The following is a 144,179-nucleotide window of genomic DNA, read 5'->3' as shown; positions in this document are numbered from 1 at the left end:
CTAAACTTTCAAAAATTATGTTTTAGTCACCAACCAAAATTTTGGGGTGTTATAAATCGTCTGGACCTTTATCGACTGCTACAGGATATGCTTAGCATTTCCTACAATGCTACGGTACTAGTGTAACATTATATAGTAGCAAAAATCAAATTTAGCCCTTGGCAACCCACAAAGTTCCTAGCATGCAAAATGTATAAAATTAAGCAAATATAATCCTAAAAATCTCCTAAAAATTCTCAAGTTAAAACTAGACCCAGGTGTAAAAGGATACTAAAGATAACTCTTTTGAAAAGTTGTCACTAGACAAGTATAAATTAAAGTTAAGGCAATGGTCAGGTAAGAATCATAGTTATGTTATGAAACTTTAGCTTATAAAGGTTGTGTTATTCAACGTTACTAATTATTGGTGTAAACCGATAGCTCTTCCTCATAGTGTGGTGAATCTGATTGACTAACTGTGTATACGGTTTTCCCAAAAGGGGGATGATAGGACTTCTACTGGAGCTCGTATGAGTTTTAGGAAAATTTGCTCTCTTAAGTTCGAATGTGGCTTTGGATTGAGGGATAGGTAGAGTTGGAACACAGTGTCTACTGTAGCTGGTTATGGATATTCGTCCTGGTGATGGTTCATTGTGGGTTGCACGACTAAGGGAATATGTACGTAAAGGCGAGAAATTTTTATAATTTGGGGAGAAGCCTAATGTCAATTGGTGTTTTAGGAAGCTGTAAAGTGTTAGAGAAAAGGTTTTCCCTCTTTTTGATTTTGTGAATAATCCTAATTAGGTAAAAGCTTGATTGATTTTGGAGGAGGTCAGGCCTAAATATCCGAAGGTTCCTTGGTATCGAGCTGTGTGATTCCCTTTCCACATTACAAAACATGCTATTATCACATGGATGACTATACTGGGCAAAATTCCCACTAAGGATAAATTGATTTTATGGGGCTGACATTAGAGTATCGTTGTGTTCTGTGCAATAGTGGAGTTTAAAATAGGAGTCATCTTTTCTTTGAATGTTCATTTAGATGTGTTGCTATTGTGTTGATTAAGGAGGATAGTGTTGTGCTGGGATGGGGAGTTAGATTGAGTGACTGTCTGATTTATGGGTATGTCATTGCTGGTGCAGACCCTAAAACTCTCTTGGAATGAAGTCATATATTGTAGTTGGGAAGAGCAAAATTTCAGGCAATTCAGGCATCTGACTCGTGAGGTTGCAGTAGTTTTGGACGCTGTGAATGAGGTTATTCGAATTAGATTTGAGGGAAATTTATTGATAGGAATGATCTTGTTAATATGAGATTATGTACTAATTGGGGGATATTGTAAGTAGTTTATTCTGGTTGTATTTGTTATTGTAACAATTTTTGGCTGTTTTTCTCTTGGGTAATATACAAACTTATCTAAGAAACTTTATTTATATCATATATTTTTTAGATATTTATTATATTAATTATTTATTTAAAATAAAAATAAATATAATTCAAATTTTGGCTATATGTTAGTCAAGTACAACAAATAGAATTTTAACTTTTACCAATATTTCCTGAATTTGGATAAGAACTTTCTGAACACAATTCAATTTTTAAGTGGCAGTTGTAATTTGGAGTCATCTTCCTTGGTAAGAAATAATGGCATAATAAATTTACTATTATAATATTTACAAATTCACCTATGTTTTGTTGGATTAAAATCTATAATTATGAACACATAATTTTATTGTATATTGTTATCATAAAATATGGCATAAAGTTATGTGATCAATTATGTTATGCAAGTTATAATGTATTAGAAGTATCATATAAATAGAGTGTAGATAATATTAAAGTTGTATTTAGAATTTGATAAAGGGATAGAGTTATAATTACATATAATAATTGATTCTTAAATCTCATATACAAAGAGGTCATGGTCCCCAAGAAACAAGGGCGGAGCTAGAAATTTTAAATTACAGTGTCATAATTTAAGATATTGAAACATCTAAATAAAGTTATAAATTAACGCAATATTAATACCACATAAATTAAGGTATAATATGGATAAAATAAGGGTGTAAAAAATAAAATGTTATGATTGTTCGTGAATCACTCATATAATATTTATTTATATTCGTTTATTAAGCTAAATAAAAGATATGAATAAAATTTCTATATTCCATTAATAAATGAAAAAACTCGTACAAAGGTGTTTTTAGTTCATTTATATTCATGAATAAGTTTGTTTATTTACTCGTCTATAAGCTAATTTATTCATTAATGATATTTTCTTATACAAATATTTAAAAAATATCTTCCTCAATTTTTTATTGAATTTTAACTCATTAATCTAGATGTACATATTTACAGCAATGTAATTATATTTTTATTTTTACATACTAGATTTACACCAATGTAAGTATCTACATCAACCACTGTTGATAGAGATGCGACAACAAATGAATGATTATTGCTCTTGTAGAAGAATTAAACCTAGAAAACTCTAGACTCGATGAAGAAAGCGGAAGCTTTGAATGAAAAAAATATGATGATGAAGTTGTGGAAGATGGATAATGTAGGATTGGGGTTGTTGGGAAAATAAAGAATAAATATTAAGATAATAAAGAAAAGGAAGATAAACATAAAATAAAGAATTGATAAAGATAGAATGATGGCCAAATTAGGGTTTATGGCTAAATCGTGGCGATGGTGCCATGGATGATATTGCTAATGAATATGGATATGATGGAAATAAATGGATATTTGTCATATCAAACCCTCCTAGTCGCAATGAAAAGGTAAACTCGATAAATGGCTCTAACTAGCCCTCTTAATCGCAGTGAAGATGAAAATTGGAGTGTGAAAAACTCTCTCACAAAGAACTTGAAAAGAACTTAATGAAAAAAAGCCTCAAAGGCACAAGTAATCAACACTTGCAATGATAAACTCTCAATGCATTATATTCAAGAAAATATGTGTTTATAATGGTGGGAGGAGTCTCCTTTATATAGGTGAGGAGAAATCCTTGTTGTGACATAACTATGTAAGAAAATAATAAATAAAAGATTTCCTAATAGCAATAAAATAAAGATAATTGTTTTAAATCTATCTTAATTCCTAATAAAATAATGAATATAATCCTAAAAGATAATATAATATATTAAATTATATTACAAATAATTAATAAAAATATTGAAAATTCGTAATATTTACAAAAACTCATATTAGTCCCGTATAGGAATTTCTGCATGTGTTATCTTCACTAAAATGAGTGTGTCTTAAGTTTCTGGCATCAGATTGATACAATTCAAGAAACGTTAGAAAGATAAGAGATAGTTGGTCGTAACTCCAAAATACATGCTGACCAAATAACAACAATATAAAATTCAAAAAATAGTCTCAATTATATTGCTCTATTATTCTTCTTTTCCAAGGCTTGGTCGTGTAGATCAATTAGAAGCATTAGTCCATCTTCCTTTGATGTGAGACTTGTGGTTCATGTATCATCCTCCCACTCTTCAAAAGGATTTGAACTCGAATCTGAAACATCAAAGGGAGAAACATTAGGATCTTTAAAGCATTTATTCATATAATATTTACCGAATATGTATCTTGAATCTTCGAGACTTTTTTCTTTTTAATAGGTTTGAGTAGAAACATTACTCCAAAGAAACAAGCTTTATGAACTTTGATGCATGTATCATTCCCCCTCTCCTCAAAAGGATTCATCCTCGAATTTGCAAATCTAAGAGAAATATAATTAGACTTGTAGAAAGGGAAAATTGTAAAACACTTACCTGGATCAGTGTGATGTGTCTTTATGTGCTTTATTAGAGGTCTCTTCGTTGTTGGAACCGATTTCTTTTTGTCTTGAAATTCTCTTTCATACACCAGTCTTGTAACATGGTGTTTGTGTTGAAATTCAACATGACGTCGGCCACTGTTGACTTTATCTTTGACTGATTCATATGTTTTTCCATTGTTTGACTCGTGTGTGGCGAGAATGAGTGTTTAAAAACCATGCCAATTGGTTCTTTAAAGTGATCCATGAAGTCTCCTAAGTGTGGTTTATGAACTAATAATTCTCGTGAGGAGCTTTGTTGAATGCAAAACATGTTTAGTTGAAAAGAAAACACATCTAGAAAATAGAACTGATTAAAAGAAATTTTAAAATAAAGGGTATATATATAAGAAATATCCAATTCATGATGATGTACATCTTTGACATGTTCGATTCTCATAATAGTAGTATGCTTTTGATAGTTAAGAGTGTACCTTCTTGATAATGCATCTTCTACTATATTTTTCTTACCTCGATTTTTTAACTACTTAAAGAATTCATGGTTACTATGGATAATAACCTTATCCATAAGTATGTTTTTGTTGTCAAACTTCAAGTATTTGAATCTGGTCAAAAGAAATGTAGTAAATAAGAATATCATCAACATAGGTAACAACGTACTTACCTGTGGAGTGGTTTAATTCATGTTTTGTCACTAGGGTGACACAATGACTAAGGATTTCATGGGTGTAGCCTTTTCATAGAAAATCTAACTATTTGGTTTCTCTAAGGTTTTTGTTCGATGAGGTATGATGAAACCTTGAATTAGATAAGTTTGGTGTTGTTTTCCTCTTTTCTGTGGTAATCCGTCAGGTGGATCACATAACACTTTTCAAAAAAATTGTAAGAGAAAAATAATCATACTAGGGAAATCATTTTTAATGTTAGAAACCAAAACAGTTGATTCCCTAAATCAAAAAAGGATGCAAGGTTTTTTTAAAGAATGTTCTCTCTTAATTCTTTTGTGCTCACACATAGATTTTGAGTCACTCTTTTCTTCTCACAATTAGATTTAATCACATGTTTTGGATTTTATGGGTTGTGACCTCTTTTGGTTTTACCTCTTTTTTGAAATTTCCAACATCCTCACAAATTCTCTTTTGATCAAGTGGGATATATTTCTGTAACATCAGCGGAAGACTATAAGGCTTTTCGTGTATGTTCACAAAATACTTGTTCGACTTACCATAGTATGTAAAATTATTTTTGTATAGCCATGGTTTTACTAAAAGAATGTGAGAAGTTTACATTAGAAACACATCACACCAAATTTCACCACCATACTTGCCCATATGTAGGTTGACTGGGCATTGGTTGGGGACTTTCATCTTAGACCCTTCATTAATCCATTATGGACAATATGATTTTGGATGTTGTTGACATGGTGATGTAAGGTGATCTACACGCTTTGAGAGAAGAGAGTATATAGCCTTATTGTGTCCCAATCTAGGATTGACAAGTACTGATGTCCTTGAATTATAAGCTTGGCTGTAACATAGATAAGAAAATGAAAATGATTAATAAAGGAAGATTAATGAAATGATAAAGATAAGGAATGAAATGAAATAAGGATGGGATAGATATGGTTGCGGAAATGATGGAATTGATGGATGAAGTTGATGGTGTTGATGATGAAATGGAGATGGTGTTGTTGTTGTATCTCAAACACGCCAAAGATGAAATAATGCTAAGGAGCACAATCCTGGTCTTCACAAACTTGTTTGAGGGGTGGTGATAGTGTCTTCAACCCACTCGATATCAATCTAGGAATTTTGGAATTATGATGGAAGGAATGACGCCAAAAGTATAGGAACTATACTTGTTTAATCGATAAAGTTCACAAAGAACTTTGAAGAGAAATAACTCATAAGAGTAATTTTTATATATGAGATGAGATGAGTACAAATGAAGGCAAGCCACTCTATTTATAGGAAATGAGAGGGCTTGGCCGAATGGTCACATAGTTATTCAGTTGATACATGGCTTTTTATGAAAGTACATAATGTTTAAAATGAATGAATGAGTCCTTTGGGCTTGTGATGGTTCGGCTAACCCTTCATGAAGGGGCTTGATGATTCGGAAATGATGAGGGAACATCTCCCTTGGTCGAATGGTGTTGTGTCTTCTCATGTTGGCGCCAAAAGCTCTCATGTGCATGGCATGTGTGTGGCCGAATAGGCATGGAGCTTTATATCATGTTCCTTGGTGATTTTAAACCTCTAATGATTACAATGTCTTCATCAGCATGCTCTTGGATGTAAAGGCATCTTCATGGGCAGCATCATTCATAAAATGTCACAATGTTTGAGAAAGGTGTCCCTTCATGTTTGAGCTACTTATGGTATGAATGAGCTAAAGGTGAGCTGGCCATAGGTGACTTGTAGCATGGTGAACATTATGGCAGCTCCTTGTGAAAAGGTACCTCTTGAGTTGGCAACTATTCGCGAAAACGTACGATTTCACAAATTTTGACTTAGGACATATTTGAAGTGTCCTAAGTGGTGATGATGATGGTGCAGCTCCCCAGCTGAAATGAGGTCATCTTGTAGCTCAAATCTTCAGCTTAATCCAGCTATGAGCTCACGACCTCAAAACAACTTTTCACCAATTTGCTCCTTATGCTCTCCTAATCGTTCCCATGTAAGTATCCTTGATGTTGCATGCTCCATTTAGCTCCAATGTAGCTCCCAAGTGTTGGCCGAATGTGCCTACATGCATAACATAAAGAAATAAACTAAGTAAATGAACTTATATAATGTATAATATAAGAATGTGAACTATAGGTTATTTAATATTCAATATGTAACATATTAAACAACCTATTATCTAAGGGTTCTTTCTCTTTAAAAGATTTAAAAATATTAAGGCACTTATGAGAAAGTACTTCCCTGAATTGTTTAGCCTTTGCACGAGTGATAGGTCCTTGAGGCATGACTTCAGGATCCATTTGTGTTGTTGTGTTCACATCACATGGTAGGTTGAGTGCCTCTACAAAGTATCTACTCACCATTTTTGCAAAACTTTCGTTATCAATGATTATGGAGTAAAGTTTACCTTGTATTGAACACCAGGAATGGAATAAATTTGTTCTATAAATATCATCATATTTCGTATCTTTAGTATTTAAAGGCCAAGGTATAACCATACAATTAGGTATAAAAATTGTGATGGTTCAAACATCCTGAAAATTCACAATAGTCAAAGTAATATGTAAAATGAAAAAAAGATAATCAAAGAAAACAAGAAACATCACAAGTCACTCCAAGCAGGCAACACAAAGAGAGACAAGAAAGGTGATCTTGTACTCTTTAAAACTCTCTTATCCAATAAGTCTTTCGATGTTCATATCAAAGTTTGATCACTAAAAAAAGGGAAAATAAACTTAGAAGTTTTAAGAGGTCAAAGAAAGGACTCCAAGTGAACGAGAATGCAAGGAAGAAGGAATATGCAAACTCTTGTAACCCTCCTAACACGAGGAAGAGAATGTGTTAGATGATGTAGAGGAAAAAAAAAACATTATACAAAGGAACCTAAAGCAATAAGAATCAAAGAAAAAGTTGGAAAACTTAATTCGAAAAAAAATTGAATCGTTGGATCAACTTGAGCAAAGTTGTTTAGGGGTTTTTGATCTCTAAAAATTGTGATTTTTTTTTAATATTCCTTAGTGAGTGTAGATTAAATCTGAAAATTTGTCTAGAAATTCATCAATGAAAAGTCCCCAAATTTACAGATCAAACGCATGATCAACTTGAGCAATGTTTATGAATAGGTTTGCGATCTCCAAAAATTCTAAAACAATTTATGGATTTCTTCCCCAATTGATTTACTTCTAATATGGAAAATTTTAAAATCTAAATCTTTCTTGAAAATTCAATGAAAATTCTTCAAGAACCAGTGCTCAAATTTATTGAACAATTTTGAACGATGGATCAAAGGGTTTATTAATGTCCGATTGATCTGAATTTTGGACAAGATATTTATATTAGGATGAAGCAAGTACTTGTAAAAAATCAGCCGCAAATTCCTCCATTTACAATTTGTGGAATTGTTTTTGGGTTTTTACTCTTTTTTTTTCTTTTTTCAATGAAAATCTACAAACTAACAAGAAGAACCCCTATGATTTGGAATCAAACCTAGAAAGATATAGACTCGATGTTCACGGTGTTTAATTATAAAATTGATTCTAAACAAACCAGACACAGTTGGGCTACCACTTACCATAGTTTGATGCAAAACCTGGATCAAATCCAGGCTGAACGTTACGATTGTTGGTATTATGGAAGTTGAGATTTAGTGCTTGGACAAACTTCGTTGGAAGTAACGTTGTCAAGCAACCTGATTTAATTATAGGTTCAATAGTGGTGTTGGTGCTGGTGTTGTATCTACGAGGGATGAAGACACCGGTACCGGTGCACTCTCGTTTAACGCCTCTAGATCTGTGGATGAACATCATTCTCATGCCAGAACCATGGTGGTTTTGAGGCTGCTTTGTTTGGGATTGAATTTGTTATGGTGGTCGTGAAGATTGAGGCAATCCTAATGGTACTCCGAATGAATGAATATTGCTCTTGTTGAGGAATCTAACCTAGAAAGCTCTAAACTAGATGAAGAAAGCGAAAAGATTTGAATGAAAAAATATGGTGATGGAGTTATGGAAGTTGGATAATGTATGGATTAGGTTTGCTGGGAAAATCTACAATAAAGACTCAGATAATAAATACAAGGAAGATAAAATTAAATTAAAGAATTGATAAATATAGAGTGATTTAGATAAATTAGGGTTTACAGCTAAATCGTGGCGATGGTGGCGTGGATGATACTGATAAAGAATATGGATATGATGTAAATTGATGGATAATTTTCCTATTGAACCCTGCTAGTTGTAATGAAAAGGCAAACTCGATAAATATCTCTAATTAGCCCTCCTAATCGCAATGAAGAGGCAAACCATAGTGTGAAGATCTCTTTCACAAAACACTTGAAAGGAACTTAACGAAAAGAAGCTTCGAAGGCACAAGTAATCAACAGTTGCACAAATAAACTCTTAATGTATTATATTAAAAATATATGTGTTTATAATGGTGGAGGAGCTTCCTTTATATAGGTGAGGAGGAATCCTTGTTGTAACATAACTATGTAATAAAATAATGAATAAAAGATGTCCTAATAGCAATACACTAAAGATAATTATTTTTAGTCAAACTTAATTCCTGATAAAATAATAAATCTAATCCTAAAAGATAATGCATCTTTCTATATTTAATTATATTACAAATAAACAATAAAAGTATTAAAAAATCGTAATATTTGCAAAATCTCGTATTAATCTCGTAAGAATTTATATATGCATTGTCTTCACTAAAATGATCGTATCTTGAGTTCTGACATCGGATTGATGTGATTCAAGAACCGTTGGAAAGCTAAGAGATAGTCGATCATAACTCCAGAAGACTTGTCGACCAAATACTTCGAGACCCCATTCAAAAAGTAGTCGCAAGTCTTGTACTCTACTGTTCTTCTTTTCCAAGGCTTGGTCGTGTCGATCAATTGGAAGCGTTAGTCCATCTTCCTTCGATGTGAGCCTTGTGGTGCATGTATCAGCTATCATAGTACCTGAAAATAAGCACATGCGTACAAAAAAAGCACGTACATATTTCATTATCCTGGTACCTAAAAGTAAACACGTAGTTACACTTGTATAAGTATGCATATCTTTCATTGTTCCTTTTCAAACTTAATTTGATACTAATCTATTCAATTTTTAAATTATATTTTTGCTAAAGAATAATATTTTATGATATGATTATCTTTGTGAGGTGATTTTATGTATTTAACAAGTTATATTTCTATAAGTTTATTTTTAATAAATATTTCTATGCTACATTGGTGAATATATTAATAATAATAGATTTCGGGAAGGGTGAGTGTTAATAAGATTGAAATATAGTTTTAGATTTTTTGTTATTAAATTTTTTATAAATTAACTTTAAAAAGTATAGGTTCAATTTCATTTTAAGGGTTATCAAAAAATTTAAGAGTAGTATATTTTTGTTTGTTTTCCATATTTTAAACATTTAATTTATATATAAAAAAGTTTCTAAAAAAAATTTGGGTTCAATTAACACCACTCATAGTATATCAGTTCCACCCATGTCAAGAAATAAATTATCTCGTATTTTGTTTTATCTGCATCAACGAGTTTATACTCAAGACAAATATATCTTTTTAAAAGATCTCAACTCAAAGACTATCTTTAAGATCTCAACCTTCTATGTAATCTCTAACAATAGTTTTAGTTTCACTTCCACAAATCTAGTGCTTCATTCTGAATGATTTGACATAATTAGATAATGATTTGATTTCATGTTTAATATATGTTGATTCTAACAAATAATCTCAAAGTCTCGTCACGTGGAATCATTAAAAATCAAATGATTTTAAACTTTATAATTTAGGGGCGTAAAACTTGAAATTAAATGAGTTATAATATTGTTGCGATTATTATTTGCATCTTGCTTGAAATTACAATCCTGGGAAAATTCTTGCGATTAATGTTTGCTGATTTTTTTTAATTTTATTAATAAAGGCAATTGTCGAACCCATTTTTAGGTGGTTCAAAAATAGTCATGGCAAATATAAGTGTTTATGAAAATGGGAGTCGATTATGTGTGGGGAAGGTTAGAGCACCCTCACAACGCTAAAAAATTAGTACATTTTGAAAATACACGATATTCATTTTTAAAAGATTCATGAATAGGAATTTAGCCTAATTTTAACCTCACATATGGATGCAATTTAAAAAAAAATAGTGGACCTCATTGGGAAGCAACAATTTATGTTTGCACTAATTTAAAAAGGAAGCCCACATCATTTAAAGAGGATGTCACCGTGTTATATACAACTAAAAGGGTCACAATCCAGCCACTTAGGACAACCGTTTTTAGCTGATATAACCAAATAACATTGGCTCAATTTTCAAAAGACAAACAATTTTCAAAAGACAAAAACAAATTTCATTGAATGCATTTTTAAAAAGATAAAGTACGACACGAAAAGAACACATAATTAATATTTACAAATTAAAATGAAATAAAGATAAATAAATAACCTTTATATCAAAAAAGATAAATAAATAAATAACCAATCATGGTAAGAAGCAAAGGCTAGAAAAAGAACAAACTAGTAAACTAATTACTGATTTAAACTCAACATCAATCAAACTTTGATTCAAACATACCAAATTTCAACGACATGCATCAAAATTATTTTTCAAATTCTTAATTAAGGCTAAAAGAGATATAATTAATCACCAAATTATTTCCTTGAAGTCTAATTATGAATAAGGATAATTAATGAGAGTGTATAGGTGTCAAAACTAAGGTTAATTAAAATTAATTAATAAATAATGTGAGTTTAGCAACAGTAATTATCTAAATTTACAAAACAAGTAACCAATTAACAATACGTTCTAAATTTACAGCTTACTGGCCATGAAATTTAATTATTGAGCCATACATAATCCAAGCAAGGGAACCAGGAAATTCAAAACACCCTTTACGTTAATATTAATTTAAACGAGACAATTAATATTCCGATGGAATTAATTCATCTTACGAAAAAGTTACACATGACATTTAATCGTGTTCAGCAAATCCAAAGGTAATTTTCCAAGAAGGCAAACATAAATGAGCAGCTCAAAAAAAAGAAAGAAAAAGGAACAACACGATTTACCTTCTTCGAATATGGTTACTTGCTGTTGAAAGCTAATTCGCTTGGGGTTTAAAGGTTATTTTGCCGCCTTAATGCTTTGGCGTTTGACTTCTCTTGATTCACGCAATTTTTTCTCTTCTCTTTTCATAGAATTCTCTTTTCAAAGATTCATGCTTTTTTGTTGTTTTTTCAGAATTCCCCCTAAGGTGTGAAGATGGATTTAAATAAGGATGTCTGAGAGCTGATGGTGAGAGCCCAAATTTTATTGGACTCTTGGGGAAGTTGAGTTATAGTGGGATATTGGATTTCATGGGATACAATTGTTTTTAGTTTAAAAGATGTTGTGGTGGCAGAGTCCACCTAAGAGAGGAACTCTATTAATTTTTTTATTTCTAATTTTTTGAAAATTAAAAATAAAAAATAAAAAAAATAGGCTAAGGTTTTTCTTTGGGTTTTGGGTTGTGTAATAGATCTAGGTCTAAGTATTGGGCCCGAACGAAATTTGTGATATTACAGCTACCACTCTTTGTCCATTGCTGAACAACAAGAATAGGGCAAACACCTAAAATAACAAATTTTGTCCAGATGTCTTCAAATACTGAATAATGCGCTCTACTCCTCCATAACAAACAAATGCTAGAGCTCGCTCGGCCTTGGAAATTTGCTCTACTCCTCCATGACAAAGGAATGCTAGAGCTTTCTAAGTCTTAAAAAATTTACTCTACTCCTCCGTAACAACGGAATGCTAGAGCTTACTTAGTCTTGGGAATTTGCTCTATTCCTCCATAACAAAAGAACGCTAGAGCTTACTTGGACTTGGAAATTCGCTATAGTTCTCTATAACAAAGGAATGCTAGAGCTTACTCGATCTTGGAAATTCACTCTACTCCTCCATAACAAAGGAACACTAGATCTTACTCGGTGTTTGAAATTCTCTCTTCTCCTCTATAACAAAGGAATGCTAGAGCTTACTCGATATTGGAAATTTTCTCTACTCCTTTATAACAAAGGAACACTAGAGCTTATTCGATCTTGGAAATTCACTCTACTCTTCAGAAACAAAGGAATGTTGGAGCTTACTTGGTCTTGAAAATTTGTTATACTCCTCCATAACAAAGGAACGCTAGAACTTACTCACTCTTAGAAATTCGCTCTACTCCTCCATAACAAAGGAACCCTAGAGGTTACTTAGTCTTGAAAATTTTCTCTACTCCTCCATAATAAAGGAAAGCTAGAGCTTACTCGGTCTTGGAAATTTGGGTTCATGTTGTTAGTAATAAAATACATGAATTCATGGATGTATGCATTTTAAACGTATGAAATCTTATTAAGAGTATTATGTCATGCCCAAAAGTATTTCATCGACTTTATCTTCTACCAACGGTTGGCCTCTTTCAGTTTGCTCGTCTTCTCATTCTACTTGCTCACTCTTACTCACTTTTCGTGTACTTTAAAAAAAATTAGAACCAATGATTGCGGGGGGATTTTCCTCCAGTGTCATTTAAAGTCTTTATCATGAGTAATTCTATAGAACCTCTTTTCTTGAAACATGCACAATGAATGAAAGGCCATAAGAAATTAATTGACAGTAATTTATAATGTACAAAAAAATTTAAAAGAAAGATAATTAAATGTCGAAAATTTTCTTTTATTAATGCAAGTTGAGTCATGATTCAGCCTAATAGATCTTGAATTCTTGGAAGCCATATGAAAGCATGCAAAGTTTCTCATTTTCTACTAGAATTTCACGGAGATTTCCCATACACAATCATGGCCAAGCTGCCCTTATGGGTTTTCAACTTGCCTCTCATTTAGTTCAGAGATGCCCTTTGCGGGTTTTTATCTTAAACCCTCCTTTTTTTGTCGTATGGCCCTTTCGGATTTTTACCTTTGGCTTTTCTTTTTTTTTTAGTCCTAGGGGTTCATCTAATCACACAATCTTTTGACTTGACAACTACAGCGGAGCAAACACTAAATTATCGAGTGACTCAACAATGTCACGATTTGAATGATAACTCACTTGTAAAGTTAAAGCTTTTAACTTAGAAGATGGTTGGAGAAAATAACTACCTCCTTAGCTACTTATCCCGTAACCTCAGTGGAGTGTCGCGAGCCTTTTTGTTTAACCTAGGGGTTCATCTCATCACACTGTCTTTTGACTCGACAACCACAGTGGAGTAAACACCAAATTAATAGGTGACTCAACAATGTCATGATTTGAATGATAACTCACTCATAAAGTTAAAGCTTTTAGCTTAGAAGATGGTTGGAGAAAACAACTACCTCTTTAGCTACTCAATCTGTCACTTTAGCGGAGTGCCCCGCGCCCCTTTTTTCAACCTAAGGGTTCATCTCATCACACTGTATTTTGACTCGACAACCACAGTGGAGCAAACACAGAATTGTTGGGTGACTCAACAATGTTACGATTTGAATGATAACTCACTCATAAAGTTAAAACTTTTAACTTAGAAGATAATATGAGCAAACAACTACAGCCCATCACGTCATTGGAGTTGCCCAAGCCTTTTTGTTTGTCACAACGCCTTTACATATTTTCACTTTTGACCATTTCTCATCTTGGATGTCTTTCTTCATGCAAAATACTTCTTAATTGAATCTGAATTTACTTTATTAGGTAATTCATTACCATCCATTTCAGTCAAAGTTTAAAGTTCCACCAGTGAAAGTTTTTTTTCACAACATATGGTATTTCCCAATTTGGCATTTCTTTTTTTCGAAAGTCTCTTTGTATTGGGAGGATCATTTTCAACACTAAATCACCCTCATAAAATTGTCTCATATGAATTTTCTTGTCATGTGCTTGAATCATTCTTCTTTGATACATTTGGCCATGACATATTGCCTTTAATATTTTCTCTTCTATTCAATTCAATTGATCGTACCTTATGTGAACCCACTTGACCATATGCAAACAAGGAAAAAGCAATTTCTCGTGCCAATATTTATACAACAACTCATTTTTCCACAATCCTCTTGATGTTTTTATTGGCCGCTTCGACTGCCCTATTCATCTTTCGAAGATAACGTGCTGAGTTGTGATGCTTGATTTAAAACTGTTCACACACTTCTTTCATCATTGCATTATTCAGATTGAAAGCATTACCTGAGATGTTCTTTTCTGGCAAAATGTATCGACATATGATTTCCTTCTTTATGAATTCGCATATTGTCGACCTAGTCACATTTTCATATGAGGCGGCTTCCACCCATTTAGTGAAATAGTCAATGACTACAAAATTTAATCTATGACCATTGGAAGTCTTTGATGTAATTGATCCGTTCACATTCATGCCCCACATTGAGAACGACCATGGAGCAGTTATGACATGCAATGATGAGGCAACTGTATGGATCTTATCCACATAAATTTTACACTTGTGGTATCTCCGAGCATAACACAATCTTCACCCATAGTTACCCAAACTTTCTTGAATTCTCCTACCAACTCAAGAATAAGTTTACAACATTTAAATAATTTGTCATCTTTTGTTTCCTAGTCCCCATGAAATTGATAAATCACTAATATTGAATCTCTGTGAACTTTCAATTATTTGAATTAATATTGGATAGATGTGCAAAGTCTCATGATGCAAGCTTCATACTCGACCACATTGTTGGTACACTCAAAATCAAGTCGAGCAATGAAAGGGTAATGATCTCCTTCTAGAGTTACAAGGATTGCCCTTATACCATGTCATTTGATGCCCCATCAAACTTAATTTTCCATGTGCTCCTAGTTGTTGACCCATCATTACTTGTTGTTAGGCACATTAAGTCTTTATCAGGGAAGTTAAAATTCAGTGGCTCGAGTTGCTAAGAAATATGTGATTGTTTCCTTTAATAGTCTTTTGACTCGCATACTTTATGTCATATTCGAAAAGTATAATCTGCCATTGAGCATTTCTTCCAGATAATGTCGGTGATTCCATCATATATTTGATATGATTTAACTTTGCAACTAGCCATGTTGTGTGGTATAACATATACAGTCTAAGTCTTCGAGCAGTCCAAACCAAAGCACAACATAACATTTCAATCAAAGAATACCTCGATTCATATTCAGTGAACTTTTTACTGAGGTAATAGATTGATCTCTCTTTACGACCATACTCATCATGTAGCTCTAACACAAACCCCTTGGATTTCTCAAATATTGCTAGGTACAAGATCAAAGGTTTTCCAGAAGTGGGTGGCACTAACACATGTGAATTGGAAGAGTATCGCTTGACCATTTCAAAGACTTCTTGGTATTCAGGACCCCACTCATCAGGATTAAGATTCCTTAGAAAATAAAAGATTGGGTCATATTTATTCATCCATTATGAAATAAATTAGGTGATGTAGTTCAATCTTCCTAGAAAGCCTCAGACCTCATTCTGTGTACAAAGAGAAGAAAGTTCTTGGATGGCCATAATCTGATCTGGGTCTACCTCTACTCTTCTTTCATTGACAAAAAAACCCAACAATTTTCTTAAAGCCACCCCAAATGTGCATTTTGTTGGGTTAAGTCTCGATTGAGATTTTCTCAAGAGTTTTCTAAGGTTAGCAAGGTGCTCTTCTTCCGATTGAGATTTTACGATCATGTCATCCACATAAACATCCATTTCTTTGTGCATCATATCATGGAACACAGTTACCATGACTCTTTGATACATTGCCCCAGCATTCTTCAATCTGAATAGCATCACTTATAGCAAGAGGTACCTCACATCGTTATAAAAGTAGTTTTCTTCATATCTCCATGAGCCATCTTGATGTGATTGTAATCGGAATATCCATTCATGAAAGAGAATAAGAGGTTTTTTGTGTTATCCACCAATGTGTCGATGTGTGGCAACGGGAAGTTATCATTTGGACTAGCACGATTGAGGTCACGATAATCGACACACTTACATACCTTTCTATTCTTTTTTAGGACGGAAACAACATTGGCCACCCATTCTAGATACTTAGTAACTTGTAAAAATCCAGCGTGAAGTTGTTTCATCACTTCCTCTTTTATTTGTAATATCATTTCGAGTCTCATTCTTCTAAGCTTTTGATGCACAGGTTTACAACCTTCTTTCAATGGTAACTTGTGCATTAAAATATCAGTATTCAACCCGGGCATGTATTGATAAGTCTATGGAAATACATCCTTAAACTCTTGTAATAGAGAAATGAGATTTTTCCTCATATCGTGAGAGATTAAGGTACCAAATTGAATTTCTCTTACATCTTCTCCAGTTCCCAAATTCATTGTTTCTATGGACTATTAATGAGGAAGGATTTGACGTTTTTCTTACTCTACTAATCTTAGTAGATCTGAGGAGAACCCACAGCCTTTATGGTCATCATCTCAAGCTCTCCTTGGCATATATTATGTCCAAAGTCAACTCTTGAACTTGCTACGGTGTCATTCGCATAATTGGTATCCGGAGACCTGTAAAAGGTGAAAAAATAAATCTATAGAAGGAAAAAAACGAATGAAGAATGCAAATGCAGAATGTCACCGTGGTATAAAGAAAGAAAAGAAGTGAAAATGAAAGAAAATGATTGAAAAATGAAAATATATAAATTTATTTAGCCAATAATTTCCATAAGGGAGGCCCTTACAATAAATCTCTAATGCTTTCGGGCTCAAGCAGAGAGTTGAGATTTGAGCATTACTCTATTAAACACTTAAAAACAATAGGGAGGCCCACAGAAGTCCAATTATTCAGCACAAAGCCGGAGGGCACGGGCAGATCAAGGATCGAGTTCGAACTACTTCATTTCTCTTTCTATAACATCAATGCTCAAATATTTCAAGGCTTTAATAGATACCACCATGGTATCCTTCAGCTACTTATTCTTCAGACTAGCAAGGATGTATCCCTTGGACACAAAACTTTTAGAAATATGAGGAAATGTCATTGACTTCCCAATAGCTATTTTCCCAAGAAATCTTTCTTTTCTTTGTTTTCTCTTATTCAAAATCTCATCGATCTTTTGCTTTGCATTGGGCTTAAATCCCAAACCATAATGATCTCTTTTTTCAATTGGCTACAAGGCTTCTAACTTTCTTTGCATATACTTTCCCAAACTCTTATAGGTTTAGCTCACTTCCCAATAGTTAGCTTCATCCCCATCATAGTGTTCTTTAATAGCCTCTACATAGGGATCTTACTCCCCTCAAGAACGAATTTTGCATTAACAAACTCAAAGGACTGAAACGAACATTCAACTGAATTCTCCTCCACATCTACATATGGTGCGTCAGTGGTCATGGATCCAATTATATCTTCTTCAGCTCATACACTGATGAAACACCCATATGCCACAAATATCAACTTCTGGTGGAGTGTTGAGGGTACCACCCCTGCAGAGTGGATCCACAATAAACAATTGTAATTTGGGTGAAATTCCATGACAACAAACTGAATCTTGAATATACAAGGGCTAATCTGAAGAGGTATGTAAATCTTCCCTAAAACTTCACACCTTGTCCCATCAAAGGCTCGTATTGTAGTGTGGCATGGTTTCATAAGTGTCTTTACTATTGGGAGTTTAGACAAGGTTTTCTCAGGCAAAACGTTCAATTCTGACCCATTATCAATCAAAATATTAGGCAAAATATACCCCTTGTAATAGGTAGTGATATGAAGTGCCTTGCGTGATCCTCGACCATCTGGAAGAATTTCTTCACCGTTGACAGAAATAAAATTATCTGCATTCAAGTTGTTCACCAATCTATCCAACTTGTCTACAGATAAACTGTTTGGGATGAAAGTTTGGTTCAACACTTTCAATAAGGCATTTCTTAGTTTAATAAGAGGGTTAAAACTGAGACTTGTGTAGGTTGTTTGTGTAATTATTCAACCACATTGTACTCACTTTACTTGATAAATTTTAGAAATTATAGTGCCTCTTCTTCTTTCACGGTTGATTAATTTCTTCTATGTTCTCTCTTTTGTTGGCTCTTACATAGGGGCCTTCCCTTTTTGGATTGTATGTTTCACTCCCATTGGGTTGGAAATATCAGAGGAGAAAAATCTCCCATCTGGTGTAAAGTTTCCTACTCCAGTTGCCCCGGCTGATGCAATTTCAACATCTTTAGTAGTCATCATGTTGAAACCAAACCTCCACGGTACTTTCTTGTTGTCTTTGTATACGAATAGGGTCAGAGTCTCTATTATGAGTTTAGGTGCATGCTTGACTCCTTCCTTCTTCAACCGATAATTAATGACGAATGGACACTTATCAAAACACCCTTTTGATGATTGCTCTTCTAATGTGCACACGTCATTCTCACCGCACCCACCTTCAAAAAACTCCAACTCATTGGTATCCATCGTTCGTTAGATCAAATCTTTGAACTCCTTGCCCTCTTGAATTTCATGTCGTTTCTCTCCGTAAAATTTGCAAAATGATCCTCCATCACTGTCAGTTTGCAAACTCTTTTGACCATCCTTTTCGGGACCCATCTCAATAGAGTCTTCACTTCTGAAACATGTATCTTAACTTTCCTCCCCTCATCATCTTCTACTACATTGGCCCTTGACTCGTTGTGAGTTGGCAGCGGGTTATCAGCAACATTAGGCCTTGCTAATGAATTAAAGGAGATGATATTTATGTCAATCAAATTTTGAACCTTCTTCTTGAATGCAGTAAACTTTTCGATTGAATGTCCAGAAATTCCATCGTGATACTCACATTGAGTGGAGACATCATACCATCGTGGGTATGGATGCTCGAAAGGTGTAAGGAAAATCGGAGACACCAATCTTTGCTCCAGTAACTTCTCATGCAACTCCTTATAAGGGACTGGAATATAAGTGAATTGTAGTTTCTCTTGGTTCAGACTTGAAGTTCTCGGTTCATTCCTTTGTTGAATTTACATAGACAACATCATAGCATTGGATTTCGAGTATCTAGTAGCATACATGACTTGTCAGGAAGAATTATAAGTGGAATAAACATGTCCACGTTCATCGACCATATTTTACATCGTTCTATTTTTTCTTATTAGAAGGCGTTGGTTTTTTAGATGCTCATAGATTCTCAAATTTACCACCTTTGATACCCACCTCTATCATTTCACCAGAAAGGATCAGATTTGTAAAGTATTTGGAGCCACTTCCTACCAACTTGTCATAATATGGCCCCTTTAACTAGTTATCAAAAAGGACAATAATTTCCTTCTCAAGCAAGGCTGGTTGCACTTGCGTAGCCATATCTCTCTATCTATGTACATATTGCCTAAAACTTTCATTAGTCTTCTTTTCTAAATTGTTAAGTGAGAAATGATATGGGACTATGTATGTGATATGTTTGTATTGTTCTTTGAAGGCTTTGGCCAAGTCTCTTCATGTGCTAACCTGGTCCCTATTAAGTTGATGTACCACCTTATAGCAGATCCGGTCAAACTATCTTGAAAGCAATGAATCAAGAGTTTGTCATCATTTACAAGACTTGTCATCTTCCGACAAGACATAGTAAGGTAAGCCACTAGACAACTTGTGCCATCAAACTTATCAAAATCTAGCGCCTTGAATTTTGGTGGAATCACCAAATCTGGTACAAGGCTAAGTTCTCTCGCATCAACTCTGCAAAAGGCACCAATATCTTCCATCGCTTTAACCCTTTCTTCCAATGACCTAACCCTCTAATCCACTACACCAGATTAATTAGGATGTTCCACTTCCATTCTCTCAAACTCAGCAGGATCATCCAAATCTGGGACAATAGTCATAATAGGGCTTACAACTAGATTAGAATTGGTTGCCCCATGATAGTTTGCAGGATGAGACATGTTGGATTGTTGGACACCGACGGAAATCACCACTTGTGGGTGGCGTTCATTTTGTTTCCAAGATGGAGTCTGTAGACACCCATTTTTGTCCGGACTTTTAAAAAATATTATTATTATATATATATTATTATTATTAATTATTGTTATTATTGTTATTTTTATTAATATTATTTATTACATTTGCAGGCCAAAACCCAACACTTAATCCAACAGCCCAATACAACCCAAAAACTCGGAGCCCAGATTACAAGTCGGCCCCGATCCTAGAACTGGCCTAGAGGAGACCTTGAATTGGCCCAGTTGATAACCCTAAATTAATTAGGGTTTTATCTCAAGAAGCTCTAGCCGCTGCTTGGCCTTCTAGCTTTCATCGTCGATCGCCCATCGCCACTAGCCATCGCCGTCAGAGCCGATTTGCACAAATCATACACAATGATAGATTACCTGCTTCAATCAATCAAAGTCAAGCAAATTAATGATTTCACATAAACTAGTCATTATCTTACCAAACATGAAGAAAATCAATATGCAGCCATGGAAATTTGGTGAGGATATCAAGGATAAATTAAAGGTTGTTCGAACAGATTAAAGGGGAGAACTAGAAAAAAATTGAATGTAAGTTGGGGTTATCATTTTATCTAAAGAAAAACAAGGTAACCAGGGTTCTTGCAAAACAATGTAAACGAGTCCTTTACCAAGGATTTTCGAAGCAATATTGAGAAATAAAAAGCATTTCAGAGGTTTTTTTTACCTTTCATATTCAAGTTTTCCTTTCTTCTTTTAAATAAAAAAATAAAAAATAAAAGAGTGGTCTGTTTACCTTAAAAAGAAAGGGTTGTCGCCGACGTCGTGGCCATCAGGGAGTTGATGGTTGCTTCCTTCGGTTGATTTTAAGGTTTTCATGTGAGTTTTGAAGGCTCGATTTTGGGTCTAAAATATCGTGAGAGTGGAGGAAGAAAGAAAGGGGTTGAGAGTTTAGTGAGTGGCGCCGCTCGTATAGATATGGAGAATATGTTGCATGTTTTATTTTGTTTAGGTTAGAAATAACTTAGTTTTAGGCTTTATATTAAATTTTGGACTAATCTCTTCCTAGGTCCTTGTTAGTTTGTTGTACCCTCCCTTTCCGATCACTGGTCCCTTTTATATCTATATAATATTATTATTCACATTTGCTAAATATTACATATATTGTATGACTTTACCATATGTATGTAAATATTACATGCATGTTCTCTTCACATATATTAAATATTTTTAGTACATGTATATATATTTTTCATATTTAAACGTATTTTCCTTAAATATATCAGGCTTCTATTTTTATTAAACTTATGCATACGTGTTTCCATATTATATATTAAATATTTTCTTTATCACGTGGGCACATTATGATATATGTCAGTGAAATGTATAATTTATGTTCATCATTTTCATATTACATGGTAGTTTGTAAATATTGTGAATATATTGGTATTAAACAAGTTCTAATCTTTATACCATTTATTGTTTCTATATATTCTATGTTACAATGTACATATAAATTATATTACTGAATATGTACATGTCATCACCCGACCTAATATGTCGTTTCGCATAACACCCCTTTTTATATACTAAGTGATTTCTTTATTTTATTTATTTTTTATATATATTAAATATACATAATTTGATAAAAACATAGTAATGATCTTCCGAATAGGGAATCCAAAAAAACATACCTTAACTAACAAGGAGTTTGCTTTTTAGGATTGTGCAAAATAATACCCCTTATATTTTTCAATAAACGAATCATAATTGAACTTGATATTTAATTCAGGATTTCCATCATTACGACAACGTGTAAGCGACACAGTACCAATTTTGGGGGATGTGGGGGTGCTAATATTTCCCCACGCGTAACCGACTCCCGGACCCATTTTAATAGAATCTTTGGTAAACGCAGACCAGCTTTTGTCTTAAAAATGATTTTTCTTAAAATTGTTTTTAAAAGACGCTTTTAGGTATTCGACCTACCTAATCCAAAGGCTGTTGGCGACTATTTTCAATTTTATCCCAAATTAATTTCAAATCACCGCATTTTCCATATTAAAGTCATAACTGTTTTTAAAACAATAAACAATTGTTTCACCTCTAAAAATGGTTATGACAGCTTGGCGACTCCGCTGGGGACGACTTAGAAAGTCAGATTGTAAGTCGTTTATACATTGTCGTTATGATGGAAATTATGAGTTCGAGTCTTTAGTTAACTTATGATTTATTTATTGAAGTTTTTTTAATTGCTTCATTTTTTTTATTGTTATACTAACATTTGAATCTTTGTTTTCATATATGTCCAAGTTTTTGTCGAGTTGTTTCGTTTTCCTTTGGAGTCAAAGGGTTGAATTTCCTCCTCACACACATCACGTGCATTGGCATAACATGAGCTCTAGACCCGAGCTTCGTTCCAAATTAGTCGGGGTGAATGCTTTACTCTCGTAAGAATTTATTCTTCGTATGAGATTTAGCAAATATCCCACGGGATACATACTTTATATCTTCGTAGGGATTTATTCCTCGTATGGGTATAAGGTAGTGAATCCCCTTGAATTGAACTCGTTCTGTTTGAAACCTGTAATGGGTGAGTATCGAGGGTTTGGTAGCCCAAGGGGGCACCGAAATCAAGGACAATTCGAGTACATTTTCCTCATAGAGCCGGAACCATGCATATAGTGAACCGTAGAATAGTCACACTAAATATAGTTGTATCGAATCTCTATTCGTTAGTAGGTACACAAAATAGGTGTACGCAAAGGAGGAATGTTTCTAAACCCTTTTCTTTTACTTTAAATTCATAGAATATATTTTTCTTTTCGAATAAAAGCATGCGAACTAGATACCATGCGGTTAGGATTATTTTCTTGAAATTAATTATTTGGTAGAAAGCATGTCTGAGTAGGATTACTATTTAATTAAAGTATGTTCGGGTAGTTATCATGACGGGGTAGATGTTTTATTCATCTTTGAATAAAATTTTTATCTGTATTGATTATCTTGCTTGTATTAACTAATTTTTTTCTTTTGTTTGTGTACACTAACTTATTTCTTTTGTTTGTGTCATTTTTCAACTTTCTTTGTTTTGCATTGCATTGCATCTTCATGACATAATGAAAAAGTGTTGATTAGCAAGGGGATACTCAAGTGGAAATTTTGCACATAATATAAAAAATTTCAATCAAGTAGTCGCATACACATGCATGCACTGAGGGCTAAGAGAAGTCCAGAGTACCAGAATGAGACTTGTTAGAAATTGTGCAACATTTGAGATTGGAAAGCTGATTCTTTGATCCAAGAAGTAATCCAACAGTAAATCCTTATCTATGATCATCTCATAACTAGTCATTAAGGAGCAACATATTGACTTCAACATCGTCGAAGCATTAATGGAGTTAATTTACAGAGCATTGAAGGGCATCAGTTCCAAATACGAAGATCCAAGACAAAGCAGTGAGCTCAAAGATTGTGTAGCATTTGAGACCGAAATAACGATCCACTGATCCAAGGAGTAATCCAGCTATAAATTCTTATATATGATCATTTAATCGTTAACTATCAAGGAGTAATGCACTTCAGTACCACCTAGGTATTAACGGAGTTAGGCTACAAAATACTTGATGGACATTTTCAAGAACGAAGATTTAAGATGAAGCGATCCATTTTAGCCTCAACATCTAAGCGAAGGCATGTCTGTAAAGTGCACTGTGTTAGAATGTGAAAGTTTTTATTTTTGGTGAAAATTATTCTACAATATCCATCATTGGGATCAACATTTTTGCATCTGCATTTGCATCTTTGTATTTACATTTGAATTCACATCTTTGCATAATTATATTTAAAGTTTTAGTCTTGCATCATGCATTTGCATTTTGTTTCAAACTATTTTATATGCATTAAATTATGAAAATATAAGAATAATTCGTAGATGATTTCATGACAGAATTTTCGAATTCAAATTGAAGTTAACTTGGTCTTCCTAGAGAAGGATAAGAACCATGAATGAGATTTTAGCAAGGGTTGGTAGAATTGAGAAACTTCAAGAGCAACTTATTAAGATTCAACAAGAAATGAATGATCAAGAAAAGAAGTTTCAAGATGAGTCAATGGAGCAGATGATCAAATTAATGGACATGGTGAATATTGTGATTCATGGAGAAAAGCCCTTAAAGAATCCAGTTACGAATGAATTGAATGAAAATATGAACTTTGGTGTTGTAACCAAGACAAGAATGACAAATAACCAGGAACTTGTAGAAGAACGTGGGAATCAAATGTAACTCCAAAAATCGGTTGAGCTGGCATCAAAGAAAAGAAGCATGGAAGAGGACCAAGTACCATTGAAAAATGATAAAAAGAGCAAGAATGAAAAGAAGATGACATATCTCATTCCAATTCCAATCTCATATTCAGACTTATTATCCTTTCTCTTTGAAAGTGGTCTTGTAACACCCATTCCTCCTAGTACTGATCTGCGTCCAGATTGGCAAGATGTCAAAGATTTATACAATTATCATACTGGAGATTTCAGTCACTCTACAGAAAATTGCATAATTTTGAGATTAAAAGTCCAAGATCTTATAACAGAAGGGTTGCTATGTTTTGAATATGGGAATCCTAAGCTCCTCAAAAACTCAAAACTGGTCAAGAAAGAGAAATTTTTGAATTACTGTCTTTCTTATGATGTTGTTCAAGAACCAAACATTCAAAGAAAACATTTTGGTCATCAGTCACAAGGTCTTCAAGAAAGCAAAGTAAACAATTCTAAGGAGATAGTGATGTCAAAGGAAATTCTACCTAAGTTTCCTTTAATTTCGTGCAGCAAGTTATATCCTGAGTTACTCAAAGCCCAACTTATTGCCCCATGTCGGGCTAAGCCTTTATTGCCTCCTTACCCAAGATGGTATAATGAGAAAGTCTTTTGTGAATATCATGTTAGAATCCAAGGACACTCCATCGAGAATTGCAGTAACTTCAAACGACAAGTTCAAGACCTTTTGGTTCATAAAATCATAGAAGTGGATGTTAACAGTCAATCCATCCATGTTGATAAGACAATTTAGATTCAAGCCCCAAAATGAAGTTGATAGTGTCAAAACAAGTGAAGTTCATACAGCAGAGGACATTAAAAGGGAAAAGGGCAAAACTAAGGAATGTGAAGTATGTATGGCAGATTTTACTCTCGATACTTCTTTGATGCTAAAGAATGAGAAAGAAATGAGAAAGAAATGAGAAATAAAGAAATAAAAGGAAAGGTAATTTGAGATTGACCCATAGGTCTAAGAAGGAATTGGGCAGATGTGACCCAGAAGACACCTATATCAGATTTTCTGAAAACAAGTGAGGCAAGGGGAAATTTAAGGAGTCTGGTGAATACTACCCCAATCGTAGCTGCAATGAGCATTCAGAACCAAGACAAAACTATCATCACCAAGGAAAGTTGTTATGGATCTAAAATTGAGCCAAATTTATAGTCAGAGAAGAAAAAAATGATGATGGAGATTGCTCATGAGAAAGAGAGATTTGTGCATCTGAAAGTATACCCAAAGAAGTTGACACAAAAGATGATCAAGAAATAGGGGGCAAATGAGGACAAGTACTCTGGGCCGATTATACACCCAACATTATAGGAGTAATGTGGCATGATAGATAAATAAGTGGAAGTTGTTATCTACCACTATAATACTTTTCATTTTTAGCATCTTGTTTGAACATGCTTTTTGTTCCTTTCTCTGCCTTTTGTGTAATAAATAAATTTGTGTTGCTTTTATGGTTATGAGCAAGGAATCAAATTTTAATCTTGAAATTTTTGAGTATCATGTAAATTAAATATTTTTAAAAACAATTTCATGAATTATAGATCTTTGGTAAGTGGTAAAATTAGACCTTTCATATCCCGTCCAATGCCAGAAATACAAATACTTGATCTACTGTTGTCCTTACCAAAACCAAATCCTGACACTACATTTATCTGAGACTTTGAAGTAATGTTTCTACCTGTTTTTGAGACACCAAATCCATATGTTTACTTTTTTGGGTAGAGTTGATTGGTTTATAACGTTCCACCATATACACAACTTCAAAAGTCACACATTTGTTCTTTCAGATACAAAATCATCATACTGATGAAACCAAAAGACCTCAAAAGTACCAAACTTTCAATTATCTGTAAATCTTCCTGCATGAAGAGATGAGATTGGGCATCATAAATCAATTTGTCTAAGAGAATTTCGAGTAATTCGGGAAGGCTCAAAGCAATAAGAAAGATGAGAATGATAGGAGGAAAATAAAGGTTAATGTTTCTGAAATCAAGTCTCCCATCAGTTGGGTATTCCAGCAACTCTCCCAAGCTGGTATGATTCATCAAGAGTTTAAACTAAAGTCTAATGATTGTGGAGATTATTTTGAATATCACCAGGAAAAAAGGTCATGAAATTCAGCTATGTCTTGAATTTCGGGGATTGATACAAAAGTTGATGGATAATAATGAGATAGAATTCTTCGAGAAAGATAAAGGGAAAAGAGAAGAGGATGTCTGCACATCAGAAGATTCCAAACCCATGCATAGAACAAGTGAGCATGTGATTATCGCTGTAAAACCATCTGTAATGAATCCTGTGCCAGCAAAACCAAAAGTGGTTATCACAATCGTTTTACCATTTCCATTTAAGGATACCTGCAAGGTACCTTGGAATTACACTGCCAGTATTTCAATGGTAGGAGGACCTGTTTCTTTGGAGAAAATAGAAGAAAAATATAAAACACGAAGAATTGATTTGATAACCGAAATAGTGAGTGAAATAGGATTTTTAAGTGAGAGGTGTTACTATCCTGAAACATCGAAAGAAAAGGGAATCTACAATGGTACCACAGAAGGTATTTAATAATGAGCCCTCACTAATAATCAATGAGTCAATAACTGAAACACAAGCACATGAGTTTTTGAAATTCTTGAAACATAGTGAGTATAGTGTAATGGAGCAGTTACACAAGCAACAAGCACGAGTTTCGATTCTAGATTTGTTGATAAATTCGGAAGTACACCGAAATAATTTGATAAAGGTGCTTAATTAGACATTTATCCCCGTGGATACCTCTTTTTACAAAGGTTTATGTGTATTAAATGATGAACAGCCTTTTTTCATTTATCCCTTCGCAAAAAGAGAAAAATATATCTTTTGTTGTCCCTATTTGAGCTTGAATGGTTTTTCTTCTGATTCAATCCTAAAGAAGTATTACCCTCCACATTGGGGGGGGGGCAAGGTGAAGGATATTTGCTCATAGGAATAAAGATCGTCAATCCAGTTTTATTACGAACTACAAGGTAGATCAAATATGAGGTGCTTGAAGATCAAATCCAGTCAAGAATAACAAATGCAAGAGGAAAGGAGGTACTCAAAGCAATTGAAGTTTTATACTCATCTATCGGGAAAAAAAGAAAGATAAAGAAAAAGGAAAAAGAAAATAAAAGAAAAAGAAAAAAAAAGATAAAAGAAAAGAAAAGAAAAGAAAAGAAGAAAAAAAGAATTTGAAACAAGATGGGTGAATCATTGAGCTTCAAGGTTGACCAAGTGTAATTAGTTCAAAGATTCATATTCACTAAGAAGCACAAGAAATGATGGAGATATAAGAAAATGGAAATGAACCCAAAAATTGGAAGTCTAGAGGGATCCAGAAAAAATGATGAGAGACAAGTAGTAAAGCATATTCAAGTCAAGCAAGGCAAGATTGAAGGCATCAGAATGAATTGATCCTTGGTTCAATTAACCTTAAACATTTGTTTGGGCCTTTTTATCTCTTTCTTTCGTAACCATGAGCCCTGACATACGTTACGTACTTGAAAAGGTGACTCGAATATTGAATGGTGTAACAACGACATACGAGACGATTTTAAGCTCTTGATGAAGCACCACAAATCCCAAAGATGTTGCTAAGAGTCTGGAACCAATAAGTATCTCTATGAGATGAGTATAGCAACCATTTCTTCAAGTTGGTGGAAGTTCAAAGAGACATATATGCTGGACCAATCTGAGAGACCTTACTTTACCAAAATCAACATACACCTTAAACCAGTCAATAATTTTGACACTTGTCATAGGATTATTATTTTTAATGATTTAAAAAAGTAGTTGATTTATTTGATATTCATTAAATTCATGTTTTATGATTTGATTCAATTGTGAACCAGAAATAGGTAATGTTTTACAAAATTCTTTCATTCCTCAATAAAAAAAGAAGGAAAAACATTTTCAAATAGGACAGTCTCAAATGAGAAAGGTTCTTGAAGCAAGTTGAGGACTGTTATGCCTCTATTGTAGAAAAAGAATGAGCGGTGCCAGAATGATGAAGAACATCTTGAGAGCAAGTGGTCTGAAAGATCATAAGGGTTGGAGGAGAGACCTTGTAACACTCTCTTGTGACATTATCAACAACCTTATAAGAAGAAGGATTACCATATTCAAAGGGATACATATTCCAGTGCATAGCAAAAAAAAAGGCAAGAATACAACCAGTCAAGCAGAAGATGACCACCTTATTCAGAAGAGGCACATATCTTAGACTTTTCTGTCAGGAGAATTGACCACTTCTTAAGTTTATGACAACATGAAGAGAATTTTTCAAGTTATTTAATTGTTGTTCAGTAACACCAGAATAAGAGCATTCAAGATAAACAGATTTGGGCACGAATAGAGCCACAATTATCCACAAATGGGGCATTATTAAAGTTGTACCTCGTGAGAATCATAAGATTCAAATTCAATGGACATTGAGAGTGAACCTTTTGACTTGAAGATTGGAGGTCTATATTATCTATGTGGGGCATCTTGAAGGCTCACATCAGCATGAAAAAGATAGAAGTAATCCATGTGAGGCATCTTGAAGGTTCACTTCAGCATAAAAAGATAGAAGTAATCCATATGAGGCATGTTGAAGGTTCACATCAGCATGAAAAAGACATATATTATCCATGTGGGGCATCTTGAAGGCTCACATCAACATGAAAAGGTTAGGATGTTTTGAAAGTCCATTTCAATCAGAAATATAATATTGGTATATTTTGAAGTCTATTACAGACAGAAATGATCCATGTGGGGCATTTTAAAAGCTCATGTTGAAGCATTTTTTAAGGCTCACATCAGCAAGAAGCAATTTTGAATGCATTTTGAATGTTCGTATCTACAAATGTTGGGGGTATGCTGAAGGTTCATATCATTCTGTGTCAAGATCATTGATTTGAGAAAATATTCCCAATGATACAGAAAGATATGAAGAATGAAAATGGTGAAACAGTGACAGTGGAGTTGACTATACATAACTGCTTTGTTCATCATATAGTTGCATTATTCTGATGATTTTATGTTGGCAAGTCAAAACGTCCCACTTGTATTCCCACTGAGCTTTGTTCTCAAGTGACATCCTACAAAAGCTCTGAACACTATGATTGAGAAATCTGTGCAAAAACCACAGGAAATGATGAATGTGTTATCAAATGTTTTACGAACCAGTGATTATGGTGCTGAATCAATGTTGCGATCATATGGTATTTCCATTTGTTGATCCGAGATGAAGATTGACTTCTTCAACCCCAAGGTTAGAAGTGAGAAATGATGAAGATTTCTTTCCACAGAAGGGGAGCTGAAATTTTAACAACAAGAAACTAATGGAGACAACTAAGGTTGAACGATAGGTTGTTGTTAAACATCTTGACATAATATGGTCTGAATGGCTTTGTTTGAGATCCAATTAGATGTGGAGACATGAAAGGAATTAGGATAAATCCTCCTTGTGATGTGTTTTAAAAGTCAAATCAAAATAGACGTTGCTCTCCTAATTAATCTATGCTGAGTTTAGCATATATATATCTACATTTTTCAAAGATGATAGATTCTCTTTTCAAAGATGAAAGCTTTATTGGATTTCTACACAAGTCCAGGCGAAGAAAATTGGTGTTATCCAGGACAAAATGGGGTATCAAAATCATAATTCTGACGATTACAAGAGTTCCACAAATGAAACATTTCTTTTGAGACTTTAATAAAACAAAGAAAACACAAAGACGCAAGTGGATCAGATGGTTCATCAGAAATGCCAGCTTGAAATGACATTTTTACTAAGTGAAGGAATACCGAGTTCACCACTTTGAAGTCAAATGAAGATTGCATTAACATTTTTGCATTCATAAGAACATCATTTGAATATAAGAAAATCATACATCATCATTTGATACATATCCATTGCATTCATAGCATCACATATGTGTATAATTTTGCAGATTCATGCTAAGAGTCAAGTTTCAACTTCAAGACGAAAGATACTCGATTCAAAAGCAACTTCAAAAGATATTGATGGTTGTTGCTTAACTCAATAGCAAGGAGTTACAATTCAACCAATTTGACCAATTGAAAGATTGAAAGATCTTAGAATTAACTTCAAACGGGTTTGAGAGCCAATTCAGAATGGATCCAGTTCAACTTAACTCAACGACGAGTGTATAATTTTCATATTTTAATGTCACTTGAAGAATATATCACATGAGTTTCCTGTGAAGGGGAGTAATCCAAAGATCATCTCATTTGGCTTAGACCCATGAAGGGGAGGCATCATTCTTAAAAGAATTGTTCACAACATAACTCAAGGCAATGAGGGTTATTTGTTAATGAAAACTTTCGAGTTCGATTCCATTCAGCTCGATGACATATCAACTGCATGTGGCAACGAAAAAATGCTTTTCAGTTGATCTTTAAACCAAGGTTTTTAAGCCAAGAAGAAGACCAAGGTTGAATATGTCAAACTAGATTTCAACTTCACAACAAAGGATATCATGCTTGATACAACACAAGATTGGATTTCAATTTCACAACTAAAGATATCTAACTCAAAGCCAATTTGGTGAAACAATGCAACACAATATTGGATTTCAACTTCACAACGAAGGATATCCAACTCAAAGCTCAACTTCACGATGAAGGAGCCACTCACGATTTCAACTTCACGAAGAAGACTATTATGCCCAATGAATTGACTTAATGTCACAATAATTTGTCACTCCAGATAACTAGCCATCCTCATGATGTAGGAACTGTGTTATCACCTATAGATGACCTGATTTCCTCATCACGTAGGAACCGTGTCACCTCTTTGATAACCAACTGTCTTCATCACGTAGGAACCGTGTTATCATCATATGATGGCCAGAACTCTTCATCACGTATGAGCCGTGTCATCACCAGGCCATATCTCCTCATCACGTAGGAACCGTGTCAACCTTTGATAACCTGCCATCCTTATCACGTAGGAACTATGTTATCACTTATAGATGGCCAGTCGTCCTCATTACATAGGAAACGTTTCATCATTTGACCTGATCTCCTTATCACATAGGAGTCGTGTCAATCCTCGATAACCAAAACTCTTCATCACGTATGAGCCGTGTTATCACCTTTATATGGCCAGAACTCTTCATCACATATAAGTCGTGTCATCACCCGACTAGATTTCCTCATTATGTAAGAATCGTGTCAATCCTTGATAACCAGTCGTCCTAATCACGTAGGAACCGAGTTATCACCCTTCCTAAAGATGGAAAAGAACTCTTCATCATGTATGAGTAGTGTCATCACCTGACTAGGTTTTCTCATTATGTAGAAGTCGTGTCAACCCTTAGACGACCAGAACTCTTCATCGCGTATGAGCAGTGTCGTTTCTCAAATCAAACTTTATCAAGTTTAAAAAAAAAGAACCGAACAAAAACTAGTTGTCTTCTTCGTCTTTGCCCTATTCTTGTTAACACAAGAATGTGCAAAGAGGGGCAGTTGTAGACACTCGTTTTTATCCGTGCTTTTAAAAAATATTATTATTATATATTATTATTATTAATTATTGTTATTATTGTTATTTTTATTAATATTATTTATTACATTTGCAGCCTAAAACCCAACACTTAATCCAACAGCCCAATACAACCCAGAAACTCGGAGCCCAGATTACAAGTCGGCCCCGATCCTAGAACTGGCCTAGAGGAGACCCTGAACTAACCCAGTTGACAACCCTAAATTAATTAGGGTTTTTTCTCAAGAAGCTCCAGCCGTTGCTTGGCCTTCTATTTTCCATCGCCACGAGCCATCGCCGTCAGAGCCGATTTGCACAAATCATACACAATGATAGATTATCTTCTTCAATCAACCAAAGTCAAGCAAATTAATGATTTCACCTAAACTAATCATTATCTTACCAAACACGAAGAAAATCAATATGCAGTCATGGAAATTTGGTGAGGATATCAAGGATAAATTAAAGGTTGTTCGAACATATTAAAGGGGAGAACCAGAAAAAAAATTGAATGTAAGCTGGGGTTATCATTTTATCTAAAGAAAATCAAGGTAACCAGGATTCTTGCAAAAACAATGTAAATGAGTCCTCTACCAGGGATTTTTGAAGCAATATTGAGAAATAAAAAGCATTTCAGAGGTTTTTTTTTACCTTTCATATTCAAGTATTCCTTTCTTCTTTTAAATAAAAAAACAAAAAAAAAACAAAAGAGAGTGTTGTCGCCGGCATCGTGGCCATCGGGGAGTTGATGGTTGCTTTCTTCGGCTGATTTAAGGTTTGCATGTGAGTTTTGAAGGCTCGATTTTGGGTCTAAAATATCGAGAGAGTGGAGGAAGGAAGAAAGGGGTTGGGAGTTTAGTGAGTGGCGCCGCTCGCATAGATATGGAGAATATGTTGCAAGTTTTATTTTGTTTAGGTTAGAAATAACTTAGTTTTAGACTTTATATTAAATTTTGGACTAATCTCTTCCTAGGTCCTTGTTAGTTTGTTGTACCCTCCCTTTCCGATCACTGGTCCCTTTTATATCTATATAATATTATTATTCACATTTGCTAAATATTATGTATATTGTATGACTTTACCATATGTGTGTAAATATTACTAAACATGTTTTGTTTGTTATGTAGGGATTACATGCACGTTCTATTCACATATATTAAATATTTTTAGTACATGAATATATATTTTTTCATATTTAAACGTATTTGCCTTAAATATATCAGGCTACGATTTTTATTAAACTTACGCATACATGTTTCCATATTATATATTAAATATTTTCTTTATCACGTGGGCACATTATGATATATGTCAGTGCAATGTATAATTTATGTTCATCATTTTCATATTACATGGTAGTTTGTAAATATTGTGAATATATTGGTATTTCTATATATTCTATGTTACAATGTACATATAAATTATATTTCTGAATATGTGCATGTCATCACCCGACCTAATATGTCATTTCACATAACACCCCTTTTTTATATATAAATTATATTTCTGAATATGTGCATGTCATCACCCGACCTAATATGTCATTTCACATAACACCCCTTTTTTATATACTAAGTGATTTCTTTATTTTATTTATTTTTTATATATATTAAATATACATAATTTGATAAAAACATAGTAATGATCTTTCGAATAGGGAATCCATAAAAACATACCTTAACTAACAAGGAGTGTGCTTTTTAGGATTGTGCAAAATAATACCCGTTATATTTTTCAATAAACGGATCATAATTGAACTTGATATTTAATTCAGGATTTCCACCATTACGACAACGTGTAAGCGACACAGTACCAATTTTGGGGGCTGTAGGGGTGCCAATCTTTCCCCACGCGTAACCGACTCTCGAACCCGTTTTAATAGAATCTTTGGTAAACGCGGACCAGCTTTTGTCTTAAAAATGATTTTTCTTAAAATTGTTTTTAAAAGACGCTTTTAGATATTTGACCTACTTAACCCAAAGGTCGTTGGCGACTCTTTTTAATTTTATCCCAAATTAATTTCAAATCACTGAATTTTCCAAATTAAAGTCACAACTGTTTTTAAAACAATAAACAATTGTTTCACCTCTAAAAATGGTTATGACAGAGTCAATTCTGTAAAGTGCATTGAGTCTTCATCCCAAATTTTAACTTGTGCTTTTCCTTTTTCAGTACCCGAAATTTGACTCGTCATTTGGGAAAATCCAGTCCTTATTTTTTCAAGGAAATCAATTCGACTTTTTTACATGTTTTCTTCATGCTCGTGATGTCATTCTTCATAGCTTGAACGTCACTTTGCATACTCTGAACGTATTTCGCGAGTCATTCTTGAGACATTTCTAGTTTTTGCATTATTTCTTCCATCTGTCTCATTTTGCGTCTAGTATTGTGTGGGTGACTGATTTGATTTTCTTTAGATTCCAGTATAACTGTCACTGAACCTCCCATAAGTTATTCATGAGTTTTGATTATTAATGAATATGGATAATGTATGTATTGTGCAAGAAAATGAAATATGATATGTGATATGAAAAAATGTAAATATGTATGCAAAAGATAAGGTGGTCAATTCTCCTGACTTCTCGCGTGCAATGCTCAACATCGCGTGCTTGTTCATTGACTTCTCGCTCCCACTCTTGTGGTGATTTGTGCAAGTTTACATTTTTCATTTTCACTTGAAGCTTCTAGTAAGCAACCTATAAGTCTTTGAAATCCCTTTCTTGAATCTGCTTGTTTGGACTTCTTGAACAATGAGGTTACTTTGTAAAGTTCAGCTTTCTCCGCTGCAGATTCTTGTCAAACTATCTCAGCTTCCGTTGGAACCTCTCTTAAGAGTTCCTCTAGCGGTAAAGTTTCTCCCTGGAACAAATAGTCAGTTGCGAGCATTTGCAGAGCCGTTACTACTTTAGTACGAAATGGTTGACTCAAGAATCAGTAAACTCTCGAATCTTTTTATAGTTATCCTCTTTGTAAGAAAAATTCTTGTCAACTAATCCCGATGTCACTGGAACAAATTGTCTTGCCCCATACTGCCTCAAAACAAGCAATATGGTATATTCAGTTCCACCCCGAACCCCTATTAAGGGCAATCATAATTTCCATACTTATAACACCCCAAACCTGTACCCGACCCTGATACGAGTCTGAGGTGTCACATTGATTTTTCAAACTTTGACTCTTGACAAAATTCAAAGAAAATTTAAATCTTTCATTAAAGTAAAAGCGGTTTAGTTACATAAATTGACCACAATACCCAAAATCAATCAGAGCATAACTAATTCAACCAATTAGTACATGCCAACTATACTCAAAATAACCAAAAACATTTAAATTCTCTATTTTCTGATCTGAAATTTTGTAAGGGAGGTACTGACCTGTTTTACTCTTCTTCGCTTCTCTTCTAGCTTTTGTAACCTACGTGTGAAACAATCGCACGCTAAGTCTATGACTTAGTGAGACATAAAAACTTATAATGCACTTTATAACATATATCAATACATGCATGTTCTGTTCTATCATGCTATACCAAATTACATGATTTCCTCATATTATGTAAAATCATATCAAATTAATTACAATAAATACATACATACACATAAATCATCATTAGCAGTTTATCATGTAATCACATACTTTTATGCTTAACCTTTTCAATCAAACACTATACACACACAACATCATATCATTTCTATAACATTTATCATATCACTAACATATATTTGTTTATATCTCTTGATTAGCCCATGTACATATGTGAGAACTATAGATAGAGTCTATGGAGGTTGTGCACTAATGTTGTTACCACAACTCATATAAATGCACCGAAGTGCCACGTAGAATTACACCATAGTTCCGTGTAGAATTATACCGTAGTGCCATATAATAATGTCCATAAGGACCACATATCATTCCTTAAGAATCATATACATATACTAGGGATCAAGTTTGTGTCTCACAAGACTTCACACATGTTCCAAAGAATATATATATATCCCGAAGGACCGCGTAGACCCTCGACTCTTGGCATGCCAACTATAACCCTAGCTCTCATGACACACAACATGGGCATTGTCATTTATATCATTATATATTCACACATGCATATTAATTATCTTTTATCACATGTCTGATCTCTTATAATCATGTAATCACATAGCTCATGTCATTTCTTGTAAAATCACATATATCATGTAATACATATAACTTATACACTTTCTTATATGTTCACATGTTTCACATCACATGAATCATATCTTTTCATATAGTTTATGTTTTATTCTCTTATATTCCCATACATGTAATACATATCAGGCATGGTTACACAACTCCTTTCAATATAACTTGCATGTACCTATATTCTTTTTCATATACTCACATAGTCATATAGTATAATATTTCATATAACCTCATGAATCAACTCACATTGATACATACTCAAATACTCATAGTTACATATCACTTAAATTATTCATATTTACCTAATCCATGGTCATATAGCTTCTATCACCAAGTCACTTATATAATCTCTGCATATTTATCATATAACACATAAGTTTTATTGCATATTTATATCTCATTCCTACATCACTAATTCATAATATAATTTACATCATATCATCTACCTTATTCTGTATTTCTTGGTATGCACTTGCATTACCTAACCTACATTATACTTATAAACCTGAATTTATTACTTTTATTATTTCTTTTATATACAATTTAATCTATTTACTTAATTCAATTCCGTACAACTCCTATAATCATTTCATATCACTCCATAGCTTCTATTATACAACTAATGTATCATAATTTTATTTAAGCATATGAATCTTTCTCCTCTATCTTATCTTATATGCTCATAGTATCACTGAAGTTCAAGTCTCCTAGTTAATATATTATTTATGTAACCTTTGCTTACTTAGTTCATATCCTTTCTCATAAACTCACTTTTACCATATTCTCATATTATTACTTAAATTATCTCATAACATGTATTCACGTAGTAATATTTCATTTATATATATGTATATATCAAAGATCTTATCACATAACTTATCTTTTATATTCATATAATTTATTATCATATCATATGGTTTATCATCATAACATATCACATATTCACATCAACCATATAATACATATATACAATAACATGTCAACACATATAAATCATACACATATATACTTCTATTTATGAATTCATGTATTTTACTATGGAAAATAGACTTGTCGCAAGTATTATTTCTATTTAACATCATATAATACTAATATGCACTCACCTGGCCTCACTAGTCCATTCCAATCTCTTATCTTTCCTTTTTATCGATCTTACTTGTCAATGATTCCAGAACTCGTTTAGGCTCTGAATCTGCATAATTATACATTTTAAGACAATTATTAGATACCTACACCTTGTAATTTGATACTAGCAACTTAAACGAACTTATTGAACCAATATTTACAATTTTCCTTTAGGGGGAATCGGTTCCCAACTATGGGGGTATCGATTCCCTCATGTCATTCTGGAAATTTTTGTTCGTTTGAAGGGGTATCGGTTCCCCTTGAATGGGTACCGATTCCCCTTGCCCAGAAATCATATTTTTAGCTCGAAAATAACTTGATTTTCAGCTCAACACTTCATACTTCACTCCCTTTAATATTCCTAACTTTCATACACATACTTAAACTCATTTCTACTCCATAATCACTTCTTTAAACTCAAAATTCTATCATTTACATGGCATTCAAAAATCACACTAAATTTCCAACATGTTCTAAAACCCATTCTATCACTTCATATCTCTTAATTTAACCCTTGACAAGTCAAATTAAACTTCAAAATCTATTAACTCCTTCTATTTCAAAAATTCACTTAAAAACTCATTTTTCTTAATTTCTTATAACTTGATAATCTTTGAGTTTTAAGCCACCTAAAGCTTTCCTTAATCTTTCTTAACATCCCAAGAATCAAAACATGCTTTAAAACGAAAGAATTAACCAACTGAAGACCCACTTACCTTATACAAGGCTTCACGGTGGAGAAGAGGAAGAAGAAGACTGAAGAATACTCAGGAGAAATTATCTCCTTTCCCACGTTTTTATATCCCTTAAAAAAAGAATAAAAATCTTCTCTTAAAAAAGACCACAATACCCTTGTTATTTCCAAACTTTACCATTAAATCCAACATCAACTTTCTTCAATTAAATCAATGAACTTTTAACTTATTTCGAAATTGAGCACATAGTTTTTAAAATTTGCAATTTAGTCACTGACCCTGATTTAGGATGTTACAATACTTGTACAAAATGTGGACGTGAGACAACCATGGAACCCGTCAAACTATGTCTTCAGTCCTTAGGTCTTTGAATATGGTAATCCATCTCTCTTATTGGATATTATTAGGCCATTTCTCTTTCAAGTATTCTTTTCATGGTGAATAGGATTCAGTGAACACCAGAGCTGACACCTTCTCCACCTTCCAGAAATGACTACGGAGCAATACTGTAAAAAGTTGAGCCCATCCCTTAAATCGTCCTCCACCGTGCTTTTGACATGCACTCAATGACTGAAAAGTTTCTGCTAATATCACCAGTGCAGGATTGAGCTCTCTACCAAGCCCTCTAAACAAATCAACAACTGCAGCATCTACATACCCTAAGGCTTTATGGACTAGAATCAAACCATAAATCCCCAGGGTGAAGATATTCACTTTCATTTACTTATCAGGACGCTTGTGAATCATCTCTTGCAGGACCATCCAATCCACTACATCAGTACCTTCTTTGCATTTGATTTGAATTACATCCCATTGTGTACTCATCCTGGCTAACTTCTTGAGCTTTCCTTTGAGAGAGACACATTTAGACTTAGTGTAGATGCAGTTTACCTGGATTTTTTCAAAATGGAGTAAGGTAGTGTACTCCTCAATAGTCGGTGTCATATCCTCCAGATTAAATGTGAAACAATTGTAGGCAGGGTTTTAAAACTGTGTAAGAACCCGTATCAAGTCCTTATCTACCAACACATAGAGTAAATAAGATATATCACCATAAGTTTGACGGAAAAGTTGTTTCATATTGAAGTCCCACTTGCCCCATATATCTCGTCTTGCAAGTCATTCCTTTTAACATTGACATAGGTATAGTCAGCTAGGTTTGACTCATAACACACCATTATGATATCCCCCTTTTTTTGGGGTTACCTCGAACCTCTTTTGTACATCATGATTTTCATCAACCTTGTTTTGAAACCTTTTCTTCATGGCAGAAACCCTTTTATTTCTAAAATCAGTTTTGGACCAATACCTTTATTATGCAAATGATGTATGTATGCATAATAAGAGAAAACACAAAAAATAAGTCAGTATAATGGAAATCAAATTGTAAACATAAGGTAGAAACAAATAAACCTTTTTCATCATTAAAATTTAACTTACCTCGACTGTGAATGCATAAACAAGTAAATCTTCATACTTACCGCGGTAAACTCTAAGGTTTAAGGCTCTAATTGGGTTGGTTTATATGGTTTATTCATGAGGTTTGGTTTTAAAAGGTACCCAAATTATCCTTATTGTCGCCTTCTAAGGCAAGTAAGGCCCTCAATCCTTACCCACTATAGGCTCCAAATGGATCAAGTTCAACTCGAGAGGGTACATTTTCCTATGCCTACATGAAGAGTTACGCACAAAGACATAGGACATATGCACCCCAAAAGTAATTACTAGGCCTATATAGAGGGTTACTCACAAAGGCGTAGCGTTTTCTCCCACTTAAAAGGGACAGAGCTTGGTTAGAAAGCTCATGTTATGAAAATAAATCATGGTGAGACGTTGACACGAGAAACAACTTTTAATGAAGCGGCCTTCATATTTTCTATATTATGAAAACCCTCTATTTTCTCAAGTCATATGTTGGTCAAACCCCTCAAAAACAAAGTCTACCCATTTTATTTTAAAATATTTTGAAAAAAAACTTTACAAATCATTTTTTTAAAATGTGAAATTGAAATTAAAACTAAATTCGTATTCACAATTATTTGAAAAATGAACATCGTGTAATTTTATTTGTGGATCTTAAAATAAATAAATAAAAAGTCCTCAGAAGAGTCGTCAAGCTGTCAAAACCGTTTTTGGGTGCGAAAATAGTCATGGCAAAGATAAGTGTTTTTGAAAAATAGGAGTCGTCATCAGTCGTTTTGGGCTAGGTACGACCGAATACCTTTAAATTGGGTCTGTATTTAAAACCAGATTAAAAAGAGTTCGGGAGTTGGTTATGTGTGGGGAAGGTTAGAGCACCCCGACAATGCCCAAAAATTGGTACCTTTTGAAAATACACGATGTTCATTTTTAAAAGATTTTTGAATATGAATTTAGCCTAATTTTAACCTCACATATGGATGCAATTTTAAAGAAATATAGTGGACCTAATTTGGAAGCAACAATTAACGTTTGTACCTATTTAGAAAGGAAGCCCACATAATTTAAAGAGGATGCCACCTTGTTATATACAACTAAAAGGGTCACAATTCAGCCACTTAGGACTCAACCTCTTTTAACTGATATAATGAAATAACATTGCCTCAATTTTCAAAAGACAAAATTAATTTTCATTAAATGTATTTTTAAATATATCAAGTACTGCACAAAAAGCACAAATAACTAATATTTACAAGTTAAAATTAAATAAAGATAAATAAATAACCGATCTTGGTAAGCAGCAAAGGGTGGAAAAAGAACAAACTAGTAAAACTAATTAGTGATTTAAACTCAACATTAATCAAAATTTGATTCAAACATATCCAACATCAACAACATGCATTAAAATTATTATTCAAATTCTTAATTAAGGACAAAAGAGAGATAATTATTGAATAATCAAATTATTTCCTTAAAGTCCAATTATGAATAAGGATAATTAATTAGACTGTCTAGGTGTCAAAACTAAGGCCAGTTAAATTAATGAAATAATGTGTTTAAAACTAATTATCGAAACTGACAAAGGAATTAATCAATTAACAAAACGTTCCAAAAATTCTGATCTAATTATTAATAACTTATTAATTAAACATGGAAATTTATCACGCTAATTACTATCCCATTAAAATAGTCAACGCCCTAATTAGCCAAATTATAACCAATCAAAACAGTACAATTTTAGGGCAATTAATGGTCACATTTTCCAGGTAACCAATTTAGGACATATACACAGCACAAAATCATGGAGTCAAGGCAAAATTAATCCAAATAACATTAGTCAATGTTTTAATTAAATCAATTAATGCCAAAGCCAAAACATGGAAATTAAGGTATGCTAAATGTGCAAAGGGGAAAGCTGCCACGTGTATTTACAGCTTACTGGCCATGAAACTTAATTATTGAGCCATACATAATCCATGCATGCAAGGGAACCAGGACATTCAAAACACCCGTTACGTTAATTTTATTTTAAACGAGGCAATTAATATTCTGATGGAATTAATTCATCTTACGAAAAAGTTCTTGTTTAGCAAATCCAAAGGTAATTTTCCAAGAAGGCGAACATAAAAGAGCAGATAAAAAAAAAAGGAAAAATAACAACAAGATTTACCTTCTTCAAATCTGGATACTTGCTGTTGAACGCTAATTCACCTGGGGTTTAAAGATTCTTTTGTCGTCTTGATGCTTTGGCTTTTGACTTCTGTTGATTCACACAATATTTTCTCCTCTTTTGGTAGATTTCTCTTCTCAAAGATTTATCTTTTTTTTGTTGTTTTTTCAGATTTTCCCCCTAAAAAGGTGAAGATGAGTATAAATAGGGATGTATGAGAGTTGATGGTGAGAGTCCAAATTTTATTAGACTCTTGGAGAAGTTAAATTATAGTGGGATATTAGATTTCATGGGATATGGTTGTTGTTTGTTTAAAAGATGTGGTGGTGACAGAGTTCTCCTAAGAGAGAGGAACTCTATTATTTTTTCTACTTTTTAAAAAAATAAATAAAAATAAAAAATAAGTTAAAGTTTTTCTTTGAGTTTTGGGTTGTGTAATAGATCTGGGTCTAAGTATTGACCCCGACAAAATTTGTGATTTCAGTAAGTAGGGCAATTTGTATGGAATTTACGGGATTGAAGTTTGCGCAATTTGAATGCAATTATATTTCTTTTAGGTTGCATATAGTTTTCTTCTTGTAATCGTATGAATGTTAATGCAATTGGTTTACGGCGTATATGCTTATGGCGTAATCACATAATTTAATTCGATAAAAAAAATTAAGGTAAATTAGATGAATGACCACCTAATTATGGGGTTAGTGTCAATATGATAACTATTTTCAAAATCTCGTCAATATTACCACTTAACTATTTAATCGGTTTTAATATAACCACTTGTGGTTAATATTTGATAGAAGTGATGATGTCGCAGTTAATAAAATTGGTTTAATTATATATTTGGTCCTCCTTAGTTACATATTATATCAATTTAATCTTAGTTATAATTTAATTCAAAAAATAAATCAACCAACCAGGATGTGTCACGTGTCAACCAGTTATTTTGACACATTTTAATAGTGGAATGTGTCACTATCTAATTAGAGAGTTTTTTTTAATTAATTTTAATATTTTATTCAATTAATTTTCCCACCAATTAGGTGGTGACATGTATTTCTATCAATTTAAAGAGAAAAGACTTATTATTAGGGAGAATAAAACTAAGGATCTCAAGCATGAGTGGTCACACCCAAACTCAAAATTTATCTTTAAGTTATATAATCTTTTATTTATATTTTTTAAATCATGAAATAAAAAATATTAAAATAAATCTAAAAAATTAAATTATATGTATATTAAATTATAGTTAATAGGAGATTTTAAAAAATATATATGCTTAAGAATTTATATTTTTAAATTAAACTATTTCATTGTAATTATTTTTAAGTGAATATAAATTTAAAGTAAATGATAAACAATTTACAAATTAGAAAATAATTTAAAATTCAAATTATAAATTTGTTTTATGATATAATTTATTTTTTGAATTTGGATTCTCTAAATAAATTTGTAATATAATTATATTTTAAATACAATAATTTAAAAATAATTGTAAAAAAGGAAAATAATAATTTAATTCTAAAATATAAAAAAATGAAAATAAATTTGAATTTTAAACCTTATATTATCTTAAATCTAATATATATATATATATATATATATATATATTATATATATTATATATATATATATATATATATATATATTATGATTTATTTCTTAGATTTATTTTAATGGTTTGTATATCGCGATTTAAAACAGATAAATAAAACATTGTATAACTTAAATTTAAATGTTGGTTTAAACTGAGTGGTATAGATGTTGCTACATAGACTCGAGGTTCTTGGAATATTTTACTACTGAGGATAAAATATATAATTATACCAATTTTATTGTCACACAAACATTTTTGTCAATTATTAATGACAAATGACTATGTTGAAACCAATTAAACAGTTAAGTGATCACATTGACGAGATTTTGAAAATGTTGGCCATATTGACCTCAATCCCATATGTAAACACCTATTTTCGTCCGGGAATTTATCTTGAATTTTGATTATAAGATTATATATATATATATATATATATATATATTGAAAATATATAGTTTTAATTATATATGTATAGATATTATATTTTAAAAATGTATCGTTTTTAAAATAAATAAATAAATATATATATATATATATATATATATATTATATTTCTAAAATATAAAGATTTTGAAATAAATATATATTATATATATTGAACATGTAGTATTTTAATATATATATATAGTAGGTATATTATATTATTGTTGTTGTTTATTTTTATTTTTAGGGTAAAGGTCCAATCCAGATTAAAGTTTAAGGTTTAAGTTCGGGAGGCCCAGCAAACTAGTTCACCTTTCGTCCAATATTCATTTGTATGATCCATCAGAGGCAAAGGAACAAAACCCAACAGCTAATAAGGATTGAACCCAATGAAGCAGGCACGCTTGACCTAGCAGGCTGCTCCACCGGGCCTAGTAGGGTTTATAATTAAGCAAGGCATCGTAACATCCCAATCGTGGGATCAGAGAATGAATCACGGGCTTCGATTGAAATAAATTTAGGATTTTAAAACTCTAGAATTTATGGAACATGCGCAGCCCATCCTAGGCCATTGGATCTATCCCCTTGATCCAACAGCCAAAAATGATCCTAGAAGGTCCAAATGTCACGTACAGCTTATTAACGGCGCATGAAGACCATGCGTCGACTAGAATGCACCAAACTTGCTAAACCGAAGACCATTTCCAGATTTTTCAAACAATTTTTGGCAAGAAACCAAATCAGTCCAAAAAAATAGGAATCTCGTGCAAATCGAACCCAAACAAAATCAATCAAGCAATAATACCAAATCAACAAAATTGGAATATTAAAAAAACATGCAAGTAAAGAAATCGAATGAAATAGAAACAACCCCATGGTCAACTAAAGGAAAAAGCAAATTGGGAAAATTGGGAAACAATTTTTCTATCAATTACTCGATCCCTTCGATATCGAATGAAATAAACCCTCATGGAGGTCTATAAAAAACTACAACAACAATTAACCAATGATTCGATCTCTAAAACACAAAAGAAAAGAGTGAAGAGAGACTTAGTTTTGTTATAAAGAAGAAATGAGCCACTGGAAAGAGAAACACATTGCCACCGTGAAAGATAATGCCCAAGGATTGCAAGCGTGGATCTACGCTAATAGGGGCTCTTTTTGGGTGAATGGATCTTGGATTTGGGTTCAAGGGAGAAAGGGCTTTTAAGTGGTGTAGTTTTTAGGTATCTGACCACTATGGGTGGTAGACAAAGTGGTGGTTCAATCGACAGAGTACGGTGGCTAGCAGAAGTGGGCAACCATTTTTTGGGATGGGATGAGAGAGTTGAGAGAAGGGTTGAGATAGGGATTTTGGAAGAAGGGTTACAAATGAACCAAAAATGGGAATTTGGAGTACTTACAAACAGTGGCATTGTGCAAGTACAAAAATTTTAAATTATTTTCGTAGTCCTTCCAGCTTTGAAGCATAATTCATTGTAGTCACCATTTATAATTTTATCTTTTTATTTTATTTTAATTTGATCCCTTTCACTTTTTTATATTGTTTTAAATTGGTGACCTGGTCTTTTTTTATTTTGTAGTGTTCTTTTATTTTCTTTTTATATTTAATTTTTTTATCCTAACGTGAATTTTATTTTTTTAAGAGGAACACTTTAAGTTTTTGAATAATCGTCAAATATAAATAATTCGGATCTAACTTAAATTTTAATTTTCGCGATTAAGACAACTGAATAATAGATTATTAACGAAAGGGTTACTCAATAGTGCTCATCCTTCCTCGATCGCAAACGACTATCCATCATATGATTCCAAGTCGAGACGCAAATCCGAGACCATTCAAAGGACTGTTACGACAACTTGGCGACTCCGCTGGGGACCTACAAGAGAATCAAGCTAAAATTTGATTATTGGTTATCTTCCTAAGAAACAATTGTCAGTTTAAATTTCAATTCCTTTTTTTATCCATTTTATTTAACTTTGATCATTTTATTTTTTCAATAAATTGTTGGACTAACTATGTCCTAATGATTTCAGTTTTTTTTTTAAAAAAATAAAAGATTTGCATTTCAAGCTCTATACTCGAGCTTTAACCTTTCAAGTGGGGGTGAAAGTGAAGCCTTCATAGGAATTTATTCTTGGCATGAACATAGAAGAATGTGTCCTCTCGAGTTTAACTCGATCTGTATAAGCCTATGATACGTTGATGATGGAGGGTCTAACAGGACCAAGGGGGCACCAACAAGGAGAACTTGAGTCCTTTTACTTCTATTTTAATTTTGCTATACTGAGCATGCGAACTAGAGATATATGCGGTTATGATTATTTTCGTAAGAATGCATATGGGATAGAAGATCATGATCGGGTAGGAACAAGAGCGTGTGGGGTAAATATCATGTGGGTAGGTATGATAATAATTGTTCTTTTATTATTAATTTACCGTACTAACTTCGTTTTCTTTTGTTGCCTTATCATTTTCTTATTTTATTTCTTCATCTGCATCATTACATAGAAGAGGTGTTGATCGGCGAAGTGTTCGTTAATCCCAAAAAGTCTTCATTAATGGACAATTTGGTTTTGATGCAAAAGGTTAAGAACACATAGGTGTGGTAATGGTTAGGAAAACTCAAAAAGAGAACGAATACAGTCTGTAAGATGGTTACATGTTAGGGTTGGCTGGCTACGCCCTCGATCAGTTTCATACACAATAATGTCGAGGAGCAGCAAAATTTTTGCGATAGTTGGAAAAAAGAAAGAAGACAAAATTTCATTAATACTAACGTGATATTGCGTACATGCACCTTGTTAAGATAGACGAGCCTTTGATCCAAGAGTTGGTTCAGTTACAGAATCAAAGATACAACTTCTTCACCTTTAACAAAGAAGATACGATGCCCACCATAGAGGAATACATGACTCTGTTGTACTGTGAAAGAATCTAGATAGACCGAGTCATCATCAAATTCGGTAAAAGTCCTCCCTTCAAAAGTGGTTTAGCAAATATTACCTGGTAGACAAAAAATGGGTGACTGATCGAATCCAACACAAAGATAAAGGAGAGGTAATTTCGTAGATTGAAATCAAGAAACTTATAAAGAGTAATCATGATGAGTGGAAAGTGATAGATCTCTTAACATTGGGAATCTACGGCCTACTCATCTTTTCGAAAATTTGGGACACATTGAAGTGGTTGTGGTGGAATTGTTTGAACAATTTCTAAGGGGGTGAACCTTACTCCAGTTGTCCTTGCTAAAAAATTATGATCATTGAAACATTATCGAAAAGTGGGAGGAGATGGCTTCATAGGTTGCGTATAATTATTGCAAGTCTGGATCCATAGTCACTTCTGGAAAGCAGGTAGGGTCTCTTATCATCAGTTAAGTACAACCTATTCACATTTGGATGATTTCCTTGTGTAGACATGGTAGGAAGGCATCCAAAGAGAGAGATGGAAAATGATATTCATGCACCTTCAAGACAAGGGTATCGTGTGGAGAGCCCCTTGGTCGCCACACTGTGACATAATCTACCAATGCGGAGACTCGAACGTGGTGATGCTACTCAGACTATGGGTAGGAGTCAGCTACAATCCAGTTTTAGTGTAATATCCCAAAATTTTTTCTAGTGGCCAAATTATAAATTTTAAAAGTTTAATAGATAAAATATAAATTTAGGAAAAGTTTAGGGACCAAAATTATAATTTTTCTAAAAAGTTATTTTATCCCGTAAATGAATAGTTTACCACCAATAATGATATTTTTGTGAGAAACATATTTTTTATCATGAATTTTTATTAAAAGCTATAAGGAGATTAAGTTCGGTAAAATATTCGGATAATCGGATAAAACCAAAAATTCAAGAAAATTTGAAGGATGACAATAAAAGGTTAAAAATGTTGTTTCCATATTTTAAATTAGTAGAATTTAACATGGAACATTGGATTTAAGTTGATTTTCCATGTTAGATCAGGACCGTTAGATTAAAATGATAATATTATAATTTTTGGAATAATATAAGGGTAAAGTTGGAAAATGAGAAAATCTTTGTCGATATTTGAATTTGATGATTCAAGGATGATGGAAGCATTATATAGCATTGTAATTTGGCAATTATCACTATTTTTAAAGGGTAAAAAGTTCTTTTAGCATAAAATGAATTTTAATTCATTTTATTTGATTTTATAACAAGTGTATTATGATAATTATGATGGAGAAATCAATAAAACTCCATCATCTTCCTCCGTAGTTGTCGCGACCTCCATGAAAGGTAAGGAGAAACTTTTTTTTTTCATTTTTAAGCCATTTCCTTCAATTTTTAGATTAAGTCTTGAAATAGAGAATTAATCTACATCAATTTGTCCATCATTTGGTATAAATAGTTCATGCTTTTCTTGCTTAGAATATTAATTTGATGATTAGGGTGGATGAAGAAGAGGTTGATTTCCAATGAATTACAGTTAGATTATGATGTTATTGATGTGTTAGGATCATTTTCAAGCATGAAATTGGATTGAAAACCATTAGAAATACAAGAAGAACTATTTGGACACCTTAGGGTTTTAATAAAAATTAATTGTTTGGATTATTTTTTATATGGAATTGATTTTAATTACATGAAATGATGAATAGAAGCTAAATCCATGCTTGAATCAAATTGGAAATCATTCCTAGGGTTTAAGGAAGCCTTTGGCCTAAAGGAGAAATTTTGGCAAAAAATTCTGGAAAATTTCCCTAAGGCTAGATGTGGTGTAAGAATGATTCTACATGCTTTCGAATGTGATGTGGACTGATTTGGAAGTTTTTATAAATTTTTATAAATTGATGTACTATGTTTGAATTAAATGTTGGAATGTTTAATTATGCTTTTGGAAGCTTTGATTTAAAGTTAATGGCAATGGATCATTTTGAATAAAATGGAAAAGTTGAGATGAATTCTAAAAAAGTCATAATTAATCGTTCAAATGTGAAATTTGAAAATGTTATGGGAACTGTTGATGGATGAGAAAAGTAAAAGATTTGAAGTGTTAATTTGGATGAGATCAACCTTGATGTTGTGAATTTATACATAATTATTTTAGGAATTTTATTCCTAATATATGTGTTTATTTTGGATTGATGCTAACATATACTTTGAATTGTATGTGTTGGTAAATTATGCTTGTATAGTTTGTGATCAAGACCATAATACAAGTAAGCTTCAAGCAATTAAAAAAGTTAAAGAGTAAAGTGTATCATTAGTGAAGGTTAGCTAATGAGGTATATTAGTTGAGGGCATCTTACCTTTTTTAAATATATGATATGATGAAGACTTGTGACGAGTCAACCTCTAATGATTTGAAAATAAAAATATTTGAATCATATTTCAATATATTTTTCATACTGTTTTACAAAATGGTATTAAGATGATTTTGGTTTATAAATGCATTTATATGATATTTCATTAAATATATTGTTGATGATTTTGGGTATGAACCCAATTCATTTTGATATGATATTTAATATGTTAATATTTATGGATACTTCTAAAAAAGAATGGTATATGAATTTTATAAGAAATGGCCTTTGTATATATATATTGAGTTTGTCTAGTATAGTTGGCATGCCATATAGGTGGAGTATCATTAGCTGCATTATGCACACAGTAAGAGTATTTGGTACTATTGTGCGCAGTTACATAAAGTGATTATATATGATAAGAGTATTTGGTACCATGTTATTTAGGGAATGCAAAGCATAGCAAAAGTATTTGGTACTATGATATTCTCTACCATACATGATATTGTGTTCTACAGTACTTGTATTTTACAGACACTATAAGCGCGTTATTAGATACTAGTGACTTGTGTACCGTGCATACTCATTAGTGTACATTGGGCTATGATTTAAAAATGTGAAATTGAAAAGTACAAGTTATATGAGTTGAATAAAGAAAATATAAAATTACATGATTGAATGACAACAAGTATTTTACTGAATACCTGATTTGGCATTATATGCCTTATATATGAAATGTCATTTTCATAGGATTTATGATGAAAATAACTACTTTAATAAGTCAGATTCATATGCTCATATAATTTTATATGATATTTTTTATACTTTAGATATTATGTTTTTCATATTTTGAGTTGTTTTATTTTTTATTATATATATGCCTTTAGCGTGTGATTGTTTCACGTGTAGATAAAGATAAGCATTCAGAGTAAGGAGTTAGGTCAGGCATCAATTTTTAGAAGATTAGATCTACTTCCAGTATCAGTATGACATATTTTTGTGTTTATGACTTTACTAGTTGCATGTATGGTGTTCCCGTTTCTCTGATATGATAGTTATAAACTCATTTGTAGTATTAAAGTAATACTAACTAAAAATGGGTATTATTAGGTATAATTAGTAGTTTGAATAACTAGTGTTTTACTAAGTATATTTTGTTGCCTGAAATCGAACTTGAATTGGATGTCAAAATAATATAATTACTTTTTACGCGATTAAGAAAATGTTAGCGAAAAAGGATTCATCGATGGCAATAAAAGAAACAATTTTTTATCGGTTTTATTATTAGGAAATGTTTCTAAACGGTTGATATGACATCTCTAACTTGTATTCAGGTAATAAATGGGATATGAGTGTTACATTTAGCCTTACGAAAGTATGGGGCATGACAAATCATTCTAGTCAGTAATGAGCTTCAGAATTCTGAGTTCACATATCATGAGGACAACTACAAAAGGAAGGTGAAAGACATATCTCAGTCGTGGAAGACAATATTTCAAATTGATGTCGTAGGATCCCGAAAGATGCTCACACAAGAGTTATAACACCCTAATCCAGTCCGACCTGAAGATCTGTGGATTAAAATGCCACAAAGAACCACCAAAATGGTCAACTCGAAAATTTCTTTTCAAAACAATTTATAACTATCGAAATCATTCATCATACCATACGCAGAATAGAAATAAAGTTTACAAAACACGTGAGTCCCAAAAATATGACTAATACAATCCATGAGTTTGAAATTCAAAATAGAGTTATGACTTAAATACACAAGGTCCATATAGAATACATGCCCTCTACAAATACTCAAGACATACATTGATAATCAGTCGGTCTGGAATGGATAGATTCAATAGGCTCCCTCAGTGATCCTATACTAACCTGCGCACGGAAACACATTCCATACACTGAGTTCACAAGTTCAATGCCATGAAAATAACTATTCAATACTACATGCATTAATTACATGAACATGCCGGAATGCTAAGTCATAAAATGCATAAGTACATATCAAACATGAGATAGATAGGCCAAGTGGTGTGGTCGGAGGAATTTACGTGCATCTTAGATAACACACTAGCCCATCTAGAATGAGATAACTTTGATTAAGGAGAAAAATTTACATGTATCAAAAATTAAAGCCCTTAGTCTACCTTGGATCCTCGAGAGGTCAGCGTGAGGTCCGAAATTTACTTGCATCGGAAAGTCACATCCCTTACCTAGTCAAGCATAAAGTATGATTCTGGAATTTACGTGCATCAAAATTCATATTGGTACAAACTAGAATTTACATGCATCAGATGCATACCAAACAAAAAGTATTCATATATTCACAAGTAAAAGACTATCGTCATAATGAGAGAGTAACTCCGGTGTTCGAAATGTTTCCCAAGTGTCATACAATGCCAATCTTATGAAAACCTATCTTGCTTGATTCCTAGGTGACTCATTGTATAAAATGTATATTTCTTAATTATTTTCACTTCCATTGGATACTTGTGACTCATACGGACTCAAAACACCCAAGCCCAAATCCCCAAACTAATTGAATAAAATTCCCCCAAAATCACAGTGAGTATTGATACTGGGCCATCAATATCGATACTCGCCCTTTGGGTATCCATACTGAGGTGAGTATCGATACCAAAATCAGTTTTGATGTTTTGAAAAATTATTGGATATCGATACTCCTGTGGGGAGTATGGATACTTCCCTTATAAAATGGCCTATTTTTGGCCTTTCACGAAGAACAATATCGGTATTGTTCATCTAGTACCGATACTGACGGACTAGAGTGCTCTGTTTTGAGCATAAAAACACACCTAACTCTCATCCATTCACTCCCCTAAATCTAGAAAATGTTTTAATGCCTTATTTAAAGTCTTAGAGGTTAAAAGGTATCATCTTTCATACTTGAAACACACAAATACAAATTTCACCATGAATTTACTATATCAAGCTTATATGAACAAAACATACCAAATATAGATACCATGATGTACATGCAGTATGGTTAAGTTAGAACCGTGTTACCTTGAAGCTATGTGACTGAAAAACGTTCTCAAGTCACCCAAGAATGAACTTCTCCTTGCCTCTAGCCTTTGAGCTCTCTGCTTTCCCTTACACTAATCATACCATGGGAAATGAGTTATTAACTCATCTTAAACTTAAATGAACACTAGAAATAAATCTACAACCCAAAACTCCCTCAAAATCGGACTGAATCACAAGGTTCTTTAAGTTCCACTTAAACCCATGTTATGATAACTTAACCAAAACTTACAAGCTTGAGCTTCAATGAAAGCTTAGAGTGAGGAGATTAGTGTTTTTACATTGGTGTGGCTAAACAAAGTCTAGAACATGGCAAAGTTCTCACCTTTCTTGGAATGTTAAAGATCAAAAGAGGGTTCGAAATAAAAAGAACACAAAGAGGTGATGAAAATGAAATATCAAAGGGGGGTGGGGTTTCAGACGTGAAGTCATCCTTCTTAATGGGACATCAGCCTTAAATTTGAAAAATGGGTTAATTATTTCCTTGGTCCCTCCACATTTATTTCTAGATTAAAAATACTTTTTTAATACCTGTTGGGCTCACCCTAAGCCCAAATAAAATCAAATTGGGTCCAAAGCTTGACATACTAAGAGAAATTTATCCAAAAGCCCAGATGAATAAACCTAAAACTCATAACCCGTAATTAAGGGAGATACAACTCTTCCCTCCTAAGAAAAAAATTTTTCCTTAAAATTTACCTAGATAAAAAAGGTGTGGATACTAATACTACATATATTCTTTGGGTTCCCATGTTACCTCTTTGACGCCATAGTTCCTCCATAAAACCTTCAATAATGGTATTCTCTTGTCCCTCAGTTCCTTGGCGTCCTTGGTAAGGATTCTTATCGGTTCTTCATCGTAAGTCGTATATTGCCCCACTTCAACTAGTTCAAGGGGGATGATGTGGGACGGATCAATACCTTCAAAGTATAGAGATGTTAAACACATTGTAGATGCGCTCTAACTTTAGAGGCAAGTCTAACCGTTAAGCCACTGACCAAACTCTCTCTAAATTCTCATACGGTCCAATGAATCATGGGGTCAACTTACCCTTGCATGCAAACCGAAGTACCTTATTCTATGGGGAGACCTTAAGAAATACTTTGTATCCCTCTACGAACTCAATATCTTTGCGTTTCAGATTTATATATGACCTCTATCTATCAGGAGCCTCCTTTAGACGACTCTAGATCAACTAAACTTTTTATTTGGTTTCTTGGATCAAGTCGGGTCCTACAATCTTGCCTTCACTGGGCTCCATCCAACATAATGGAGTCTTGTACTTGCTCCCATACAAGGCTTTATACGAACCATCTGAATGCTTGACTGGAAGCTGTTGTTGTAGACGAACTCTACCAAGGGCAACTGATCCTCCCAACTACCTTCAAGATCTAAAATGGTGTATCGAAGTATATCTTCCAAAATCTAAATGACGTGTTCAGATTGTCCATATGTCTAAGGATGTAAGGCGATACTATAAAGTAGTTTAGTACTCAAAGCTCCATGCAAGGCCTTCCATAATCGAAAGGTGAAACTCAAATCTCTACCATATATTATTTAAATGGCCACTCTATGCAGCCTCACAATTTCACAGATGTACAACTGTGTTAATCTCTCTAATATGAAGTCCATTCAAACCATAAGAAAATGAGCTGATTTAGTCAAACGATCCACTATAACACATACCGTATCGTGCCTAAATCTTGTCATCAGAATACCAGTTATGAAATCCATCGTCAGTCTCTTTTATTTCCACTATGGAATCTGAATCGGCTGCAGTAATCCTGAGGGAACCTAACGTTCTGTCTTAACTTGTCGAGATAATAAGCACTTGGCGAAAAACTCGGACACTTCTCTCTTCATGTCCAACCACCAATACAATGGTCGGAGCTCTTAGTACATCTTGTTGCTACCTGGATGAACTAAGAGGGGACTACAATGCGCCTCGTGAAGGATATTTTCATAAATTTATCTTTTAGTCGATACGCATAAATGTTCTTAGAAATACAAAACGTGTACATTACGTAACTCAATCTTGGAGCTTCACCTCAGAGGAATTACTCTACTCGGGTCTTCAAACGGTCGTCTGACATTTGCAACCTCTTAATTATACATACCAACTCAGGATCGACTCTTAACTTGGCCAGAAGGCCACCCAAATATATCAAACTCAGTCATGCTAACAAAGCTCGCAACTCCATCACGGTCTTCCTGCTCAAAGCATCCGCAACAATGTTCACTTTAACCGGATAATAATCTATAATATAGTCATCCTTCAAAAGCTCTACTCATCTTCACTGCCTCAAGTTCAACTCCTTTTGAGTGAGCATATACTTAAGGCTCTTTTGATTCATGAAGATGTGACACTTCTCTCCAAACAAGTAGTGTCTCCAAATCTTCAAAGCAAAGACCACTGTGGCAAGCTCCAAATCGTGGGTAGGATAATTTCATTCATAAGGCTTGATCTGACAAGACACATAGGCCACAACATTGTCTTCTTGCATCAAAACACATCTCAACCCATTTAAAGATGCATCACTGAAAACAGTGAAGTCTTTACCCAATTTCAGTTAGGTCAAAATGGGGCTTGCGTGAGGATTTCCTTTAACCAATTAAAACTTTATTCGCACTTGTCATTCCACACAAACGAAACTCCCTTTTAAATAACTTCGTCATAAGTACCGTAATCATGGAGAAACTCTTGACAAAATGATAATAATACCCTGCAAGGCCTAAGAAGTTATGCACCTCAGTGACATTCTTAGGTTGTTCCCACTCTAACACTGCATTTATTTTCTGGAGATCTACTTGGATGTCATCGGCCACTACAACTTGACCCAAAAATGACACTTCTGCCAATCGAAATTCGCACTTCCCAAACTTGGAATGCAGTTAACGCTTTCTAAGCGTATGTAAAATGATACGAATGTGTTGATCATGCTCCTCATTGGACCGAGAGTACACAAGGATGTCATAAATAAAGACCACCACAAACTAATATAGGTAGGGATAAAAACTTGATTCATTAAATCTATAAATATCGTCGGGCATTGGTGAGCCTGAACGGCATCACAAGGAACTTGTAATGGCTATACCTTGTCTTGAACCCGGTCTTGGCAAAGTCAATATCCTTAACTTTCAACTAGTAATACCCTGACCTCATATCAATATTGGAGAATACGTATACGCCCTTAAGTTGTTCAAACATATCGTCAATCTGAGGGAGAGGATAGTGGTTCTTTATGGCTAACTTGTTCAATTATTGATAGTCGATAAACAACCTTATTGACACATCCTTTATCCTGACTAAGAGGACCGATGCTCCCCAAGGTGAAATAATTGGTTGGATAAAACCCTTTTCACGTAACTCTTGGATCTGGTTCTTTAACTCTTTTCGGTGCCATGCGATAGGATACGATGGACACCAGAGCTAAACCTTGCATAACCTTTATGCTGAAATTAACCTCGCAATTAGGCTGTAACCCTAGCAGATCTTCCGAGAATATGTCAAAAAATTCTCGAACAGTGCATATGTTTTCGTGCATCGAAATAGAGACTCGTGTATCCACCACATGTGCCAAGAAGGCTTCACACCCCTGACTCAACAATCTCTGAGCCTTAACCGTCGAAACAACTTTGGTAGTGCAACCCGAACTCCCACTGGTCATCACTACCTTCATCTCATCATCCTTACGATGTTTAAGTTGTCTCATCTTGCACCTCAAATTTCTATCATGCTCAGTAAGTCAGTCTATGCCTAGAATCACATCAAACTCCTGAGATAGTAGTTCCATCATATCGACTAATAATATATCACCCTAAAGTTCTACGGGGAAATTACGGTGAACCTTATCAACCAAAACATAAAATCCTAGGGGACTAGATACTTTGACCCCTATATTTAAATCCTTCACCAGAATGTCTCTCTCTGACCAGATCATAATAAACATAAGAGTGGGTGGAACCTGGATCTATCAATATGATAACAAAAATGGAGAAAATCATAAATATACCTGAAATCATATCAGCAATATCAAACTCCTCCTGGGCTCTCATAGTATACTAGTGTAAAGTAACTCTAGGCCCCTGGAATGATTCTGGTCTAGTTGTACCCCAACTGTATTACCTTGAACTAGCCTTGCCACTCCTCGAAGACCCTCTTCCTCACTGAATAGATAGGGCAGACCTCTGAGATGATGCGAAGGCTGAACCTTAAGCTCTAGGATAGTCCCTGACAAAATGATAAGGGTCTTCTCTTGTAACTCAATAACACTCTCCAGGTTATCTCTATCCATAAGTTGGGCACACCAGGTGATCTGGTGCCTTCTCTGATTTGCTGGCCTTATATCCAAAAGCTAACTATAAGGGTCTTTTGTGGTGGCCATATTTACCTCCTCGATCTGAACTATGGGCTTCTTGTATATACCACCGTGATAGTAGTCTCCCTGAACTTTGAGGGCCCTCTTCGCTCAAGAATAAGACTGTCTCGATGTCTCTAGAGCCCTCCTACTCTGTCCCACTGAGTTACCCATCGAATGAGCTCTCTTGTTCAAAATTTTCTCAACCACGTTAGCCTGGAGGGACAAATCCACAAACACACGAGGGGGATTGGCTACTAATTGAGTCTGAATATCCAAATGGATACCACCCTTGAACCTCCTATAGCGGTAAACCTCTATCAAAATAAGCTTGAGCGCATACTTGCTCAACTTGAGTAACTCCTTCTTATACTCCAATGCAGTCCTGTCTCCCTGGGTAAGTATGAGCCTCACCGATATAATTCTCACTAAACTCTAACAAGAACTACTCTCAGGTGGATCTCTCTAGCTCCATCGTTTGCTCTATGGTCTTTCATCAATCAATCGCGTCATCCTTCAGAAGGGTAGTGACGCACTCTAACTTACCCTTGAGAGTGAGGTGCAACTGATGAAGAGTACAAAGTATCTCTTGTAGCCATTGGTTTGTAGAAATGGGATCATCATCCCCATATCCATAGAAGTCAATTATCTTGTACCTACGGAGCCTCTCGATCAGAGACTCCTGAAGCGTTATAATAGTTAGACCATGGGTACAGGTGTGGGAGGTAGTATAGAAGATAGGTTAGGTATGGAACTGACTATCTATCAAATCGTCGAGGTCAGATCGCGTAAGAATGTCGCCTCATCGACACCAGCATCTGCAGGTGCCTCGTGATCCATATCCTTGGCATACACGTTGCCAAGATCTCTGTCCAGGGAGGTGCGACCCTCCTCCTGGGCCTTATGGATAGGAACATCACTATCATCCTCGAATCATACAAATAAATAAATAGAGGTCACTATCGCCATTCCAGAATCTTAAGTATTCTTGGCACTCTAGGGGCATGTACTCACATAGACACTTATTGATTCTAACTCGTGGGTCCTAGAAATGACTAAACATGGATATTCTGATACCATTAAATGTAATACCCTAATCAAGTCTAACCCAAAGATCCATGGATTACGATACCACACGAAACCATCAAAATGGTTAACCCAAAAATTTCTTTTTAAAATAGTTTATAACCATCAAAATCATTTAACATAACATATATGGAATAGAAAAAAAGTTTACAAAACACGTGAGTCTCAAATACATACTAATATAATCCATGAGTTTGTAATTCAAAATATGGTTATGACTCGAATACACAAGGTCCATATAGAATACACGCCCTCTACAAATACTCAAGATATACTCTGATAATCAGTCGGTATGGAATGCACAGATACAATAGGCTCTCTCAATGATCCTCTACTAACCTACGCACGGAAACACATTCCATACACTGAGCTAAAAAGCTCATTTCCATGAAAAAAAACTATGCAATACTACATTCATTCATTACATGAACATGCTAGGATACTAAGTAATAAACATGCATAGCTACATATCAAACAAGAGATAGGTCAAGTGGCGTGGTCAGAGGAATTTACGTTCATCTCAGACAAAAACACTAGCCTATCTAGAATATGATATCTTCGGGTAAGGACTAGAATTTATATTCTTCAGAACTTAAAGCCCTTAGTCTACCTCTGATTCTCGAGAGGTCGAGGGTGAGGTTCATAATTTACATACGTTGGAAGCTCACATATCGTACCTAATCGAGCATAGGGTACGATTTCAAAATTTATGTGCATTGGAATTTGTATTGGTAAGACTCAAAATTTACGTGCATCAGATGTGTACCAAACAAATAATATCTGGATATTCATAAACAAAAGAGGATTATCATAATGCTAGAGTAACTCGAGTGTCTGAGCCATTTTCTGAGTGTTACACAAGGCCAATCTTATGAAATCCTATATTGCTTGATTTCTATGTGAGAATTTAGAAGTCTTAATTGTTTTCACTTGTATTGAATACTTGTAGCTCATACAGGCTCAAAACTCCTAAGCCCGAACTCCCAAACCAATTGAATAAAATTTCCCCAAATTCATCATGAGTATCGATACTGAGCCATCAGTATCAATACTCACCCCTTCGGTATCGATACTGTAATACCCTAAATTTTTTTAGTGACCAAAATGTAAATTTTAAAAGTTTGATGGCCAAAGTAGAAAATTAGGGAAATTTAAGAACTTACGTGGTAATTTTCCCAAAAAGAATTTTTATTCCATAGATGAATAGTTTACTCTTGAGAGTGAGGTTTTATTGAAGTCAAATTCTTCATCTGGAAATTGCGTTAAAAAACTAGAAAGTGTTAAAGTCCGGTGAAAATTCGGTAAATCGGATCGAATAGAAATTTTGAGAAAAAATGAAGGATGATAAATCAATCTTATAAATATTATTTTCACATTTTAAAATAATGGAAAAATAATATGGACCATTGGATTTGAGAAATTTATTTTCATGTTCAATTTGGATTGTTGGATGAAAAATGGAAAGATTGAAATTTGGGAAAGATTACATGAGCAAAGTTGTAAAGGGTGAAATATTTGTCCATCTTTAAATTTGGAAGATGATAAGGGTTATGTGGCTTGGTATTATGGTAAATATCAAGTTTCATTAATGGTAAAATGGACAGTTCACATTTAATGGATTTTTAATTTTTTTTAGCTTAAATTAAGGCCATATTAACATTAAATTCATTAGACATTTCATGAAAACTTAGGCATTTTCAACCAACATTTTGTGCTCCCCATGAACAAGGTAAGAGAATTTTTATCTTTCATTTTTGAGCAACTTCCTTTGGATTTTGGATCATGTCGTGAAATAAAAAATGTTCTATTCAAAAAACACTATCATTTGATACCATTATTGTTTACTAATTTGGTTTGTGTTCAAAGATCCCAAATTCTAGGTTTTATGTTCACATTAGGATTTAAATAATTGATGAAGAATTTTGATGTTGTTGAGGTTGTAGAATCATTTCCATGCATGATTGATGATTAAAATCACTTGTACATGATCATATGAACATATAAAGTTTCGGTCAAACCCTAGATTTAGGGGATAGATGTGTTTTCATGAAATTAAGCTAGGCCTTTGATTGTAGAGATTGTATAAGGTTGAATCGAATTTGATTTCATGCTTGAATTGAATCAAAATTGAGTAAATTCATGAAAACTCTAATCTTGAACTTACAAAGCATTCGACCTTGACTGTAGAGGATGAGAAAAATTATGGGAAAATCATGTTGGGGATGGAAATGATGTAGGAAGTATTTTGTGAGCCTTAAAAAAAATTTGGGGATCATTATATAATTTTTGAAAAGGAGGGGATCAAATTGGAAATTTGGAAAAGTTGTGTATTGTTGTGTAATTGTTCAATAGTTGAGGTACTATGTTGGAAATTAATGTTTGAGTGTTGAAATTGAAGTTAGGATGTGAAATTAGATTATTTTGGAAAGCTTGTAAAAGTTGAGGTTTAAATCACAAATATGAAAAGGTTGGGAGTTTAAGTGAAAATATTTTGTGATGTTGGGATAAAAAGGAACTTGAGTGCTCAATTATAAGTATTAAAGTCAACATTTAAGTTGTGACATGGAAATTATATCAAATAACCATTGGAATTTTTTTGTTAGGAATTTATTTTCCAAATGATGCCTATGTTAGTAAGATTCTAACATTTGGTTGAATTTGTATATGCTTGGTAATGATGATTATCTAGATTTTGTGCTTGAAATCAAGATCAATAAATATCAAAGCTAAGGAAAAGTTTAAGGATGGAATGGGAAATTCTAAGGAAGGTTGCAATCTAAGGACACCAAGTGAGTGCAAATTTAATTTGTACTTATGTTATCGAACAAACATTGACTTGCGATAAGCCAGTGACGGAGTTACTATAGTAAGGAGTGACTCCTAAAGTGTTATGTGATTTGTGATGCATGCATGTATGTGCATTTGGTGAGCTAATATAATTAGTGAACAAGTTGAAATTACAAATTGGTGTAATTTGATAAGAATTTATGTTCTAGACAGTACATTTAGAATATCACTATAAATTCTAAAAAAATGATTAGAATATGATTTCTATATATTTGGATTAATATACCAGCCTAGTTTTGTTTAGAACAAACGGAAACTAATTCTGAGGTGTATACAAAATATATATGAATTTTTAATCGATGATATGTCTGAAAATGGGGCAGCAGATTCTGCTCAAAACTGATTCTATCAGTCAAATTTGAAAATTCACCATAAATTATACAAATTGAACTAGAAAGAGATCTTTATATGGATATATTCATATTTGAGTCTAATTTCCAGTGGTAGAAACGTAATAATTTTTAAAGGAGTATATTAATACAGAATAATAATTCTTTAAAGGTAGTGCAAACTGCTAGAATATGAAATTATGACAAATTTTGGGATTTAACCAAATTAGAATCAAATGATCAAGTTAAATCTTAGTGAGGCTTACATTTTGACTTTTATTTAATGTCAAAATATGTGCAATGCATACATAACATTATACATCGATGTTTTATACATCGATGTTTTATACATCATTGGGTAGGACCTACGATAAGTCTACCTTATTTATATTGCCATGATATTTATGTCATCTATCATATATTTGACATATTCTAAATATGTCAAAAGTTGAATATAAAATGCATTGATCATTGAACGTTACATATGATGTTTACCATGAATGTATATGATATTTAACATTAATGATATTTCGGGTATGAACTGCCCAATGTTAAATTATGACAATATACTTTGCCATGGATGAATCAAATAAAATAGACTACATGCCCAAGTAAGTCATTGAAGGACAGGGTATAGTTGGAATGCCATAGAGTATAGTAGTTGTAGGTTTATATTAGCACTATTGTGTAAGGACACTAGGTGCAGGTGGTGGGCATAACCTTATGTGTCATATCCGATCAACACTAGAGTGTAAACCTAGTGTAGGTGGTGGGCACAACCTTATGTGTCATATATGGATTACCACTAGAGCGTAAGCCTAGTGCAAGTTTAGCACTACGGTGCATGTATTTGACTCAAATACCCAGGGTCTTGAAGGTTACATTGGGCTATGTTTTATTGGTTAATAAATAGTAAATAGACAAATAAGCTTACGAGCTTGTGGAATGAATGGCAAGTATATTGGTAAGAAACTTGATATCCAATTATATCATGTTAATATATGTTAACATGGTTGGAATACAGGTAAGTGATCATATTGCATTGAATATGGTTATTCATTTAAATGTATTTGTTGCAATGCTTTAAATATTCATATGATTGCCTCACTAACTGTATACTTAGCATGTGATATTTTCACGCGTAGGAAAAAGGAAGAAAAGTAGTAAGGAGCTGAGCTTGGCATCGATCACCAAGGAAATATTTACAGGTAACAATGATTGCATCCTACTGTGTTCTAAAAGTTCTAGCTAGCATGTATACGAGAATGAATTGTCTGCAATTTCTTAAAATAGTTAGTATTAATTATAATTAATATTATGATATTAATCTATGCTTAAAAATATTTTGGGTTTTAAATCAAACGTGTTAGACAATCTTATTTATTTTATGAAAATATAACATAATTGTTTATCACTGCTTGAAATTGGTTTTGAATTGGTTACCAACAATATTATATTATGATTTTTGTCTGAATAATTATTTTAAAATAATTGTTCAAGTTATAAAATTGATGATGTTTGAATAAATTTTTTTTTACTCAGTTCAATAAAAGAAATGTTTTGAATTTCTGATGTGACATCTGTAACTCCTATTGGTTCGCTCATACAGGTTATGGGTGTTACAGATACTCAGTTGAGAATCGATACCAAAATCAGATTCGATGTTTCAAAAATTATTTGGGTATCGATACTCTGGGTATCTATAACCCCATGGGTATCGATACCAAATTTGGCTTCGATATTTTCAAAATAACCTCGATATCGAAACTGACCCTCTGAGTATCGATACCAAACCCTTTGAAAAATGGGTTAATTATTTCCTTGGTCCCTCTATATTTGAGTCCAAATTACACTATAACAAAAATGGTTTTTAGCGGCAGATTTAGCGACGTTTTTACATAAAACGCCAGTGATTTTTTGAATGTAGCGGCGTTTATCCAAATATATATTGGCGTTTTTGTGCAAACGCCGCTAAAAATGTGTACTTTAGTGGCATTTATGTAAAAAACGCCGCAATATCCAAATATATAGCGGTGTTTTCACAAAAACGCCGCTAAAATCATGTACTTTAGTGGTATTTTTGGACAAACGCCGCGATATCTAAATATATAATGGCGTTTTTGTGCAAACGCCGCTAAAAATGCGTACTTTAGTGGCATTTATGTAAAAAAGCTCCGCAATATCCGAATATATAGCGGCGTTTTAACGCCGCTAAAAACATGTACTTTAGTGGCGTTTATGTATAAAACGCCGCAATAGCCCAGATATATAGTGGCGTTTTTGTAAAAACGCCGCTATAAACTTGTGCAATATTGGCGTTTTAAAATAAAACGCCGCAAAATCACGTACATTAGTGGCATTTTTTCGTGTAAACGCTGCGAAAGGACAATTATATCTCCCCCTTTCTCCTGCCCGATCCCTAATTCATTTTCCCTCTTCTTCCCTATCTTCCCTCTTCTCTGGTACAACATCTTCTCCGCCACTAACTATTATTCTTGCGTCAATCTTCTCGACGCTACCGTATTCTTGCCGTCAAGTAGTCTCGAAGCTGCTGTCACCGTTCACGCCATCATGACCTTCACCGTCACACCCATCAAGATCTCCTCAATGTTCTGAGTCAGGCCAGCCATCCTCACCTTCAGCATCGTCAATATCTGCGATTTCTGGTTTTTGCTTTCTGTTTCAATTGGTTTTTGGCCGTTCAATCTATTTTTTTCTTCAATCTGGTTTACAGAGCTCCTTTCTTTTTTGGGTATTTTTATTGTTACAGTACAAATCCCAGTTATTTTCTGCATGTTCTATGTGTTGCAGAATGTTTTTTTCTTAGTTTATGAACTATGGCTTCCTGGAACTCGGCTTTTCTTTGATGGTTTAAGAATTTCAGAAGTGTTTTTCAGGTTAGTGTGATTTATAATTATTTTGCATATAGCTGACAATGTTCATTCAAATTGTTTCCCCCCTTTTTTTCACAGTTATTATGTTCTTATTGTTATGTTTCTATGATATGTTTGTTTTCCTTGTATTTCCACTATTCCTATATAATTGGTTTATGCTTTTAGTTTTGCAGAAAAGTAATCATAATGAATCATTATGATTGTGAGTGATTATGTTGTGTTTCAAGTTTTTATTATTGGCATCTATACCTTGGAATTTGGGGATCATACTGTTTGGACTGTGTTCTTCTTACTGTTTGTGAGAGTATTTCATCATGTTAGAAGTGTTATACCTTCTAAAACTAAAGAATGATGGTTTTCTAATTCATACAGGTTTCAGTACCTATCACGATGAGTTTCACCACACTCAGTTTTTGGAATGAAATCAGAATTTAGTTATAACAGCTTACAATAACTTCATCATAATTACTTCGAATAAGATGTGCTTTTTGTGGAACATTTCTTGAATCCTGACCAAACTTTCAGCGTCTTTTGCAAAGGATATCAGTCGTTAGATTCTGATAATTTGATGGAGCATTATATGGGTTTTGAGCACTCAGTTTTGTTTATAGAAATTGATAGTGCCTTGTAATTTGTCAATACAAAAGTTAAAATCACCTCGTGAACCATTATGGATGTACTGCATGTCTCATGACTGAGACCTGAGTTGTAACATGTAATTATTTTCCAAATTCATGAATGTGTGATATTTTATTTAATGATGTTCCTCGATCTTCGAATGGCTTGCACTTTTATGAAATCTGGATATTTTTTTTGACCATTTATGTTATCTAGAAGATTTTACTGCATGTATCACTCAAGGGAAAAAAGGCAACATATGATAAACCGTGAGTCTGAACTCTTTCTTGTTTAATGATTTGAGGGAAATACATTTATGCTTGGTGCCAGCCATTTTGTGAAGTCATTTTTATAACGTACTAAATTGGTTCATCTAAAATTACTCATTTCTGTGTTGTATTGGTTTGATTAAGCAGGTTTCATACTATTCTTTTCTCTCTCCCTCCTGTCAATTGGCCTTTTGTTTATGGATTCTCAGTATGCACCTAGGTTTTTGGTTCTCTAATTTCTTAGCACTCTGACTGCAATCTTTGACTAACTGTTCTCTGTAGGCAGCACTGTGCTCCATACGGATCATAAAGAAAGTTTCGGACCTGGCTGAAAACTTTATGTATCTGCTTCACTACTTAAAGAAAAACATCATGGAGTCCTAGTAACTGGAGTTCAACTTTGTACAGATCTTTGCAAAGTTAGTTCTGAAGCCCTTGAATATTTTAGAGAGGTAATTGGTTATGGCTTTTTTAACATTTTTTCAGTTCAATGTAACTCTCTACCTAACAATAGTTGTGACTATGAAAAGAAGCTGTAATGAGTAGAATTTCTTTTGAATATTGATTTCCTCGCTTCTTGATAATATTATATTATTATTTTCTATACATGTGAAAAGATAATAGCTTCTTTTATCATCAATGTAGAACTGTATTGAAGGTTTGGTCAAAACTCTGAGGGATATCGCAAACAGTTCCTATTCACCTGAGTATGACATACAAAGTTTGAATCTTTATTTGGCACCTGTATGATGATCACCATTTATACTCGCAACTTGATGTGAAATGTAACTTAAGCATGTATGTTCGAGTTTCGTAGACTTGTATCACGTTGTTTCATAAAATGGAAGGTCAATTTGAAAATATTGATAGAAGGAGATTATTTCTCTTTGCAATATTTTATTAATAATCCCCCTTTATTTTGTATTTTGCATTCTTTATATTTTAGCCTGCAAAGTGGTCCTTCAATTCACATACAGTTTTAAAGAACAATTAGCAGGCACCAAGGTACGCTGCACTCACTTTTCTTGTCAAACAGAATTATTATTCCTTGAAAACATGATATTTTATTTGCATCTCTCCATCTTGTTGGTTTTCCGCAATGTTAAGACTTGGAGTCTAAGTGAGATCATTAGTCTATTTATGTTTCTTAACAATTTTGTTTTTATACTATCAATATTACTTGTACTTTAAGTGATTAGTTAAAGTAGCCTTAACTAAGGATATATAAACTTGAGTTACTTTATTTCCTTTGTTTACTTCATTTGAAATGCGCGTTTTTTGTGCTGCTCTTTAACTGAAACAATGAGGTATATAAGAGAAGATTTATAAACTCGATCACCCATATGTATGGACAGAGTAAGAGAAATTGATTGTGGATAAAATTTTAGAAAATTTAATCCACAATCCCTAAGCAAAATCGTCAGAATGTCCACGTGGCATATTTGCTCTGACGCCGGATCAAATTATCGTTGGGAGGATTTCGGTCCGTTCTTGCCGTCAAAACCCTATGATGACCCGAAAGGAACTCCTATTACTCCATACCCTTCCATGGTCGATCTCCTACTTCAAGGTAATAATCTCTGAATTTTTTCGCAGCTATATTTTTATTTTGTACTCTCAAATTTCATAGATCGTACGCATGATGTTCGAAGATTATTAAGAACGATGATAGAGAAGTGGATAAATACCCGATGTTTAGAACCGGATTGGGGAAATCTATGGCGTTGAAAAAATCTTCAATTGCAAAAGCATTATCTATCCTTGATGAAGAAGACGGAGCCTCTACTGTTACTCCAAGTAAACGCTTCTCTTTTTTACTTTGATTTTTTTGTTTACTGTTTGATTCAATTCCCAAGCCACCTCCAACCAAGTTACATACTGTAGGTGGAAGGTCGTTATCTGTTTCAAGTGAAGCATTTAAGCGTGCAAGGAGTCTTCTTGGTAAACCGGAGCTAGGGGATTTATTTGGTGAAATGGATGAAGATGTTCTCCATATACAGTTTACAGGGAGGAAAAACCTAACGATGCTTCATCAAACAAGGAAAATTGTTTTTTTTTTAATTTAAAGTGAAAGAACCTAGATTAAATTCTATAGAACAATGTCAAACTACATTACATTTAATTTTAGTGTTTATAAATTTTAATTTATTTTGTTGTTAAGTATTTTTCGGCATAATTTGTATCTTAATTAAAATTTATGGTTGTTGTTAATTAGATTACATGATATTAAATTTAGGTGATGTATAGCAAAAATGGAATATGCAAAATCAATTAATATTACCTAAAGAACGGTCATTAGCGACGTTTGTATCAAAAAACGCCGCTATAGATCTAACCTTTTGTGGCGTTTGTTCCAAAAACGCCGCTATAAATCTCGACCTATTGAGGCGTTTGTCCCAAAAATGCCGCTATAGATCTCGACCTATTGCGGCGTTTGTCCCAAAAACGCCGTTATAGATCTCGACCTATTGCGGCGTTTGTCCCAAAAACGCCACTATAGATCTTGACCTATTGCGGCATTTGTCCCAAAAACGCCGCTATAGATCTCGACCTATTGCGGCGTTTATCCCAAAAATGCCGCTATAGATCTCGACCTATTGCGGCGTTTGTCCCAAAAACGCCGCTATAGATCTCGACCTATTGCGGCATTTTTTGTTCACAAAAGCCGCTAACTTTAGCGACGTTGGTTTCGCTGGCGCTTCTTGCGGCGTTTTTACTATCGCCGCGAGTGCTTTTAGCGGCGCTTAAAAACGCCGCTATAGGACTAAAAAACGCCGCAATAGGTCAATATTGTTGTAGTGTTAAAAACATCATTTGTAATAAATGTTGGGCTCATCGCAGGCTAAATCATATAAAATTGGGTCCAAAGCTTGACAAATTAAGGGAAATTTATCCAAAAGTCCAAACGAATAAACCCAAAACTCCTAGCCTATAATTCATGGTGTTACAAGACTATATTGAATAGAGGAGACTAAGGAATAACGACAACATCCCAATAGTTGACCGTGAAGACACTCACCCCATGGAGAAAAATCTTTAAGTTGTCACATCTGAACTACATATAGCAATGAGTGAATTTGAAGTAGAACAGAAGAAATGGAAAGAGAAATTGAAAAAGTTGAAAGACAATAGGTACCAATGAAAGATGGATGCAGAGATCTAGAAAGATAGAGTTGACAAAGCAAAGAAAGAACAGAAGAATGTCTGAGACGAGCTTGAGGATCTAAGAAAATGGTTCAAAGATTAGGCTTAGATGATTGCTAACCTAAAAATGTCATTAGATCTTTGGAAAAATGAAGCAAACAACATGAAAAGTAAAGCTAAAGAACAAGGTGACAAAGACGTACTGAAATATCAATTTAAGACTTCTTAGAGACAACTATTCGAAAGTCAGTTCCAAAACAAGAGGTTCAAAATCAAGGTGACCGACTTGGAGAAATTCTTTCAAAAGTAGTAAGAGAAAGAAAATAGAGCCATGAACAAAATGCATCTGTAACCCCCACAGACCGATGCGGGTAACCAGATCCGATCCGGGGTGTCACTTTTGGGCCACCGGAGTGACCCACTGTAAAAATAACGAAAAACTTAAAACTTTTCTTAAAACTTGTAAACTCATAAAATTATTTATGAGTACAAAATAAAAGTTATTAGTATTCGAAATAAACCAAATTTTCATACTCATATATAAAACAAAATACAATTACATGCCCCCTAATCACATGTATCATACTCTGCAACAACGCCGGAAGAACTCCCTTATTGATTTTGATAGATGACATGGTATAACTCTTTTAACCTGCAATGGTGAGTAATAGAGTGAGCTTCGGAAAGCTTAGTAATACAGAACTACCAGATGATGCTACATGACATGTAGATAAATGGGAAGCCATAATTTCCTTATTGAATCAAACGAATACCAATTGCAGAAAAATCTGAGGTTCCATTAGTAGTTCATCGAGTAGAAGCCATGAATCTCAGTTCATAACAAACCTTTCATACTATCACATTTTCATGAGGTCGAATAGGATGTCTAGTGTGTTCCATCAGTACGATAAAACCATAATAGGTACACTAATCAAATGATAATTCAGTAAAATCCCATAAACCATACTGTAGTGGAGCTTTTTAAACTCAAATTTTAAAACCATCTTACAAAGAATTAACCTAAAGAAACATGTTAGGGCCTAAGAGCCTACCCGAGATAGATTTTGGGGTCGTAGGGCCTACCTAAGAACACATCTTAGGGCCGCAGGGCCTACCTGAGAATGATCTCAGGGCCGCAGAGCCTACCTAAGAGTCACATTAGGTCCATAAAAATTTTCCAGCTTGATCAGAGTTGTACTTTACAAATTTGTATCTCCAAGATACAGTTTATACAATGATACAAATCCATAAGCCATCACCGTTAAGTCGGTGCGCATCCATAAAACAGTAACCATAGATTTCAGTGTACCACATGTTAAAACAATAAAACAAATTTTCAAAATATAAGGAACACACTAGAGAATCCAAATATTTTTTAGATGCATTTTGTAGTTATCAATATGAATAACATGAACTTATGCAATTTGATCGGATTCCAGGAATAAGATCTTATTGAAGAGAATCGATTTCTAATCGATCTAATCAGACATTTCATATTGATACTTTATAATTCCACTAAGTTTCCATGTGCATCAGGAAAACGTTCAGGAACCTTTATATATAATAATTCTAAATTCAGATTTACTGCGAGTGATTCCATTACCCAAACAATCAGAGGTATTCAGGAATATACTTTGATTTCATAGGATTTCAGCTCAATTGAACCAAATGTGGTATTCAGAATCTTTTCCTTCTGCGTTACTTGCGTTTTCAAACATGACCAAAGTGATTTTAGATAAAAATATAGAATCGAAGATTCAAGTCATTTACAATCTATGACTATCGATCGTATTATCAATAACTCGAGTTACACAACTCCCAAACTGATGCATGTCAATAAGTCAATTCATTATTCTTCCAGTGTATTCACTCTTTAATACCATAATGTAGATCCATAGATCATCCCCATAATCATCGCTGAATAGATCTTCCAACGGTTTTTATTTTATTTCTACGTTTCAACGATACCAGGAAATACATACATACTCGATTTATGTTTTATGACCCATAAGGACAATTCATCATGTAAGCTCAACCGTGTTCTCAAACTCATCCAATCACCTATTTAATCCTCGGTCATTGAGGTTACTCAGTTCGTTTAGCAATCAAGTATGTCCTGGTTACTTCAAAGCTTTCCAGATAATCCAGACGTTTCTGAATTTCAGATACATATTGTACTTCCGTTCAATTCAATTTGGTCTTAGTGGTTGATTTGTCGAAAAAATATCCAATTCTTAGTGCTGAATGCGATATAGAGTTGAGCTGAGCTGAATACTTCCAAAATTATCATCGAGCCAAACTTGAGTAGACAAACACGCATTCAAGTAATATTTATGTCATTCAGGTACTGACATATCATTAAGGTTGATCAGCTCACTTAAGCTGTGTTCCATAACTTTTAAAGGTAGTCCAACACCTATGCTTATTTGGATTCCTTAATTAATCCAAGACATTTACTTAGTATGGACCATAAGGGTATTTTGGTCATTTTGGTGTTCAGTGTATTTTAATCAGTTCCTTCCGTCCGATCTTACTATTAAATTCAATCTCATCATTTGTTTCAGTCATTTGAAATAATTCTGACAGCAGAATACCCCCGATCAATTGTTCTTCAGGTATTTACTCGTAACTCAGATATTTTCGGGTCAAGTGGCTTCTCAGATTTTTACCAACGGAATATCAAGAATTTTCTACACTAAGTCAAGATCTTAACAATCAAATTCGTACTTAATCGAGTTAAGTACAAATCCTCAAAGTACATTCTAATTCATGTTTAACTAGGACTATTTTACCTCTCAAGGGTATTTTTGTAATTTCTTAACAAGATAATTTCAATATTAGCTCTTAACGAAAATAATTATAATTTAGAGATCCTATGATCAATTTTTTTACCGAACATTCTCTTATCTTGAAATGATTCATTAATAGAATTCTAATATCTTGCACAAACCCTCTAGGGTTTAAAAACCGGTTATCCGTATTTCGTAAGCAAAATCTAGCATTTCTTAAGAACATATGTAGTTTTATCATATATCCTTTCAGAGTTATTAATCAACTTCCAGGGACAATTCTTGACATCTTACAACTTAAGGGTATTTTTGTAATTTTACCCTACCAGAGTATTATCATAATTTCCCATCCAAGTACCTTTAACATTTAACCTTTGATGAAATAAACTATAAGTTACAAATCCATGTTGATTTCTTTATCACTAAGCACAAAACTTGTAATTTAATTCGAACAATCCCTCGATTTCTTATAAAAATCATCTGAACCATAATCAATTACTAAACCCTTTTACCGTATTCAGATCGAGTGTAGAAACTAATTAACTACACAAATGAGACCAACATTATCTTAATCATGCATTTACCAATATTCACATGTTCTATAAAGCATAAAGAGGTGGTAAAGTATTACCTCGATTTTTGTGCAATATTGATCGACCATAAAAATTCCATTTGAACGCCTTTGATCTTCAATTCAACTTCCAATAATTCCTCATATACATATCAACATAAATTATATAAAAAACGGAGCTTAATTACGATAAACGGATCGAATCGGGTGATAAAATCAGTGAAAAACAACTTACCGGGTTCGAATTTGTCGAAACGGACTTCGGATTCGGATTCAGGTCATTGAAAGCATAGAATATGACTTTTCAGAAATTTGGAATTTTCGGTCAAAATCAAATTCAAAGGGTTTGATCGCCAATTTCGAGGTCTTCGGGTTTGAATTTTGAAAAACAGACAGCGGAATCGGATTTGGAACATCTAAAAATGTCAGGATAGGTATACTCGGTCAAAGTCAAAGGTCGTTTAATGCTAGGTCAAAGCCAGTCAAAGTTTTGGTCAATAGTGGTCAACATCGGTCAACGGTCAACGGGTCGGATCAGGTCGGGTTGTTACCGGTCAAAATAGTTCCAAAACCGGTCAAACCGGTCACTTTTTCCTTCCCCACGCGCAGTGGCGGTGCGTGAACAGTGCTAAATTCCCAGAAAAAATTATAAAAATTATTTTGAGCGATTTCGAGATACTTAAAAAGCTTGGTTCACAATTTTTGAATGGGGGAGAGCTCGATTTCAACAAATCGAAAACTTTGACCGCTTCACCTCCTCGCGCGCCGCTGTCGACAGAGACCAAGGATACACCAGCAGACTCGGAACGATGCAAGGAGTACGATGGTGCGGGAGGTGTCGTAAAAGGATGACCGGATCGTCGTGAATCGATGAAAAACCAACTAAAATCGAGTTATTACTGACAATGCTTCCGACTTAAATTAACTACGAACGGTGACGATTTACGACGAAAGGTTTGAGGGGTTTTGTTCCTCGCTCGACAACGAACACGATGGTGGTTTCGGCTCGTCGATCGAAGGTCGGATGGCGAGTAGATCAAAGTTAAAAGTTGGTGACCGGGAGAGGAAATATAAACATTTTCTGCAGAAAATGCACGGGAAATGGGGGTTATATTAACTCCTAAAGAAAAATGGTCAAATCATAAGTTTAGCCACTGAATTTCCTACACTTCTTAAAACGGTCTGTCAACATTAAAATCTTACAATTTAATCCACCATTTATTTCTAAATATTAATTAAATCCACCACTTTATAATTTCTTAAATTTAGCCCCTAAATTGGGGTGTTACAACATCAATGAGTTAGAAGGCATTATGGATGGGTACAAGAAGCAAAGCGAGTAAACTCTAAATAGTTCCCTACGATGGAGTACTTCAGTGGCGTTTTCGATGGGAACAAACTCAGTATAAGGTAAAGAAAAGAGTTGCAGTCATCCAAGAGTTCCAAAACATTATCGCATCTCGGACATTAACGAAGACTATAAGTCCAAGAAAATAAAGGACAAAAATAAGACAGTTAGAAAACTAGATAAAAATTGTCAAAGGGGAAGAATATTTCTATGGGGTTGAAACTCTAGATCTAAGCTTGGTCCTAGATCTCATACTACCATCGAAGTTCAAAATTCAGGACTTCGAGAAATTCGATGATAATAGTTGCCTATCAGCTCGTATAACTATGTTCTGCCAAAAGATGACACGACATATGGGAAATGACCAACTCCAAATTCACTGTTTTTAGGAGAGATTATCCGACTTAGTTATTCGTTGGAAAAATTAGTTGAACATTACTCATATAAGTAGTTGGAAAGATCTTGCCAAGTTATTCCTTGAATAGTACAAACATGTGAATGAGATGAGACCATTGTGTTATGCTTCAAGGGATGGAGAAAAATCCCAATCATAGATTCAAACAATACGTACAATGATGGAAGAATATATATGTGAAAGTTCACCCTCCATTGGACAAGAAAGAAACACGTAAGCTCTTTGTACACAAGATCAATGCTCTTTTCTTTGGATACTTGGTTGCAATCACTTCTAAGAGCTTTGTCGACATTGTAATGGCTGGATAAATGGTGGAGATGGCCATAAATTAGGGAAATTTCGAGGGAGGAAAACTTCACAAAAGGCTAGTTACGAAGAAGGAGGAGGGTGAGGTTAATAACATGAAAACCTATGGCTTGGGAAAAGGTGTCACTACATCTAAACCTAAATCAAACGTTACATCATCATCAAACCCTTTGAGGTAGGATTCAAGAGAGCCAAGGAAAGAAATTGAAATGGATCAATTCAATCTTATCCTCATGTCATACTAGGAGTTATTCGAGTAACTCTATAAGACACATGTAGTGTCACCATACACCATGAAACCTCTGAAGCCACTATACCCTAAGTGGTATGATAAGAGTAAGCATTACAAATACCATGGTGGCATCTTGGGGTATTCCATTATCAATTACCTCACATTTAAGAGGGTCATCTAGAGGTTAAAAAATGAGAATTGGATCTATTTCAATGATACACCCAACATAGCCTAAAATCATCTTACAAATCATGGGGAGGCAGAAGTCAATGCAATGATTGAAGAAACCAAAAAATGAGACAAGACGATGGTATCGGAGGTAAAGTTCCCATTGGTATAGGTATGGAAGCAAATGGTGATGTTGAAGAATATGAAAATGAAAATTATTGTCAGTACCATCACCAAAAAAGACATGCCATATAAATGGATTTATATATAACCGGGGAATCATCAAACAGAGGGTACAGTGCTAATCTCCCTTTGGTGATCACTCCCACAACAAATATAGCAGAAATGTATATACTAGAGAAATGATTACATCACCAAAACCCTTTACTTACAAGGATAGTAAGAATGTGCCCTGGAACTACGGTTGCAAGGTGGAAGTAGTTAACGAAGTAGGGCACTTCACTATAAGTGGGAGGTTTTATTCGTAAAATCCTAGCCCACCTCAGAGGAAAATAGAACCTTTCAAGGGAGATGATCCTATAAAGAATGATGAAGTTGTGGAATTCCTAAAATTCTTAAAGCATAACGAATATAGCATTATAGAAAAGTAGCGAAGATATTGACTCGTATTTCAATGTTAGTCCTACTTGTGAGCATCGAGTCATATCAGGAGACACTATTGAGGGTGTTAAACCAAACAACATACCAAAAGATATATCAATCAACAAGTTGGATTGTCTGGTCAATAACATCAAGGTAGAAAATCTTATGTCCTTCTCTGATGATGAAATTTTATCGGGAGAAAAAAGAAAGGATAAGGCGTTGCACATCACAACTCACTGTAAGGGGCATGCCTTACACAACGTGCTAGTTAACAATGGCTCCATGCTCAATGTTATGCAACTCGTAACTCTTAAGAGGTTGCCTGTGGATACCTTGTACATGAGGCCTTTTCAAAACTTGATGCATGCATTTAACATAATGAAGAAAGAAGTGCTCGAAAAAATTGAAATCCCATTGGCCATTAGGCCGACCACTTACAATATATAATTCCTAGTCATGAACATCATCTCATCATACAACTGTCTTTTGGGTAGGCCCTGGATCCATAAAGTCAGAGCGGTGCCATCCATACTCTATCAGAAAATAAAGTTTGTCATTGATAAGCCCTTGTGATCATGACATTGTGGCAAGTGTATCCACAAATGTCCCTTACATTATCATAGATGAAGACGTTGTTAAATCCTCATTATACTCATTAGAGTTTGTCAATGTCACCTTTATGGAAAAAGGAAACAAGGCCCCTAAGTCATGACTATCGAACTACACAAAATAAAAATCATGCTAACCCTGGGAAAAGGTGCCAAGACAGGGAAAGGATTCATAAAATACCTACAAGGAATAATCGATCCCATCTACCCTACTATAAAACTAGATCACTTTAGGCTAGGTTATCAACCAAGCGATCAGTAGAGAATGAAAAAGATCCAGAAGGGCTAAGAAAGAAGAAGGGAAAGCCTAGTTGGTGATGAAGTTCAATGAAAACCAATGGTTTTCCCCCTTCTCCATGAAATTTTTGTACATGAAGGATACAAATTTAAAGAAGATACAGTGGTTATTCCTCTGCACTAGAAGATTCTTTGGAAAATTTAAACATCAACACTATAATGGAGGGTGGTGCAAAAGAGATCTATCGATCTGGAATCCGTCCATAACCACCAGGGTCCGTACTGAGCAACTGGCAACTAAATAACTACTTGTTGTTTAAAAAAATTATGAGTAATTGTAACATCCTCAATACCGGGTTAGTGATCAAATTATAAAGTTTCATAATTTGGTGATTGGAGTAGAACCATGGATTAGTTCAATGATTTATTTGGAAATAAATCATAAAAGTTGTTAGTAATTATTAGATGAATTGAAGGGTAAAAGGGTCATTTGACAATAAAGATTTTTTTATATGATAAGGAACCACGTGGGAAGAGAGAAAGGTTTCAGAGTTCTCTTCTCTTCTCTTCTTCCTTTTTCATACGTGAAGACTTGACTCAAATGTGAGTTTCTTTGTTTTTTGATTAATTATTGATTTTAAGGTTGGGTTATGATCATTAGATGATACTTAAGCTTAAGGAAAGCTTAATTTGTTCTAAAACAACAAGATGAAAGATATAGAAGAGATTAAAGAAAATGAGTTTTTAGATGAATTTCTGGAAAAGAGTTAATAAGTGAAATTTGAGAAGGAATTTGACTTGTCATCACTAAGAATAAGAGATATATGAAGTTAAAAAGGATTAATAACAAAGTTGAAAGTTTAGCAAGATTCTTAAATTTTAAGAATCATGATGAGATATGGAAGATAAAGATGGTTTATATGGATATAAGTTGGTTTAAGTAATGGTAATTGAGTTTAATGACATGATAGGGGCTTAAAATAGAAGAATTGAGTGAAACGTTGATGGTTTTCGGACATAAAAATGAATTCTGGGCTATGTGCATCGATGCACATTCAATGTGTATCGATGCAACAAGGGTATTTCTAGAAATTTTTGTGTGTATCGATGCACAGGAAGTCTATCATTTGTTTAAGCTTTGTAGGCTCCTCTAATAGAGGCGGTGCAGAAATATCGGTCTAAAAATGAAATCCTTGAGTGCTCGTGTGAAATTGACTATAACAGGTGTTCCTTAACTCCCTTAGTCCATTTTTACCAAAACTCCTTATTTAAATTAATTCACCATTTCTGGCTAGCTGAATCCATAAAGTTAGTCCGTTTTACCAATTGCTCTAGAGGGACAACTCAATATGTAAATACCTTTACCAGGTTAGCTGAACCTTATCCATAAAGCTAGGGCGTTTAACTAATTGCCTTAGAGGGACAGCTCAAGCTTTATTGTATAGTATAATCACCTTATCAGGCTAGCTGAATATTATCCCTAAAACCAGGGCATTTAACCAAATACTCTAGAGGGACAACTAAGCTTTATTGTATATATATTATAATCTGGGTATATTGGTCCAATTTCTTAAGTTTGTCGAGAATAACCAATTATAGTCTAGGTGTTTTTGAAAGTCAAAGAATCTCATCTTTAGAGTTCAATTTCCAAGCAACTGACCTAAACTAGATTCACCTACTCGACTATTCCATCTGTGAAGATCATTATCATCACTGAATGTCTTAAATAAAAAGTATAGTAATTGTCATATGAAAACGATGCCCCATGTTGTCCGCACCTATGCACATCTAAATACCAAGCCTTATGAAGGAATAAGGCTATATCGGTTCTTGTAAATGGTGCTCGAGTTTTTCGGGGTAAAGTTCTTGTTTTATCAGTTTTTGATCATGTTAACTTGTCAAAGATCTATAGTTCTGAATCATTCACAGAGTTTTTTAATTCAGTTGATATTCAAAGAATTGCAATTTTACAAATGTGATTCATTGCTCAACATCTTTAAAGTAACATAAATTTATTTAAAAGTCCTTGCAAAATCTTGAGAAAAAATGAAAAAAAAACAAATTCAAACAGAACGCCTTAAATGATGAAATGATCTCCCTCACTGGGATGCCCCCAAGTTGTTGAAGTCGATCCAATTCTATTTACGCATCTTTTGTATGACTTTCTTGAATTCGTAACAGTTCTCGATAGTGTCCCTATGACACCGCCATGATATTCACAATGAGCATTCTCATCATACCACTTAGGGTATGGGGGCTTCATGGGCTCTACCAGGTATGGTGAAAGTACATGGGTGTCAAGAAGTTGCTGGTAAAGTTCCTTATAGGTCATGGGAATAGGGTCGAAATGTTCTTTTTCTTTCCAAGGTTCTCTGAAATCTTGTTTAGAAGTACCTGACGGTACAGCTGTAGTTGATTTTGGGTCGAAGATTGTAACACCTTTATTGACGTGTTTGATGTTGTTAATTTCTCCGTCCCTCTCCCTCATAAGAGGTTTCTTACTGGCTTCCCCATCCTTTATCTTTCCTTGCTTTATAGCCGACTCGACCATTTCTCCGGCCATAACCAAGTCTGAAAAGCTTTCTGATGTGATCGCAACCAGGTGTCTGAGGTATGGAGTCTTCAGGGTCTGTACAAAAAGTTTTTGGGTTTCTTTCTCATCCAAGGGCGGAAGAACTTGTACAACCAAATCCCTCCATTTTTGTGTGTATTGCCTGAAACTCTCGTTATGCTTCTTTTCCATGATTTGTAGCATAACTCGATCTAGCCTTATGTCATTGACATGCTTGTATTGTTCCAGAAATGACTTGGCCAGGTCCCTCCAGGTCTTGATATTTGATCGACTTAGTTGGTTGTACCACCGGATGGCTGAACCCGACAGACTCTCCTAGAAGAATTAGATCATGAGTTGGACATTTCCTCCATATCCTGTCATTTTTCGACAGAACATGGTGATGTTAGCGGATGGGAAACTATTCCCGTCAAACTTCTCGAATTTCGGGGACTTGAATTTCGGAGAAAGAACCAAGTTCGAGACTAGACTGAGCTTCGCGACATCGACTCCAGGGTAGTCATTGTCTCCTTTAACTACCTTTATTTGGTCCTCCAATTGCTTGATTTTCTCCTCCATCTTCTTTGATTTGTCCTCTTCGTCTGAATTCGATATATGGTAATAACCCGGATTGCTCTCAGGGTTAAATACAGAGGACGAGGGCTTCACTTTTGCAGCAGATGAGTCCCCTCGAAGTTCTGGTAAGATTTCAGGTGAGACAACCACTTGTAGGGTAGGTGGTATAGTTACCCCTTCTGGTGAACATGCCCAGGCGCACTGGTCTGTTGTAGGCCAACTAACTTGGTAACGATCTGATCAACTAAAGACTCTTAGTTCTTCATGATTGTATTCAGAGTACTCAGACTACTCTGGTTTATCTTATCTTCAAGTTCTTTCTGTAATTTTGCCATGTTCTCCTCGATTTTCTCGATTCTTGCTTCCATCTCCTTCTTTTTCAGGCGGGTGTTATGTGGATGGGGTGTGTGTCCAAAGCTTGAGGTGATGTATCCAATATATGTTCCCTTTTGATGAGACATCTCTTGTTAGTTAATTTGGATGAAATGAAAAAACGAAAAAGAAAATAAAAATAATGCATAATATGCAAAAATGCATGATGCATGAAATGTTTGAGGCATTGATCCAAAAAAATGTGTCTGTTATTATAAATAATCCTTATTGGGGACAAACGTGTTACATCTTGAAGAGACAAAAACATTTTGATGGTATAGATCCCGAACAGCCCCTGACAAGTTGATTCGTCTTCAACCATTGTCATCAGTTGAACGCCCTGTCGAACCGTTCCGCCTTCTCATGCTAAACTGCGCAAGTGACGAGCTGCTTGCCCAAAAAAAGTCTCAAAAGACTGCATATCCATCTTTTACTCTCTGTTGCACTTATTCCTAACGAAAGTGCCATCGAAGCCCTCCATCGATAAAAACTATCCGAAGCTTGCTTCTTGAATTCGTCATCAATGGCATCCAACTCAGCTAGGGTTTCATCATCTTGTTCTCGTAGTCTTCGAAAGGACTCTACGGGTCAGTAACATTTTTCCTATCTTGCCCCTGCAACCTTTGCCCCCGAGTATTCTTTGACAATAGCTGGACTTTTGAGATTTTAATCTCTTTGTATTATAACCCCTTTGTCCATTAATATAGATTATTTACGTTTAACAAACATGTTTTTGGTGGATCAACACCTCTTTTGAATGAATGATGCAAAGATGAAAATGAAATAAAAGAGAAAAATAATTCAGGCTCAAATGGGGATAACAAAGGATATATTTCTCTCATTTTGCGAAGGGACAAATGAAAGAATGTCGTTCATCATTTTATACGCAAAATTCTTTGTAAAAGGAGGTCTCCTCAGGGAGATGAATATTCAGAATTAACTTTATTTACATTAAAACAATGTAATTAATGCATGATATAATTATCTAAATCAATCTTTTCTTCTTCTTCTTCTTTGAGTATGCCCCAATTACTCAAAATTATCTTCGGGAAGTTGATCCATGATGCCTCATCTTGTCTCTTCTTACAGCAAGATTCACAGATAATTGAAAGTTTGGTTCTTTTGAGGCCTTTTAGTTTATGATGGTTTTGTATTTGGAAGGACAAATGTGTGACTTTTGAAGTTGTGTATAGGGTGGAATGTTATAAACCAATCAACTCTACCCAAGAAGGTAAATATCTGGATTTGGTGTCTCAAAACCAGGTAGAGGCATTATTTTTGAGTCTCAGATAAATGTATGGTCATGATTTGGTTTCGGTAAGGGTCAAGTAATTGACATTGGATGGGATATGGAAGGTATAATTTTATCACTTTCCAAAGATCTATTAATCTTAAAAAAGAATATTTAATCTGCTTTATATTCAAAAATTTCAAGATTAAAATTTAATTCCATTCTTATAACCATAAAAGCAACAAAAAATTATTTATCACAACAAAGCAGAGAAAGGAACAAAAAACAAGTTCAAACAAGATGCTGAAAATAGAAAGATACTACAGTGGTAGATAACAACTTCCACTTTTTTATTTATCTTGCTTTATCATTCCTTGAATGTTGGGTATATACTTGGCCCATGATTTTCATCTTTAATTGCCCTCCATTTCTTTATCATTTCTTGTGTTAAGACTCCCATGTCAACAATCGTCTCTATTTCTTTTAACAGTAGCCAACAACTCCCTGTTGAATGCCCCTTTACCCCCAAGTGAAAATTACAGAAGCTATTTCGTTCATAGCAATGGGAAGGTTTTGGTGACACCTTCACCAATCTTAGTGTAATGTATTGACCTATAACTAAATGAGGGTACAAGTGTGAAATGGAAGTTTGGAACACTTCCAAAGTTTTTCTTGATCGTTTGATTTTCTTTGGTCGATCCGAACAACTACTTGCTCTTTCTCTTTTGCAATTGTGGGGACTTTGGATGCAACATTTATTCACATCATCAGCTTTCGCTCTTTGAACCGTCGGGCTCTTGGATGTGACTTTTGAGTTTTCTTCGTTGATTACATTTTCAATTAATTCTCCATTTGTCATAAGATTCTCGAATTCCTTCATCGGATTTGCCAACATTAACTCAAAGAAATGAGCGGGAAGGGAATCACGAAACATATATGATATCTCTTCTTATAATATTGGAGGTTGAACTTGTTTTGCAACTCCTCTCCAACTTAAGGCATACTTCTGAAACCCTTCATTGGCTTCCATTTTTACTCCTTGAAGACCCATACATGTTGGAGCTAAACCTTTAACATACCGATATTGTCCCAAAAATGCATCAGATAGATCGACCCATTTCTTGATCTGTTCTTAATTCAAATGATTATACCATATTATTGCTGGCCCAACGAGGCTATCATGGAAAGAGTGAATTAACAAATTATTAGAATTCAGATATCCTTCCATTTTTCTACAAAATATTCTCAAATGAATTAGGGGACAATTGGTGCCATTATATTTCTCAAAATCATGCATTTTGAATTCATGGGGAGTAACCAAATCTGGAACCAAGCTGAGCCCTCTTGTTTCTAATTCTTTGTGGTGGGAACTAACACTTTTCATATTTCTAATTGTTTTATCTACCCTCTTGAATCTCTCCTCATATTGTGAATAATTAATGAGGTTATTCTTTGGGTTCGAGTAGGATGCCCCAGGGTATATTATCATTATCGATTCATTAATCTGATAGCACTGTTGCTCTTTAGCAGTTATCTCTTCTTTATCAGATGCCATCCCCTGAGTAATTTGATTTAATACATCTGGTACTGAATCCGATGCTTTTTTCCTTGTATCTTGAGGTAACCCTATCAATTATTTTGACCATTGATCTTGTAGTCTTTCATAAGATTGCTCCATTATTTTCATCATGATGATACAATAATATGAATGAATGATTTTGGTTTTACTGTTACAGAAACCTTTCATGAATTATTTGCATGTTTTTTATAATTAATGTATATAACAATACTTAAATAAAGACGGCAAATATAAAAGCACAAATGCAAAATGAAAACGCAAAGATGCAAATGTAAATGCAAATGCAAAAATGTGGATGTAAAATGATGATGCAAAGATACAAATGCATGTATGAAAAAGATGTTACTCAAGAGTGGTCATCTTAAAACAGATTTCATTGAACACAAAAGTTTCGGTGCATCAAACAAAACTTTTACATGTAGGGGATAGCTTTCACTCCTAACTTCTCTATTTCCCTTAAAAGCCAAATTAACTTCCACTCATACTCAGGTGTGAAGTTGTCAATCTGCTTTAATTCTCTCATGAAACTGGCTAAATCGACCAGTTTATGAGCCACATTATTTGCTTGAGCAGCAACTTCCTTCATGATATTGTATTTTTCCTTCATCTTCAGTGTCAATTCTCAAAATTATAGACAATGTTGTTCATTTTTTCTTGTGAGAGAATCTTTATGTTCAAAAAGTTCTCGTGCAAGATCCCCATAACCATCTAAACATTTTTTTCAATATCGTGTTCTTGGCCATAGTGGCTTTTGATTCAGCATCGATCTCAAGCTGATGGATCTGATATGATGCTTTCATGTTGGTCATAGAACTATTCAACATTTGATTTTTGGCTTGACATCTTTTCAAATCACTGACAGATGTATTGCATCTTTCTTCTGCAACTCGTAAATCATGAGAAAACTTCTTAGCTCATCCTTCATTTATGTTGCAGTTCTTTTTCAGTTTGGTGACCCCTGTTATCCACTCTTCTGGGTGTTTCCTATGCGAGCATTTTGAAAGGCTTGACTGACCTTTTGGAAATCCTCTTTCATGGTTTCCAGTTCTGTGTTCAATTTCTTGTTTTTCATTCTTTAAATGATGCATTTGAGCCTTGTTTATCAGCAAATCTTCTTTCTTCTGGACACCCCTACTGATATTCTTACCTTTGACCATTTTTAGTATTAATCTAGCATGACCTTCAGTTAACAAACTAGGTTGATCATTTATCCTAGACTCTAAGATTCCATGATCCAAAAGACATTGGACTCGATGTTTGAAGGCAAGACAATTCTCAATGGTATGTCCTTGAGCTCCGACATGATATTCATAATAAGCGTTGATGTCATACCAATTCAGATACGGAGGTTGGAACGGTTTTATGGAGTATTAATCTAGCAGGACCTTCAATTAACAAACTAGGTTGATCATTTATCCTAAACTCTAAGAGTCCATTATCCAAAAGACATTGGACTCGATGAGAACCGCCTTTTGTCTTGGATTGAACCTGAGTTTCAGACTTTGGGAGCAGACTAAACCTCGATGATTTCAGTTTACATGATTTCTTCCCATTTCTAGGAACTTTTACAGTTGTCACCATTTCCTGGGTATCTCCAGATAATTTTTGAATACGAATGATGACTGTCTGTAATTTCTCAAATTGGTTAGGATCAGAAGTCCCTTGTATATCTGAGATTGCAGGATGATTTTCATTGAGCTCTCTCTCTTTTTGTGCAGGAATCTCTTTTCCTTTGGCCAAAACAGATATTCTAACCATCATCTTGGACATTTGTTATCTTATTTCTCATATCTCCTTTTTCTCCTCAACAGGCATACAATCTTTGGGTGCATAGCTCTCCTCTATCTTCGGAGTTCCCTCAGGATGTCTTTCCTTAGCTGTGTCATAGTTTGCTTGATCATAAACTTGTTGTCCATTTATGAATTCTTTCCAATTTGATGTCCACTCTCAAGAGTCAACACCTTCTGTTTATGTCATGATCATGCAATGCAAGCACAAGAAATCAATATAAACAAATTAGAGCAAACTACAATATATCTACAAAATAGATAACAATAAAATGGTTAGTACCAACTAATAGAAAGAAAAGATTCTATCTATCATGGTATATAATATATCCCAACCTCATGCTTTCTAGTTCCATACTTTGTTTGGAAAAATTAACCTAACCGTATTATTACTAGTTCGCAGGCATTTATTTAGAAGAAAATAAAATCAAATAAATTAAAAGCTAGAGCTTATTTCTCCTTTGTGTACCACTACATACAAAGTTTCATCACTGTCTTAGATCTGGTGAATTTCTAGGGTTTATTATATGCAAGGTTTCAGTTCTATGAGTAAAGGTACTCGAATTATCTTTGTTGATGCCCCTTGGGCTGTCAAACCCTCAGTCCTAGTCCATTACAGACTTAAAGCGGATCGAGTTCAATTTGAGGGGACACATTTCTCTATGACTGACACAAAGAATAAATTCTCATGAAGACATAGAGCATATGAACCCCGAAAGCTACTAACTAGGTCTAACACGGAGAATAAATTCTCACGAAGACGTCGCTTTCACTCCCACTTAAAAAGGAAAGAGCTCAATTATAGAGCTATGTTAATGCAATGTATGTGTTGTGTGTGAGAAGAAATTTTCACGCAAAAATTAATATCTAAAAAATATAAACATTAATATATAAGGATATAAAAATAATAAAGGATAAAAAATAATTTAATGAAATAAAAAGAATCATAAATTAAATAAAATTGGATTCTCAATTTCTAATTATAGAGACAACATATAATCGACTTAGGTTGACCAATGTCCCCAGTGGAGTCGCCAAGCTGTCGTAACAGATTTTCGCCCGGGCACGAAATTTTACTTGGCAGAAAAAGTAATGTGAATAAATATGGCTTTTTTAAAGAAATATTTTGGAGTCGCCATCGTCCTTTTGGATTAGGTAGGTCGAATACCTAAAAATCATATTTTAAAAGAGTTTTTAAGAAAACATCAGTTAAAAGATAAATTGGTTTGTGTTTAACCAAAAATTTGTTCTTTCTAATAATAAAAAGGGATTCGTGGTCGATTACGTTTGGGAAGGATTAGCAACCCCACAACTCCCAAAATTGGTCACTGTCGATTATAAATTATCTCTAATAATAGAATTTACGAATTCAAATATAAATTTAATTTATGATCCTATTATTCCATATTCAATCGAATAATTCTAAAAAATATATTTAAAATAATGTTTTTTTTATAAATAGAGTATTTATTTATTTAAAAATATTAGAAAATGACATATAGTTGCTTTAAGACAACCCCTTTCTTCAATATTAATAAATAAATAAAATATGATAATTTTTCCTAAGGAAATAATTTAAATAAAACAATATATATATATTATGGTTTTTATAAGCAGGATATTTATTTATTTTTAAAATACCAGAATAAGACATCTAGTTATATTAAAACTGTATTTTCTTTGATATTAAAAAAATAAATAAATACTATTAATTTGTGAAATTTATCAAATAATATTTACAAATCTTTCATATGCACATATATATATATATATATATATATATATATATATATATATATATATATATATATATATATATATATATATATATTAGCATGACTAAAATAAAATAATAATTAAATAATAATTAAAGTAAAATACTAATTTAAACATATTGAAAGATAAAGTACAATAAAAAATAGAATAAAGTTGCAATAAAATGACCAAAATAAAATGAATTAAAAGCTTATAGTATTAAAATATAAATTATATAAATATTAACGAAAGACAGAATTAAAATGATCATAAATTGATTTCAGTGACTATAATGCAAAGTTTCAAAACAATAATAGTTGCTGGTATAGTTTACCCATTATGAAATTATGCATATACCCCTACCCAAAACGGCGTCGTTTGGGAAGGGGTATATAAACCCAACGACCGGCCGTTAAGGGCCATTTTTCTCATTTATTTCCTCTCTTTCTCTCCCTAGATGAGAGATTATAAATCTCTCTCGCTTCTCTCTAGCTTCCCTCACCGGAGGGAATTCCGGTAGCCACCGACCACTGTACTCTGGTGGCGATCGCCATTGCCAGCTACCGCGAGCGGTGGTCGAAAAATTTAAAATTACCCCAAAATGTAGATCCCGTCGTCCTAAGGACGAATCCAACCTCTTTTTCCCTTAAACAACCCCGAAATTACCTAGATCTACAGAAATACCCACAGTATTTCGATTTCTTTGGCGGTGTGTGGAGGCTCTGACGACGGTGTAGCTTCCTCAGTGGTAAGTCTTCTTTTTTTTCTTTTGGTTTTGTAGCTGTGGATTGCTTGTTCTTGCCGTTGGTTGCTCTCGTTCTTCTCCCTCTCTTTGCAGGTTCGATGGCAATATTTATAGGCCACCACCGAGCTACCTTCGAACCGGTCATAGAGTGGTTTCTCGGTGAGTCACTACACTATAGTGGTGACTCACCACGGGGCATCGACGTGGGGGGCTGCTGGCTTCTGGAATCCTCGGCGAGAATGGCGTCATGGCAGTGGGGTGTCGGCAAGGCGGCTGGAAGCTTCATCCTTAATTTAAGGCGCAGCGACGTTGGGTGATGAAACCTTAGTAGAAACTCTGAATGGGTTTAAGGTTTCTATGGGGCCAATTGTAAATGGGGCTTTGGGTTTGGTTGTAACTGGGTCGGGTTTGGGCTTAAAATGTAAATAAAATTATTTATATAATAATAATAATAAAATAAAATGAAAAAATTAGAGTCTACAATGAGATTTATAATTTATTTTATTAATAAACATATTACAGATAATTAAAGTAACCACAAGCAATAATGTTCGGTTTTAGTGTTGAATGTTGATACTTGATTGATAACTTCTGAATCTCACACTGTCATCGATCACAGCTTCAAAACTCGTTTCACTAATCACTTCTCAATCTCTTTTATAACATATTATATAATTAAAACAACAAACGAAGATGACTAAAAACCATAATTCAAATAACCAGATCTCCCTTTACTTAAACCTCATCCTCATGAAGAAGCATATTAGGGATCCCCTTACTAACCGGAAACTTCCTGCCAGTCTCGGGGCAAACAAGGGCACCTTCCTCGAGATGAAGCTCCAAGAGGGAGTGATGGAACATTCTCAAGAACTCAAGGTCGGAGTCCAGCGCCGATGGATCAGGTCTCTCCTCGGGAAGCTCGACGAAGCCCATGATTCTGGAAGCATCGGACAGGGCTTTCCAGTCGATCTTGGGGAAAATGTTGCGGAGGAAATCGTGATTGATATCGACTTGCTTCTCCACCACTTTTTCCGCTTCGATCCTAAGAGGGAAGCCATTGGTAACCCCCTTGATGTTTGAAGACAACATGTTGTGGGTTAGCAACCTCATCTCTTTCCCTTTCTCTGTTTTCGTTTTTCTTTCGCTTTCTTTGTTTCGGCTTCGCCGTTAAATTAAGCATAAAAGCAGAAGGCCTGCTGATACTAAACTTGTTTGTTAGGGTTTTGTATGTTCCTTGTGTATTAGGGTGGGTTTTGCCTTGTTCAAAGGACGAATGTGTCCTACCGTCCTTTTTAGTGAAAAGGTGTCAAGATTTTTGTACTTAAAAAAAAAGGGTAAACTACATAAATGACTATCTAATTATGAGTTTGGTCTTGAAATAACTATCATTTTCAAATTTGTATCAATATGACCAATGAACTATTTCAATTATTTTAATATAGTCACATGTCGTTAATATTTAAAAAAGGTGTTTACGTGACAGTTAACAAAATTAGTATAACTAGGACTTGAGTCCTTGTAAAGTTACGTGTTTGTGGCTTTGGCAACCTCTTTGTTTTATTTCATTTTAGTCACTACTTGTATATGATTTGTTTCCTTGGATTTTCATTTAATGCAATTTGATCCTGATTATGTTTTTAATTAGTCTAATGCCTTAATTTGAACATTAACATTAAAATCTTTTATTCTAGCAATGTATTAAATTTATAGATTAAATCTTTTAGATTTTAGAATTAATCGATGAGCCAATTCTTACACTTGTTATCAAGATAATACATATGTTATATAACGTGTAGGTTTAGGTATAAAAATAAAAATAAAATAACTTAATTGCATTTGAACCTAATATCAGTTAGTAACCAAACAAAGCCTTAACCAATAGGCTAAATACAATATTTATGAATCAATTAAAATATTTTTATATATTATAGTTAATGATATGGATAAAAATAGACAAGTGAAGACTTAAATCCAAGTCAACTGAAAATATAATAACACATAAATTGCTAAAAATATAATATATTATTTAAAATTAATTTAAGATTTTAATATTTTTAAATTAATTTAATTTTTTTATATTTATTTATTAATTATTATCTATATGAAATTATATTTAAAACCAAATTAAAAATTTATTTAACATACAGGAACTTACGAGCATAATTTAAAATCAAAAGATAAATTTATAATTTGAATCTTACATATTTTTTCTTACGATTATAATTTGAATATTAAATTATTTTTAAAGATTTCATATATATGGTCATTAAAAAATGAAATTATTTTTCATGTCTAAACTTGAACGGGTTATATAACATATGTGTTATCACAATAACAAGCGTAGAATTAGCTTAATGGTTAAGACATTTGTAGGTTACCCTTGGGGCCCAAGTTAGATTCCCTTGGGTGTCAAAACTCAACATATATAATTTAATCAAAAACAACAGTTTAATAATGTAGTATATATTAAGTAAAACTGCCTAAAAACTACTTAAATTAAATTCATCTATACGAAAATAAAATACAATTTAATAAAATACTATTCATATCTAATAATGTTCCTTTTGAAAACTAAACATATATAATTTAATCAAAAACAACTTTAGACATATTCGAATTAGAGCATCAAAACACATAAATATACATGCCAACTAAGAATGATAAAAACATAAAAAAAATGCCATATTGATTCTCGATGTATGAGCTGGTCCTCAAAATGTGGGATATCAGGCCCGGCTCCTTATTTTGTTAACTTTGCTTCACCTACGTGTGAAACAATCACATGTTAAGTTTTCACTTAGTAATGCAATCAAGTAAAATAAATAACATACAAAATAAGTATCATCGTATATAAAACAACATTATTAAAATAAAAACATGTATGAAATAGAAACAATTATTAAAATCCTTTACGTATACTAGTAATATGTACTATTCTATTTCAATTCATATTATTGACCACAATATTATCATGAAAATATAAGGTACGCGAGTCTATAATTGAGTGTTCAATACTATATGCAGAATTATGTAATTATATTGCACATTTAATGCATTGTAATTGTAGCATAGGTGCCTTGTACAATTAAAGATACTGTAGAACACATCAACAATGTACATATAATCCCGAATACATATATGTATACGGTAACTATACTATACAAGAATATACCTCAGTATGATCGATCATTAACACTCCACCTACGACATGCCAATTGTACCACTAACTCTTAAGTCACATACAATGAATTTTTATCAAAATCATATGCTATTTCATATATAACAAACATCCATATAGAATATCAAAGTCTCGTAAAAATTTAGGTATTAGGTAGTTCAAACCCAAAGCATTCATACACTGTATAATAAAACATTAATAAAATACATGCCTTCAAAATACGATTTTAAAACATTTTCTTTTCAAATTCATAGATGTTGACTCATCGCAAGCCTTCCTCGTATTATCTTTAATAATAAGTTTAGTTACACTCACCTGATACCTCACTAATGTGACTTACTTATACTATCGCTTTCACTCTCGAATTTTGTCCTTTTCTTTTAACCCGCTTTGGTCTTGATTTCGATCACGATCTACACGAACATCGTTTATCCAATATATAAAATTTCAAACATACATTAATGCTTTAACTAACATAATAAACTTGTATTCGTATAAAATTTCTTAAGATGAAATTAATGCATAATCGATACTAAATTTTCTTTCACTTAATCAGAGCTAACTTTATTTCCTTCAAAATACTCTTTCAAGTCCCTTTAATAATTATTTATCACTATAATTCACTTAACTTTTCTACATTTCACATTTAGCCATCAATAACCATTTCTTTAAAACCTATCCCAATATTTCAAAACATCCAAAATAGTTCGTTATTATTCCACTCAAATTCTTAACTATCACCATATTCAGCCATTCTCACAATACTTTCAAATTAGTACCTCAACATTACACTTTCCATTTCACCACCAACTTTCTCAAGACTTGTGAATTGATGGCTAAACTTATACAATTTTCCAAATCAATCGATTAGATATTCTAACAATAAGTTTTAGCATAATACAACTTTCCAACATTTTCATATTAATCCTATAACTTCTTAAACCATGCGGAAAAATCCTTAACAACTTAACAAAGTTCCAATTTACTCCAAAACAAAATTCCAAGCATATATGATCATTCTTATATCCATTATAAGCCCTTAGGAAACTTTTGTAAAATTTTCCAAATAATTCTTCACTATGACTGAATATTAGGGAGATTATTTCCAATGATCTCCAATTTAATTTAAGAATGAATTTATCATCTACACATCATTTCCGTTCAATTCAAATCATTTTCATAAAAAAAAAACTAATCAAATTCAACCATTTCTCAATAACCCTTATAATGGCCAAATGCTTCTCCAATGTCTTCTATTGATTTTCAATCCATTTTCATGCTTGTATATGATTCCATAACACTACCAACATCATAATCTAATCTTATTTCATTGAATTCTAACTTCCCCTTCATCCACCATATTCATCAATTCAACAATTCAAGCAAGGAAACAATGAAATATTAACACCAAATGAAAGAAAATTCAATGTAGAATATTTTTCTATTTCACAACTTAGTCCAAAATCCTAATAAAATGGCTCAAAAATGAAAAAGAAAGGTAGGCTCACCTTGTCTAAGGAGTACCCGCCTATGAAGAAGAAGAAGAGAAAAATTTCATGAAAATTCTACCAAAATATCTAAGACACTTGTATTAATTCTAAGTAAAATGAATTTTAGTACCAAAGTCCTTTCTACCCTTAATGAATCTTGATATTTAACTTTTTCCATGCTTTAATCATTTTATTAAATCATCATAATAATATAAAAATCATATCTATTGATTTCCATCTTTGCCCTTGCACTTTTCCAAAAATTTAAATGTAGTCACTTTAATTTAGCTATCCCACTTTAACATGGAAAATCCACTTAATTCCATGATTAAAGTTAAATTATACTGATTAAAAATATCATAATAATATTACTAACATCATACTATCATCCTTCAAATTTTGTAAACTTCCGATTTGATCCGATTATCCAAATATTTTATCGAACTTTATCGTTTAATAGCATTTTATACAAACCCTAGATAAAAAATCTGAAACCCACAAAAATATCATTCTTGGGGTGAACATTTCATTTACAGGGACAAAAATATAACTTTTAAAATTATATTTTGATCCTTAAACTTTTATAAAATTTATACTTTGGCCACTAAACTTTCAAAATTTATATTTTGGTCACTATAAAAAATTTTGGGATATTACAATTCTCCTCCCTTTAAGAAAATTCATCATTGAATTTTTAATCCATATCTACTGCAAAAAGGTGAGAAAACTGCTTTTTCATATCTTCTTTTTATTCCCATGTAACTTCCTCAATTTTATGATTACGCCAAAGAACCTTAACAAGTGGAATAATCTTGTTCCTAAACTCTTTGACTCTATATGCTAAAATCTTGACCAGTTCTTCTTAATAAACCAAATTCGATTGAATATTGATTTCATGCGATATGATAACATGAGAAGGATCTGATCGATACTTCCAAAGCATCAAAACATGAAAAACATTGTGAATCTTATCCATTTTCGGAGGTAAAACTAACTGATAAGCCACAAGACTAGCTCTTTCCAAAATCTCATAAGGTCCAATGAATCTCGGACTTAGCTTTCCTTTTCGTCCAAAGCGTAGAATTTTCTTCCAATGTGATACTTTAATAAACACTATATCACCTACTTGATACTCTATATCTTTCATCTTCAAGGTTGAATAAGACTTATATCAATCAACATCTATCTTAAGATTATCTTGTATAATCTTCACTTTCTCTTCTAATTCTTTGATCAGATCAAGTCCTATTCTTTCTTGATCTTTCAAGTCATACCAATTCAATGGTGGTCGATACCTTTTTTTCCATATAAGGCTTCATAGGGAGCCATCTTGATACTCGCTTGATAACTATTTTTATAGACAAATTCCGCTAAAGGAAAATATTTCTCCCATGATCCTTTAAATTTAATTGCACAAGCCCTTAGCGTATCCTAAAAAATCTGAATAGTATGCACAGATTGTCCATCCGTTTGTGGATGAAAAACAGTGCTGAAATTTATCCGAGTACCCATGTCGCTATATAAAGACTTATAAAATCTGTAAGTAAACCTTGGATCTCTATTTGATACTATCGAAACTGGTACTCCATGTAACCGAACTATGTCTTTACTATATAACTCTGTATACTTATCCATCGAATAGTTAGTTCAAAAACGAATGAAGTATGTTGTCTTGGTCAGTCTATCCACTATCACCCGAATTGAATCATTATTATTAGGCGTCAAAGGTATTCTTATTATGGAATCCATTGTAACTCTTTCCTACTTCCATTAGGGAATGGAAATCGGCTGTAAAAGTCCTGAAGACACTTGATGTTTAGCTTTCACTTGTTGACATGTCAGTCACTTTGTCACAAACTCAGCTGTCATAACCATTTTTTCAAAAACAATTAAGTTTAGAAAAACAATTATGACTTTATTAGAAAAAAATGGAGATTTTAAATTAATTTGAAAATTTTGAATTGGAGTCGCCATCGACCTTTGGGCTAGGTAGGTCGAATACCTAAAAACATCTTTTAAAATAATTTTAAGGAAAAATCATTTTTAAGAAAAAATTGGTATGCATTTACCAAAAACTCGACCTAACGGGTTTGGGAGTCGGTTACGCGTGGGGAAGGATAAGCACCCCCACATCGCCCGAAATTGGTACCTAGTCGCTTACATATTATCATGGTAGTGGAAATTATGAATCAAATATAAAGTTAGTATATGATCCATTTATGAAAGTTTAATTAATTTGCTTCGAATTATTTATTAGGGAAAATCCTTTAATCTGAAAAGAAATATCGAGATTTTCTCATCCTCCGACGGAAAGGCTATCTCTCCTATTTCTCGCCTAAAAAGAATATTCACTCCTCGATTTATCAAAAAACACAAATCAAATATAAATAGAATATCCGCATTTTTCATAAAATAAATTACTATGCCTGTTTTGTACGAAAATTTGTTTGTCGTTCTTCAAAAGTCATAAAGGGGAACTCACTCTAACTTTTCCTCATATTTATTTATTTATTTTGACAAAAGAATGAGAACTAGAAGAGTATGCGATTAGGTTTTATATTTTCGTACAAAGCGTGTGAACTAAAAGAATGAGGTTGCGATTTATACGTTGAACAAAGCATGGGGTAGAAAACATGTATGGGTAGAACTGTTATAAAAGCATGTCAAGATAGATACCAGGTTGGGTAGGATCTTATCTTTTTGTAAATATTTTTTTTCTTTTATTGGTTGAATGGCACTAACAATTTCATTTGTTTTACCTTATTTTTATATATCTTTTGTTTGCATTTACATTTTCACATCATAATAAAAAAAGGTGCTAATTCGCAAGTGATTGAACAAATTAGAAGGTTTTCATATCGACATAAGATTTCCATAACTAGGTAGTCAAATCCATAAGAGCAATGACTCATAAACAAAGTTGAGCAACGTGAGAAGAACTCAAAGTCTATTGAAGACTCCTGTTAAATGAACAAATATCAAAATAGTACCAAATAGTCAAATGTTAGTTTAGTCAAGAATGAGAAGATCCTTCACGAGATATCAAGGTTGTTTTCCTCATAGAGAATCCCACAAAAATGGAGGGCTAGAGATCTAACAATCACAGTGGGTGAATTAAAACAAAGATAGGCGGATAGACACTTTGAGAAGTCCAACAATGACTATGAAGACAATATCAAATCATGAGAAAGGCCTAGATCGAGAAGCTGAGGGTAATGACGTTAGTCTATATAGTGTAAGGAGAACTTATGGTCTGATGAAAGTTGTTCTATGGTGGTCAGTTTTGGGATTAACACCTTGTACATTTGCATTTGCATTCTTGTTTTGCATTAGCTTATTAATGTATTTATTTTGCCATTATTTCCTTTATAATAATTCTTGTCATTTTGTTATCTTATTTTTACTAACTTGCTTTTTTATGTTTCTTTTCTTTTTTGCTCGCATCACATGATCATAACATTTTTCATAGGTTTAGATTTGTGAGTGCTCATCAGAGTAAAAGGTTTTCATGATGGAAAAATGGTTTCACAATCAAGTAAACTATAACATAGCTAGGGAATGTCATCTTGAGGAAGCCCAGAGAATAGTGGAGAGCTGTGCACCCAAGGATTGCATGTCTGACAAAGAGAAAAAGGAGATAAGAGACATGAGGGAGCAATGTCCAAGATGGTGGATAGAATAATTGCTTTGGCTAAAGGAAAATAGACTTTTACAAAAGAAAATAAAGAGCTCGATGAAAACAATCCAGTGGTGTCAAATATATGAGGGATTACTTTAGAACAAGTTTTTCCTAACCAATATGAGAAACCACGTACAATAATAATTCGTATCAACAATTTGTCTGGAGACACCAAGAAAATGATGAAAAAGGTGGAAGCTCAGAAAGATGAGAAGAAGTAATGCAATCAGAACTCGTTGGTGTCTGAGAGTCTACTTCTAATGTCAGAGGGAATAAACCTAAAGACTCCAACTCAATCCAAGCCGAGAGGTGGCTCTCATTTTGATTGTATCCCATATCATATAAGTTGTATGTTAGGCTTTTAGAAGCCCGAGAGATGGCCCCGTATTATGTGAAACCTTGAAAACCTCCATATCCAAGTTGGTATGACGCCAATGTTCATTGTGAATATCATGCTGAAGCTCAAGGACACTCCATTGAGAATTGCACTGCCTTCAAGCACCAAGTCCAACGTCGTTTAGATCATGTAGTATTAGAATTCAAGATTAAAGGTCAACCTAGGTTGGTAACTGATTATCCTCTTAAGATGGAGCCAAAAGTATTCAAAGGTGAGAGTATTTGTGGGGACATGTAGGAGAAAAAATGTTTGCCAAAGTACGAAGCTCAAGTCCGTCATTTGAAGATTGAAAATGATAAAAAGAATAGAGAGATGGAGGCCATGGGTGATAGTTTTCAAAGGATTAGTCAAGCCTTTAAAAATACTTGTATTGGAAATGCCCAAGAGGAGTGGGCAAAAGGGGTCACTAAACTGAAAAATGATGTTGAACAATGGAGAAGGAATTGCAAGGCACATGAAGGTCGAGTCAAGAAATTCTCTTATGATTTACAGATTGTAGAAGAAAGGTGCAATACAACTGTTAATGATTTGGGAAGATGTCAAGCCAAAAATTAGATGTTGGATATGTTCATGTCCAATATGGAAGCTTCATATCAGTGCCGCAATCATGAGAATGATTTAGAGCTAGAAGCCACTAGATCCAAGAAGAAGACATTAACGAAGATTGTAGATGGTTAACAATATCTAGTACGAGAACTTCGTAACCACAAAGACTTTCTTACAAGGAAAAATAAACAACATTGTATACAACTCTGAAAATTGACACAGAAGGTGGAGTAAAATGACGACATCATGCAAGAATTTGTTGCCCAAGCAAGAAATGTGGCTAACAAATTGGTTGATTTAGATTGCTTTGCAAGAGAATTGAAACAAATTGATAACTCAACACCTGAGCATGAGTAAAAGTTAACTTGGCTTTTGAGAGAGATAGAGAAGTTAGGAGTGAAAACTATCCCTTATATGTAAAGTTTGTTTGATGTACCGAAACCTTTTGTATTCAATGAAAGTTGTTTTAATATTGTCACTCTATAATGACACTTTTTGCATACATGCATTTTCATCGCATTTGTTTATTTAAGTATTTTTACATGCATTAGTTATGAAAACATGAAAATAACTTATGAATGATTATGTAACAGTAATACCAAGATCATTCATTCATACTTATTTCTCATCATCATGAACAAACAAATGGAAACAATGGAGAAATCTCACGAGGGATCAGAAGATTAGTTGCAAGAGCAGTTGACTGAGTTACAACGAGATATGAGGAATGAAACATTGAATTCTCAAGAAGATGAATTAAGTCAAATGGTCCAAGTGCTAGTAACAAAGGTTGCTGATAGAGGGGAAACAACTGCTAAAGAATATTAGTGTTATCAGCCTAATGTGTCGAGAAGTATAACCTACCCTAGGGCATCCCACTCGAACCTAAAGAATAGCCTCATTAATCATGAGCAATTTGAGGATGGATTAAAGTAGTTGAAGGAAGCAATTGGAGATATTAAAGGTGTTAATGAATCCCACAAAGAACTAGAAGCGAGAGAACTCAGCCTGGTCCCTAATTTGGTAATCCCACATTAATTTAGGATGCCTAATTTTGAGAGACGTGATTGTACCAGTTGTCCCCTAATTCACCTGAAAATGTTTTATAGAAAGATGGAAGGGTGTATTTAAATGATGATAATATGATGATTCACTACTTCCATGATAGTCTTACTGGGCCAGTTATAGTATTATACAATTGTTTGAACATAGACATATCAAGATGTGGGTCAATCTAGCTGATGGCTTTGTGGGGGTAATATCGTTATGTTAACTGTTTAGCCCCAAAACGTCTAGATCTTCAAAATAAAGAAGGATGAAAGCTACTTAGAGATTTAAAGAATATGCCCTGAGATGGAGGGGGTGGCAGCACAAGTTCAACCTCCCATGTTAGAAGAACAAATACCATGCATGTTTCATAATTCTCTTCCAGCTCCCTTTTTTTAGTTAATGTTGGCAAATTCAACAAAGGACTTTAAAGATCTTGTGACAGATATGGATTTAATGGAAAATGCAATTAGAAAAGGAAACTTGAAAGTCATTTCCAATATTCCAAATGATCAAGAAGCGAAATCTGATGATGTTAATGAATGTCATGTCTAAAACCCCACAGTCACAAAAGAAAAAGAACGACTAGCCGTTCGAACCGACCAAAGAAAGTTTCACGATCAAGTAGTAATTTGAAGGTGTTCCAAACTTCTATCTCAGATCTATACCCTCATTTGATTAAAGGTCAATACCTTACATCGAGGCCAACGAAAGTGCCACCAAACCCTCCTGCCCACAACTATGATCAAGATGGTTCTTATGATTTCCACTTGGGGGCATCTGGGCATTCTACGGGGAATTGTAGGACGCTGTTAAAAGAGATATAAATGCCTGTTGAAAATAGAGAGTTGATATAAGAATTGGTGGAGCAATGAATGATTAAATCGAGTGGGGCATCAAAGCATGATATGTAGCATCCGATCGAGCCAACTGCCACCGCATTAGACGAATAATATAGGGCATCCAAATTATGAAGAGATCATTTCATCCATCATGAAGTTTTATTTCATTTGCATTGTCTTGTTTGAGCATGTTTTTGTTTTTTTTGTTATTTACCTAAAAGTTTTGTAAATTTGTTGGGTGATTGAACTTATTCTACTTTTTAAGGTTATAAGCAATTAAAAAGGTTTTAATCCTAAAGTTCTTAGAGTATCAAATGAATTAAAGATTCTTTTAATTTTTTAAGATTTATAGATCTTTGGCAAGTGACAAAATTTGACCTTTCATATCCTTCCAAAGCTAGAGGCATAATTATTCGACATTTTCCCTTAAAATAATTCATGGTCGCTTCCAAAAACCAAATTTTGATACTACATCTATCTAAGTCACCAAAATCATACCATTACCTCTCTTTGAGGCACTCAAAATCATACCCTTTTCTCTCTTTGAGATAATTAAGTCACATCATTATCTTCTCAGACATAAACCCTCATTTTTATGCCAATAAAACCTAAAGACCTAAGTGTAAAACTATCGTTTGTCTGTAAATTTTCCTACAAGAAGAGACGAGATGGGGAATCATAGATCAACTTTTTGAAGATAAATACAAATAATTGGAGCATGCCATGCTCGAAGAAAGAAGAAGAAGAAATAAAGAAAATGATTGAAATAATTCTATCATGCATTAATTATATTGTTTTAATGTAAATAAAAGTTAATTCTGAATATTCATCCCCTGAGGATACTTATTTTTGAAAGGAATACTGTGTATGAAATGATGAGTGACTTTCTTTTAATATCTATTCACAAAAGGAAAAAATATATCCCTTGTTGTCCCCATTTGACCCTAAATTATTTTTCTTCTGATTAAACCCTAACCAAGGATCACCCTCCACACTTGGGGCAAAGGTGAAGGAAATCTGCTCGTAGTAGTAAAGACCATTAATTCATGTCAAGTGAGAAATAATAAGGAACCACAAGGTATATTAAATGTAGAGTGTGAATATCAAATCAGGTCAAGAACAACAAAAGATGTTCGAATACAAGAAATCATTTGTACTCATATAGAAGTGTAAAATCCTTAAAATAAAGGGGACAACAAGGTGCTCAAAGCAATTGAAGTCCTAAACTCATCCAACAAATTCATATTCAAAAAATGAGAGATAAAAGACAAAAAGAAAAAGAAAAAAAGAAATAGAAGAAAAAAGAGACGAAACAATAAAAAGAAAAATAAAAAAGAAAAGAAAAAAGAAAAGAAGAAATAGAACAAAACGATTACTTCAAGATGAGTGACTCATTGAGCCTCAAGCCACAAAGTTGATCGAGTACAAATGGTTCAGAGATCCAAATTAAACAAGAAGGGTGATAAATACCGAAGATATAGGAAAATGGAGATGAACTCTAGGGTGAAAACACAAAAATGGGCAGTCTAGAGGGATTTAGAAAAAAAAAATGAAAATAAAAGAAAGATGGCAGGCATATTCAAATCTGATAAGACAAGATTGAATGCATCAGAATGATCTGATCCTTGGTTTGATCACCTTTAAACACTTGTTTGGACCTATTATGCCTTTCTTTCATAACCATGAACCGTAGCCTACATTACGTGCCTAAAAAGTCCCTTCTATTCATACATGTAGTTCTAAGCAGAAGAGCTTATCTTCATATTTCATTCCGCCTCTCAGGATTAATTTTTTATTTGCAAAAGGTTTTCTAAAATCTTTAATGTATGATAGGAAAAATGAAAAAGTGAGGTTCAAGACGTAAAATTTTAAAATACGTCTTGAAGCCAAAGAAGAATTCTAGTTGAAAACCTGAAAAGGTAACTCAAATATTAAATTGAGCAACTACGTCATAAGTGGCAGTCTTACGAATCTCTTGATGAAGCACCCTACATCCCAAATGTGCTTTCGAGAGTTTGAAACCGGTGAGTATCTCTAGAAAATAAACTTAATAACCACACCCTCAAGTCAGTGGTCACCAAAGACCATATATGCTATAATAAAAAGTCCAATCTAAGAGACCTTACCTTTCTAGAACCAACCCATACCTCAAATTTGTCTTTAATATTGATACTTGTCAAAGGGCTATAATACTTGAAGAATCAAAAGAGTAATTGATTTGTTTGATACTCAATGAACTCTTGTTCTATAATTTTACGAGTTGTTGCATGGGGCACTAGTTTTTAACATTCTTCATCAAACGTTTTCATATTTTGAAAAATTGAAAGAGGAAGAAAAACATTCTCAAATAGGAGAATCTCTCGAGAATGAATGAGGTCCTTGAAGAAGTTGAGATTTGTTCTACCTCAAGTAAGCCAAGGCAAGAAGAATAAACATCATAGGAGAAATGAAGACATATTCGTTTTCCTTCGAAGCAGTAAAGTTCGAAAGATAAAAAATTCAAGAACGAAACTTCTTATACTTTGTTATGACATCATCAACATCAGTAATAGATCATGAAGTGTAACACCAGTCAAGGATGAAATTTTGGCACGCAAATAGGGATGAGTCATGAAAGTACTTACATTGGGGCATGACCAAAAGTCTAGGTCATGTTGGAATAACAAGGTTCAGATCGAAAAAACATTGAGAATGAGCCTCACAACATGGAGTGACAAGAACAGACCATGAACTTCAGAAGAGCTGACCTTGTAAAGCAAACTAGTCGAGTATCAATTAACTATAGAATCCCGAAAAAAGAAACTCTGATAGCACAACTGAGTCAATGATAGAAAAGGGAATCAAGGTTATATTTCTTACCGCAACAAGAGTTCAAGAAATAAAACATTTCTTCTAAGGCTTTAATGCAAACGAGAGGCAAATAAGACACAAAGACATAAGTTGATCAAATGTCTCTTCAAAAAAAATGCGAGCTTGAAATTATAAGTTGGTACACTGTTATCTGAGTAAACCCTAAAGAATAATGATCAAGTGGAAGAAGATCGAGTTCTCCACTTTGGACTCAAAGGAAAATTGAGTCAACATTTATGCATTCATGAGAACATCTTTTTCATAAAAGAAAATATACATTTAATTGCATTTTGGTTCATACATAAACACATGGTTTTTATAGATCTTCCAGTGAATAGAAAAGATTCATGATGTCAAAATTCCAAAAATTGAAAGCTAAAATTCAAACCTCAAATGCAGGGAATCATATTTAGAGAGGCAGAACCTGAATAATAAGGGTCCCAATCCATAGAAGAAGCATTACTTTGAAGTAGGGTATGTTACTCGACCATTAAGTATTTTTGAAAATGAGAAAGAGATTTCAAAAGTTTCTCATTTAGAAAATGAACTTTTTGAAAAGTAAGAAAGCCTTTTTCAAAGTTTCTTACCCATTAAACTATTTCCAAAATTAGTAAGTCCTTCGGGCCATCAGTAAGTCTTTCGAGCATGATGATTAAATACTTCGGGTCATCTGTCAGTCTTTCGAGCAAGATGATAAGCACTGCGATCTATAAGACATTTAGGCAAGATGCTTTCACATGATTTTCGAAAAATGAGAAAGCGATTTCCAAAGTTTCTCATTTAATATTTTCAAAAAATAAAATTTTTGAAAAGTAAGAAAGCGATTTCTAAAGTATCTTACCTAGTAAACTATTTTTAAAATTAGCAAGTAGTTACGAACATCAGTAAGTCTTTCGAGAATGATGATTAAATCCTTCGGGTCATCTGTTAGTTTTCGAGCAAGATATTAAGTCTTTCGGGCCATCTATAAGACATTCAGGCAGGATGTTTTCACATTATTTTCAAAAAATGATAAATCGATTTCCAAAGTTTCTCATTTAATATTTTTAGAAAATGTAGTTTTTGAAAAGTAAGAAATCAATTTCAAAAGTTTCTTACATATTTAACTATTTTTAAAATTAGCAAGTAGTTCAGGCCATTAGTAAGTCTTTCGAGCATGATGATTAAATCCTTCGGATCATCTGTCAGTCTTTTGATCAAGATAATAAGCCGTTCGGGCCATCTATAAGACCTTTAGGCATGATGTTTTCACATGATTTTTAAAAAATGAGAAAGCGATTTCCAAAGTTTATCATTTAATATTTTCAGAAAATGAAATTTTTGAAAAGTAATAAAGCAATTTCCAAAGTTTCTCACCTAGTAAGTAGTTTCCAAAATTAGTAAGTCCTTCGGTCCATCAGTAAGTCTTTTGAGCATGAGGATAAAATCCTTCGGGTCATCTGTCACTATTTCGAGCAATATGATAAGTCCTTCGGGCCATCTATACGACCTTTGGGCAAGATGTTTTTATATGATGATTGTGAAAAATGAGAAAAGCAATTTTCAAAGTTTCTCATTTAATGTTTTCAGAAAATGAAATTTTTGAAAAGTAAGAAAGCGATTTCCAAAGTTTCTTACCTAGTAAACTATTTTCAAGAGAAGTCTTTTGAGCCATCAATAAGTCTTTCGAGCATGATGGAAACAAACAAAAACGTGTAGTCTTTTTATCTTTGCCCTAGTCTTGTTAACACAAGCATGGGAAAAGAGGGTAGATGTAGATAACTATTTTGTTCGGGCTATTTTTATTTAATATTATTATTAAAATGTATTATTTATTATTATTATTATTATTATTATTATTATTATTTATGTTTTTATTAATTTTACAGGCCCAAAATTAAGTACATTAAAGACCCAAAAATAGTGGCCCAAAACCGAGCCCAATCGGAGGCCTAACATTACAACCCAACAAGTACGCCCAAGACCCGAAACCCTAGGGTTTCTCATTCAGCTTCCAGCTGCCACCTCATCTCAACCGTTGAATTTGCCTAGATCCAACGATCCTAATATTTGGATGATTAGGGTTTTACCTTAATGTGCTTCAGCCACCACGTGCCAAGCCACGCCTCTACGCGTTCGATCGAAATCTCACCCGTGACATTTAGTCTCCCAATGTTGGCTCGCCAATTCCATATGCTAGCAGGACATCATTACTGTCAAATTCCCCATTGATAAGCATCGAATATGACAAAAAGAGCCTCGAGGTAAAATGTTTTACCCCATGTTCTTTTTACGTCACCACCGGTTGACACTCCTCGAATAGAGCACTCGAAGCAAAAAAGAATACAAAAAAAAGATTAAAACTTTAAGACATACAACAAAAAGAAAAAATGGGGACTTCAAACGAAAATAAAAAGATAACAACATCAATCAATAAGGAGGAGGAGGGGAATAGAGCTTTCAAAATAAATGGCAGACCGAAAAAAATAGAGAGACTCGAAAAAGAGAAGGGAGATTTTTCAAAAGAAAAAAAACAAAAATAAAACTAAAAAAAGCAAGTAAAAGAGAATGAGAAGAAGAGTTACTCTACTCGTGGTTCGTCAGAGAGCTCGAAGGTCTGAGAAACCTAAGTTACCGAAAGGTAACTTCCTAGATCTAGGCTTGGTTGTTTGTTTTTGGGTAGAAAGGACTTTAACTCATGGTTTTGGGAGAAAAGGGGGTCATTTTATGATTGTTTACCTCTCACCCCGACCATTGTGAGTGGTGTTTTTGTTTTGTAAAAAAATAAAATGAGAAATGAAACTTAACAAAAAATTTCAGCTTTTATATGACTTATGTGCGGGTCGGTTTAACCTAACTATGGATACGCGTGTTTTGGCTTATGTGTGGGTTATTTTTGCATGCAATTCCCTCAGTTTTAATGTAATGCAATTTGGTCCCTTAAACAGTTTCATTACTTTTTATTTTCCTTTGATTTCGCATGACTAGTTCATTTTATTTTATTTTTGTCCATGAATATATTTGATTATTTATGATTCAGTGATTTTATTTTTGCTTACTCTTATTGTGATCGAATAATTTTATTGTTCATTTGATATTGTCCCTTGTGCTTATTGTGTCCATTTATTTTCTGATGTTTAAATTAAACTTGCATTTTACTTTTGTTTCGATTGAATCCCTATTTTATTTTTATATTTTTATATTAAGTAGTCATATTTTCGTTTACATCATCTTGGCCATTACTTTTCCACGATACCCCTATGTTTCTCTATACACATACATATTGGGTTCTATTGTCTTATAATAAGATATATATACACACATTATGTAGCCCTTTTCACTAAATACCAACATGTTTATAGCATATACATATATATATTGTTTTCTTTTATTACCCATAAAATATTTTAATATGATTTCTTTAGGTTTCGATCATGAAAAAATTATTTTGTATGGGGGATCCATGGAAACATGCCTTAATTGATGAGGATCGCGTTCCCACTAATATTATCTTGTATAGAGAATCTATGGAAATGCCCCTTAACTAACAAGGAAGGTATTTTAAAGAATTATTTATACAAAATAATAACCCTTTTAATTTATATAAAAAGGATATGAATTTAAATGTATATTCAAATTTTCCAATTTCAATATTCAGATGACGTATAATCGCTTAGGTACTGATTTTGGGAGCTATGGGGGTGTTAATCCTTCTCCACACATAATCGACTCCTAAACCCTTTTTGAAAACGATTTCGTTGTTAAATGCGGATCACTTTTTATCTTTTAAAATTATTTCCCTTAAAATTATTTTAAAAGATATTTTTCGGTATTTGACCTACCTAACCCAAAGGTTGATGGAGGCTCCGAATCTATTTATTTTTTCTTTATTTTAAAACCCAATATTTTCTAAAATTAAGTTGGATCGCTCTCCGCCATAGCCCCAAAAAGCTTAAGGATTGTTCCGACACTGAGGATGACACTGCTCATTCGCGTTGAGGAGATCTGGTTGGTGGATGACATTGTTCCTTCGTGATGAGGACGTCTAGCTGTCTTAAGAGATAATTTGGAGATAACACGATTCCTTCGTGATGAGGAAGTATGATCATAATTTCCACTCCTTTTGTGATAGAATCGAGCAAAACATTGATGTTGATTCATCATGTCTTGTCTCACTTCCACTTGCTCAAGGGAAATAATATGGGATGGATCGGATCGATATCTTCGAAGCATGGAGGAGTGAAACACATTGTTAATGCCTTATAACTTTGGAGGAAAGGCTAACCAATAAGCTACTGGCCTAACTATCTCCAAAATCTCATATAGTCTAATGAACTGTGGGGTCAACTTACCTTAGAGCCCGAACCGAAGTACCTTTTTTCCACGAAGAGGCCTTGAGAAATAACTTGTCTTCTTCTACGAACTCAATATCCTTATGTTTCAGATCGACATATGACTTTCGTATGTCAGAAGCCTCTTTTAGATGACTCTAGATCAACTTAAGTTTTTCTTCAATTTCTCAAACCAAGTCAGGTCCTACTATCTTGCCCTCACTATGTTTAGTCCAACATAATGGAATTATGTACTTGTGTCCATACAAGGCTTCGTACGAATCCATCTGAATACTTTCTTGGAAACTGTTGTTATATCCAAAATAGTGCATCTAAGCATATCTTCCAAAATATGAATAACACGCTTAGGTTGTCCATCTATCTGAGGGTGAAAGGTGGTACTACAATGCAACTTAATACCCAAAGCCCCATGCAAGGCCTTCCAGAATCGAGAGGTGAAATACATATCCCTGTCGGATATGATCGAGATGGGGACTTCATTCAATCTCATAATCTTGTGGATGTAAAGCTGAGCCAATCTCTTTAACGTGTAGTACATACGTATCAGAAGAAAATAAGAAATTTGGTCAAGCGGTCCACTATGACTATTAACTTCCTAAAAAGGCTACTTTAAAAGCCTTTTTCACTTAAGTTATTGTTTGTTTAAAAGCTCATTTTAGTCATTTTAGGATCATGTAGTTTCATATAGTTGCATTTGTGGTGGTTGTGCTATTTTATTTCTTAATGGTGCTGTTTGAGGGAAAGGTGCAGTTTGTCTATGGTGTGCAGGGAATAGCAAGAAAAAGGATTCTTTGGGAAGTAATGCCGCGGCATCACACATTGCTAAAGCAGATTGAAATGCCTTGGCATTTCTGGCGCAAAAAAAGACAAAAAGATATTTCTGCATAAGGAAAGCTGGCACTGGACAGCTGTCTCTGCACGTGAAGGACTGCTGTAACCGCCTGCCAGAGCTGCCAAAGGACCACTGCCACTTGGAGGATAAGGTTCATGCACAACATGTGATTTTAGGGGTATGAGGGGTATTTTGCACCAAACAACCTCATCATTACCCCTAGATATTTTATTATATTTGACACCTCATGGGAGAGAAAAAAAAGGGGGATAGAGAGCACACGCATAGAGCAGAAAAAAATCAAGTTTTTATTTTCTCTTTTCCTTTCTTCTTCCTTGGGATATTCCTACATTGATAAAGCTCCAAGGAGTGGCAAGCTAGGCGCCGGAAGGAGCTAGCGAGCTAGGTGGTTCGTGGTGGCCGAGAGGAAACCTCCGGTGGCGCGTCGAAGGCTTCTTCTCACTTCCCTTTTGCTGCTATTTTTCTATTAATTTGTGGGTTGTTGGAACGAATATTTTCATGACTTTGTGTTTGGATATTTCAAACTCCACCATGAACTAACTTATTTGGTGGTGGTTGGTTGAATGATTGTTTAAACTTTATTTTTTAGGGTATATTTAAGTTTTTTTTTAAAAAAAAGGAAAAAAAATGCCAAAAGGTAATGATGGTGATAGGACAAGTCTGTGGAAAGAGAAAAAGAAATGACAGAAATTAAATTAAATAAAAAGAAACAAATCAAAAGAATATCTCTCCAATTAATGCTTTGTCCTTTCCTCCCTTTGGTAACCGCTCCTTGTACGGTTTGCAGCAATGTGGTCCCTATAAATCAGATCAAAAATTAATTATAAAAAAAATCAAAGAAAAGGGAGTAAAAATGTGCTTAATGATAAGTAAATGCCTTGAAAAAAACTAGGGGACTTGATTAGAAATTGTCTAAATTCGCTAAGTATAGATTGGATACAATCACGCACACACACTACCACAAAGGATTTTGACCTAGGGAAAAGTACTTGAATTCTTGATAAGTCTAGCATGTTGAAGCCTATCATTCTGAGGGTTAAAATTCAATTTTGTCCTACTGTCTTACTATCTAACTTTGCCATGACATTATGCTTATGTAATCGCTATCCATTGCTTGAGGACAAGCAATAGCTTAAGTTTGGGGGTGTGTTAACTTCCTAAAAATGCTACTTTTAAAGCCTTTTTCACTTAAGTTATTGTTTGTTTAAAAGCTCATTTTAGTCATTTTAGGATCATGTAGTTGCATATAGTTGCATTTGTGGTGGTTGTGCTATTTTATTTCTTAATGGTGCTGTTTGAGGGAAATGTGCAGTTTGTCTATGGTGTGCAGGGAATAACAAGAAAAAGGATTCTTTGGGAAGTAATGCCGCGGCATCACACGTTGCTAAAGCAGATTGAAATGCCTTGGCATTTCTAGCGCAGAAAAAGACAAAAAGATATTTCTGCATAAGGACAGCTGGCACTGGACAATTGTCTCTGTACGTGAAGGACTGCTGTAACCACCTGCCAGAGCTGCCAAAGGACCACTGCCACTTGGAGGATAAGATTCATGCACAACATGTGATTCTAGGGGTATGAGGGGTATTTTGCACCCAACAACCTCATCATTACCCCTAGATATTTTTATTATATATGACACCTCATGGGAGAGAAAAAAAAGGGGACAGAGAGCACACGCATAGAGCATAAAAAAATCACATTTTTATTTTCTCTTTTCCTTTCTTCTTCCTTGGGATATTCCTCCATTGATAAAGCTCCAAGGAGTGGCAAGCTAGGCACCGGAAGGAGCTAGCGAGCTAGGTGGTTCGTGGTGGCCAAGAGGAGACCTCCGGTGGCGCGTCAAAGGCTTCTTCTCACTTCTCTTTTTCTGCTATTTTTCTATTAATTTGTGGGTTGTTGGAACGAATATTTTCATGACTTTGTGTTTGGATATTTCGAACCCCACCATGAACTAACTTATTTGGTGGTGGTTGGTTGAACGATTGTTTAAACTTTATTTTTTAGGGTATATTTAAGTTTATTTTGGGTTCTTTATTTGCTTTGCTTATGAATGCTTCACCATCTAGGCTTGTAAGAGGCATGAAAATGTCCATCTCTTAGATGAAGGTTAGGTATTCGGAAGAATCCTAAGCTAAAAATACTTGTAAGTATTTGGAAGAAACGCAAGATAAGATCCTCATAAGCAATGGGTTATGGTATTTTCAAGGGGCTTTGAACTGGCTTAGGAATATTATAACTTAATCCCTTAGATCTCGGAAGAGACTAGGATAGGATTTCAAAGACTAAAAAGGGTGTCTTTATCAATAGGGTAGGCTGTCCAACATCGTTGAGTGAGAGCATATGCCTTGGCATTCTATTCTGTTAGGTTCTTTTGAACACCTTAGGAAAGCTCTGTCGAGTAAGTAAAGACAAGATAGCTTAAATATACTTGAGAAATAAGTTTAGCAACCTTAGACCAATCCTTACCATTCATTTCATTGGAAGCTTGTCACGTGAGGATTATTTTCTTCTTAATGTTTTTTATTTTTTTTATTTACTGTCTTTACCATTTTTCATTGCCTCAACATTTCACCATACTCAACATTAAACATCCATCATTGCCACTGCATTTCCATTTGCTACACCATCACACCATCAATCCGCATCCACTAGCATACACATATCCATTGCCGTGACATTTGTATATATCAAGACTAACTATACTTAGATAATTTAGTGCGTTGCTTTGGTTAGACTTTCGTAATTTCACCCAATCCCTGTGGAGACGATACTCACTCATCATTATATTACTTAAGCAATTGTGTATACTTGCACATTATTTGCGTATATTTTATAGTACTCACAACACGCGAACAATGACCCATACTACATCATGTCGAAATCTCTTCATCGGCATACTGGTCACAAAGTCTATTATCACTCTTTCCCATTTCCACTGAAGAATATGAATCGACTGCAACAATCCTGATGGAACTTGATGTTCCACATTGACTTGTTAACACACTAAGCACTTATCAACAAATTCAGACACTTCCCTCTTCGTGCCCGTCCACCAATACAATGGTTAGAGCTCTTGGTACATCTTGTTGATACCTGGATGAATGAAAAGAGAACCATAATATGCCTATTATAGAATCGTTTCATAAAGTTGTCTATCGGTTGGCACACATAAATGCCCTCGAAAGTACAATATACGTCCATAGCATAACTCAAAGGCCTCACCTCAGAGGTCTTGCTCTATTCGAGTTTTCAAATAGTCATTCAAAGCCTGCAATCATTTAACTTCGCTCACTAGCTCAGATTAAACCCTCAACTCGACTAACAAGCCACCTAAATCACTCAACCTTAGTCACGCTACTAAAGTTCTTAGCTCCACTACAATCTTTCTTCTCAAAGCGTCTACAATGACATTTACCTTGCCCGGATGGTAATCGATCACACAATCGTAGTACTTTAAAAGCTCTACCCATATTCTTTTCTTCAAGTTCAACTCCTTCTGAGTGATCAGGTACTTAAGGCTCTTGTAATCTGTAAAGATGTGACACTTCTATCTGAACAAGTAGTGTCTCCAAATCTTTAAAGCAAAAACCACTACTATGAGCTCCAAATCGTGGGTAGGATAATTTTGTTTGTGAGGCTTGAGCTGACGAGATGCATAGGCCACACCTTACCCTATTGCATCAAAACATAATCTAAACTATTTAGAGATGCATCAATGAATACAGTGAAGTCTTTACTCGATTTTGGTTACATTAAAATGGGATCTTGTTTGAGAATTTCTTTCAATTGATCAAAACTCTCTTGCAAATTTCTTATTCTATACAAAAGAAACTCCTTTTTGAAGAAAATTTGTCATCGGTATCGTAATCATGGAGAAAACCTTGACGAAACAGCGGTAGTACCCAATTAGGCCTAAGAAACTGTGCACCTCAGTGGTATTCTTAGGAAGTTCCCACTCTAACATTGCCTTGATCTTTTGGGGGTCTACCTGAATGCTATAAGCTACTACAACGTGACCCAAAAATACCACTTCGATCAACCAAAATTTGTACTTCCCAAACTTGTCATACAATTGATGCTCTCATAGTGTTTGCAAAATGAATACAGAGATGTTGATCATGCTACTCCTTAGACCGAGAGTACACGAGTATATCGTTAATGAAGACTGCCACAAACTAATCTAGGTAGGGGTGGAATACTCAGTTCATCAAATCTATATATGTCTCTAGGGCATTGGTGAGTCTGAAAGGCATCACGAGAAACTCGTAGTGGTCATACATTGTCCTGAAGGAGATCTTAGCTATATCGATATCCTTAACCTTCAACTGATAGTACACTTAAATCAAATCATTATTGGAGGATAAACATATGCCTTAAGCTGATCGAACATATAATCGATTAGAGGGAAAGGGTAATGACACTTGATTGTCAACTTATTTAACTGTCGGTAGTCAATGCACAACCTCATCGACCCATCATTCTTCTTGCCAAAGAGGACGGACACTCCCCAAGGTGAAATGCTCGGTTGAATAGAGGCCTTATCTAACAACACTTGAATTTAGGTCTTTAGTTCCTGCAACTCTGTCGGTTCCATGTGATAGGGTGCAATGGACACCGGAGTTGATCCCGATAAAACCTCTATGTTGAACTTGACCTTACAATCAGGTGGTAACCATGAAAAAACTTTTAAGAATATGTTAAAAAAAATCTTGAACGATACGGATGTTCCCGATCGTTGAGATAGAAGCTCGTATATGCACAAGATGAGCCAAGAATGATTCATACCTCTGACTCAACAATCTCTGTGCCTTGATCATCGAAACGACTTTGGTAGCACAACTTGAACTCCCATTGGCCTTCACTACCTTGGTCCCATCATCCTTATGAAGTTTAAATTGTCTCTCCTTGTACCTCAAACTCATGTCATGCTCGATAAACCAATCCATGCCTAATATCACATCAAATATTAGAACAGTAGCTCCATCAAATCAGCTTAGAATATCTCACCCTGAAGTTCTACTGGGAAACGACGGTGGAACTTGTCAACCAAAGTGTCTGATCCAAGGGGACTAGATACTCTGACCCCTATCTCTAAGTTCTCAGTTGGCATATTTCTCTCTCAAACCAGATCATAATAAGCACAGGAGTGGGTGGAACCCAAATATACTAATACAATAACAATAAGGGAGAAAATTGTAAAGATACCTGAAATCACATCATCAACATCACAGTCCTCCTACGCTTTGATGATATACTGACATGAGGCTACCCTAGGCTCCTGAATGGTCTCAGATCTAAAGTCACCTTTACTGTATTGCCCTGACACGGCTCTGCCACCCCTCGAGGACCCTCGGTCTTGCTGGATATATAGCGTAGATCTCTGAGATGATGTGGGGGCTAAACCCTGAGCTCTAGAGAAGTCTTGAACGAAATGGTCCAAAGACCCACAACTGAAGCATCCTCCCATCGCTCGGTAACACTCTCCAGGGTGTTTACGTCTGCAAGTCGAGCGCACTGGGTGAGATGGTGCCCACTCAAATTTAACGATGATCAATCCAGAAGTATAAGGCAAGAGTCTCTTGCATGAGATAAACCTACCTCCATGGCATGAGCTCTGAGCTTATCCCCTAGACAGCCCTGATGGTGGTTTCTGCAAACTCTGACGGCCCCTGGCCTGCTTTGCTGACGACTAAGATGGCCTAGCAATATCTAGAGCTCTCCATCTTGGTCCCACTGATTTGTTCCCCTCCTAAGCTTTTTTACATAAGATATTCTCGATCGTCTTTTCCTGGAGAGTCATATCCATAAATATATGAGGGGGAATCACTACTAACCGAGTCTGAATATCTAAATGGAGGCCATCCCTAAACCTTATATAGCAGTGAACCTTAGTCAGGATAAGCTGTTGCGCATACTTACTCAACCTAAGAAACTCATTCTCATACTCAAGCACTGTCTTGTCACCTTGGGTCAGATGTAGAAACTGATCACATAAATCATCCATGTGGGCCACTCCAATGTACTTATCACAGAGTACTCCCAGGTGGGTCTCTTTTTCTCTATCTCCAGCTCTACAGTCTCCCACCAATCAATTACATCACCCTTCAGAAGAGAAATGATGTACTCTAACTTGCCCTTGGGAGTGAGGTGCAACTGGCGAAGAGTACATAGTGTCTCTTGGAGCCACTGGTCTACGAAGATGGGATCATCATCCTCAGATCCATAGAAGTCGATCGTCCTATACCTATGGAGGCTGTCAACAGAGACTTCTAATATATTGCGGTAGGCTGGACCGATGGTACAGGTGGGGAAGGGGCATAACGAATAAATTGGGTATGGTGCAAACTATCTATCGAGGTCAAATCATAGAAGAAAGTTGCCTCATCGACACCAGTGTCCATCGGGGTCTCATGATCTAAGTCTAGGGCATACTCTTCACTAAAATCTCCAACCAAGTAGGCACAACTCTCCTCCTGGTCCTCATGGCTAGGAACGTCACTATCAACCATAATTGAATCTTTGCAAATTTGAAAGGAATAAGAGATTGCTATCTCCATTTTAAAATCTTAAGAATTCTTGACACTCTTGAGGCATGTACTCATACAGACACTGATAACCGTCGTTTTGATCAAAATAATTCATGGCTTCTTAATAAATAAAAAGGAAAAAGTAGTATAGAGAAGAAGGGTCGATCCACATAGACTATGGTTTTTGTTATTTAATAAAATTGTTTCTTGATTTTAGGAAAATATAGAATTCGAGGTAAAGTTTAAAAGGTATAATAAAATAAATAATTATAAAAAATGAAAAATAATAAAATAATAAATATTAATAGTAATAAATATAAAAGGGGAATTTTTAAAGGTTGTTTTTAAAATAAAGAATAAGAATTAAATAAAAGAAAAATAATTAAATAAACAAATTAAAGAGATTGAGATAAAGAGAAACTTATTGTGAAGGCAGCCTCAGACTTCAGCTTTGTCCCAAATTCCTCGGATTATCGAAACATTGTTTTAATTAAAGATTCACGTTAGCTTACAAGGACAATTCTTTGTTGACAACTCGGATTGTGTCGTTCCAATAATAACCGATTCCGATATCAGTTTCCTCTTAGCAAACAATTTTGCTAAGTGTGTTCTCAAGAAGTTGAATATGCTTCAATAAGTAAATCCTTCTTCAAACGTTAACCATAACAATATACGGACCAATGTCGAAATCGTTCTGATTTGAAATGTAAGCTCAGAAAACAAAGAGAAAATCCGAAGCGATTTAAGTACCTTACAATTCTCACGTTTGGAGTTGAGCCTTCGCTTTAGCCTTCGGCTTGAAAGAAAATTAGCTAAGCATGACCAAAGTCATACTTAGCATAATAGAAAAGTATGCAAAAAATAGAGAGAAAGCTAAAGAGAAAAAGAAGATTTTATTCTCAAATGAGAGATATATGTTTTTAGGCTCACTCTTAGAGGGTATTTATAGCCTTCAAATTCCTAAAAACAAGCTAAAACATATTAAATCAGAATTAAAACACTTAAAACTACTTGAACTAAAATATCTAAAAAATAATATAATATTCTAAATCCTAATTAAAATACTAAAACCTATTTAAATTAACATACCTAAAACAAATATAAAATATAAAAATAATATCCTAAAACTTAATTAAAATACTAAAACCTATTTAAACTAAAATACAAAGATAAAATATAATGTTTAAAATATTATCCTAAACCTAAGTTTAATCCAAATCCAAATTCCAGCCAGCTTTGATTCCAGGAAAAAAAAATCTGCAGAATTGTGTCCTTTTTGTTCAATTTCCAGAATCTTACGTCGTATAGAGAAAATGAATTAAAATGAACAAATAAGCCACAAAAATCAATGATTAAGGAGTAATTTAAAATCAAAATATTAATTAAATTAAGCACTTATCAGACACTTACTGACGCTGACCCACGAGTCCTAGGAACGAAGAAACCTAGACATTCTGATACCACTAAATGTAACACCCTAATCTTGTAACACCCATCTCTCGTATACCTTTCCGTAAACGAGATACAGATGTCACATCACTTTTAAAACAATTTCTCATTTGTAAACCTGTAAAATTTATTTTCTTTTTATAAAACATTTTAATTTACTAATAATAAAACAGGCATTAAACTTAAATAGACAACAAAAAAGAAATGTTGACATTTCATCATTTTACATCAAGTTAAATAAAATGTTTTTCAGAGCGGTTTTACTAAATCTATTACATGCCAACTAACTACTTCAAAAGTAGACATAAATGTCATATTGTTACTGACGAGATGACACTTGCTTGGTGATGTCTGAATAAAAACCTACGTGTGAAATCCACACACGTTAAGTAATTTCTTAGTGAGGCATACTTAACCATAAGACAACTTATAAATATAAATACAACATAATAATTCTAATATCGATTAACTCTTTTAATTTATTATAAACCTTATAAATTTACACCCTTAGTGCTAACATGGTAATTTACCAACTTCCTATTCATGTTCATTTATTAAGATGCACACGTAGTGCCTATACGGTAGTTCATCAACTCATTATGAATTCTGTGGGTTGTACACATCGTGCCTGTATGATTATTCATCAACTCATGATAAATTCTGTGGATTTGCACACATAGTGCATGTACGGTTATTCGTTAACTCATGATGAATTCCGTGGATTTTCACACATAGTTCATGTACAGTTATTCATCATCTAATGATGAATTCCGTGAATTTGTACACATAGTTCCTGTACGGCTATTCATCAACTAATGATGAATTCTGTGGATTTGCACACATAGTGCTTGTACGGTTATTCATCAACTCATGATGAATTCTGCGGTTTTACACACATAGTGCTTGTACAGTTATTCATCAATTCATGGTGAATTCTGTGGATTTGCACACATAGTGTCTGTACGATTATTCATCAACTCATTATGAATTCTGTGGATTTGCACACATAGTGCCTGTACGGTTATTCATCAACTCATGATGAATTCTGTGGATTTGCACACATAGTGCATGTAGTACACATAGTACAGATATGCCATTACAACATATATTTTTAACAATATCTATTTATAACTCTTAATGTACATATTAAATGCACTCACCTGGCTAGCCTCGCTATGTATCCAAAATGCTAAACTGATTACTCAGGTACTTTGCCTTTGCCTTTCATTTTCCTTGAATCGGGAGCTTGATATCGATCTACTCAAGCATCCATTAAAGACATGTACAATATCGATTATTAGCATATTCCCTAACAATTATACTTAAACAATACTCAAAAGTACATATTATTAAATTTCTATAACAATCTCACCCTATCTTAACATTTATGGCTCAATAGTATCGATACCCCTACCATGGTATCGATACTACTATGCTATGGTATCGATACTCTATTACGATATCAATACCGTTTTTTCATTTTGTTATCAATGGTATCGATACCTTCCTATCGATACTACACAACTGCTTCTTCTCATATTAAGCCTATAGTATCGATATTGTTCTATCAGTACCAATACCCGTACCCATATTTTCTAGTTTTTAACTCGATTATTACCCAAATTGGGTCAAATTTCCTTATGTTTACACCCAACAATACTATTAAACTCTTATATACTTATCCCTACTGACATTCCTTAATTTAGCTTCTTAAAACATCTAAAATCTTCCAAGAACATTTAAACCTAAGAATCACACCCCTTTTTCCAATATGTTCTCAATCCCATCCAATGATTCTAATCTATTATTTATGTATTTGACAAGTCAAAAATACTAATAAACATCAGTAAAAACTCATATTCTAACATAACACTCAAAAACCCATTTTCTTCAATCTCAAATATCTTATCCATCTCTTAGTTTTGATCCCATTTAATCCTTCCTTAAGTTTATATTATACTTAATACTTCAAAAACCAACCAAAAACAAAATAATAAACTAGGAAATTGAAATCTCACCTTTAGCTATGGAGGAGAGCTTTCCATGTGAAAGAAAGAAGAAGAAAAAAGTTGAGTTAAGCTAATTCACTTTTTCCTTTATTTCTTCACTTTAATACCTTATAAATCATGAATTTTAAATTTATTTTATTCCATATGACCAAAATTTCCTTTTAATCATCCCTTGTTACAATTTAGTCTATACCATTAATCCAAATAATTTCCCAACTTTTATCATTTAATCACTTTAATCCTCAATTATTAAATTTTTTCAATAAAGTCCCTAATTTGATATTGGGACATTTCAAATCCATTCCGATATGAAGATCCATGGATTAAGATGCCACGCAGAACCACCGAAATGGTCAACCTAATTTTTTTTCAAAATAGTTTATGATTATCAAAATTATCTATCACATCATGTGCAAAATAGGAATAAAGTTTACAAAATACGTGAGCCTCCCAAAATACATATAATATAACCATAGAGTTTAAAATAAAAATAGAGTTATTACTCAGATACATAGGTTCCATATAGAATACATGCCCTCTATAAATACTCAAGATATACTCTGCAAAACGTCTAGTCTAGAACGGTCGAATGCGATAGGCTCCCTCAATGATCTTCTTCTAACCAGCACATGCAAACACATTCCATACGTTGAGCCCACAACCCAGTTCCATTTAAATAAATATGCAATACTACATGCCTTCATTACATGAACATGTCAGAATACTAAGTTATACACACATAAGTACATATCATGCTAAGTCAAGCATAGGGTATGATTTTGGAATATCATAATGCCATAATTTATGTACGTCGGAACTTATAACCCTTAGTCTACCTCAGATCCTAAAGAGGTCTGGGTGAGGTCCAGAATTTACGTGGATTGAAAGCTCACATCATGTACCCAGTCAAACATAGGGTACAATTTCAGAATTTACATGCATCAGAATTCATACCGATACAAACTGAAATTTACGTGCATCGGATATGTAACAAATAGAAAATATTCAGATATTTATAAATAAAGGACAATCATCATAGCACTAGAGTAACTCGGGTGTCCGAACCATTTCCCGAGTGTCACACAAGGAAAATCTTATGTCATCCTATCTTGTTTCATTTCTAGGTGAGAATTAAGTTAATTTTTTGTTTTCACTTGCATTGAATATGAGCATAGCTTCCATCCTTAAGCTAGTCTGGTAGAGTCATCATGTGACTACTTTCATTCACTCTTATGCCATGGCTGCCATTTATTAAAATGCGGTATCCAGGCAATGCCATGGAGAAGAGGATGTCCCTCTATAATTATGCCAAATCATTTATTCATAATTAACCACAATAAAAAATATATAAGGGAGTTTAATTTAAGAAATTAAGTTCATTCTCATTAATACACACTAAGACATTCAAGCTTTCTTTCCTAAAAACTTCTGAAATTCCTAATCATGGAGATCATACAATCGTGTAACAATTAAAAGCACAAAGAACCAAATCCTAGAAAAAATCCTATCCAACTCCAAAGAAACATACATTCAGTCCGTAATAGCCATAAGAATTTATTATCATCGGGCGTCATCAACTTATTCCAACAAACCATCCTAATTCTTACTAATGCCATGCAAATTAATTAAACTAACATTATCATGCAAATAACATACTAAGAACACTACCTCCCCCAAACTTGAGGGATGCATTGTCCTCAATGCATAAAATAAACTAAGTTAAAACTATTATACATGTTATGCAATGCAAGGTACCTTAACTTATCTAAGGTCATGGTGGTGCCGTGGTGGTTGTGCTGTGCCTGGTACATCTCTTTAATAAGGGTGGGCTCAGCTCTGAGTCTGATGCAGGCTTAGCGGGTGGGGCTTAGGTTCCTTTACGATTGGGCTTTCCATATGCCTAATATATCTCTTTAGGCGTCATTTGGCTCTGCACATGGGTGCTTGTTGTGGTATTTCTGGCGGCTCAAACATCTCCCCATGGGGCTCCTTAGTTGTAGTAAGTGTTAGTAAGGTCTGTTCTATTTCAGTTTGGGTTTACGACTGGGAGTCTTGTTTTTGCTCCTCTTTCTCGGGTTCCACGTTGGTCTGGGTATCATCTTGTGGCTCGGTCAATGTGCCATCTGGAAATGCCGAAGCATTTTCATGTTCTGACAAGATGGACTCTGGGAACGTAGGTAAATCATGGGCTAACTGGGGGAGTATCTCCTTAAAGTACGTCTATATTACCAAGTTTCTTTGCTTAACATAAGCAAAGAATGTGTGGAGATTGCCCAATAAAGCCTTAAGCTATTCCCTATATTATCTTGATGATTCCTCAATAACAACTAGTTTTTTCACAACATTTGACCTTGCACTAGTTTCTGGAATTGCCTCAAGCTTGTCCTCATCAAACCCTAATAACGCTGACAACTTTTCTTTAGTGATTACTTTCAACCCCACTAGAATTTCATCATGTTCATTCTCTCTGACTTTCTTCTTATGGTAGAGTGTCGTGATGAGATTTGGAAAAAGTAAGGCACTTGTCATTCGCTTCAAGCACGCATGTACTTGCTCAAAAATGATCATGCCCATGTCAATAGAGAGGCCTTTAAGTATCGGGTGAAATAACATCATTTAGGCAAATGAGACCATGGTGTTATGTGTAGCTGGCATCAACTTGTGCTTCATAAAATGGTTCCATAATTTTCCCTTGGTTGAAGCCTTTCCCAATTCATAGAGCGCCCTGTAGCTTGTGTTCCATTCCATTTAGAGTTAGAAAAACACAAGTCCTCTATAACTCCCATATAGGTCTCATAATCGAACTCTTCCATAAACTTTGTATGACGATCAACAACACCCAACAGTTTAAAGTATCGGTTAATGGCAGTAGATAAAAATGGATGTTTTTACCTCGCACATAAACCATTCTTTGCTCTAGGTTAGAGATGTTAATGTAAAACTCTCTAATAAGATAGGCATTGATGTTGTCAGGATGTCGTTCAAACTTTTCCCATTTGTGCTGGTGGACAACGTCCATCACATCCACTCCAAGGTCATTATTGTTGTCACCATAGAACATAAACCCTTTCTCAAAAAAAGGCTTCAATTCTTGATGCTTTGAAAATGCTATTTTTCTACATTATCCTTGAACTATTGGGGGAAAAGGGGCGAAACCAAGTGGGGAAGAATGCACCATAGTTTTGTGCCCATTTTTTTAATTTATTATTATTATTATTATTATTATTATTATTTATTAGTTTTAATTATTATTATTATTATTTATTATTATTATTAATCTTTTATAGGCCCAAAATATTACAATAAATCTCTGATGCCCAACAATGACCCAAACACGGAGGCTCAGATTCGGTGGCCTAAAGCCAATTAGGGTTTGTATTTCATGCCTCATCCACCAACAAACAACAGTCATTGGATCTTATGATATCCAACGATTCAAGGACCTCCAGATTAAACCCTAGGGTTATGATACCGTAGGGCCACGTCTTCGCCTCCTCTGCAACCACCGCCTCCAACATCGCTCCACTTGCTGCCACGGCTTCAACCGAAGGCTCCAGAAGGCCCAGCTCCAGCCGCACACGTCACCCATATGATGTGTCACCACTAGAGGTTTGGTGACTCACTGAAAAATCAACCTTGTGACCGGTCCGAGAAGAACCTCGGTGGTGGCTATTAAAGGCACCATACCTGCGAAATGAAGAAGATGAACAACAACCAAGAGAGAAAAATGACAACCACCACCAAATATTAAACTAAAAGATAGAGAGAAGCTTACTGAAGAGGACCTCATGGTCACCGGAGAAACAACGAGCCACACAAAGATTCGAAATACCCGAAGGTATTTTTGTAGATCTAGGCAATTTTAAGGTTATTTAAGGAAAAAGGACACCGGAATTGACCTTAGGGCGTTCTGATATTCATTTTAGGTTAAGTTGATATTTTTCGGCCAGCGGTGGTGGTGGCAGTGGCCGGTGTTGACGGCGGCGTATGGCTGCCGACCAGCGACCGATTTCCCTCCGACGAGGGAAATCTAGAGAGAGGGCAAAGTATTTTTATTCTCTCTCACTTAGAGAGAGAATGAAAAAAAAGAAATGAAACCAAATGGCTTAAGGGGGTCGATTTTGGGGTTTATATACCCCTCCTTAAACAACATCGTTTTGGGGAGAGGTATGTGTGTAATTTCACGCAAGGGTTAATTCTACTCTTAGTCAATATAATTTTAGAATTTTGCAATTTGATTCTTAAAAGCATTTTTATCTATTATAATTTGGTATTCGAATTTCACTTTATTATAATTTAACCCCTCACATAAATATATGTATATTAGGTAAAATAACAGATTTAGCCATTGTAATTTTAATAATTAATATTTTAATCCCGAATTAATTTATTATGGTTAAATTACATTTTTAATATTTAGATTTCATAATATTTCGAATTATATCCATTAAACTTTGATATTTTATAATTTAATCACTAATTTTTTTAATTCTCATTTTTTGACTATGAATTTTATATATTTGTGAATATGATTTAATTTCTTTAATTTCAATTATTTGTTATTTAAAAACTTTCTCAAAATTGTTGTTAATTAGCTATTCACAATTAATTGGCCTTTAATTATTCATTTTCCTTAATTACTTGTAATCTTAATGTTTTTGTATTTGACTTTAGTTTTTTCTTACTTTAATTTTCTTTTCATTTTTTATAATTGGTATCTTAAATTTACTTTCCATTTTTAATCATAATAGAAATTAATACTATTTGACTTTATTATATAGATATTAATTAAATATAAATTTCTTTTAGTATTTATTCTATTAATTTGTTTGTTTTTCTTATATTTATTCATGATATTTTATTATTAATATAACATTAAGTGTGCTGATACTATAATTTTAATTTCTTTTATTTTGGTCATTATTTAATTACAATTTATTTTATTTAATTTTATTATTACCACTTTATTTTCAATATTTTTTAATTTGTTACTTTAATTATTATTTATTCTATTTTATATTAATCATCTGAATATATATATATATATATATATTAAATAATATTTATTTATTTTTATTAAGAAATGGATTGTCTTAAATTAATTAGAAGTTCTATTCTGATATTTTTAAATAAATAAATATTCTACTTATACAAAATATATATATTTACTTTAATTTTATTCAAATTATTTTTGAGGAAAAATTATCATATTATTATTAATATATATATATATTTATTTATATTAAAGAAATGGAATGTCTTAAAGTAACTAGATGTTCTTTTATGATATTCTTAAATAAATAAATACCCTATTTTTAAAACCCGAAGTATATATATATTTACTTTAGTTTTGTAAAAAATATTTTAATATATTTCCTTTAGAATTTTTAAATTTCATTGTTAGAGACAATATATAATCGGTAGGTACCAATTTTGGACGTTATGGGGGTACTAATCATTCCCCAAATGTAACCGACCACGAATCCCTTTTTATTATTAAAAAGAATGAATTTTTGGTTAAACGCATACCAATTTATCTTTTGACTGATGTTTTCTTAAAAACTCTTTTAAAAGATGATTTTTAGGTTTTCGACCTACCTAACCAAAAAGGCCGATGGCGACTCCTAAACATTTTTTAAAAATACCATTTATTCATTCACTTTACTTTTCCAACCAAGTAAAATTTGTACCCAGGCGAAAACCAGTTACGACAGCTTGGCGACTCCGTTGGGGACCGGTCAACCTAAGTCGATTATATATTGTCTCTATAGTTGGAAATTAAGAATTCAATTTTATTTAATTTATGATTCTTTTGATTTCTTTCAATTTATTTTATACTCTTGTATATTAATATTTAATTGACTTTTAGATATTAATTTTTGTGTGAAAATGTCTCCTCGCACACAACACGTGCATTGCATAAACATAAGCTCTATGATTGAGCTTTTACCTTTTAAGTGGGAGTGAAAGAGATGTCTTCGTGAGAATTTATTCTCCATGTCAGACCTAGCAAGTAGCTTTCGGGGTTCATATGCTCTATGTCTTCGTGAGAATTTATTTTCTGTGTCAGACATAGAGAAATGTGTCCCATCGAATTGAAATCCGCTTAAGTCTGTAATGGATAAGGATTGAGGGTTTGGTAGCACAAGGGGGCACCAACAAGGACAATTCGAGTACCTTTACTCCTAGAACTGAAACCCTGCATATAATAAACCCTAGAAATTCATCCGATCTAAGGTCATAGGTATACACAAAGGAAAGATGAACTCTAAATTTTTTCCTTTTAAATTATTTGATTTTTTTATAATAAATGCATGCGAACTAGTAATCATGCGGTTAGGTTAATTTTTCCAAACAAAGCATGGAACTAGAAAGCATGAGATTAGGATTTATATACCATGATAGATATGATCTTTTCTTTCCATTAATTGGTACTAACCATTTTATTTTTATCTATTTTGTAGATACATTTTATTTTGCTTTAACTTGTTTATATTGATTTCTTTTGTTTGCATTGCATGATCATGACATAATTAGAAGGTATTGATTCGAGAGTGGACATCAAATTGAAAAGTTTTCTTAAATGGACAAAAAGTTTTATGATCAAGCAAACCATGACGTATCCAAGGAATGGCATCCTGAAGAAATTCTGAGGATAGATGAGAAATATGCACACAAAGATGCTGTTAGATCGATACCAAAAGCATTTTATGGTAAGAGTATCAATAGAAGCATTAAGAAGGAAGGAAGTTTTTATGAAGCTCAAACACATTTATGGAAGGATGAAAATAAGAAATTAAGTACAAATATGAGCACCATGTGTGATGATTTTCAAAAAATCAGTCAAGCCTTTCAAAATGCTGGCATAGGTAACAACCCAGAAGAGTGGATAATAGGGGTCACAAAACTGAAAAAGATCTGCAACATACATGAATATCTTGTCCAAGAACTCCGTAACCATAAAGATTCCCTCACAAGGGAGAATGAGTAACATCGTCTACAACTTCAAGAATTAACACAGAAGATAAAAGAAAAAAAACAATATCATAAAGGAAGCTGTTGTCCAAGCAAGTGATATGGCTAATAAGCTGGTAGACCTAGCTGGCTTTACAAAGGATTGAAGCAGATTGACAAATCAACTCTTGAGCATGAATAGAAATTAGTTGCGCTTTTTAAGGAGATAGAGAAGTTAGGAGTGAAAGCTATCCCCTATATATAAAGTTTTGTTTGATGTACCAAAACTTTTGTGTTCAATGAAATATGTTTTAATATGATCACTCTTAATTAACACCTTCGTTGCATTTGCATTTTGCATTCATGTTTGCGTTTGCATTTTTATATTTATTTGCATTTTTCTTTTTATTTTATTTTTTTTCTTCATTACAGTTGCATCTTTCATAATTACATTTTTAGTTTCAATCTTACATCATGCATTTGCAATTTTGTTAGTTTCAAATTTCTTTACATTTAATCATGAAAACGTAGGAATAATTCGTGGAGAATTCCATGAAAGAATTTTCGAAATCAAAGTGAAGCTAACTTGGTCTTCCTAAAGAAGGATAAGAGCCATGAATGAGATTTTAGTAAGGGTTGGTAAAATCGAGAAACTACAAGAGCAACTTATCAAGACTCAATAAGAGATGATTGATCAAGTAAAAAAGTTCCAGGCTGATTCAAAAGAATAGATAATCAAATTATTGGACATGATGAATGATATGATCCATGGAGAGAAATCCTTAGAAGATCCTGTTGTAACAGGTTTGGATGGGAGGATGAGTGCTAGTAGTATATCTGACGCAATGAAAACAAATGACATGGTCCAGCAGAACACCCTTGATCGCAAAAGAGAATTTAGTCGTTCAGAACGATCAAGGAAAGTGAAAATTTCTCGATCAAGAAAAACTCTGAAGGTGTTTCAAGAATCTATCTTGGATCTGTACCCTCATTTGGTTAAAGGTCAATACATTACGCCAAGATTGGTAAAAGTGTCACCAAAGCCTTATGCCCATTGCTATGATCAAAATAGCTTCTGTAATTTTCACTTAGGGGTATTGGGGCATTCAACAGGGAATTGTTGGTCACTGTTAAAAGAAATAGAGACGCTCGTTGACAAGGAGTTTTGACACAATAAAAGATCAATAAATGGGGGGGAAATAAGGATGAAAATCCTGGGCCAAGTACACGCCCAACAATCAAGGAATGATAGAACAAGCTAAATAAACAAGTGGAAGTTATTTTCTACCACTGTAGTACTTTCTATTTTCAGTATCTTGTTTGAATTTGTTTTTTTTCTTTTCTCTGTCTCTTTGTGATAAATAAATTTGTGTTTCTATTATGGTTATTAGCAAAGAATCAAATTTTAATCTTGAAATTTTTGAGTATCAAGTAAATTAAATATTCTTTTAATTTTTCAAGAGTTGTAGATCTTTGGCAAGTGGTAAAATTATATCTTTCATATCCCATCCAAAGCCAGAAATACAATTACTTGATCTATTTTTGACCCTTACCAAAGCCAAATCCTGACACTACATTTATCTGAGACTCTGAAATAATGTCTCTACATGTTTTTGAGACACCAAATCTAGATGTTTACCTTTTAGGGTGGAGTTGATTGGTTTATAACATTACACCATATACCTGACTTCAAAAGTCACACCTTTTTCCTTCCAAATACAAAATCATCATTTTTTACTGGTGAAACCAAAAGACCTAAAAAAAACCAAACTTTCAATTATCCGTGAATCTTCCTGCAAGAGGAGACGAGATGGGGTATCATGGACTAACTTATCAAATAGAATTTCAAGTAATTGGGGCATACTTGAAGCAAGAAAAAAAGGGATTGATTTGAATAATTATATCATACATTAATTATATTGTTTTAATGTAAATAAAGTTAATCTTGAATATTCATCCCCTGGGGATACATCTTTTTATAAAGATTTCTGTGTATGAAATGATGAACATTATTTTTTTTTCATTTATCCCTTCGCAAAAAGAGAAAAATATATCCTTTGTTATCCCCATTTGAGCCTGAATTATTTTTCTTCTGATTGAACCCTAAACAAGGAGCACCCTCCAAATTGAGGGGCAAGATGAAGGATATATGCTCATAAGAATAAAGATTGTCAATCCAGCTTTATTACGAAGGCAAATCTCTAGGAAATATAGAGAGTTTTTAATTACAAGATAGGTCAAATATGAGGTGCTTGAAGATCAAATCCAGAAAAGATGAAAGAATTTCTGAAATGCAAGAGGAAAAGGAGGTGCTCAAAGCAATTGAAGACATATACTCATTCATAAAAAAAACAACAACAAAAAAATTGAATCAAGATGGGTGACTCATTGAGCCTCAAGTTACAAGTTTGATCAAGTGCAATCAGTTCAAATATTCATATTCAACAAGAAGCGCAAGAAATGATGGAGATATAAGAAAATGGAAATAAACCTAAAAATTGGCAGTCTAGAGGAATCCAGAAAAATGAAATGATGAAAGACAAGTAGCAGAGCAGATCTAAGTCAAGAAAGGCAAGATTGAAGGCATCAGAATGGATTGATCCTTGGTTTAATTACCCTTAAACACTTATTTGAGCCTTTTTATCCTTTTCTTTAATAACCATGAGCCTTGGCCTACGTTACGTACCTGAAAAGTCCATTCTAATCATACATGGATTTCTATGTGAAAGAGACTATCTTCAGATTTCATTCCGCCTCTCAGGATTGATTTTTATTTGCAAAAATTGTTTTTTTTTTAAATCTTTAATGCATTATATTAAAAATGATAAAAGGGGGTTCAAGATGTAAATTTTGAATAACATCTTGAAACCAAATGAGGATTCGAGTTGAAAACCTGAAAAGGTAGCTCGAATATTGAATGGTGCAACAATGACATAAGAGACGATCTTAAGCTCTTGATGAAGCACCGTACATCCCTAAGATGTTACTGAGAATCTAGAACCAAGAAGTATCTCTATTTGATAAGCGTAACAACCATTCCTTCAAGTTAGTAGAAGCTCAAAGAGACATATATGCTGGACCAACCTGAAAAACCTTACTTTACCAGAATCAACCTACACCTTAAATCAGTAAATAATTTTGACACTGGCTATAGGACTATGTTTTTTGATTTAAAAGTGTAGTTAATTTATTTGATATTCATTAAACTCATGTTTTATGATTTGATTCTATTGTGAACCTGTAAGGAGCAATACTTTACAAAATTCTTTTATTCTTTGATAAAGAAAGGAGGAAAAATATTTTCAAACATGACAGTCTAAAATAAGTAAGGTCCTTGAAGCAAGTTGTTGCCTATTATACCTCTATTGAAGAAAAAGAATGAACGAGGCCAGAATGATGAAGCATTTTATTTTTTTGAAAGCAAGTGGTCCAAGAAGATAGAAAGTCTGGAGAATTGAACTTGTGACGCTCTCCTGTGATATTATTAGCAATTCATCAAGAAAGATTATCACTTATCTCATGTTGAAGGTGATAAGCATCACTAGACAAATTATTTTCCCTAGCTATCAATCCATGTCTCCTAACAGATCCTCCAAACACAGAGTTATAAGTTCTATTAGATGCATTATGGGAATGAACAAGTCCACCACCTGCACTCTAGTTATACCGTGATATTTGCTCAAGTTTTGTTACATCATTGTTGCTTATTCCATGTTGATCATTTTCCTTGTCAGGATTAGGTCATTATGTCCTTCAGAAGATTGTTGAACTTGAAATTGAGAATTTATAAGCACAAAATAAGACATTGGAACATATTCTACACTTATAGGCCTTTCATATGGTGTAACATTGGTTAAAGGATTCCAAAAGTAAAGATAACCAGTTTTACCGTAAACTAAACCTTTCCATGGTTCGGGAAGAGTGTGATATATCTTGGAGCAGTAGAAGAGATAGTCACTGTTGCAGCCATTGCAAGAAAATGCACAAACAAAAATCCTCGAATCCATCCCGGTGATGTCTATTTCTTCCGGTAAGGTTGTTACACGGGATGCCACTGATAACAAGGTTGAATCCGCCAAATCTACTCATCAATTGTTCCAACCGATCACCATTCAGTTCTTGCACATCTGCTTTAAAAGGTATGCCGAGCCGGTAGAGGGCAACCTCTGCACCACCGATCCCAGAGAAAAGAGACATGACATTGATACCCCTGAGGAACATATCTCTTAAGACCGAAAGATGATAAGCCATTGTGTCGGCCTGGAATGGATTACCAAGAGATTTATACCACTATTTCTGACTAGATCCCTCCAGATCTGAACAATCACCTCATTCAGAAGAGACACATATTTCAAACATTTCTATCAGAATGATCGATTACTTCTTAAGTTTGTGACAACATGAAGATAATCCCTCAAGTTACTTGACAAACACTGATGTTTATTGATACCCAATTGAGAACATTAAGAGATTTGGGCACAAATAGAGCCACGAGTACCCACAATAGGGCATTACCAAAATTGGACTTCGTGGATATCATGAGATTCAAATCAACACCAATTGAGAGTAAGTCTTACAATTTAGAATGTTGAGGCATTTTGAAGGCCACATCAGATAGATCCATGTTGGGACATCATGAAAGTTCGCATCAGTATGAAAAGTTGGGGAATTTTGAAGGCTCATATCAGCAAGAAAACAATTTTGAATGCATTTTGAACGTTCATATCAGTAAATGTTGGGGCATCTTGAAAGCCCATTTCAATCAAAAATAGGAATGTTAATACATTTTGAATGTTTGTATCAGTAAATGTTGGGGCAACTTGAAAGCCCATTTTAATCAGAAATAAGAATGTTGATACATTTTGAACGTTTGTATCAGCAAATGTTGGGGCATGCTGAAGGCTCGTATCACATGGAAAGATCATAGAATTGAACAAATATTTCCAATAAGATAGAAAAATACGAAGAATGAAAATGGTGAAACAGTGACAGTCGACCTGATTATACATAACTACTTTGTTCAACATACAATTACATTATTCCGGTGATTTGATACTGGCAGTTAAAGCATCCCACTTGTGTCTCACTGAGCTTTGTTCTTAAGTAACGTTCTACAAAAGATCCAAACAATATGCAAAGAGCTTCACTGACAAGAAATCTGGACAAAAGCCACAAGAAATGATAAATGTGTTGTCAAATGTTTTAGGAATATCTGTGCAGAAGCCACAGGAAAAGATGAACATGTTGTCAAATGTTTTTCGAACTAATGATTATGGTGCTGAACCAATGTTGCAATCATATGGTGTTTCCATTTGTTAATCCGAGATTAAGTTTGACTTCTTCAACCCCAAGGTTAGAAGTGAGATTGAACAATAGGTTATTGTTAAACATCTCTACATGATATGATCCAAGTTGCCTTGTTCTAGATCTGATTAGATGTAGAGACATGAAATGAATTATGATAAATTCTCCTTGTAATGTGTTTCAAGAGTCAAATTAGAATAGACACTTATCTCCTAATTAATCTCTGTTGAGTTTAGCATATCTACATCTATATTCTTCAAAGATGATAGATTCTCTTTTCAAAGATGAAAGCTTTATTGGATTTTTACACAAGTCTAGGCAAAGAAAGCTGGTGTTATCCAAGAAAAAAAGGGACATCAAGGTCATAGTTATAACTACGGCAATAGTTCCAAAAATGAAACATTTCTTTGGAGACTTTAATGAAACAAAGAAGACACAAAGATACAAGTGGATCAGATGGTTTATCAGAAATGCCAGCTTGAAATGATATTTTAACTAAGTGAAGGGAGACCGAGTTCACAACTTTGAAGTTAAATATTGCATCAACATTTTTTGCATTCACAAGAGCATCATTTGCATAATAGAAAATGCATTACATTGATACATTTGATTGCATTCAAACACAAGGTTTTTACAGATATTCTAAGAAGATTCATGATAAAAATTACCTTACAAACAGAAGGTATAATTCAAAACCTCAAATGCATGAATCATGTCAAGAGAGGAAAACATATGAAGAAAAGATGGTCGCAATCCACAAAATAAGCATTATTTTGAAATGGGGGCATGTTACCCAACTAACAAGTTATTTTGAAAAATGAGAAAATAATTTCCAAAGTTTCTCATTTAATCTTTTCTGAAAATGAAATTGTTGAATAATAAGAAAACAATTTCCAAAGTTTCTTATCTAGTAAACTATTTACTTAAGTCCTACGGGCCATCCATAAGACCTATAGTGCAGGATGTTTTCAAATCCTTCGGGTCATCCATTACCTACAGTGCAGGATGTTTCCAAAGCCTTCGGGTCATCCATAAGACCTTCAGTGCTGGATGTTTTCAACATTTCTAGGTAGAGTTCATAATGAGAAGAACTCATCTGAAGAGAAAGAAGAAGTTCATAATGAGAAGAAATTGTTCAACCTTTTGTTCGACTCTATCACAGAAGGAGATAGATCATCATCAACATTTCCAGGTAGAGTACATAATGAGAAGAACTCATCTAAAGAGGAAGAAAAAGTTCATAATGAGAAGAACTTGTTCAACCTTTTGCTCGACTCTATCACAAAAGGAGATAGATCAATATCAACATTTCAAGGTAGAGTTCATAATGAGAAGAACTCATCTGAAGAGGAAGAAAAAGTTCATAATGAGAAGAACTTGTTCAACATTTTGCTCGACTCTATCACATAAGGAGATAGATCAATATCAACATTGCCAGGTAGAGTTCATAATGAGAAGAACTCATCTGAAGAGGAAGAAGAAGTTCGTAATGAGAAGAACTTGTTCAACCTTGCCTTAATTCACCACATATGAAGTTGAATTAGTGACACCTCTTTTGAGGATCAACATTTCCAGACAGGAGTTCATAATCTGAAGAACTCATTCAACCTTTTGATAGATTACATCACAGAAGGAGATGAATTGTCATTCCCAGTGGAAGAAGTTCATAATGAGAAGAACTTTTTCAACATTTCCATCCTAATCAAGAAAGGTCAAATGGACAAAAAACTTATTGTCTTTTTCGTCTTTGCCCTATTCTTGTTAACACAAGAATGAGCAAAGAGGGGCAGCTGTAGACACTAGTTTTTTGCCCATTTTTATTTTTTATTTATTATTATTATTATTTATTATTATTATTATTAATCTTTTACAGGCCCAAAATATTATAAATCGGAGCCCAAAAATAAATCCTTGATGCCCAACAGTGACCCAAACACGGAGGCCCAGATTAAGTGGCCCAAAGGAAACATTAGACCCAATTAGGGTTTATGTTTAATGCCTCAGCCGCCAACAAATAGCAGCCATTCGATCTTGTGAGATCCAACGGTTCAAGGACCTCCAGATGAAACCCTAAGGATACCCTAGGGCCACGTCTCCGCCTCCTCTACTACCACGAGGTCATCGCCTCCAACGTCACTCCACTCGCTGCCACGACATCAACCAAAGGCTCCAGAAGGCCCAGCTCTAGCTGCACATGTCGCCCCTACGATGAGTCACCACTAGAGGTTTGGTGACTCATCGAAAAATCAACGTTGTGACCAGTCCGAGAAAAACCTCAGTGGTGGTTATAAAAGCCACCATACATGCGAAATGAAGAAGATGAACAACAACCAAGAGAGAAAAACGACAACCACCACCAAATATTAAACCAAAAAATAGAGAGAAGCTTACCGAAAAGGACCTCACGGTCACCGGAGAAACCACGAGCCACGCAAAAATTTGAAATACCCGAAGGTATTTTTGTAGATCTAGGCAATTTTAAGGTTATTTAAGGAAAAAGAACACCGAAATCGACCTTAGGGCGTTCTGATCTTCATTTTAGGGTAAGTTGATATTTTCCAGCCACTGGTGGTGGTGGCCGTCAACGATGTCGACGGCGGCGTATGGGTGTTGACCAACGATCGATTTCCCTCTGGCGAGGGAAATCTAGAGAGAGGGCGGAGCATTTTTATTATCTCTCACTTAGAGAGAGAATGGAAAAAAAGAAATGAAACCAATTGGCTTAAGGGGGTCGATTTTGGGTTTATATACTCTTTCTAAACGACGTTGTTTTGGGAATGGATGTATGTGTAATTTTGCGCAAGGGTTTATTCTACTCTTAGTCAATGTAATTTTAGAACTTTACAATTTGATCCTTAAAAGCATTTTTTATCTATTATAATTTGGTATTCGAATTTCACTTTATTATAATTTAACCCCTCACATAAATATATGTATATTAGGTAAAATAACAGATTTAGCCATTGTAATTTTAATAATTAATATTTTAATCCCGAATTAATTTATTATGGTTAAATTACATTTTTAATATTTAGATTTCATAATATTTCAAATTATATCCATTAAACTTTTATATTTTATAATTTAATCACTAATTTTTATAATACTCATTTTTTGACTATGAATTTTATATATTTATGAATATGAGTTAATTGCTTTAATTTCAATTATTTTTTATTTAAAAACTTTCTTAAAATTGTTGTCAATTAGCTATTCACGATTAATTGGCCTTTAATGTTTCATTTTCCTTAATTACTTGTAATCTTAATGTTTGTGTCTTTGACTTTATTTTTTTATTACTTTAATTTTCTTTTCATTTATTTATAATTGGTATCTTAAATTTACTTTCCATTATATCCATTTTTAATCATAATAGAAATTAATACTATTTGACTTTATTATATATATATATTAATTAAATATAAATTTCTTTTAGTATTTATTCTATTAATTCATTTGCTTTTCTTATATTTATTCATGGTATTTTATTATTAATATAAGATTAAGTGTGTTGATACTATATTTTTAATTTCTTTTATTTTGGTCATTATTTAATTACAATTTATTTTATTTAATTTTATAATTACCACTTTAGTTTCAATATTTTTTAATTTGTTACTTTAATTATTATTTATTCTATTTTATATTAATCATCTGAATATATATATATATATATATATATATATATATATTTATTAAATAATATTTATTTATTTTTATAAAGAAATGGGAAGTCCTATTATGATATTTTTATATAAATAAATATTCTACTTATATAAAATATATATATTTACTTTAATTTTATTCAAATTATTTTTGAGGAAAAATTATCAAATTATTATTAATATTTATTTATTTATTTATATTAAAGAAAGGGGTTGTTTTAAAGTAACTAGATGTTTTTTTCTGATATTCTTAAATAAATAAATACCCTATTTATAAAACCCGAAGTATATATATATATATATTTACTTTAGTTTTGTAAAAATTATTTTAATATATTTCCTTTAGAATTATCCGATTGAATCTAGAATAAGCGGATCATAAATTAAATTTATATTCAAAATTTTAAATTCCACTGTTAGAGACAATATATAATCGACAGGTACTAATTTTGGATGTTATGGGGATGCTAATCCTTCCCCAAACGGGTAACCGACCATGAATCCCTTTTTATTATTAAAAAGAACAAATTTTTGGTTAAACGTAGACCAAATTATTTTTTGACTGATGTTTCCTTAAAAACACTTTTAAAAGATGATTTTTAGGTATTCGACCTACCTAACCAAAAAGGCCTATGGCGACTCCCAAACATTTTTTTTAAAAAACCATTTATTCATTCACTTTACTTTTCCAACCAAGTAAAATTTTTACCCGGGTGAAAACTGGTTACGACAGCTGCGTTAGATGACAAAGAAGAAAAAAGAAAAGCTTGGAGCTTTATGACTCTGGGTTTTTCATTATGCGAAAGAAAGAGAAGAGAAGATGAAGTTGATTATTTAAAAATGGGAAGAGAGAGAGTAATAGTGGAAATAATCTTCATTCACTAGCTAATTGGGCATCAAAATTGAGTTTTTTGATAGCCCAATAGGTTTTGTGCTCCAACTCATTCGGGAGAAGGTACGTTTTTCCATACACTAATTTGAAAGGGTACATTCCCAACAGAGTCTTAAATGTTGTACGTTAAGCCTATAATGCTTCATCTAGCTTTGGCTACTAGTCCTTCTATCTAAGGTTTATTATCTTTTCTAGAATTTGTTTAATCTCGTGATTGGAGACTTCAGTTTGCCCATTGGTTTGTGTGTGATATGCCATGGCAATTTTGCATCTCACCCCATATCTTTGTAATGCATTATATGGTTGGCATCTATTGCAAGCCATATAAAATTCATGGGCATTATTGAAGAGGGTAGGCCAATAGAAGCCTAATTGAATAACATTTGCACCAGTCCTCCAAGTTGAATTCTTGAAGTAGTAGTATCCATATAATAAGTCTAGGCTTGGCATCCTTTTTATTCAATAAGTATTTTATAGCTGAGTGATCGGTGTAAATAATAACTCTAGTGTCTATCAAGTATGCCCTAAACTTATCAAACACAAATACCACGGTAAGTAATTATTTCTTAGTGGTTTTATAGTTAAGTTGGGCATCATTCAAAGTACGACTAACATAATAAATAACATGAAAGATTTTACTTGGCACTGGCTTAGCACTACTCCCACGACATAATCTCCTGCATTTCACATTAGCTCGAATGACAATATCCAATCAGGGAAACAATAATAGACACTAAGATGAAGCTCTGCTTCAGCTTTTTGAATGCACCATAGCAAAATTTATCTAACACAAAAGGCTGATTTTGCTGTAACAAGGTGCACAAGGGCTTAGAAGGTTTGTACAAGTCCTTAATGAGCGGTATTATATTTAGAGTTAGCAACTGTAGCATTTTCTTTAAAAAGTTGCCGCCACTACTTATAATGAGCGGTATTATATTTATACAAGTTACAAAAGTTTGAAATATTTGCTAACCCAGAAGGAATTGAAACTAAGTCAAAAGAGATGGAATGAGTTTTTAAAAGATTTTGATGAGATTATTGATTATCGTCTTGGAAAGGCTAATTTGGTAGCTGACACACTTAGCTGAAAGATCTTATCTGCTTTGAAAGATTTAGATGAATGATTTTCAAAGAAGAATAATGGTGCACTTGTTGAAGAGTTAAGGTTGAGACTTGCATTGTTAGATTAGATTAAAGACCTTCAAAGCAAAGCTAAAAAGTATTCAGAAAAGATCGAATATAATGGAAGTGATAAAGTATTTCTTAAAGTTTCATTTTAGAAAAAGGTTCAAAGATATAAGAAAAAATGAAAATTAAGTCCGAGGTTCATTTGTCATATGAGATTATAAAGAGAGTTGGATTGGTAGCTTACCAGTTAACATTACCTCTGAGAATGGATAAGAGTTATAATGTGTTTCATGTATCGATGTTTGGAAGTATTGATCAGATCCTTCGTATATGATTACACCGGAGGAAACTGAGATCCAACTAGATTTATCTTATGAAGAAGAACATGTAAAGATTCTAGCACGTGGAATCAAAGAACTGAGGAACAAGCCGAATTCCATTGGTGAAAGTTCTTTAGCGGAACCATAAATTTAAGAAAGCGACTTGGGAACGATAAGAATATATGAAAAGGCAATTTCCTCATCTTTTTTGCTTCAGGTATGTAAATATGTATGGAAAATCCAAGGACGAATTTTATATAGGGGAAGGAATTGTAATACCCAATTTTTTTGTGAGTGATTAAAATGTAAGTTTTGAAAGTTTGGTGTTAAAGTATAAACTTTGTAAAAGTCTAGGGACCAAAAATGTAATTTTTAAAAGTTATATATTTTAGCCCATAAATGAACAGTTTGGCCTAAAACAATAATTTTTGTGGTAGTTAGATTTTCGATACGGGATTTGTGTTAAAAACTATAAAGCGATAAATTTCGGTATAGAAATCAGATAATCATATCAAACTGGAATTTTATAAATATTTGAAGGATGATAGATAAGGGTTGGAAATATTATTTCCATATTTTAGATTAGATAAATTTAGTACAAAATAGTGTTTTTTTATAAATTATGTTGAATAGAGGAAATTTAGTGACTAAAATGCAATTTTCAAAAATTGCATGGCCAAAGCAGAAGTCAAAGTCAATTTGGTTCATCTTTGACTATGGAATATTTTAATGGAAGATAATGCAATGGATTTGATAATTATCAAGTTTCATTAATGGTAATTTTGGGATTTCTCATTAATTGAATTTTTAAATTTAGTTATATTAATAAGCCAAATGTATAAGATGATAATAACTAGAATAATCAACACAATTTGTTCATCTTCTCCATCTTAGTAATTAATTTAGGATGAAATTCCAAATTTTTTAATGTTAAAGTATTGATTTGAGTATTTTATTAAGGTGTTGGAAATTTTAGTAATTAATGTGCAATTATCATAATGATGAAGGATCATTATAAATTTAATAGAAAAGTTAAGATGAATTCTAGAAAACATTCATGGATAATGGCTTGATTATGCAATTGGAAAAAGTTGAAGGAAGATGATGATAATAAATATTTATGGAATAGAATGAGCATTTTTGAGAAGTTTGAAATTTTGATGGAAAATATGATTTAGTTTTATACCCATTAAAATAACGATTTTATTTACATTGAATTTTATATTTAAGCTTAGATTATGTTAGTTCGATACTAACATATAGTTTGAATATTTTATGTTATTATATGGCGTCGTCAGACCATAATAAATCTAGTGATTCAAGTAACTCGAAAGGGAAGAAAAAACTGCGGGATTGAGAAGATTATCATAGAGAATGTTCAATAGTGTGGCAAAGGTGAGTGCATATTTAATTTGTATTTATGTTATCGAACAAACATTGGCTTGCGATAAGTCAGTGACGGAGTTGTTGTGGTAATAAGTTACTCCTAAATAATATGTGACTTGTGATTCATGCATATGTATTCATTTGGTAAGATAATAGAATTATGGAATAAGCTAAGGATGCTAATTAAGGAAATCTGCCTAGAAATTATGATTTGAACTGTAAGTTTAGAAAATCACCATATATTATACAAAAGTGATTAGAGGATGATATATATACAAAAAGATATGAATTTTTATCGAGGATAGGTTAGAAAAAAGACAATAGATTCTGCTCAAAACAATTTTTTTAAGTCATATTTGAAAATTCAATCTAAATTGTACAAGTTGAATTATAAGATTATCCTTATATGGATGTATTCTTATTTGAGTCTATTTTTCAATGGTATAAACATAATAATTTATATATATATATATATTAATACAAAATAATATTACTTTGAATGTAGTGCTGTAGACACCCGTTTTTGACCGGGCTTAATATATATATATATATATATATATATATATATTATAATAATTATTTATTATCATTATTAACTATTATTATTATATTATTAATACAATAAATTTTATTTTTGCAGGCCATGTTCACCCCACCATTTTCTTAACCATTTTCACTACCCCACTACTAAAGAACCACCTACCCACTAAACCACTACCCACCATCCCACACGCCCATTTCCCTTTTAAATCCATTTTTTAGCATTTTTTTAATTTAAAAGGACCACAAATCATTGAGGAAAGGGGAGGAAGAAATGGAGAATGGGGGCCATATTTTCCATGAAGCTCAGCTTCTTCTACGGGATTATCTTTTGAGGGGTAGTTTACAATTTTCGAAGAGCACTGCCAGTCTTTAGTAGTTGCTTCTTCATCAGGGTCTTCAAGCTTCTCATTTGTTTCACCTTCAGCTTCTCAACCTGCATTTTGGATTTGGCAATGCAGTTTCATCATCACCTCCACCAACATTCTTTGGCGCTCACTTCTTTCAATTTTTTTTCTTATTTTAATTACTTGAGCTTTTCTTCCCCTCTCCTCAAGCGACCCTCACCGAGTACATTAGGAATTTAAAGCTAGCAAAGCGTGAAGTCAAGCATATAATGAACATTGCTCGAGGGAGAGATTCATCAATGGCTCTCCTCTTGAAGGCTCAGCTTGAGTATACTCGTGGAAACCATCGAAAAGCCATCAAGTTGTTGATGGAGTCAAGTACTCGGACAAATGTTGTAATTTCATGCATGTTTAGCAACCATCGTGGGCTGGGAGGTGTATCACTCACATCTAATTGCTTCTATAACGCTGGATGGACAGAAGATCTACGGAAAATTATTGACCATATTCATTGTGAATATACTGAAGCTCATTTATTTGTTGTTGGAACTAGCATTGGCGCCAATATTTTGGTAAATTAATTTTTCCAGTCCTTGGGTTTTTATGTTAATGGCCATTATAAAATTAGTTAAGTCTTGGAACTTGAGTTTCATTTTCAAAAGTTTCCTAGGAAGTGATAATGCTTTAATCATAATTTCGCTAACTACTCCAGTTTTGAGCATCTATGCTGTTAAGCAGAATTGACATTAATGTTAACCTTTGTGTTGGTGTGCTCCCAGCAGGTTCAATAAAAGAAATGCTCTTCTTTTAAAACATTTAATTTGTTGAAAGCTTTTGCTCCATGCTTTTTAGTCTCTGCCTTTGTTTGTATTGTTTAATTTGTTGGGTTAAGCTTTGTGATTGATGGGTATTTGCCATGAGAGGAATTTGAAAGCATGTAATCTGCTCTCCGTTTTAGTACTCTTGTATCCTTGAATAGTTTTTAATTCTAAGCATGTGGGTATTACATTGAAAGCCAAGAGAACTGTCACTCCATTATATTGATTTTTTTTTTTATTATTATTATTATTATTATTATTTTATTTATTATTTTCCCTTTAATTTATTTAATATTTATTTATTATTTCTCATCTAACATTTTTGACTTTTTAGGGATACTTTCAACCAATCAAAGATCAATAATTCAAATAAGGTTTTTAAATTTTAATTTTAATTTTTAATTTTTGCAATTAAGACAACTGATAAATTAAATGGTACCAAAAGGGCAGTTCAAGGGTGCTAATCCTTCCTTGACCGTAATCGACTCCCGAACCCGAGCACATTTTTGATAAAACGCATATAAGGTAAGAAATAAGGTATCCGATCAACCCGTTTTATTCCTAAAATAAATGATCGGTGGTGACTCCAATTCATTTAATCCAAGTCGAAGCCCAATTCCAGGGCCCAATCGAAAGACGGTTCCGACAAGTGCAAACTGTAAAAGTATGGAATTTCGATAAATCATGTAGTTGAAGCAATTGAAAACAAAGAATTAAATCTAAAGCCTAGTGGGGCTTATTTATTGACTTATAAATAAAGTGTCAAAGTGAGTGCAATTTATTTATTTAGTTATTCTGATTGAGGACGACTTGTGATAAGTCAACCTTGTATTATTTAAAGTATGTTTTCTATTTTAAATATGAATTATTTTCATAATGTTTATATAGAGTTTTATGAATGATTTAGGGTATGAACTGCCCAAGTTTATGTTTTACTATGATGAATTAAAAATGATTTTGATTTTTTTAATGTTGATTATTAAATTATTACGATATGATTTAGAAGCCCATTGTTTATTGCATTCAGAGTCGTATGTACATTTGACATGTCATTAAGCTGAGTTCAGTCAAGTTAAGTTATGGTACATTTGTGTACATTATGATCCAAATAGTTGGTGCATATGTTATGATTTTCACTTGGAGTGCATCTTATAATGATTATTATGATTGGCACTGTGGAGTGCCCAATGCACACCTTTTGTTCAACTCATATACCTTGTATTCTCTCACATATACATTGAGCTATAAAGTAAATTTGAAAGTTATGACAAGCATATGAAAATGAAATGAAAGTTTTTAAATATGCTAGATTGAAAAGAATATGAATTGTTTATGATATTTGATGTCGATTTACATGATTTTTTTATAAAATAATGAGATGATGATTTTTAGGTTTTCAAGAGGAAAACAACTTAAATAGTTCGCTTTGAAAGTTTTAATGTTTTTATATTTAAATTAAAGTTTTATGTTATAATACTTTATGAAATTTATGTCTTATATCAATTTAGCTATGTTATTGCCTCACTAAATTTTACTTAGCATGTGATAATCTTCATGCATGGGTTCAGATAGAGAAAGGAACATGAAGTGAGAAGCCTCTTGAGCATCTTTTCAGAAAATCATTCTTAAATCAGTATCAGTAAGACATCTTATCTTTGACTTATCAGTGGCATGCATATTATATATATGTTGCTTTATCGGATCTATTTTTAAATGGTCTGTATTAGTAGACTACGACCATTCTGTTTTTGTTAATCTAGTTATGTCTGTATTTATGAATGAATATTTTTTATATATTTATGTGAGAACTGGTTTTCCTAATTAATTTGTGTTTAGGTAGTTTTATATAATTTATAAAAAATATACTAAACTGCCTAATTTATGCCTAAAATTTTATTCGTTTTGAATGTTCAAATATTGATTTATGATTATACACAATTATTGAAATGATTTTAAAGTTGATAAAGAAATGTTTTAAAATGAAACAAATTTCAAGTGTTTATGATCATTGAAAGTCTGTAATGTTGATGTAACATCTTTAAATCATATTTCGAGACGTATACGGGTTATGGGTGATACAACTTGCTTTGATTTGTTCATGGGTGCAGAATGAGTCTTGGTTGGTTTTTATGGAAGCATGCATTTTTTTGTGTTAAAATGACCCAATACGATGCTAATAACCTCCATAATACATAACAAATGTCTTTTAGCCTTTAAAGGGCTTTTGAGGGATTGTAGAAAATCAATTTCGTGCCTAAACAGGGTATTTTTGAGCAGGGGTATGTGTACTCGAATAACAGTACCGATACTGCCCTTTGTATAGCCTTAAGAAGAGTGGATTTTAGGCTAGTGGTACCGATACTCATTCAATGTGTATCGACACTTCAGGGTGGGTATCATTACTCGTAGGGTAGTATTGATACTGAGGATATTTTATAGATTCCAGTAGCTATTTTTGGTATCGGTACTCATGGGAGTATCGATACTCCCCATAGAGGTATTGATATTGAGAATTATTTTGAAACATCGAAGCCATTTTTGGTATCAATACTCGAGTAGTGTCAATACCTTTAAAGGAGAGAGTATCGATATTAAGGGATTTTCCAAAACATTAAAGCTAATTTTGGTATCGGTACTCGGGACAGTAAGATACCACAAGGCCAATATTGATATTGCCAGGCCTAGTATCGGTACAATCATCATGGTTTGGGAAATTTTTTATTTATTAAGTTTGTAAGCTTAGAAAGGGGATTATGAGGGCATTGAGACTTCTTAAATAAGACTACAAGTGAGAATATTATTCAAAAATCTTGAAAACGACAACAACTCTTTATTTGGCAAAAGAGTAGCCTTTATTTGACACTTCGAAAACCATGAGGACACCAGAGCTACTTGAGCGTATGCATGTGCTATTTGAAATTTGAGAATAAAGATATTCAAATTCTCTACCCAGTGTTAATACACTTTAGTGTTAATACACTTTAGTATTAAATGGTAAGCCTATAATATGCTTTCATATGATTTGTTAATGCACGATATTATGTCATGATTTATGCTTGATGTATTTTATTGTAGCATGGCTTAACTTGATAAGCTTTCATAGTTAATGAATGCATGCAATATAGTGGAGTCTTTTTTGTGACAGTGAGCTTGTAGATCAGCCTTCAAAATTTTTTTTATTCGCATGTTAGTAGGTGCCAGATTCTAGAGCTTATCATCAGACAATTGAATTCCAGATATCAGTTGTTGCAGAGTATGTCTTGATTTTTGTAGTGGGCATGCATTTCATAGACCATTGTATAATCGAGTTATAACTTGATATTTTATTTGTTTTTGGAGATTATTTAGTGAGCATCCTGGTTTTGTAAACTTAAGTATCTCTATTTTATTCTATATATTGGGATGACTTATATTGTGAAAAACGATATGTTTTACGAAAAAATGTGGGTTAGCCACTTCAGTGGTCCCTTGTATTATCCAAACCCACCTGGTTAGCCACTTTGATTTGGTTATTACATTTAGTGGTTTTAGAGAATGAGGTTTACTCGTTCCTAAGACTAGCGGGTTAGAATCAATAAGAATCAATGATGTACATGCCCTTAGAGTGACATTATACTTGGTTATATGGAATGAAGATAATAACTCCTTTCTTTAAACTCTGTAGGTTATGACCGACGACCGAGCTCCTAACCAAGAGGGTAGCAAAGATAGTCATGTCTCACTCGTCAGAGATACTAACGATGAGTACGTCCCAGACTCCTACGAGATAGGTATCCCGAAGGACGCAGGGATTGATGAGGCCACCTTCTTCAGGGACCTCACCGCTACTCTTAGGAACATTGTTCAAGCTATCTTGAGAGCACTCGTTGTAGCTACCCCACCCTACCACCATTACTCGTGGCACACCAAGAGTCACCAGTAAAGAAACTTCTACATTATAAGACCATAAACTTCTACGACACTAGAGATGATAACCCTATAGCCACAAACTAGTGGCTCCTTTAAACCCTTCGTATCCCGAGACAACTGCATCTTACCCTACATGGTAAGCATGAGTGCATCACCGTGCTATTGAAAGGTAATTCCATCGATTGGTGGGAGACAATCGAGCTAGCTTTAGATCCTGCTAGACCGACATAGGAGTACTTCTTGGAGGAGTTCGGTCAGAAGTACATTGGGGAGGCACATATTGATAAGTTGAGGGAAACATTTACCCATCTTGTTAAGGGAAACCACTCTATTATAGATTACGAGCGCACATTCCTTCATAGAAGTCCCTACGTGCCTTAGTTGGTGGAAACTGAAGACCGTCACTATAGAAGGTTCAGGTGGGACTCCACATCAATATCCAACACTGATAGAGTTTTTACATAGTTGACTCACCAGGCTAACGTGATTGACAGAGTTCAACTGAGGAGGGCCAATTTTTTGAGTAGTTTCGGAGGCCAGAGCCATAGAGCACTAGATTTTAGATGACCATCCCAATTTTCAGTGAAGAGGGCCATGAACTCCCAAGGGGAGAGAAAGTCCCCCACCATAGAAATCTTGGAGGACTTGGCAGGGTTTAAGACGCTGTCAAGGAATAGAGAAACATAGGATATGTTTGACATCAACCTCAATAGCGAGCGCCGTAGGTTTTAGTAGAGGATCACATCCTCCTTAGTGCAAATATTACGATAAGTGGCATTCACAAAACTGTTACCGAGTTTCCATGGCATGTTTCGATTGTGGTTCACTAGAGTATTTTATTTGAGATTGCCCTGAGATAGGAAGTACAGTGCTTTAGGTCTCTCAAAGATCAGCTCAGTTAGTTCAGAGGGCCCGAGGACCTATCCACAGAGGTGCTAGCTCAGTAACAAGGTAGCAGAATAGGGGTACTACCTGATCCAAAATTAGACCTGATACTAGGTTTATTTTAAGGCAGTACACAATGAGGGTCTAAGAGGAGTGTGAGCCAATAGACGTCATCTCAACTATCTTTAGTATATTGGTACCCCTGTTACTGCATTAATTGATCATATTTCCACTCATTCATACTTGTGGCATGAGCTTGTCCAAGAGTGGGGTATTTTGGTCGAGGACCTTGTATTCAAGGTTAGTGTTTTGAGCCCTTAGAATTAGACATACTTGTGGACAAGGTCTACCGTAGGTACCTAGTAGAGATTCAGGGTCATGTCTTTTTCGTTGATCTTATGATATTGACCTTCTTAGAGTTTGATACGATCTTTGGAATGGATTGGTTAATAGAGAATGATACAAGGTTAAGGCTACGAAACTCAAACTTAGATGCGAGGATAGAACCAAAGTGAAAGTGTCAAGAGATGAGTTATGTCACACTGTAAGGATCATGTTAGCCTTAGTCGCTTATAGCTTGGTTAGTTAGGGCTGTGAGGTATTATAGATCATGTACTAGACACTTGAGTTTCAAGCCTAACGCTTAAAGACATCTTTGCTGTGAGAGACTTCCTGAGGTATTTTTAGAGGAGCTCCTAGATTACCACAAAATCGTGAGTTAGAGTTCAGCATCAAAGTGTTACTCATATCAGCCCGGTGTCTATTGCTCCATATCGCATGGAACCAACTGAGTTAAAAGAGCTTAAGTGTAATACCTCAAAATTTTTGTTAGTGATAAAAATTTAAACTTTAGTGGCCAAAGTATAAAGTTTGGAAAAGATTAGGGACTAAAAATATACTTTTTAAAAATTTAGGGACTAAAAGTATAATTTTAAAATATATGTATTTTGGCCCCGAAAATGAATAGTTCACCCATGAGAATGCTGTTTTTGGTGGGAATCATATATTTGATTCGGAATTTATGTTAAAAATCTAGAAAGTGCTAAAGTCTAGTAAAAATTCGATAAATGGGATCGAATAGAAATTTAAAAAATGTTGAAGGATATTAAATTTTATTTAGAAATATTATTTCTACATTTTAAAGTGATTGAAAATAATATGGATCATTGGATTTAAGAATTAATTTCTATGTCCAATTTAGATTGTTGGATGAAAAGTGTCAATATTGAAATTTTTAGCAAAGTGCATGGGTAAAATTGTAAAGGGCGAATTATTTTGTTAATATTTGACTTTGGGTAGATGATAAGTGTTATGTGGCTTGGTATGGATTTAATTATCAAGTTTCATTAATGGTAAAATTGTCATTTCCTATTAAATGAATTTTAAATTCATTTAAGCATAAATAAATGACAAATTAACATGAAATTAACTGGATATTTCATGTCATCTCTCCATATTTCTTCTCCTTGGGCTTGAGCTACATATAAGGTTAAAGAAAATTTTATTTTCATTTTCAAGCAATTTCCTTTTGATTTTGGAATAAGACGTGAAATAGGAAAACAATTATTTAAAAAACGCTATCATTTGGTAACATTATTGAATGCCAATCTTGCTTGAGTTAAAAGATCCCAAATTCTAGGGTTTTAATAATTAATGATGGATTTTGAGGTTATTGAGGTTGTATAATCATTTCCAAGCTTGTTTGATGATTAAAACATGATCAAGCCATCTAGATATGCTTCTAATCAATTCAGCCTAAACTCTACTTTGGGAAAAGGATGTTATTTTGTTAAATTAAGTTAGGGGTTTAACTGTAGAGGTTTTGAAATGTTGATTTGAGGTTGATTTCATGCTTGAATAAATTGAAATCAAGTGAAAATCATAGAACCCAACCTTAAAGAATTTGGCCCTGGTGTTTAAGGATGAGAAAATTATGAGAAAATTATGAAAAAATTATGTAACTGTTGGAAATGATGTAGGAAGGATTCTGTAAGCCTTACAAATTTATATGGACCCATTTGTAATTGTTTAAAAGTTTGGGGACCTATTTGACAATTATGGAAAATTATGAGATCAAGGTGTAATTGTTCAATAGTTGATGTACTATGCTGGAAATTAATGTTAGAGTGTTGAAATTTATGTTAGGATGTGAAATTGAACCATTTTGGAAAGTTGGTACAAGTTGAGGATAAAATCGCAAATATGGAAATATTGGGAACTTAAGTTGAAAATATTATGTGAAGTTCGGATAAATTTGGATAATAAAGGAACTTGAATGGTCAATTTGAAGTGTTAAGGTCAACATTTATGTTGTAACATGAAATTAGTATAAAATGAGCATCGGAATATTTCTAATAATTTATTTTCTAATGTGTGCCTATGTTAGCAAGATTCTAAAATGTTGTTTGAATTTATATATGATTTGTAATGATTCTCATTTAGATTGAGTGTTTGAAATCAAGATCAAACATTAATAAATATAAGGAGAAGCTTAAGGATGAAATGTGAATTTCAGAGGAAGGTTGCAAGCTAATGACACCAGCTGAGTGCAAATTTAATTTGTACTTATGTTATCGAACAACTAATTTCTATATGATTTGTGGTTTATGCATATATGTCCATCTGGTGAGCTAATAGAATTAGTGAATAAGTTGAAAATGCAAATTGGTGAAATCTTCTTAGATTTGTGATCGAATAGTAGGTTTAGGAAATCACCATAAATTATACAGAAATGATTAGGAGATAATTTTTACACCATTGGATTTGTATAAGTCTATTTTTATTTAAAATAAATGGCTATTTATTTCGAGGAGTGTACAAAAAGATATGAATTTTTAATCAAGGATAGGTAAAAAATAGGGCAGTTGATTCTGCTCAAAATAGTTTTTGTAAGTCAACTTTGAAATTTTATTATAAATTGTACAAATTAAACTATAAGGAGTGTCTTATATGGTTGGATTCTATTCGAGTCTAGTTTTCAATGGTATAAACAAAATAATTTTTAAGTGAGTAGATTAATACAGAATTATATTTCCTTGAGGGTAGTGCAAACTACCACAATATGAAATTTTGATAAATTTGTAATATAACGAAATCGAAAGCAAATGATTAAGTTAAAGCTTTGTGAGGCTTGTATTTTGACTTATATATAATATCAAACTGAGTACAATGCATGCACAACATTATACATCATTAGGTGGGACTTTTGATAAGTCTACCTTGTTTATTTTGGCATGATATTTATGTCATTTATCATATGATGGGAATATTATAAATATGTCGAAGTTTGAATATAAAATGCATTGATCAC

General features: G+C 33.6%; 1 protein-coding gene across 1 annotated transcript; it reads right to left on the bottom strand.

Moving 5' to 3' along the window:
- Positions 1–86,154: 86,154 nt before the first annotated feature.
- Positions 86,155–86,743, bottom strand: LOC120210933 (multifunctional methyltransferase subunit TRM112 homolog A-like). The gene has a single exon (XM_039209573.1). The coding sequence runs from the start codon at positions 86,631–86,633 to the stop codon at positions 86,259–86,261; it is 375 nt and encodes a 124-aa protein (XP_039065504.1). The 5' UTR covers positions 86,634–86,743; the 3' UTR covers positions 86,155–86,258.
- Between the last annotated feature and the right edge of the window lie 57,436 nt (positions 86,744–144,179).

The sequence above is a fragment of the Hibiscus syriacus genome, unplaced genomic scaffold (assembly GCF_006381635.1).
Source record: "Hibiscus syriacus cultivar Baekdansim isolate YM2019G1 unplaced genomic scaffold, ASM638163v2 tig00109945_pilon, whole genome shotgun sequence".
Lineage (NCBI taxonomy): Eukaryota > Viridiplantae > Streptophyta > Magnoliopsida > Malvales > Malvaceae > Hibiscus > Hibiscus syriacus.
The sequence above is the reverse complement of the archived record's forward strand: the minus strand, read 5'-3'. Positions and strand labels throughout refer to the sequence as shown.

Bases quoted from the DNA above. Each gene is read 5' to 3' on its own strand.
- LOC120210933 (XM_039209573.1), bottom strand. From the start codon at position 86,633: ATGAGGTTGCTAACCCACAACATGTTGTCTTCAAACATCAAGGGGGTT.